Source organism: Haematobia irritans, chromosome 2 (genome assembly GCF_050003625.1).
Source record: "Haematobia irritans isolate KBUSLIRL chromosome 2, ASM5000362v1, whole genome shotgun sequence".
NCBI classification, from domain to species: Eukaryota; Metazoa; Arthropoda; class Insecta; order Diptera; family Muscidae; genus Haematobia; species Haematobia irritans.
In genome coordinates, this window is record NC_134398.1 from 76,993,710 (window position 1) to 77,137,888 (window position 144,179).

The 144,179-nt window shown below is 33.5% G+C and overlaps 2 protein-coding genes and 2 long non-coding RNA genes across 4 annotated transcripts; all 4 read right to left on the bottom strand.

Annotated features, from left to right (window-relative positions):
* Nucleotides 1-40,573: 40,573 nt before the first annotated feature.
* Nucleotides 40,574-87,709, bottom strand: LOC142224667 (uncharacterized). The gene is made up of 3 exons (XM_075294451.1): nt 86,377-87,709; nt 85,042-86,329; nt 40,574-40,730 (listed from the first exon to the last, which is right to left on the bottom strand). The coding sequence occupies exons 1-3, from the start codon at nt 87,707-87,709 to the stop codon at nt 40,574-40,576; spliced, it is 2,778 nt and encodes a 925-aa protein (XP_075150566.1).
* A 4,012-nt stretch (nt 87,710-91,721) lies between these two features.
* Nucleotides 91,722-92,125, bottom strand: LOC142226392 (uncharacterized). The gene is made up of 2 exons (XR_012719676.1): nt 91,992-92,125; nt 91,722-91,929 (listed from the first exon to the last, which is right to left on the bottom strand). It is a non-coding gene; the product is annotated as an uncharacterized LOC142226392 (long non-coding RNA).
* A 4,327-nt stretch (nt 92,126-96,452) lies between these two features.
* Nucleotides 96,453-101,785, bottom strand: LOC142224668 (uncharacterized). Its single transcript, XM_075294452.1, has 2 exons — nt 98,535-101,785; nt 96,453-98,454 (listed from the first exon to the last, which is right to left on the bottom strand). The coding sequence occupies exons 1-2, from the start codon at nt 101,783-101,785 to the stop codon at nt 96,453-96,455; spliced, it is 5,253 nt and encodes a 1,750-aa protein (XP_075150567.1).
* Nucleotides 101,786-130,379: 28,594 nt separating this feature from the next.
* Nucleotides 130,380-131,590, bottom strand: LOC142223036 (uncharacterized). The gene is made up of 3 exons (XR_012718507.1): nt 131,518-131,590; nt 131,354-131,456; nt 130,380-130,872 (listed from the first exon to the last, which is right to left on the bottom strand). It is a non-coding gene; the product is annotated as an uncharacterized LOC142223036 (long non-coding RNA).
* Between the last annotated feature and the right edge of the window lie 12,589 nt (nt 131,591-144,179).

Here is a 144,179-nt window from a genome sequence, read left to right on the forward strand (position 1 = left end):
TTTTATGATAAGGAAATAAGAATTGCTTAAACTCAATTTATTTAGAGTTATTTAATATAATTTTAATGGTACTTTTGTATTCATTAAGGTTTTAACGTTATTCATTTTCATATACGGACAAAAAAAGGAAGAGAAACAAAAATAATTTCGTATTAAAAGTATTAAACACATATAAAATATATATAAAAGTATTGATTTAGAAAACAGTAATATTGCATACAATTTATTAAATTTCATTTGGAATGTATAATAAAAAAGATGACAATCTTCATGAAGAAAAGGCTTAAGGTCCTGAAGATTCTGCCATTTATTTTTTGAAATTTTTATTCTCTCCAGATGTAAGGGGCAAGATAGAACGTCTGCTGGGTTTTGCCAATTCTTTGTGGAAGCTGTGCATATTCTTCTGCAATTGTTTTAAAATAAATAATTCCACTAGGATCGTATCTCAATGCACGAATTTATTTACAGTGGGATCTCCACATTTTTTGCCTGTATACAGAAAAGTAATCAGAATATATAATTTTTTAGCAATATTACAACGTCGAGAGTCTTCTACGAAAATCCGTTTTCTTTCCGAATATTCAATAAGACCATTTAAATAAACTTTTTTCTGGTCCCAAGACATACACCAGAAGAGATTAAATATCTCCTTTCGTTAATTTTCCAAAAAGAGGAACAGTGCCGGAGTGTACTTTTTTTTGCAAAAAATTTAGACACATGCTTCCTTCATTGTTCTCGGCATTCTGTCTGTAACATTTCCTTTAGACAACCCTTGATATTTCTTGCCATGCATACGATTTTTCTTATTATGTTCTCTCACATTTCTTATACTTTTTTCCGGAGTAATATCACGACTTTCTAAATTGCTTTCAACACATTTTCACTATGACAATTCATTTTACCGTTTTTCCTTGCCGTCTCTTTATTCTCACTAACTGCAATAACTGTCCCCAAACAACTAAATTTGGTTAGCTTTTTTGAAGTAACCTCGAACAAACTAGAAAAAAACAGCCAACTTTGCAAAAAAAAAAAAAAATACTTTGTACTTCGTATACATAAGTGTGTAGTTACGTCTTTTTGATTTTTCTTAATAAAATCTTTATTTTTGATCGTAGCAACCTTGTTGGGGATTTTCTGCAAACATTACTTCTGAATTATACTTGGCATAGGAGATTTTAAAAATCCCACAGTAAATTAATTCTAGCAAACATTTGGGTTATGAGGGATGGTATCCCTTAACTGTTCCCAACATTTTCTTATTCAGTTTCTTCGTACGCATACTTCTGTATTCGCACTTATTCGTACATATACACACGGATGAAAAAGACTGTTTTTCATATGTTTGGCTATAAACATTATATGTTTGGAACACAAATTTTTAAACACAATATTTTTGAGTGCAAGCATATAATGTTCATAAACTAGCATAACATGTTTGGGACATATATGTTAATATGTTAGAACATATTATGTTTGTAAATATAATATGCTTGGATGCAAACATATATTAATTTAGAAATAGCCTATAAACATATATGTGTTTAGTAGCTTGGAGCGCTATTTAACAGGGAGCGATATTGAATTAAGTTGGTGGTTGTTGCTAGTTATTACAAAATTAACATTTTATTTTTCCTTGGGCAATTGATCAGCTACTTCTTTGATCCTTACAAACTGTGTGGTCCGCTGTTCGAATCCCCGTCCGGCAAAAGGTAAAATTAAAATAAAAAAAATCATAAAATTGAATAATTTCTTCTACAATGTTTGTATTACAGAAAAAGGTGCTAAGAACTAAAAATCTCGTGGAAGTGAGAAAGATGTGGGGGAATATACAATTAGGCAGAACCAAAATTTTGAGCATTCAGGTCGAAAACCCATGTTGTTAGCACCTATATTACCTGTTTATTTTCATAATTCATTATGATTGTAAATATATAAATAAATAAATAAAATTTCGAGCACAATATTGTTTGGGAGAATTTTTTTTTAAGCATATAATATTTTTGGGTGCAAAATGCTTCCAAACATATTATATGTTCACATAATAACATATTGTTTTTTGGAAGACAACATTATTGAATTTGGATGCAAAAATACAAAATGTTTGGAACTTAGACTACCCAAACATATATTGTTTAGACCAATATGCTTTCAAACATATTATATATTGGAAGAGATCAAACATATAAATGTTTGGGCAATACCCAAAAATGTATATGCTTGAAGCAAAATATGTTTGGGAGTATATGTTACAGAAGCGATTTTTTGTGAGGGTGCATGCTAATCATTATTTCTTTTCCCTTTTGATGAATTGGAAACGTACCGTTAGAAATAGTTTTGTATATTAAGGTTTGATCGTCGACATATGCGCGGAGCAGTCAGTCGCGTAGGCAAAGTTGGAAACAAAAGGTCGTGGAGCAAAGCGGAGTCGCGTGAAATATAAAACAAGATCGAGAAAAAAAGGTTATGCAATTATAACCACGTTGTTGAATCGTTTCAATTTATTTCAGTCAACGTGATGAAATCTGAAAATAAATTTAAAGAAAACGGTCGCGGTTTCCGTATTACTTTACCAACATAAAGAAAATCTTCGCGATCCAAAAACAATATTATTTTTACTATGTGGTGTGATCAGAAAATCTTAGTTGAACTAAACTAAATAATCACATAAAGTGACTTTTAGATAGATGAAAAAATATATTTGATTTTTCGCTTGCAGAATTTATAAAAAAATATATTTACAAGAACGAAATGAAAATGATATGTAATCAGTGAATACCACTTTGTTTCCATCCAGTTTCTCGAAAACCCTCAAGAACGGTATAACTTCCATAAGACAAATTGAGGTGTCAATAGAACCATTTGTGTCTTCGTGGACACTAAAAGAACAAAAATGTAAATATTATTTGTTCATACGACGATGTAAATATTAATAACCACATTGTGTAATTTGTTAATGCTAATTCACGAAGGAAATGGTATAATGTGCAAATCTGGACTAGAAGAAAAAAAAAACAAAATTAATAAATATAAGTTAAATAACTGTAATTGATACATACTAGAATATTGCTAACTAGTGAGCAACAAAATTAAAAGAAGTAATGTCAAAAGAAAACAAAAAAATTAACAATACCATGTATCTGCGCGAGGGAAGAGAATAAATTATCCCCGAGATCAACAACTATAACCATTTATGCTGTTCTTCTTCAATCAACATACAAGCCAGCTGTTTCGTCTATTACCAAAATCTGATCAATTTTGTAAAGCATTATTAGCTTAATTTATCTTAAGAGTATTTGTAAGTACAATTACAACATAGTTTTAAGATTCTCCCCTCTTGTAATTATATAAATGAATTTGTTTTAATAATAAGAGATTGAATATGAAACCCTAAACTCTTTTAATTGGAGAGAGGACAGTTGGTAGGGAGATGTAGTGACAACACAGGTGCCATCGAAGGGGTAATGTATAACTACGAGTACTGACATTACCATAGGCGTACCCACAACGGGGTCATGGGCGGGGAAAAGTGTACTCCCTGTAACAATAACATCGCGTTACTCAATAAATCAGAATAGTGAAATGAAAGCCCCTTTCATTGACTTTATATGTATGACATTTACATTTTATGTGGCCTTGTATGGCATATTTTTCTAAACTATGTTCGAGTCGAAAATTTAATGGGTCAAAGAATCACGCCACTTGAGAACTAGCCGTCAACTATTATGCCAGTGACTTGTTTTATTTTAAATTTGATCACAATACAGAAAAGGATTTTCAAAATCAGACTCGTTCGTAACATAGATGGCGCCCAACGAAAACGTGGGACTGCTCCTTAAAGTTTCAGTCCTACGATTCATACTAATATAGTCAGTATATTAAAATTGGTATGTCTATTAGGTTTTTTACTCAGTTCTAGAGTCAACTCGAAATTGGTTTATATATATTGTAACGAGTATTGCCAAACAAATCAAATCTATTTATGATCACGCATTGGAAATACATACCAATTCTAATATGCGTACATTTGAAATGGCTAAGATATAAATCTTAATGAAGGGATACGGGACTGGTGCCAAGAAACACTGTCATGCGTTCGCCGCTTTGAGACTAATATCAAATTATTTTTTTGTACATCCCATTCACTTTGATTTTTTCGAAAATACATTAGTCAGTAGCATTAAATTTGCGAAATTTCTGTTTCATTAGCAATGCTATTTCCGATTTTGACGAGTGAATAAGCTTTTTGTGAGATTCAAAAGTCTTAAATATTTGGGAAAGAACCTTAATATTTCATGGTATTCAATATCACAATTGGCCTAGCAAGAAAAACTTTTGTTGGTAAATAATGTTTCACTATTCTGATTTTTTTTTTAAATTAAAAACAAAAAAAAACTATAGACAATAGTCCATGTCAATTGGTCTATTGGAACATAGTACATGTAATTGAATGTAGCCGGTACATGATTATTAGATAATTTGCTTTATGTATTCAATTATTAATAAAATCCTGGGATGTCACAACAACTTCTAAGGAACTGGAATCTCTCCTCATAGCGAGTGCTTAAGAAAACAATAACAAGGTAACATCTTCTTTAATAATTTTTTTTACAAATTTCACTCTAAAAGAAGATATCAAAACTATATATACATAAACTATTCAAAATTATAAACGGCATATAATACCTAAGTAGTATGTTTTTGCGTAGCTCCGGGAAATTTTCTCCGAGTAAAACGAATCATTCTCGTGGTCGCGGCAAAAGATTAGAAACGCCGACAAGACCATCGGTATTAAATTTGAATAGTCCGCCGATAGGAAGGCCGAAAGTTGTTCATTCGCCGCCGTGTAGTTCTAGTGCATTATTAGTGAATCCATTTACAAGTCAGGATAACGAGATTAGTGACGCTCGGTCTGTTGATTTGGAAGAGAGATACAATTTATTATCCTCACCGAACGGGAGAGGAACTACTATAAATAGCGAGATAAATATTTTGGATCAGTCCTTAGGCCAAACTACCACCTTGATTGGTTTCGACGAAATTTTAACATCTCAGCCTTTAACAGCTTATATGGAAGGTAACGACCAGCAATCTGGCGATAGGACAAACGCCACTAATATGTTAGAGCTTTTGAATGACATAAGAAAAGACCAGTTAAATTTTGCGACTGAATTAGGATCAATTAGGGAAACTATTTCAGGTCTAACGCAACCACCAGTTACGAATCACCAAGCAGATACAGCCGATTCTGACAGACCCCCCGCTGGTACTAATTCAAATCCAGTCCCTAGGATATCGACTGGACGAAGAATCGACTTAGAGAAATGGAAGATAAATTTCGATGGGACGGGTAATGTGACAGACTTCCTTTTTAGAATAGACACCCTTGTTGATAGGACACAATGCCCTTTAGAGCAGCTAGAGGATAACTTTCAGATATTCCTCAGTGGTAGGGCCGAATTATGGTATAGGGAGTTTGTGAAGATTAATAATGACCCTCCGTATCAACTTATAAAGAAGGCATTGTTAAAGGAATTCTCCTCATTTGAGTCCGATGACGATCTTTTATATCAGATTAACTCAAGGAAACAGAATCTACGCGAGACATATGATGATTTTCATTCCGCCATAATTACAATGAATGCGAGAATGAGGGTACCGATTTCTGAGTCTCGTCTTATTTCAATTATAAGGAAGAATGTTGTTCCGGAGTTAAAGTTAATGCTTTTCAATTCTGATGCGGAGAATTTGCACTCCCTTAGGGAGGTGACAAGAAACGCTGAAAAGATACTAAGGGAGAACAAGAGTTTATATCCCTCGAAGGTAGTGAATCGTCAGGTCCACGAACTGGAAGTGACCGATGCTCAGGCTCTTGGCTCAGATACCGAGGACGATCCACAGGTAGAGGCATTTAAGTTTTCGCAACGCAAGCAAGATTATTCTCATATTAAATGTTGGAACTGTCTATCTTTTGGATATTCCTACATTTATTGTCCCGATGAGACTCGAGCACTTTTTTGCTACAAATGTGGGGAACGTAACGTATCTACCATCAAGTGTAAGAGTCCTCACCCGGGAAACCGGAAGCGGAACGAGATTGTAACCGGGGAATCTCGTTCTCCTCAGCAAACCCCGTGTTTGAGTCAAGGTCAAAGATAAGTCTTCCACAGGAAGGCGAATCTATACCATATACTAATGATAAATTGTTAAACCCTGACGTGACGATTTTAACTCGGACTCTTGGAAACCGCTCTAGGACGATAATAAATTGTCGTGAACGCTATAAGAAAAGAAAAATGTACCGTCGCTTGATTTAGTCATCCGTTTTATGCGGAAGGGAGGATGAGGTCGCTCATCCTCCCTTCCGCATAAAATTTAAATTTTTGGAGAACAATTTTTAGGACTACTCGATTCTGGAGCGAGCGTATCAGCCTTAGGGAAGAATGGCATAAAGTTTCTAGAGAACAACGGTGTAATTTTGAGGCCATTGAGATCTTCGATTTCTACTGCTGACGGATCGAAAAATCCTGTTTTAGGCCATTGTAAGTTACCAGTAACTTATAAAGGCGTAACTAAGGATATCGACTTTTACATTGTACCTACTCTTTGCCAGGAAATATATTTGGGATTAGATTTCTGGCAGAAATTTGCGATAGCCCCAAATATAATTCCCCCTATTGAGTCCATGGACCTGGAGGAATCTGGCCGTAAAAAAGAGTTTTGTTTTCACAGGCTATCTGCCGAACAGGCTTTGAAACTCGATTCTGTGACAGCCGAATTCCCCTCATTTGAAAAACTTGGTCTTGGCAAGACAACTCTTTTAAGTCATCATATAGATACCGGGGATTCCGCTCCAATCAAGTGTAAACATATCCGCTATCTCCTCCGCGGCAAATGGAAGTATATGAAGAACTTGATCGCCTGTTGAAGTTGGGTATAATTGAGGAATCCAATTCTCACTGGTGTTTTCCCATAGTAAATGTGCAAGATTCGCCTGTGTTTGGATTCCCGAAAATTAAATGCGGTAACTAAGAAGGATTCGTACCCTCTTCCCCACACCAACGGATTATTGTCCAGACTCAGCGATACCCAATTTATTAGCGGTATTGATTTGAAAGACGCCTTCTTTCAAATACCGCTCACGGATTCCTCCAAGGAAAAAACGGCTTTTGCGGTTCCCGGTAGGCTCTGTAATGGTCCACAGACAATGAGTCGTCTGATGGATAAATGCATACCATATCGCCTGAGAGAAAACGTATTTATTTACCTAGACGACTTATTGGTATGTAGCGCATCGTTTTCTGACCACCTTAGACTTCTACGCGAAGTGGCCCAATGCTTGAAGACCGCCGGTCTAACGATCAATGTGTCTAAGAGCAAGTTTTGTCAGGCCGAAATTAAGTACCTTGGTTATCGCATAGGTAGTGGCTGTCTTAAAGTTGACCCAGAGAAGGTTTCGGCTATAGTGGATTTTCCTCTACCGAAGACCCTCGCCAAATTCGTCGCTTTATTGGCATGGCAAACTGGTACCGCAATTTCATCACCAATTTTGCAGACATGTCGGGACCGTTGACAGACTGTCTGCGTTCAAGTAGGGTAAAATTCGAGCTCACACCAGACGCAATTGCAAGCTTCAGGGAGCTGAAAGACGCTCTTAGCAATGCCCCGGTGTTAGAACAGCCCGATTTTTCGCGGGAATTCATCATCCAGTGTGATGCATCACGTGTTGGTGTTGGTGGAGTACTCTACCAACTGGATGATGATAACAAGGAAAGACCGATTGCTTTTGTTTCTCAGAAACTAAATCGTGCTCAGCGCAACTACACAGTCACGGAGCTTGGGTGCCTCGCCGCCATAGTATGCGTTAACCGATTTAGACCTTACGTGGAAGGTTTGCCATTCCGGATAATCACGGACCATTCAAGTCTTAAATGGCTCATGAACCAAAAAGACTTGAATGGCAGACTCGCCCGATGGATCCTAAAACTCCAGGGGTTTGATTTCCGCATCGAACATAGGAAGGGATCTCTAAATATTGTCCCAGACACTTTATCCCGTTTTGATGTAGACGCGTTGGAGCTCGCCTCTTCATTTCCCGAGATTGAATTTAACTCAAAAGATTTTGAATGTCCCGAATATGATCTTTTGAGAAAGACTGTTATGGAAAATGGCGATCGTCTACCCGATGTACGCATTTCCGAGGACAAGATTTTTAAGAGGGTTAAGTTCCGCCTTGGCGTAGAATCAGGAGAAGATAGTTTGTGGAGACTATGGCTCCCACAATCATTAACCGGGAAAGCCGTGGTACTTGGACACGAGGCATGCTGCCATGGTGGGCTCATGAAAACCTTCACTCGTGTACGCCAAGAATATTATTGGCCTTCCATGGCGCGAGACGTTAAGGCATATGTAGATGGATGCGACGATTGCAAGGCAATTAAGCCTGCTAACTGTATATTAAGGCCACCTATGGGTGAGGCTTTCCCAACGGTACGCCCGATGCAAAGAATTTATTGCGATTTTCTCGGCCCTTATCCGTTATCGAGAGCAAGGAACACCCAATTCTTTATAATTCTAGACCATTTCACAAAATTCTTATTCCTTCAGCCTATGAAATCTGCAACCTCTATCAACGTTATTGACTATTTTAAAAATCAAATTTTTAATACCTTTGGGGTCCCACAATTTCTGCATTCGGACAATGCTAAACAATTCATTTCTAAAGAGATGCAAGAGTTTTTACAGCTTTATGGTATTAATCATGTCTGGTCTTTACTCCCCGCAGGCTAACGCCTCTGAGCGTGCAAACCGTGAAATCATTTCCAAAATTCGGTTTTTATTAAAAGATGAACCCAATCATTTAGACTGGGATTCTTGCATTCCCCGCATCCTGGCAGTGTTACGTAGTGATTTTCATTCTTCGATCGAATGTACGCCCTACTATGCCATGTTTGGGCGAAATATGTGCATGCATGGCTCGACGTACCCACTATTGGATAAGTTGAACATACTAAGAGATGACACCGTAGTTACGAGGGTAGATAAATTGTCTAATATTCGGGAGTAAATAGAACGAAATTTGGAAAAAGCTCATGAGAAAGCGGCTAGGGTCTATAACACCAGGGTTAAGCCTGTTGATTATAAAATTGGCCAGGAGGTTTTCTGAAAGACCCATAATCTAAACAAGTTTGAGAAGGGATTGAATGCCAAGTTTACCCCAAAGTATGTTAAATGCCGTATACTTGCAAAAGTAGGATCATCTTTATATGAAATTGAAGACCTTCGCGGTAAATATGTCGGTAAGGTTCATGCCTCCGATCTGAAACCATGATAATGATGATGTCCTATGCTATTTCCTGATTTGCCAAAACAGAGTAGAAATTATAATAAAGCTATTCTTTGCCCGGCTTGTCGTGGGTCGTGCCACACGTTGGCAATAACAAGTAAGTGAAAATCCTTTTCCTGTTCGTTAATCAATTTACATTCTCTTAACGAAGCAGTTTTGTTGGGGATTTTCTGCAAACATTACTTCTGAATTATACTTGGCATAGGAGATTTTAAAAATCCCAAAGTAAATTAATTCTAGCAAACATTTGGGTTATGAGGGATGGTATCCCTTAACTGTTCCCAACATTTTCTTATTCAGTTTCTTCGTACGCATACTTCTGTATTCGCACTTATTCGTACATATACATGCTAATCATTATTTCTTTTCCCTTTTGATGAATTGGAAAAGTACCGTTAGAAATAGTTTTGTATATTAAGGTTTGATCGTCGACATATGCGCGGAGCAGTCAGTCACGTAGGCAAAGTTGGAAACAAAAGGTTGTGAAGCAAAGCGGAGTCGCGTGAAATATAAAACAAGATCGATAAAAAAGGTTATGCAATTATAACCACGTTGTTGAATCGTTTCAATTTATTTCAGTCAACGTGATGAAATCTGAAAATAAATTTAAAGAAAACGGTCGCGATTTCCGTATTACTTTACCAACATAAAGAAAATCTTCGCGATCCAAAAACAATATTATTTTTACAATGTGGTGTGATCAGAAAATCTTAGTTGAACTAAACTAAATAATCACATAAAGTGACTTTTAGATAGATGAAAAAATATATTTGATTTTTCGCTTGCAGAATTTATAAAAAAAATATATTTACAAGAACGAAATGAAAATGATATGTAATCAGTGAATACCACTTTGTTTCCATCCAGTTTCTCGAAAACCCTCAAGAACGGTATAACTTCCATAAGATAAATTGAGGTGTCAATAGAACCATTTGTGTCTTCGTGGACAGTGAAAGAACAAAAATATAAATATTATTTGTTCATACGACGATGTAAATATTAATAACCACTTTGTGTAATTTGTTAATGCTAATTCACGAAGGAAATGGTATAATGTGCAAATCTGGACTAGAAGAAAAAAAAAACAAAATGAATAAATATAAGTTAAATAACTATAATTGATACATACTAGAATATTGCTAACTAGTGAGCAACAAAATTAAAAGAAGTAATGTCAAAAGAAAACAAAAAAATTAACAATACCATGTATCTGCGCGATGGAAGGGAATAAATTATCCCCGAGATCAACAACTATAACCATTTATGCTGTTCTTCTTCAATCAACATACAAGCCAGCTGTTTCGTCTATTACCAAAATCTGATCAATTTTGTAAAGCATTATTAGCTTAATTTATCTTAAGAGTATTTGTAAGTACAATTACAACATAGTTTTAAGATTCTCCCCTCTTGTAATTATATACATGAATTTGTTTTAATAATAAGAGATTGAATATGAAACCCTAAACTCTTTTAATTGGAGAGAGGACAGTTGGTAGGGAGATGTAGTGACAACACAGGTGCCATCGAAGGGGTAATGTATAACTACGAGTACTGACATTACCATAGGCGTACCCACAACGGGGTCATGGGCGGGGAAAAGTGTACTCCCTGTAACAATAACATCGCGTTACTCAATAAATCAGAATAGTGAAATGAAAGCCTTTTTCATTGACTTTATATGTATGACATTTACATTTTATGTGGCCTTGTATTGCATATTTTTCTAAACTAAATCACGCCACTTGAGAACTAGCCGTCAACTATTATGCCAATGACTTGTTTTATTTTAAATTTGATCACAATACAGAAAAGGATTTTCAAAATCAGACTCGCTCGTAACAACCTAAAAGTTTTCGACTTTTTGTTGGTTAAGTTCTTTTGCATTTCTGCTAACGATATACACTTTATATAGTCGGAAATCGATATTTCGATGTGTTACAAACGGAATGACAAACTTATTATACCCCCGTCACCATTCTATGGTGGTGGGTATAATAAATTGATTACTATGTAAAAATTATAATACTTTTTTCCAAAAAAATCCGACTGAGCCAGAGCATTTTTTAAAAGGGGGATGTCACCGCCCTATTCCACCTTGGATGTAATTCATACACTGAAAAAACAGTGAACTCTCCAGGAAGAAAACCTTTTGTTAATTTTACAAAATTTTGAAAATTTTTAGAAAATTTTAACTAAACAGTATTACAATCGCTGGCATCACGCCGATATCACAAAAATAAGTAAATATTTTTCTACAATTTCAAGAAAATTTATTAGATATAATTAATTTTTTGCACTTGTTAAATAAAATTTTGTAGTTTGAAGAAAAAAAAATGGAGTTCAAAAAGATGTGTAGCCTATGTTACTCACTAATAACGTAGCAGTCTAATAGTGAAAGAATTTTCAAAATCGGATAAGTAGTTTAATTTATCTCCACCCAGAAAAAAGTGCCTACGAAACTAAAGGAAAAAATGTTCATCAATTTAGTTTAGCCATTTTATTTCCATTAACATTAAATTTAAATTTTTGTGTGAAATAATAAAATTTACTTGTTTCGGTAAACAAATCTTAAACTGAAAGCAAAAATATACACAAATGAATCATAAAGATTAACTAAATTCGTGTTTTCCACAAAATAGTTCAGTATTTCTTTAAATATGCAACTTTAACTACAAATGCGTTCATCATGAACTTCGTATGTCACTAAAGACATTCTTGCAATTTTGAACTCCAATTTTTTCCCTGAAACTACAAATTTTTCTTTAACAAGGGAAAAAAAACTTAATTATTTATAATAAATTTTCTTAAATTTGTCGAAAAATATTTACTTATTTTAATGACGTGATGTCAGCGTTTGTAATACTGTTTAGTTAAAATTTTCTAAAAAGGTTCAAAATTTTCTAAAATTAGCGGAAAGTTTTCTTCCTGATGGGTTCACTGTTTTCAGTGTATACGGAGAGATTGGTAAAAAAATATTTTAGTAAAATAATATAATAAATAACAATTATAATACACAGAAAAAAGGTGTCTTGTAAATTTAAGGACCATTTTAACTTTCACATAGTTCAACAAATTTACTGTAATATAGTTCATTCTTCGTAACCACAACGAAAATGAACTTAGCTAAAGGAAAACTTACAAAAATTCAGTAAATGTTTTTTAGTTCACTAATTACGAAATTGGAAAGATTTTTCCTTAAATAAATTTCCAACACAGTAGTTAATGCATCGTTGATTCTGTTATAAAAATACATGGGCAATATAAAAATCTTACTACGAAATGTGGACAATTTACTAAGAAAAATTTTTATATGGAAAAAAAAATTGTAGTAAAAATTAACTTAACGACATTACCGATTCGTATGATGGCTACCTACAGATTATTTCCCTTTTTATTATATGTTGGAGTGTTTTTCCTCACATTGAAAATTTTACATAAAGTAGAATAAAAAGTAGTTAATATAATCCTTGACGGGTGTATATAATTTTTATAGATTCCTCATAGATTTGGTATATATTTTACCTTAACTTATAGATAGAATTCCAAATAATCAATAAACGTGCTACTGAAAATGTGAGTGCATCATGTGAGGGAGATTTAAGAGACATTTTGTGTATACCTCGTTTGATTGTTTGTGTTTGTTATTGCGTCATTTATGCTGTTGTTGGTTGTTTTGATCAGCGTTGCCAGAATTGTTTCACCAAAAACCGCTAGATTTGTCCAAAAAACTAGCCAAAAAAAGCTAAAAAATTTAAAAAAATAGCTAGAAAAAAAGCTAATTTTTTTTGTATCAAAAGTCAAATTTTTTATTGAAATTTAACAAACTTAAAGGCTTTATTTCACTTAAAATGCATATTATCTTAATTTTATTCAATTTAATTCCATTTCTGTGAGACTGTAAGAAAATCTAAGTCATATCAGCTCTGTTGGCGTACTCGATACATTTTGATAACTATCACAAATTTTTACTGGAAGTCCTTCGTTTATATTTCCTTGTAAAAACATTTTTCCCAGTGAACTTGCAATTGTCAGCTGGTTAATCATGTCACATAGAACTGCATTAGAAAATATCTATATATTTCGTTTTAACTGAATTAATGATAAATTCGTGAACGTGTACACTTCTCCTAATTTTACCCAAGAGAATAAAACCTATTCTGTCTTGCAAGTTTATAATGAATAACTTTTATTCGAAAATTTCCCAAACCTATTGTTGTCCAATTTTCGTAAATGTAAATCCATCCCATCAATAAATAGCAGATTTGTTTTGATCCTATCACTACGAATTTTTTATTGCATTTTTTGGTGTTAAAAAAATAATACCACATTCAAAACTTTATTTCCTTAATTATTTCTATGTTCGATTTCAAAGATTTTGTACACTAATGATTTTTGTATTGATTCCGAGTCAAATTTGAATTTATTCGTTTTCTCAGCTTTTTCTTCATGAGCTATCACAGTGCTTTAAAAACGTGCTAACGAAAACTTAAATTTTCAAATTCAGACTCGACTTTAAGTAGAAATTATTTTTTGTATACGTTTTTAAAATAAAATGTTTAAAAACCTCTTCTATTTTTGAACGTTATTTTGGTTTGTGGTCAAGATACAAAAACTCCACAAATTTAAAGACTAAAAGAATTTTTTAGAATTGACCCTAGCCTTCTTTCATGAAAAGATACCCATTTTTAAGTTGAATCACTTAACTATAAGGACAAAACGACTGTATCGGCTTTTGGACAAGGAAAACAGTTTATATAAGAGAAATTCACAAATGCTATTATAACCAAAATTCGCGTTCGTATTTTAAGGACATGAAATCTTTGGCCTCACGACAATATTTTTTCAGTGTACAAAGCAATTCAAATCTACTATTTTAATTTAGTAATATCAAAAGGATAAACGACTCAAATGCTAATATTCCTAATAATTTACTGACAGTTTATATAAGGAATTTGTATGGTAATAATAGATTTAAAGTTTACGATAACTTTTATGAATACGAGGCAAGAACTTTACAACAAGGTGTATTTGCTGCAAAAATGCCCGCATAATGGCTGGAATAATTATTAATGTTTCAATTGAGATTTGAAACATGGGAAAAACCTTATTCTGGCAGCAAGGCTTAGATAAAAACGAAGTTTTATCCATATTTCAATAGGAACATGTCGAAAATAAAAAAGCCAAAAATAGCTAAAAGGGTCATGAAAAAAGCCAGAAAAAAAGCTAAAAGCTAAATGCATTTTTTTCCCGCTAAACGTCTTCAAAAAAAGCCAAATCTAGCGGGAAAAAAGCTAAATTGGCAACGCTGGTTTTGATTCTAGAGACAATGGAATGTTCCTTGTGTGTTGTTGGTATCTTTTGTGGTGAGAGTTGTTTTTTTGCAATAGCAAGATCAGAAAGGGATCGTGTGTGTGTGTGGATTTTTTTTTCTTTACGGCAGGTATGTATCCCTTATGACTATTTGTGTCTTTGAGTTTTATTGTTGCATTCAGTTATGTTGATGCATTTATGAAGTGCACACGTGGATTTAATTTTGCAAAATTGTACGTGCGGTATTGGTGTTTATTAATGAAAATACATTTATTTCGAAACATTTTAGAAACTGAGAAGTGAATGATGTGATGTTAGAGTAATCAAAAACGCTTTTTATTGATAAAAAAAAACAAACAACAGATTAAGGAACTGTATATTTCTATTAATAGTTTAAAATTAGTGCGGATTTTTAATTGATTTACATAAAAAATATACAACATGAGTGGTAATAGGATGATCTATATTTTTTATACATCTGGATCACAGGTTGTAGATGCAACCATTTTTTTAAATATATATTTTTTATGTTACAGCAATTCCTACAGGTGAGTACTAAATTCGAGTTTAGCCGCTAAAATTAAAAATAAATCACTAAGAAAAGTATAACATTATACGTCTTCGATACAAATTTAAATATAACTTGATGGAAAATAGCCCAAACCAAGTTTTTTATAAAGATTATATTTTTTTATAATGGGTTATTAAAGAAAACTTATCATGAAAATTGCGATTTTAGCCTCTAAACTCGAACTTAATATCCACCTTAAATACTAAATGCTGTACTGACAAGTGAGATTATGTCTAAATTAATAATATGTTTTATTTCAAATATAATTCCACTAATGTACCTACTGGATGGATTTCTCAATGTGGTAAGTTTTTCTATAAACGGTATTTTGTCCGTTTTTAATAAAACCAAAATTTCAATTTATTTAAAATAATTATTTTAAATTTCAGGTAGACAGGTCTTGCAATGGTAATTTTTTTGAATATTCTTACTGTTTAATGCTAACTAAGCTAATATCCTTATTGGCTCTAGGAAAAGCTCTTGAAAACCGTAAGTTAAAAATCAATATGAACGATAGAATTTGATATTATTTTTCTTATATTTTGTATAACTTTGCAATTTCAGATGCTTATAAGAAAAATCCGCCCAACAAAAGTTACACTCAAAAACAGTGAACTCTCTATTTCACTAAAGCCAATTTAACTTTATTTTAGTTCATGGGATTATTATGTTTGGAGAAAGTTTCCTTTACTCTAATAATTTTTTGTGTACGTTAGTTAAATTAACTATAACCGAGGAAAAAAATATACCCAAATGAAGCAAAAAGATTAACTAAATTCATGTCTTCCACAAAATAGATCAGAAATTCTTTAAATTTGTAAACTTTACCAAAAATGCGTCCATCATGAGCTTCGTATGTCACTAAAGACATTCTTGCAATTTTGAACTCCAAGTTTTTCCTTCAAACTACAAAATTTTCTTTAACAAGTGAAAAAACTTAGTTATGTCTAATAAATTTTCTTGAATTTGTCGAAAAATATTTACGTATTTTTATGACATCGGCGTGATGCCATCGTTTGTAAACAGTATTACAAATTTAAAATTTAAAATTTTCTACAAATATTCAAAATTTTCTAATATAGCAACTTGTGCCACATATATCTTTCATATGGATAGAAAACATGGAAATTTAAATTAATTAGTTTAGTCCTAATAACATAGAATATTACTCTTTTGAAGAAGCAATTACTAACTACCGACAAGTAACTGCATCCAACGTACGAATAAAAATATTTCCTTTATTGTATATCATAAGCCATAGTTTTGTGTAATATAATAATAATTTTTTGAAATAAAATACTGGTGGTTATAGAAAATTGACTTGTTTTGTACGAAAAATTTCTTAGTTGTATACAGGCTTGTTGTACCTTTGATTCCTCAATTTCTCTACTTTTTGAAAATTATACTGACAAACAGTTTATTTCAAACCAATTTCTTAATACAGGTTTCCCAAAAAATAGTTCATTTTTCCGGATAGCAGGAATATTTTGTATGAGTTTAAGTATATTCTTCCCACAGCATAGTAATAATGAACTAAAATACGATGCAATACATGAACTAATTTATAAGAAAATCATGAACTTATCTAGATGAAAAAAATCTTTGGCGCCAAATCATGGTCATTCTTACTATGGGTTAGTTCATTTTTCATAAAAAATAGTAAACTTTTTTTCGGTGTATATAAAATATTTGTTATTTTAAATCAGTGGGAAATTTTTTCATTGTTTTAAAATATTATTAAACATAAAAAATAATCAATAAGTCTATCAATGTTCGTGATGGTGTATAAAAACGAAAACACCAGCAGTATAACATCCCACTCATTCGTCATCATTGTGGAATCTTCAATTAGCAGGTAATATTCAGTGACGCTAACCTTTTGTGAAAAATTGATTTATGATTTTTTTATATTTGTAGAAATTGAAATTGTAAAAGGAGAAAAAAATTGTTGGGCAGCATCTTATTAAAAGTGAAAGGTACAAGAAGAAGAAAAATGCGTTTTACAGTTGATAACATTACATGGAAATTGGAAATATTGGAATAATATACTAATGTTTCAAGGCCAATCGATGTCTTTTATTAAAGAAACATTGCTTATAAAGGGTGATTTGTTAAGAGCTTGATAACTTTTTTTAAAAAAAAAACGCATAAAATTTGCAAAATCTCATCGGTTCTTTATTTGAAACGTTAAATTGGTCCATGACATTTACTTTTTGAAGATAATTTCATTTAAATGTTGACCGCGGCTGCGTCTTAGGTGGTCCATTCGGAAAGTCCAATTTTGGGCAACTTTTTCGAGCATTTCGGCCGGAATAGCCCGAATTTCTTCGGAAATGTTGTCTTCCAAAGCTGGAATAGTTGCTGGCTTATTTCTGTAGACTTTAGACTTGACGTAGCCCCACAAAAAATAGTCTAAAGGCGTCAAATCGCATGATCTTGGTGGCCAACTTACCGGTCCATTTCTTGAGATGAATTGTTCTCCGAAGTTTTCCCTCAAAATGGCCATAGAATCGCGAGCTGTGTGGCATGTAGCGCCATCTTGTTGAAACCACATGTCAACCAAGTTCAGTTCTTCCATTTTTGGCAACAAAAAGTTTGTTAGCATCGAACGATAGCGATCGCCATTCACCGTAACGTTGCGTCCAACAGCATCTTTGAAAAAATACGGTCCAATGATTCCACCAGCGTACAAACCACACCAAACAGTGCATTTTCGGGATGCATGGGCAGTTCTTGAACGGCTTCTGGTTGCTCTTCACTCCAAATGCGGCAATTTTGCTTATTTACGTAGCCGTTCAACCAGAAATGAGCCTCATCGCTGAACAAAATTTGTCGATAAAAAAGCGGATTTTCTGCCAACTTTTCTAGGGCCCATTCACTGAAAATTCGACGTTGTGGCAGATCGTAAGTCTATTCATGATGAAATGTCAAAGCATACTGAACATCTTTCTCTTTGACACCATGTCTGAAATCCCACGTGATCTGTCAAATACTAATGCATGAAAATCCTAACCTCAAAAGAATCACCCTTTATAAGTAAATACAATTGTATTTCATAACGAAGGTAAACAGTTCTAATTTTGAAATAAAAGGTGTACCACAAATATGTAAGATTTGTCCAAATGAATGAAAGAAGTTCAATAAAATAATTCCATATATGAATTCAATTCAGTTAAATCTTTTCATTCTGTAGTATAGTGGTACATAAATATAGGAAAATGTTAACTAATATATGGAATGCATTCTACCTAATTTCTACGAAAATCACATCGTTCAAACAAATAAAAATGTCTTTGACGCTATACGAAGTTCAACTTTCTTCACAATGAGTTCATTTTAAGATAATCTTAATAAACTTTTTCCCGGAACTAATTCAAAATAAATTCAAAGTTACACTTATATTTTGAGATTGTGATTGCAGGTGATTTTAACAGCAATCTTCTGATGAACCGACAATTGGTAGGAGATATGAGATCTCTTGGTATGTACTTGGTAAATACTGACACTCCAACACATTTCACGCAATTTGCTAACACCTTACTGGATCTCTTCGTAGTTTCTACTGAGGACAATGTTATCCAATATGATCAAATAACAGTACCTTGCTTCTCGAAGCATGATTTGATCTTTTTGACCTATAGGATAAGTGTTCCACATGGAACTGACACTTATTCCTACAGGGATTTTAGGAACTTTGGCTATTCGGCTCTGAGACGGCAATTCTTATAGATTGGTCATCTGTATCGATTCCTCTAATGATCAGTTGGCTTTTCTGGAGGATAATATAACATCGCTTTTTGATATAACAGTGCGACAGAAACTGTCAGGATTTGTGTATTTCTCGTTGTTCTCTTTACGCCTAATATCATCCTATCTCAGTGAAAGGTCGCTGTATGTTCAGGTTGGTCGGAATAGATCTATGGCACTGTCAGTTTTACAAGGTGTTCCGCAAGGTTCTATCTTAGGACCTTTACAATTTTCTATCTATGTGAATGACTTGCCGGGTGTCTTGACTCATTCCAAATCTCGGATGTATGCGGATGATCTTCAAATCTACCTGGACAGTAGCCCAGAAGAATTTGATAGATGTGTAGAAAGATTTAATGAGGATTTGCGAAGAGTAAGCCTATGGGCGCAGAGGAATGGCTTGTCCCTCAATGCGACGAAGTCCAAGTGTCTGGTAATCCAAAAGCATGTCAATCGACTGTCATCAGCTCCCTAGGTTAGGATGTATCAGGCTCACTTAGACTATTCAGTCTATTGTGATACCACAGTGGTGAACTTCTCTCTTATCACTGAGTGCTGCCCGATTCCATGTTAAGCTCAATGACAAGGGACATCCTTTTTATAGCCGAGTCCGAACGGCGTTCCACATTCCAGTGAAACCACTTAGAGAAGCTTTGAAACCCTCAGAAATGTCACCAGCATTACTGAGGTGGGATAATCCACCGCCGAAAAACTTTTTGGTGTTCGGTCGTAGCAGGAATCGAACCCACGACCTTGTGTATGCAAGGCGGGCATGCTAACCATTGCACCACGGTGGCTGCCTTCAGCTCCCTACATTCATATAAATGACGAAACTATTGAGATTGTCAGAAGGTATAGGAGTCTTGGTGTTATGTTTAATGATTCTTTAACGCGGTCAGACCATATAACCATGATATCTGGTAGAACATTTGCCACTCTCAGATCTCTTTGGAAGACACAGAGATATCTACCACTGAGAATCAAACTACTCTTGGCGAAGACCTACTTAATTTTAATCTTGTTGTGTAGGTACTAAAATGAAACGAAATTCCGGTATTGACATAAATATTTTTCTACAATTTCAAGAAAATTTATTAGACATAATTAATTTTTTGCACTTGTTAAATAAAATTTTGTAGTTTGAAGAAAAAAAATGGAGTTCAAAAAGATGTGTAGCCTATGTTACTCAGTGATAACGTAGCAGTCTAATAGTGAAAGAATTTTCAAAATCGGATAAGTAGTTTAATTTATCTCCACCCAGAAAAAAGTGCCTACGAAACTAAAGGAAAAAATGTTCATCAATTTAGTTTAGCCATTTTATTTCCATTAACATTAAATTTAAATTTTTGTGTGAAATAATAAAATTTACTTGTTTCGGTAAACAAATCTTAAACTGAAAGCAAAAATATACACAAATGAATCATAAAGATTAACTAAATTCGTGTCTTCCACAAAATAGTTCAGTATTTCTTTAAATATGCAACTTTAACTACAAATGCGTTCATCATGAACTTCGTATGTCACTAAAGACATTCTTGCAATTTTGAACTCCAATTTTTTCCCTGAAACTACAAATTTTTCTTTAACAAGGGAAAAAAACTTAATTATTTATAATAAATTTTCTTAAATTTGTCGAAAAATATTTACTTATTTTAATGACGTGATGTCAGCGTTTGTAATACTGTTTAGTTAAAATTTTCTAAAAAGGTTCAAAATTTTCTAAAATTAGCGGAAAGTTTTCTTCCTGATGGGTTCACTGTTTTCAGTGTATACGGAGAGATTGGTAAAAAAATATTTTAGTAAAATAATATAATAAATAACAATTATAATACACAGAAAAAAGGTGTCTTGTAAATTTAAGGACCATTTTAACTTTCACATAGTTCAACAAATTTACTGTAATATAGTTCATTCTTCGTAACCACAACGAAAATGAACTTAGCTAAAGGAAAACTTACAAAAATTCAGTAAATGTTTTTTAGTTCACTAATTACGAAATTGGAAAGATTTTCCTTAAATAAATTTCCAACACAGTAGTTAATGCATCGTCGATTCTGTTATAAAAATACATGGGCAATATAAAAATCTTACTACGAAATGTGGACAATTTACTAAGAAAAATTTTTACATGGAAAAAAAATTTGTAGTAAAAATTAACTTAACGACATTGCCGATTCGTATGATGGCTACCTACAGATTATTTCCCTTTTTATTATATGTTGGAGTGTTTTTCCTCACATTGAAAATTTTACACAAAGTAGAATAAAAAGTAGTTAATATAGTCCTTGACGGGTGTATATAATTTTTATAGATTCCTCATAGATTTGGTATATATTTTACCTTAACTTATAGATAGAATTCCAAATAATCAATAAACGTGCTACTGAAAATGTGAGTGCATCATGTGAGGGAGATTTAAGAGACATTTTGTGTATATCTCGTTTGATTGTTTGTGTTTGTTATTGCGTCATTTATGCTGTTGTTGGTTGTTTTGATTCTAGAGACAATGGAATGTTCCTTGTGTGTTGTTGGTATCTTTTGTGGTGAGAGTTGTTTTTTTGCAATAGCAAGATCAGAAAGGGATCGTGTGTGTGTGTGGAGTTGTTTTTCTTTACGGCAGGTATGTATCCCTTATGACTATTTGTGTCTTCGAGTTTTATTATAATATTATATATTATTATTAATGAAAATACATTTATTTCTAAACATTTTAGAAACTGAGAAGTGAATGATGTGATGTTAGAGTAATCAAAAACGCTTTTTATTGATAAAAAAAAACAAACAACAGATTAAGGAACTGTATATTTCTGTTTCAATTTAGTTTAGCCATTTTATTTCCATTAACATTAAATTTAAATTTTTGTGTGAAATAATAAAATTTACTTGTTTCGGTAAACAAATCTTAAACTGAAAGCAAAAATATACACAAATGAATCATAAAGATTAACTAAATTCGTGTCTTCCACAAAATAGTTCAGTATTTCTTTAAATATGCAACTTTAACTACAAATGCGTTCATCATGAACTTCGTATGTCACTAAAGACATTCTTGCAATTTTGAACTCCAATTTTTTCCCTGAAACTACAAATTTTTCTTTAACAAGGGAAAAAAACTTAATTATTTATAATAAATTTTCTTAAATTTGTCGAAAAATATTTACTTATTTTAATGACGTGATGTCAGCGTTTGTAATACTGTTTAGTTAAAATTTTCTAAAAAGGTTCAAAATTTTCTAAAATTAGCGGAAAGTTTTCTTCCTGATGGGTTCACTGTTTTCAGTGTATACGGAGAGATTGGTAAAAAAATATTTTAGTAAAATAATATAATAAATAACAATTATAATACACAGAAAAAAGGTGTCTTGTAAATTTAAGGACCATTTTAACTTTCACATAGTTCAACAAATTTACTGTAATATAGTTCATTCTTCGTAACCACAACGAAAATGAACTTAGCTAAAGGAAAACTTACAAAAATTCAGTAAATGTTTTTTAGTTCACTAATTACGAAATTGGAAAGATTTTTCCTTAAATAAATTTCCAACACAGTAGTTAATGCATCGTCGATTCTGTTATAAAAATACATGGGCAATATAAAAATCTTACTACGAAATGTGGACAATTTACTAAGAAAAATTTTTACATGGAAAAAAAATTTGTAGTAAAAATTAACTTAACGACATTGCCGATTCGTATGATGGCTACCTACAGATTATTTCCCTTTTTATTATATGTTGGAGTGTTTTTCCTCACATTGAAAATTTTACACAAAGTAGAATAAAAAGTAGTTAATATAGTCCTTGACGGGTGTATATAATTTTTATAGATTCCTCATAGATTTGGTATATATTTTACCTTAACTTATAGATAGAATTCCAAATAATCAATAAACGTGCTACTGAAAATGTGAGTGCATCATGTGAGGGAGATTTAAGAGACATTTTGTGTATATCTCGTTTGATTGTTTGTGTTTGTTATTGCGTCATTTATGCTGTTGTTGGTTGTTTTGATTCTAGAGACAATGGAATGTTCCTTGTGTGTTGTTGGTATCTTTTGTGGTGAGAGTTGTTTTTTTGCAATAGCAAGATCAGAAAGGGATCGTGTGTGTGTGTGGAGTTGTTTTTCTTTACGGCAGGTATGTATCCCTTATGACTATTTGTGTCTTCGAGTTTTATTATAATATTATATATTATTATTAATGAAAATACATTTATTTCTAAACATTTTAGAAACTGAGAAGTGAATGATGTGATGTTAGAGTAATCAAAAACGCTTTTTATTGATAAAAAAAAAAACAAACAACAGATTAAGGAACTGTATATTTCTGTTAATAGTTTAAAATTAGTGCGGATTTTTAATTGATTTACATAAAAAATATACAACATGAGTGGTAATAGGATGATCTATATTTTTTATACATCTGGATCACAGGTTGTAGATGCAACCATTTTTTTAAATATATATTTTTTATGTTACAGCAATTCCTACAGGTGAGTACTAAATTCGAGTTTAGCCGCTAAAATTAAAAATAAATCACTAAGAAAAGTATAACATTATACGTCTTCGATACAAATTTAAATATAACTTGATGGAAAATAGCCCAAACCAAGTTTTTTATAAAGATTATTTTTTTTATAATGGGTTATTAAAGAAAACTTATCATGAAAATTGCGATTTTAGCCTCTAAACTCGAACTTAATATCCACCTTAAATACTAAATGCTGTACTGACAAGTGAGATTATGTCTAAATTAATAATATGTTTTATTTCAAATATAATTCCACTAATGTACCTACTGGATGGATTTCTCAATGTGGTAAGTTTTTCTATAAACGGTATTTTGTCCGTTTTTAATAAAACCAAAATTTCAATTTATTTAAAATAATTATTTTAAATTTCAGGTAGACAGGTCTTGCAATGGTAATTTTTTTGAATATTCTTACTGTTTAATGCTAACTAAGCTGATATCCTTATTGGCTCTAGGAAAAGCTCTTGAAAACCGTAAGTTAAAAATCAATATGAACGATAGAATTTGATATTTTTCTTATATTTTGTATAACTTTGCAATTTCAGATGCTTATAAGAAAAATCCGCCCAACAAAAGTTACACTCAAAAACAGTGAACTCTCTATTTCACTAAAGCCAATTTAACTTTATTTTAGTTCATGGGATTATTATGTTTGGAGAAAGTTTCCTTTACTCTAATAATTTTTTGTGTACGTTAGTTAAATTAACTATAACCGAGGAAAAAAATATACCCAAATGAAGCAAAAAGATTAACTAAATTCATGTCTTCCACAAAATAGATCAGAAATTCTTTAAATTTGTAAACTTTACCAAAAATGCGTCCATCATGAGCTTCGTATGTCACTAAAGACATTCTTGCAATTTTGAACTCCAAGTTTTTCCTTCAAACTACAAAATTTTCTTTAACAAGTGAAAAAACTTAGTTATGTCTAATAAATTTTCTTGAATTTGTCGAAAAATATTTACGTATTTTTATCGGCGTGATGCCATCGTTTGTAAACAGTATTACAAATTTAAAATTTAAAATTTTCTACAAATATTCAAAATTTTGTAATATAGCAACTTGTGCCACATATATCTTTCATATGGATAGAAAACATGGAAATTTAAATTAATTAGTTTAGTCCTAATAACATAGAATATTACTCTTTTGAAGAAGCAATTACTAACTACCGACAAGTAACTGCATCCAACGTACGAATAAAAATATTTCCTTTATTGTATATCATAAGCCATAGTTTTGTGTAATATAATAATAATTTTTTGAAATAAAATACTGGTGGTTATAGAAAATTGACTTGTTTTGTACGAAAAATTTCTTAGTTGTATACAGGCTTGTTGTACCTTTGATTCCTCAATTTCTCTACTTTTTGAAAATTATACTGACAAACAGTTTATTTCAAACCAATTTCTTAATACAGGTTTCCCAAAAAATAGTTCATTTTTCCGGATAGCAGGAATATTTTGTATGAGTTTAAGTATATTCTTCCCACAGCATAGTAATAATGAACTAAAATACGATGCAATACATGAACTAATTTATAAGAAAATCATGAACTTATCTAGATGAAAAAAATCTTTGGCGCCAAATCATGGTCATTCTTACTATGGGTTAGTTCATTTTTCATAAAAAATAGTAAACTTTTTTTCGGTGTATATAAAATATTTGTTATTTTAAATCAGTGGGAAATTTTTTCATTGTTTTAAAATATTATTAAACATAAAAAATAATCAATAAGTCTATCAATGTTCGTGATGGTGTATAAAAACGAAAACACCAGCAGTATAACATCCCACTCATTCGTCTTCATTGTGGAATCTTCAATTAGCAGGTAATATTCAGTGACGCTAACCTTTTGTGAAAAATTGATTTATGATTTTTTTATATTTGTAGAAATTGAAATTGTAAAAGGAGAAAAAAATTGTTGGGCAGCATCTTATTAAAAGTGAAAGGTACAAGAAGAAGAAAAATGCGTTTTACAGTTGATAACATTACATGGAAATTGGAAATATTGGAATAATATACTAATGTTTCGAGGCCAATCGATGTCTTTTATTAAAGAAACATTGCTTATATAAGTAAATACAATTGTATTTCATAACGAAGGTAAACAGTTCTAATTTTGAAATAAAAGGTGTACCACAAATATGTAAGATTTGTCCAAATGAATGAAAGAAGTTCAATAAAATAATTCCATATATGAATTCAATTCAGTTAAATCTTTTCATTCTGTAGTATAGTGGTACATAAATATAGGAAAATGTTAACTAATATATGGAATGCATTCTACCTAATTTCTACGAAAATCACATCGTTCAAACAAATAAAAATGTCTTTGACGCTATACGAAGTTCAACTTTCTTCACAATGAGTTCATTTTAAGATAATCTTAATAAACTTTTTCCCGGAACTAATTCAAAATAAATTCAAAGTTACACTTATATTTTGAGATTGTGAGATTGCAGGTGATTTTAACAGCAATCTTCTGATGAACCGACAATTGGTAGGAGATATGAGATCTCTTGGTCTGTACTTGGTAAATACTGACACTCCAACACATTTCACGCAATTTGCTAACACCTTACTGGATCTCTTCGTAGTTTCTACTGAGGACAATGTTATCCAATATGATCAAATAACAGTACCTTGCTTCTCGAAGCATGATTTGATCTTTTTGACCTATAGGATAAGTGTTCCACATAGAACTGCCACTTATTCCTACAGGGATTTTAGGAACTTTGGCTATTCGGCTCTGAGACGGCAATTCTTATAGATTGGTCATCTGCATCGATTCCTCTAATGATCAGTTGGCTTTTCTGGAGGATAATATAACATCGCTTTTTGATATAACAGTACCGATGATTACCAGGACAGTAAGGAGGAAAGGTACTGGCTGGTTCACCTCTCGTATCAGCGAGCTGATCAGACGAAGAGATTTGAGGTTCGCCCAATGGAAAATCCTCAGGTCTACTGAAGCCCATGGCGAGTTTCGTGTTGCTCGAAGAGCAGTAAATAGAAAGATCTCTCGGGAGAAACGTAGGCACCTCGAGAGAAAGTTTGGGAACGCTCTAGGTTCAGGTATGACATGGAACGAAACGTTTTCCACCTTCCCAATATCTTCTGCGGATCTATCATATTATGAAATACCGAATACTCCAATGGAATCATCTTTCAATTCTGAATGTGTAAATCGTTTTGATGTCCTCGGCAGCTTTCTATCTGTGAAGTCCAATGCAGTTGGCGCGGACAATATTGATCCGAGACTTATTAAGATTCTTCTGCCGGAACTGAACCTTACTTGACATACGTATTTAATCAATTTATTACTAGAAGTATCTTTCCTGATCGCTGGAAAATCGCTAGGATAGTACCGATTCCGAAGAAGAACTCTGACTATAGACCAATTGCTATTCTGCCATATTTATCGAAAGTATTCGAACACATATTGCATGGACAAATCACATCACACATCAGCCGCAATAATCCTCTATCGGATCGAAAATCCGGTTTTAGGGCTCATCATAGCTGTACTTCGGCATTAACGGATGTGGCTGAGGACATCAGAGAGTGTATAGACAGTGGTGATTTCGCACTACTTGCCCTGCTTGATCATTCGAAAGCTTTCGACTAGGTTAATTATCACGTCCTGCGACAGAAACTGTCAGGATTTGTGCATTTCTCGTTGTTTTCTTTACGCATAATATCATCCTATCTCAGTGAAAGGTCGCTGTATGTTCAGGTTGGTCGGAATAGATCTATGGCACTGTCAGTTTTACAAGGTGTTCCGCAAGGTTCTATCTTAGGACCTTTACAATTTTCTATCTATGTGAATGACTTGCCGGGTGTCTTGACTCATTCCAAATCTCGGATGTATGCGGATGATCTTCAAATCTACCTGGACAGTAGCCCAGAAGAGTTTGATAGATGTGTAGAAAGATTTAATGAGGATTTGCGAAGAGTAAGCCTATGGGCGCAGAGGAATGGCTTGTCCCTCAATGCGACGAAGTCCAAGTGTCTGGTAATCCAAAAGCATGTCAATCGACTGTCATCAGCTCCCTAGGTTAGGTTAGGTTATGTGGCAGCCCGATGTATCAGGCTCACTTAGACTATTCAGTCCATTGTGATACCACAGTGGTGAACTTCTCTCTTATCACTGAGTGCTGCCCGATTCCATGTTAAGCTCAATGACAAGGGACCTCCTTTTTATAGCCGAGTCCGAACGGCGTTCCACATTCCAGTGAAACCACTTAGAGAAGCTTTGAAACCCTCAGAAATGTCACCAGCATTACTGAGGTGGGATAATCCACCGCCGAAAAACTTTTTGGTGTTCGGTCGTAGCAGGAATCGAACCCACGACCTTGTGTATGCAAGGCGGGCATGCTAACCATTGCACCACGGTGGCTGCCTTCAGCTCCCCACATTCATATAAATGACGAAACTATTGAGATTGTCAGAAGGTATAGGAGTCTTGGTGTTATGTTTAATGATTCTTTAACGCGGTCAGACCATATAACCATGATATCTGGTAGAACATTTGCCACTCTCAGATCTCTTTGGAAGACACAGAGATATCTACCACTGAGAATTAAACTACTCTTGGCGAAGACCTACTTAATTTTAATCTTGTTGTGTAGGTACTAAAATGAAATGAAATTCCGGTATTGACATATGGGTGTGAAATCTTCTCCAGCTGTGTTGCAAAACGGAGCAAACGGAAATGTAATGTTTCCTTTAATGCAATTGTAAGGTACGTTTTTTGGCCTCAACAGGTATTCCCATCTGACTCCGTTCTCAACCAAGATATTGGGGGTCAATTTTGAGAACTACCTGAAAATTCGTGTCTTATTATTTCTACATAGGATTATTACGGACATGCAACCTGATCATCTATTAAATAGATTACGCTTTAGTGCATCTAGTAGAACCGGTTATTTGATACAATTACGCCACCGATATGTTATATCGGAGTGGCAATTCTTTATCCATGCGATTCGTCTCTGGAACATGTTACCTCTAAATATAAAAACAATTACAAGCAGAGTACAATTCAAAAGCTAACTTTTTATCTATTTTCTTTAATATTGACATCTTCAGCAACAATAAGTAAACTACACTATACTTTCACTTCTTTTTATTGTAATTATCATAATTATTTATCATAATTATATAGTATTTTAATTGGCAATAAGATTCATATAATCTCTAGAAATGTTTATAAATTAACCCTGTTTAAGTTAACATTCAATTTTGCTCTTTTACTTATGCTTTTTATTTCGTATTTCGCAGCAAAAAATCACTTAGTTTTACCTCATGTGTCATTCATTAATCTTACTTAAACCATAAATTGTACATTCCGTTCTAGTTTAATTAATCGTTATTAAATTTTGTTATGATATAAATCTGTTCGCATACAATCAAATGCCTGTACTGTAAATTATAGGACCTTGAGTCTTGTTTTGCAGGAACCAAACTCAATAAATAATAATAATAACTTAAAGAAGGGTTTTTTCGGGGTGTAAATTTTTTTGCGATTTCACCCCTCTGTGCGACGAAGAGTTTTCAATAGGGCTGTCATTCGGGATCGATATTTATAAATCCCGGGATTCGGGATTTCAAAATATAAACCCCGGGATCGCGGGATTTTCGGGATTCTTTAAATATTTTATGTAAAACAATCTACAGCGGCAAAAACAAATTGCTGTACATTAAACCAATTTTGTTTAATTAAATTTTATAAAAAAAAAAATAACAAAAAACATAAGAGTTAAGTAAAAACCACTTACAAATTGCTATCATACTCAACGGACACTTAGTCCAACTGAACAATATGAAGAAAAGAAAAACAAAAAATTATGAAAAAAAAATAAATTATTTCATATCGCTATCTTACTCAGCAAAACATTTTAAGGATTTTGATTAGATTATGTATATTTTCATACACTTGCCTTAATCCTTTTTTACTTCATCGTTTTAAGTAACTTCTTAAAAATTTCAAGGCATCCAAATTTTTATCAGATAAACGCGATCTTGCCATATTGTCGACGGACCTTTTATCACTGCTTTTTGTTTTTGTGGCACAAATTCAATTTCACATGAACTCATTGTTCAAAGCAGGACCTTATCGTTTAGTTCGATTTTTGATGAAATTGTGTTTTTTATAGTATACCTCATGTATAATAAATTCTTACTCAAGGTGTGCCAGAAATGGTGTTTTCTTTTCTGAAAAAAGTGTTTGTCTTCATTTTGTCTGTACAGAGTGTGCATTTTTAAAATATTGGCAGAAACCTAAGAAAATGCTACCATTTCAGGGGCCGAAAAGAATTCAAAGGAGGAAGCAGGGCAATCGCAGCACTCCCTTTTATCGACAGTGCTGAAAATGGTCACAATTTGCGTCTATGGTGGCACTATCTTCACAACAGAATTCGAAGCACTTTTGCCTTTTTTTGTATAGAAAAGAACTTGAAAAGTACACTTTCCTGGCCAAATGTAAAACACCTGCGAATTTTTTACTTTTCTTTTTGGAGAGTATCAGCACCCATAGTGCATGTTTAGCTACTACAGAGAACAAAAACGCGAAAAGGCTGAATAAAAAGGAACCCCCAACTATACAGTCATAATGATAGCAGCGATGAGATCAACTCACAACCCTTAGTTGTATGAATTTGTGTAACGGGCATTTTATGGTCATGCCATTGAAATATGCTGTTTGGTGGGCGTCCTTTGACTTTACCAGAATAGTGGATGGACATAATCAAATCACCATACTTGGGAAGTTTTTAAGGATTGGCATTGAGAGGGTGTGTATATAGTGGACACGACGAGTACAAACGAATCAGCGGCAAAGAAAAGTGGCAATCGATCCCTAGACCGACACAAGAATACAACTAAGTCACAAAATGCGTTTTCTTCAGCATGCATAACTATTAAATGTGTTTTGTCGAACTAATTAATTTCAATCGTCATACTAAGTACGGCGAGGGCAAGCACACATAGCACTATTTTTCACAACATCAACCACATCCCGAAGGAATGACTGCAATATGATGGCTTTGTCGATTTTTTTTAAACTCCAAATTGGAAAAGTAAATAAAAATGGAAGAACAATATTAGCAAAGATAATTGAGTATAACAAGATTAATCATTGTGCTCTTATAAAGAGAAAACAAATGTCAAGGTGTAGAGGGCTATGAGAAAAAAATGTTTTATTTGCCAATTTTTTCCAAAGCAGCTCTGCCCAGGAATTAATTTAAACGGCAATATTCACATAAAACCATAATGAATATTTGAATTTGAATTTTGAATGAATATTTTTGGGGGTTAAAAATATTTTAGATCTTATAAAGTAGAGCAATTCTCAACAAAATTTGGAACAATTCTGGCATGAATTTTGAGAAAAAAATAAGGGAAGTGTTTCTAAATACAAGCAAGTATGCACTGACATTCTTTTTTAAACGCATCTGCACGGTTGAAAAAGACTGTTTTTCATATGTTTGGCTATAAACATCATATGTTTGGAACACAAATTTTTAAACACAATATTTTTGAGTGCAAGCATATAATGTTCATAAACTAGCATAACGTGTTTGGGACATATATGTTAATATGTTAGAACATATTATGTTTGGGACATAAAATATTTGTAAATATAATTATGCTTGGATGCAAACATATATTAATTTAGAAATAGCCTATAAACATATATGTGTTTAGTAGCTTGGAGCGCTATTTAACAGGGAGCGATATTGAATTAAGTTGGTGGTTGTTGCTTGTTATTACAAAATTAACATTTTATTTTTCCTTGGGCAATTGATCAGCTACTTCTTTGATCCTTACAAACTGTGTGGTCCGCTGTTCGAATTCCCGTCCGGCAAAAGGTAAAATTAAAATAAAAAAAATCATAAAATTGAATAATTTCTTCTACAAGGTTTGTATTACAGAAAAAGGTGCTAAGAACTAAAAAATCTCGTGGAAGTGAGAAAGATGTGGGGGAATATACAATTAGGCAGAAACAAAATTTTGAGCATTCAGGTCGAAAATCTATGTTGTTAGCACCTATATTACCTGTTTATTTTCATAATTCATTATGATTGTAAATATATAAATAAATAAATAAAATTTTGAGCACAATATTGTTTCGGAGAATTTTTTTAAGCATATAATATTTTTGGGTGCAAAATGCTTCCAAACATATTATATGTTCACATAATAACATATTGTTTTTTGGAAGACAACATTATAGAATTTGGATGCAAAAATACAAAATGTTTGGAACTTAGACTACCCAAACATATATTGTTTAGACCAATATGCTTTCAAACATATTATATATTGGAAGAGATCAAACATATAAATGTTTGGGCAGTACCCAAAAATATATATGCTTGAAGCAAAATATGTTTGGGAGTATATGTTACAGAAGCGATTTTTTGTGAGCGTGTGTTGAAGGGGCATTTTTAATATTTGATACAATTAAAAACAAGGTTAGGTTAGGTGGCAGCCCGATGTATCAGGCTCACTTAGACTCTTCAGTCCATTGTGATACCACACTGGTGAATTTCTCTCGTTTCACTGCCCGATTCCAAGTTAAGCTCAATGTAAAGGGACCTCCTTTTTATAGCCGAGTCCGAACGGCGTTCCACATTGCAGTGCAACCACCTAGAGAAGCTTTGAAACCCTCAGAAATGTCATCAGCATTACTGAGGTGGGATAATCCGCCGCTGAAAAACTTTTTGGTGTTCGGTAGAAGCAGGAATCGAGCCCGAATTTGTGACAAGTGGTGTAATGATTTTATCTAATGATTTTATCTAATGATTTTTATTTACTTAAAAGAAAATTTTTAGCATAAAAAACTTATTTTGTCTAAAATTTTGTTCCTCAGAAAAAATCTTCTTTCAATTTATATATTTGTGTTAAATTTATTTTTTTAAGTGTATCACTACAGGATTTTTAACGAAATTTTGTGCCTCTTTTTGTATTATTTACATAATTTGTTTTTGAAAAAAGTCTAGACCAACACTGGTGTATAGTACAGAATTAAACGCATGTGTCAAACCAAACTTAGGATCAATTACTTAAAGTTATCCATTTCTATAATTGATTCTACAAGCGTAAATAAGCTATAATTTATTGCAGTCATTATCTGATACGATGGACCTTGAAGAAACAACTTTAACAAAAAAGGCAAAGTTTCCTTTAGGCCGGTATGCACCTCTAGCGAAAAATTTCATTCCCATAAGAAATGCATTGCTATTTATGCTAACGAAATTTTCGGTAGCGTTCAATTTCGTAAGTGTGTAAATACAACCATAGCGATAGGCGATAGGCGAAGGATTTTTCCGCTACGGCCAAATACAATAAGATTGGCGGCGATTTTTTATTTTTGTTTACATTCATTTGTTTACGTTTTTTATAATATACACATCGGAATGTTGGAGAAAATTTTATTAAACTTGTGGAACATAACATGTATAGCATTGATTGCTGAACATGTATACAAATCAATTAAAACGGTAAGTTTTTATATACGTACAGATGACAACATACGGGGATTATTTAGATGATTTAAAGAAGAGCCAACGGAGCCAACATTACATATTGATTTGCTTTTTTAAACAATTATTCCAGTAACTTTCGCCCTTTATACTGGTTGCTGCATAAAGCAATACAATGACTGTTTATGAACAAGGCGCGGAAGAATCCGGAAACTAGACTAAATTGAAAGTTGACTTATGAAAGTTACCGCTGTAATAATTATAACTAATTGAACATTTCTGAATGAATATTCCAGGAAAACAAAAGAAGGTGGTGGGTTCGACCAGTTAATTTGCAACGTGATGAATTTGGTTTTTTTATAACTTGCATGAAACAATTAAAAGACCGTGACATGGAACATTTTTTCAAAGCAGCAAGAATGAGTGTCTCGTCTTTTGATGCTCTGTTGAACATTATTCATACGCGCCTACAGAAACACTCACATAGAAAACCAATCGAACCAGAAACACGTTTATCATTAACCATTCTGTAAGTAATTCCTCATTATGAATTTAGTTATTACACCATAATGTATCCTTAAAAAGGAGTTCTCAAGTAATGATATTTGGTGTTTTCTGCTATAATTTGTGAAATTGTTATGTTCGAAAAAGTTAACCATCGGTTTTGTAACTACAAATGTTTTTATGTACTCCAATCATCAAATGTTCGTAGAATCTATTGAGATTTGAGAAAACTTCAGATTTTGAAACGTATTCCTAATATTTATTAGAGATGTGTTTTGTTTTACAATAACAACCCAATATTCTTTATTTGTTTCAGCCAAACAAAAGCTTTGTTTTGGCATCATTAGGTGCAAAGATATAAATAGTTTTATCCGACCTTATTTTTCTTACCATTTAGGTATCTGGCACATGGGTGTTCATTCAATTTCTTGGCTTGGTCACACAAAATGGGATTGTGCACTGTAAGAAAAATTGTTTATGAAACTTGTGATGTTATATGGGACGAACTAAACCGGATTTATGTTTCCCCGCCAAATTTAAATACCTGGTACAAGATTGCAGAGGAATTCAATCAACAAACGGGAATGCCACACTGCTTGGGAGCCATAGACGGAAAACATGTAAAGATTATAGGTCCAAACTGCAGTGGATCCTTGTATTTCAATTACAAAAAGCACTTTAGCATTGTACTTATGGCGTGCTGTGACGCAAATTTTTCATTTACTTTTGTTGATGTGGGCGCCTTAGGTAGTCAAAGTGATGGAGGTGTATTTGTCAGAAGTGCATTTGGGAAAAAAATATTAAATAACGAGTTGAACATTCCACCGGCACAAAATTTACCAGATTCAATAATTGAGTTTCCCTACTACTTCGTTGGAGATAATGCGTTTCCCATCAAAACTAATCTTATGCGCCCCTATCCAGGCCATAATTTATCTGAAGATAAAAGAATATTCAATTCTGCTTTGTCCAGAGCTCGAGTAAGTATAGAAATTGCATTTGGAATATTATCTAATAAATGGCGTGTTCTGCATACTACAATCAATAGCGCTCCCAAAAATGCCGATAAAATCGTTCTGGCAACAGTAGCACTGCATAATTTTCTTATTGCAAGAAAAGATGGAAGCTACAATCCTGAAGTCGGCTAGGAGAACACTGAGAATACTCTAAGATCATATACTCCAACTTACGCGAACAGATCATCTTCAGATGCATTCTCTCTGAGAAATACTTTAAAAGCTTTCCTATCCCGCTAATAAAACAATTCAATTTAACAAAAATTATAATATTTATTATTTTAATAAAAAGTAAAAGTATCTACTTTAAAATATTCAAATTATTGTATTTAATTATATGTATTATTGAATATCAGACGTTGTCAGGGATCCGGAGCGGAGCAAGCCCTTTTTTTTGCCGGAGCGGAGCGGGAGCGGCATTTCTAAAATCCGGAGCGGAGCGGTTTCCAAATGAAAAACCGCTCCGCTCCGAATAAAATATTACTTGAATGAAATGTGTAACTTTGAAATTACACTGTGTAGGTAATTTCAAATATAGCTAGTACTTAGAGTAGTCTGAGTAAATGTTTAAAACGTACGATATGTATTTTTGTACGTACGTACATTGGGGAAAACACAACGTGTTTTTTTAGTATTTGTTTTCAAAAACGGCAAATGTCAAAATATATCTCTAGTATGTGTTGTAAAAGTAACAACAGTACTTTCGATCAATTTCATCCCGTATTACTACAAAGATGTTTGTAATGAACGTCAAATAAATGCAATTAAACGATCTTATTTATATTTAATTTTTTAGTTTTCTACACTGAAAAAAATATTGTCGTGAAGTCAAAGATTTCATGTCCTTAAAATAAGAATGCAAATTTTGCTTAACATGGAAGACGCATTTCTCTAAAATAAAGTTTTTTTCCTTGTCCAAAAGTCAATAAACTTTTGAATGAAGTTGTAATTGTCCTTATAATTAAGTGATTTTACTTAAAAATGTGTATCATAACATGAAAGATAAAATTTTTGAGGTAAGGTCAACGTGACTTTAATAATTAAGAAAAATTCTTTAAAATTAATAAAATTGTCTTTTAATTTGTTTCCTTTTTGCATCTTGCCTACAAAGCAAAAAATCGTTAAAAAATAAGACATGTTTTTCAACACTTTATTTTAAAGACGCTTTTTACTTGAAACATAGCATATTTTCTACTGGAAGTCGAGTCTTAATATGGAAAATAAAATTGTCGTTAACTCGTTTTTAAAGGATTTTGATACCAACTGACGAAAAAAATCTAAAAAAAATGAAAAATTAACATTTGCATCCTAGAAGCAAGTACATAACCCCCAAATTTAAAAGATAATTGCGTCTTTAAAGTATCCTTACTTGTATTCTCCGCTTCTTTGGCTCGGAATTAATACCCAAACTGTTAAAGTAAAGACAAAATCTTTGGAACCGGGCATGCTTTTTTTCAGAGTAAGGACATTCATATTTGCTTTACTATTGTACTATATCCTAGCATTCTCTTATTTCTGATATTAGTTCTCGAAAATTTAATTAAAATTATGGATAGTTTCAATTTTGGTTGAAAAATGTGCGCATATACATTTATTTTAATATTTTGTCACATTGAAAACTAATGACTTCATTTCATTGGCGGAGCTAGAAATTTTCTCTGGGGGGGGCTATGCCCCCCCCAGACATCCTTCAAAATTTTGTCCAAATTTCCGAAGCGATAAATTACCCCTATTGATAAAACTATACATCCTCAATTTTATTGCGGTGTTAAAGGCATGCAGCAAAATCAATCAAAAACAAAAAAAAACTCAATCACAAAAATTAGTTGTATCAATTAATTTTTTAATTGGCTTTGATGATTGATACTATCATTTTTTTTTTTTTTGATTGAATACATTTCAATTAAAAACAAGTAAGTAAAATCTAAAGTCGGGCGGAGCCGACTATATTATACCCTTCACCACTATGTAGACAAACATTTGTGTTACCATCTCAACTACTTAAAATTTGCTGGGAGCTATATAAAGGTTTGCATTTCCCGATACAAATACTTTTAATGGAAACAATTTTTTGTACTTCTACAAAAACTCTAGAATTAAAATTTAAATCGGCTAACGCCCTGGGATGATACACAATGTTAGTAAAAAATATGGGAAATATGAAGCGAGAGAAATTTTAATGCAATTGTACAAAAGAGATTTTTAATTTTTCAGGCGATACATATGTATTCGAGATATAGGACAATTATAGTAATATTTACAATTTTTGCTACTCAGCAGTGGCGATTTTACAAGGATATTGGTTACACCCAGAGAAGGAATATGATCACCTCAAACATGTTTTAATAGCAAAATGTTATTTTTGGGTGGTGACCATGTAACATGGTTTTCGCAACCATGTTATTTCCTCGGAAATCATGTATCTGATTTCGGCAAGCAGGTTATATTTGACGAAAAAATAACATTTTAGTGACAAACATGTTACATGGTCACCATACAAAAATAACATTTTGCTCTTGAAACATGTTTAAGGTGATCATATTCCTTCTCTGCGTGTATATCTCGCCAAGATATGTGTAGGGCGACTTGGAGCCTTATTTAAATCTCATCCGTTCTGTGGAAATTTTGGCATTGCAGTGTGTAGGATATGGGGAAATCATCACAGAATTTTGTGTAAACATTGAGAATTTTGGCCATATTTGTATTCTCTGTGGAAACTATCCAGTCAATTTGAGGAAAATCCCATTGAAAATGGGTCTAAAATATGAAACAGTCGACCATATTTCCCCAACTCTGGTGTACGTATATATGGCAGCTATATACAATCTGAACCGATTTTGAATAAATTTGACATGTATAGTTAGAATAATAATTCTGCTATCTATGCGAAATTTCACGTAAATGGGAGTATAACTTTGGCCCCCCTGGTCATATGAGTGCAAATCGGACGGGAGATATATATGGGAGCCATATCTAAATCTGAATCGATTTCAACCAAATTTGCCACAATTACCTATACTACTAAACGTACTCCTTGTGCGAAATTTGAAGCAAATCACGGCAAAACCCTGGATTTTGAGGCCATATAAGTCCAATCGGACGAAAGATATATATGGGAGCTATATCTAAATCTGAACCGATTTTAACAAAATTTGACACACTTAACGATACAATTAAACGTACCCCTTGTGCAAAATTTGAAGCAAATCACGGCAAATCTCTGGCTTTTGTGGCCATATAAGTTCAAATCGGACGAAAGATATATATGGGAGCTATATCTAAATTTGAACCGATTTCAATCAAGTGTACCAAGCATTGGTAGAATGCCAATTCTACCCTCTGTGCAAAATTTCATGAAGATCGGTAGTAAATTTTGGGCTCTGTGGTCATATGAGTCTAAATCGGACGAAAGATATATATGGGAGCTATATCTAAATCTGAACCGATTTGGCTGATATTTTGCAAGATTTGCGAGATTCATTAAATATTTGGATGTACGGTATTTCAAGAAAATTGGTTGATAAACACGCTAACTATGACCACATCGTAGATAATTATATATGGCAGCTATATCTAAATCTGAACCGATTTTTTCCAAAACCAATAGCAATTGTCTCTGTCTCAAGAAACGGCCCTATGCCAAATTTGAGGACGATCGGACTTAAACTGCGAGCTGTACTTTGTGCACAAAATTACATATACAGACAGACGGACGCACAGACAGACAGACAGACGGACATCGCTAAATCGACTCAGATTTTAATTCTTACCCGATCGGTATACTAAAAGATGGGTCTATGACCACTATTTCTTGGCGTTATATACAAATGCACAAACTTTTTATACCCTGTACCACAGTAGTGGTGAAGGGTATAATTAATTAGATCAATTAATTTCATGGTTGAAGACAAAAAATATTTTATTGTGTGTGGGAGCCGGTTCCACGACACCGCTATAAATAATCAAATAGCAACTTACCATTATTTAATATAACAAAAAATAAAAGCATTGCTTTAAGTATGTGTTTGAAAAATATTGTTTGTAATTTATTTTTAATTCAAGACAACAAACATATGATTTTTAAATTTTATTTAAAATGTGTGTTTTAAAACAGGACTAGAAATCATAAAGCAAAACATAAACTTAATATATTCATCGTGTATAAAAAATACTAAGAATAAAAAATTAAATAAAAGGCAAAAAATAAATTGAATATTATAAAACGTCTATCTTCGATTAGTTTTTAAAAATTCTCTGAGAACAGAATACAACGAAGCAACTGTCGAGAGCAGCGGTGCCAACTCTGTGGATTTTTCGTGATTTTGACGATTTTAGATGGTAAATTGGGCATGTGACGATTTATGATTTTAATCAACGTAGTTATAAATTGACTATTTTTGAAAATGTGCGTCTCAAGTTTCCTTTTAGTGTTTTTATTACGTGTTTTTAGTTGTAATGTAAATATCAATACTAAAAAATATGCTTAACATACTCTCTCTGCCACATCTTAATTGGATTAAACACATCGCAAAGCTTGAATTAAAATATAAATCAACTGTAGCTTTGATTATTCTGGGGGGGCAAGAACTATTCTGGGGGGGGCATAGCCCCCCCCAGCACCCCCCTAGCTACGCCAATGCTTCATTTGTATTATTGCATGTTATCTACTTTTTTGAGAACGAACATTTCTTAAAAACGCTGTTAGAAAATGTATTTTTACAATAAAGGGGAAAAAAGCGAAATTAAGTAACACTAGATCTGAGTAAGAATATTCGTAGGTATACCACGGACTGATTTCGATGGAGGTTGTTGCAAACATAAACATACACACACACATTACAAATATAACAAAACCTCTTCTCTACATCTGTTGCAAAACAAAAAAAAGAAACTTTCGGAGAGTAGTTACTTCTACTCTGTGTATAGACTTTCAATTCCAATCAGCGTTGCCGTTTTGGTCCGATCGGACCAAAATTGGTCCAAAAGATTTCTAATTTTTAAATTTGGTCCGATGGTCGGACCAAACAGAATTTGGTCCATTTTGGTCCATTTTCATAAATTTGGTTTCTATCACATATTAAATAGTAGATGGTGCACCGCAAAGAATATTGTCGGGAGGCCAAATATTTCACATGCTTAAAATACGAATACGAATTTTGCTTAGAATAGAAGACGTATTTCTCTGAAATAAAGTTTTTTCCTTGTCTAAAAGTCTCTAAACTTTTCAAATAAGGCTGTTTGTCCTTATAGCTAAGTGATTCGACATAAAAATGTGTATCCTAACATGAATGAAAATTTCGTTTTAATGAAGTCAAAATGGATTTAATATTTCTGAAAAAATCTTCAAAATTAATAAAATGTTTCAACACATTGTTTTAAAGTCATTATACCCTAAACCACATAATGGTTAGTGTATAATAAGTTTGATCTGCCAAAAAATGTGCCTACCAGAAATATTGATTTTAGACCCCATAAAATATATACCGATCGACTCAGAATCACCTCCTGAGTTGATCTAGCGCTTGGTGTCCGTCCGTCTGTCCATGTATTTGTTGTTCACAGGATTCCGGTCGCAATTATTAATCGATTTCGATGAAATTTGGTACAGGGAGTTTTTTGGGCACAAGGACGAACGCTATTGAATTTGGAAGAAATAGGATCAAATTTAGATATAGCTCCCATATATATGTATCGCCCGATTTCGATAAATGGGGTCACGCTGTGCCCCCATAAAATAAAACTCAACTGAACAAATAATACAATGTTTGTACTATAATTTTCTCGAAGAGGAGCGGAGCGGAGCGTGGAGCGGAGCGATTTAGTTTTCTCCGGAGCGGGAGCGGAGCGAAAAAAATGGACCGCTCCGGATCCCTGGACGTTGTTGTCGTATATCTGCCAACTCATTTTTTACAAAAACAAATATTTTATCTTCCAATTCACTCGTCTGTTCCAAACTCAAATTTGCATTTTTTATTGACAGATGAAGGGATTCAAAAAGGCATTCAGTCGATGTCTTATTGGTCGTCGTATTAGCTATTTGATCTGCTGTTTTTCGTAACGTAGTCAAATGGAAGGGAAATCGTCTTCCCGCTTACGTTTTTGTTGTGGGGATTTGTAATCCTCATCGTTAGACATCGATTTGTCATAATCGTCCAGAGGTGAGATTTCCTCATAACTTTCATTTAATTCTAAAGTCTCATCAAATATATTTCCAATTGTCCTGCGAAAGAAAAAAGATATATAAGTTATTTCTAAAAATTATATAATCGTAGAAATATAGATTTTTGGTACTAAAAATGGCTATGAAATTTGTCCGTGACCACCGAATCCAAGTCTCATGAAAAGCTTTTAAATCAAGCCAAATAAGCTTGACTCTGCTCCCAGCGTTATTATTAACTTGGTATTCGACAAAATATTTGTTCTTATAGGTGGGTATTAAGTTCGAATTTAGCCGCTAAAATCGTCATTTTTTCATGATTACTTATCTTTAATAATCCATTTTATGGAATACAAATTTTGTGAAAATTTGCTTTGGGCTTTTCCCCATCAAGTTATAAAAAAATTTGCAACAAATATGTATAATTTTATGCCTTTTTCTTACTGATTTAGATTTCACTTTTGCGACAGAATTTGATAGACTTTTACAAAATCTATAGACTCAAAATTTAAGTTGGCTAATGCACTAGGGTGGAGCATTTAGTAAAAAAATATGGGAAACATTTAAATCTGAAGCAATTTTAAGGAAACTTCGCAAAAGTTTATTTATGATTTATCGCTCGATATATATGTATTAGAAGTTTAGGAAAATTAGAGTCATTTTTACAACTTTTCGACTAAGCAGTGGCGATTTAACAAGGAAAATGTTGGTATTTTGACCATTTTTGTCGAAATCAGAAAAACATATATATGGGAGCTATATCTAAATCTGAACCGATTTCAATCAAATTTGGCACACATGACTATATTACTAATTGTACTCCTAGTGAAAGATTTCAACCAAATTGTGCCAAAACTCTGGCTTTTGGGGCCATATAAGTCCATATCGGGCGAAAGATATATATGGGAGCTATATCTAAATCTGAACCGATTTCAATTAAATTTTGCACACTTGACTATACGACTAAGTGTTATGTTTGTAAAAAATTTCAAGCAAATCGGTATAAAACTCTGGCTGCTGGGTCCATATTAGTCCCTATCGAGTGAAAGATATATATGAGAGCTATATCTAAATCTGAACAGATTTCTTCCAAAATCAATAGGGTTCTATTCTGACCCAAATAAGGAACATGTGCCAAATTTGAAGGCGATTGGACTTAAATTGCGACCTAGACTTTGATCACAAAAATGTGTTCACAGACGGACGGACGGACAGACGGACATGGTTATATCGACTCAGGGACCCACCCTGAGCATTATTGCCAAAGACACCATGTGTTTATCTCGTCTCCTTCTGGGTGTGACAAACATATGCACTAACTTATAATACCTGTTCCACAGTGTGGCGCAGGGTATAAAAATAATTAAATAAAAAACCCTGTTTCGAAATGTTTCAAATAAAACTTTATGTTGGTGGATATTAAGTGTGTTCCTAATGCTGTGCAGCATTAAAATAATTCTTTATATGTAGCATCTGAAATTGTAGCCCTTCATGAATCTAATGCCTGTTGCCTGTATATTCGAGCCATTGCCAAAATTGCTGCTTCTAATGAAGTCATTTCTCTGTTGGATATTTATACAATACAAAGCGAAACAAAAAAACATAGATTGGTGCCATCACCAACCTCTGTGAAACACTATTATTGATCTTATTGGAAAATATCAGACATATGTCGGTTTTGATTTAGATAAAGTTTCCATAAATATGTACCGCCAAAATGTTCTTAAAAATGAACATAAAATATGCAAGTATGAAGCATCAGCTACATCGTCTAAAACTTAATTTAATAATACCTTTCAAATGTTTGGATTTTTAGTTCAGAAGCAGTGGTTTAGGGTACAATATAGTCGGCCCGTGCGACTATCTACTTTACTCACTTGTTTTAGGACGAGTTGACTTCAGTTCAAGAGTTAGATTCCCTTAACTCTAAACGTAAGCACTATGTTCAGTTTTTAGAATCAATACAATATCTTCCTAGTTCTTACCACTGACATTGATTCACGTCACAAAAATGTGATTTATTATTACCTGCGGTTGCTTTTTACGTTATCCAGGAAACTCATATTTTCGATATATTTCCATGTACGTTTAACTTCAGCTCCGCTGCCGGATGGCATGTTTAGACGTTGCTTCGTTTTTTTTGTAGGTATCACGAAGGTTTTTCCATTTTTTTCTTGCACAACTCCGCTGTTAAAAATAAGAAAATTTGATAAAAATATGAAACAAATTTCGTTAAAAAACTTACGACTCCAGCCAATTTCATTCAAAATCCCCTTCCATACACCTCCTTTCTTCTGAGTATTTTTATACTCCCTGCATTGTAAGTCAAACAAAATCGGATATTTTTTCACCGCTTCAATTAATTTTTCTTCGTCCATGTTTCAATAAACTATATTTACACGTTTAAATGTTTTGTTTTTGAGTCTAACTATGTTGACGCTGTTATTTTTCAAACAATATTGACGTTATAAACGTCGATATTATGACATATAAATGTTGGCAGCCCTTATTTTTTTTTTGGATCATGTGGCAACACAATCTTACTTGTCGCCAAGAAATTAGAATAGAATCTAATTCGGCGACACGTCGCTTGCCGTCGCGGTATTCCGTGGCGGATTTTGGGCTTCCCATAAGAAATGCACGTAAACAAGTATTCGCCTATCGCTATGGTTATATTTACACACTAAGCTGGTACGCACCTCTAATGAAAATAACAGGGTTGTCAAAATCATATTTTGGCAGCAAACATTTAATTTATTACAATCATTGTGTGCGTAAAAGTTTTAAAAGGTCTGTAAATAATAAACAATTTATTTGAGGAATATTTGGAACATATATTAACAATTTTTAAAAGCGATTAAATAGCTGGTTTAAAATTTATGTACACAGCCCTGTTTTTTTGTTGTAGACGTAAATAAATTTTTGCTACCGAAAATTTCGCTAGAGGTGCATACCGGCCTTTTGGCGCGAAAGTTAATCTAAAATTATGTTTATTATACCCTGCGCCACACTGTGGAACAGGGTATTATAAGTTAGTGCATATGTTTGCAACACCCAGAAGGAGACGAGATAGACACATGGTGTCTTTGGCAATAATGCTTAGGGTGGGTCCCTGAGTCGATCTAGCCATGTTCGTCTGTCCGTTCGTCTGTCTGTGAACACATTTTTGTGATCAAAGTCTAGGTCGCAGTTTAAGTACAATCGCCTTCAAATTTGGCACATGTTCCTGTTTTGGGTCAGAATAGAACCCTATTGATTTTGGAAGAAATCGGTTCAGATTTTGATATAGCTCCCATATATATCTTTCGCCCAATATGCACTTATATGGACCCAGAAGCCAGAGTTTTAGCCTGATTTGCTTGAAATTTTGCACAAACATAACACTTGGTCGTGTAGTCAAGTGTGCAAAATTTGATTGAAATCGGTTCAGAGTTAGATATAGCTCCCATATATATCTTTCGCTCGATTTTCTGTCATATGACCACAGAGTTCAAAGTTGTAGTCCGATTTACGTGAAATTTTGCACAGGGAGTAGAATAAAAATATTAAGTATGCATGTCAAATTTGGTTGAAATTGGTTCGAATATCTATATAGCTTCCATATATATGCTTTTCCGATTTGGGCAAAAATGACCAAAATACATTTTCCTTATAAAATCGCCACTGCTAAGTCGAAAACTTGTAAAAGTGACTCAAAATGTCCTTTGTTTCTAATACATATCTATCGACCGATAAATCATAAATACACTTTTGCGAAGTTGCCTCACAATTGGTTCAGATTAAAATGTTTCCCATATTTATACCCTGCGCCACACTGTGGACTTAAAATTTGGCACAAGTATGTGTTTTGGCTCAGAATAGAACCCTATTGATTTTGGAAGAAATCGGTTCAGATTTAGATATAGCTTCCATATATATATTTCGCCCGATATGGACTTATATGGCCCCAGAAGCCAGAGTTTTACCCTAATTTACTTAAAACTTTGCACAAGAAGAACAATTAGTACTATAGTCAAGTGTGCCAAATTTTATTGAAATCGGTTCAGATTTAGATATAGCTCCCATATATATCGTTCGCCCGAATTACACTCATATGACCGCAGTGGCCAAACTTTTACTCCGATTTAGTTGAAATTTTGCACAGGGAGTAGAATTAGCATTATAGTTATGCGTGTCATATTTGGTGGCAATCGGTTCAGATTTAGATATAGCTCCCATATATAGCTTTCGCCCGATTTACACTCATATGACCACAGAGGCTAATTTTTTGCTCCGATTTAGTTGAAATTTTGCACAGGGAGTAGAATTAGCATTGTAGCTATGCGTGCCAAATTTTGTTCGGTTCAGATTTAGATATAGCTCCCATATATGTTTTTCTGATTTCGACAAAAATGGTCAAATTACCAACATATTCCTTGTAAAATCGCCACTGCATTGTAGCTATGCGTGCCAAATTTTGTTCGGTTCAGATTTAGATATAGCTCCCATATATATGTTTTTCTGATTTCGACAAAAATGGTCAAATTACCAACATATTCCTTGTAAAATCGCCACTGCTTAGTCGAAAGGTTGTAAAAATGACTCTAATTTTCCTAAACTTCTAACACATATATATCCAGCGATGAATCATAAATAAACTTTTGCGAAGTTTCCTTAAAATTGCTTCAGATTTAAATGTTTCCCATATTTTTTATTAACATTGTGATCCACACTAGTGCATTAGCCGACTTAAATTTTGAGTCTATAGATTTTGTAGAAGTCTATCAAATTCTGCCCAGAACGAGTGATATTTAAATGTATGTATGTGCACTTAAAAAAATATTGTCGTGAGGTCAAAGATTTCATGTCTTTAAAATACGAATGCAAATTTTGCTTAGCATAGAAGACGCATTTCTCTAGTATAAATTTTTTTTCCTTGACCAAAGGTCGATAAACTTTTCAATGAAGTCGTATTGTCCTTATAATTAAGTGATTTGATTTAAAAATGGATATCATAACATGAAAGAAAAAATGTTTGGGCTAAGATCAACTGGACTTTAATAATTTAGAAAAAATCTTTAAATTTAATGAAATTGTCTTTAAATTTGTTGTCTTTTTGCATCGTGACTACAAACCAAAAAATCATTCAAATATAGGACATGTTTTTCAACACTTAATTTTAAAGACTTTTTTTACTTGAAACACAGCATAATTTCTACTAGAAGCCGAGTCTTAATTTGGAAAATAAAGTCGTCGTTAACTTGTTTTTAAAGGACTTTGTTAGCATATGAAGAAAAAAAGCTGAAATATCGAAAATTTAAAATTTGCTTCTTAGAAGCAAGTACACAAAACCCGATTTTAAAAGAGAATTGTATCTTAAAAGTATCCTTACTTGTATTCTCCGCTTCTTTGGCTCGGAATCAATACCAAATTTTTTAAAGTAAAGACAAAATCTTTGGAACCGGGTATGCTTTTTTTTCAGTGTGGGACAAACCTTTATACTCGTATGTTATATAGCCCCCAACACATTTGACGGATATGATATGGTATCGAAAAATTAGATCTATAAAGTGGTGCAAGGTATAATATAATCGGCCCCGCCCGACTTTAGACGTTCCTTACATGTTTTTTACTAACGTAGTGTACCATTCCAGTGCATTAGCCGACTTAAATTTTAAGTCTATAGATTATAAATTTTGTTCAGATGGACTCAGATTTAAATGTGTGTATTTGGGACAAAAGCCTTTATATATAGCACCCAACACATTTGTCGGATTTGATATAGTATCGAAAATGTGGATTTACAAAGTGGTGCAGGGTAAAATATAGTCGGCCGGCCCGACTTTAGACTTTCCTTACTTGTTTTTTACTAGCGTAGTGTACCATTCCAGTGCATTAGCCGACTTAAATTTTAAGTCTATAGATTATAAACTTTGTTCAGATGGAGTCAGATTTAAATGTGTGCACGGATGAAAAAGACTGTTTTTCATATGTTTGGCTATAAACATTATATGTTTGGAACACAAATTTTTAAACACAATATTTTTGAGTGCAAGCATATAATGTTCATAAACTAGCATAACATGTTTGGGACATATATGTTAATATGTTAGAACATATTATGTTTGGGACATAAAATGTTTGTAAATATAATATGCTTGGATGCAAACATATATTAATTTAGAAATAGCCTATAAACATATATGTGTTTAGTAGCTTGGAGCGCTATTTAACAGGGAGCGATATTGAATTAAGTTGGTGGTTGTTGCTTGTTATTACAAAATTAACATTTTATTTTTCCTTGGGCAATTGATCAGCTACTTCTTTGATCCTTACAAACTGTGTGGTCCGCTGTTCGAATCCCCATCCGGCAAAAGGTAAAATTAAAATAAAAAAAAAAAACAAGTATATACGGCCGTAAGTTCGGCCAGGCCGAATCTTATGTAACCTCCACCATGGATTGCGTAGAAACTTCTTCGAAAGACTGTCATCCACAATCGAAATACTTGGGTTGTGGTATTTCAAAACTTCTTAACATCGTTTCTGTGAGTTAGTCCATACGTGGTATATATTAGACGAAAAAGTTATGTACAGTTAAGTCTACAAATAATTACGAATCGATATGGACTTTTTGCACGGTACGTAGAGAGCCAGAATTGAAATTGGGGGTCGCTTATATGGGAGCTATATACAATTATGAACTTGATATGGACCAATTTTTGTGTGATTGGAAATCGATTTATCTGAGGGATATATATAACTATAGACCGATATGGACCTAGTTAGGCATGGTTGTTAACGACTAATTACTAGCACAATGTACCAAATTTCAACTCACTCGGATGAAATTTGCTCCTCCAAGAGGCTCCAAAACCAAATCTCGGGATCGGTTTATATAGCGCTATATATGATTATGAACTGATATGGACCACTTTTGGCATGGTTGTTAAATATCATAAACGATCACCACGTACCAAATTTCAAGCAGATCGGATGAATTTTGCTTCTCCAAAAGGCACCGGAGGTCAAATCTGGGGATCGGTTTATATGGGAGCTATATACAATTATGGGATGATAGGAACCAATTCCTGCATGGTTGTTGGATACCATATACATACATCACGTACCAAATTTCAACCGAATGGGAAGAATTTTGCTTTTCCAAGGGGCTCTGGAGGTCAAATCTGGGGATCGGTTTATATGGGGCCTATATATAATTATGGACCGATTTCGACCAATTTTTGCATGGGAGTTTGAGGCCATATATTAACACCACGTACCAAATTTCAACTGAATCAGATGAATTTTGGTCTTCCAAGAGGCTCCGGAGGTCAAATCTGGTGATCGGTTTATATGGGGGCTATATATATTTATGGACCGTTGTGGACCAACTTTTGCATGGTTGTTAGAGACCATATACTAACACCATGTACCAAATTTCAGCCGGATCGGATGAAATTTGCTTCTCTTAGAAGCCTCGCAAGCCAAATCGGGGGATCGTTTTATATGGGGGCTATATATAATTATGGACCGATGTGGACCAATTTTTGCATGGTTGTTAGAGACCATATACTAACACCATGTACCAAATATCAGCCGGATCGGATGAAATTTGCTTCTCTTAGAGGCCGCGCAAGCCAAATTTGGGGGTCCGTTTGTATGGGGGCTATACGTAAAAGTGGACCGATATGGCCCATTTGCAATACCATCCGACCTACATCAATAACAACTACTTGTGCCAAGTTTCAAGTCGATAGCTTGTTTCGTTCGGAATTTATCGTGATTTCAACAGACGGACGGACGGACATGCTCAGATCGACTCAGAATTTCACCACGACCCAGAATATATATACTTTATGGGGTCTTAGAGCAATATTTCGATGTGTTACAAACGTAATGACAAAGTTAATATACCCCCATCCTATGGTGGAGGGTATAAAAATCATACAATTGAATAATTTCTTCTACAATGTTTGTATTACAGAAAAAGGTGCTAAGAACTAAAAAATCTCGTGGAAGTGAGAAAGATATGGGGGAATATAAATACAATTGGGCAGAAACAAAATTTTGATCATTCAGGTCGAAAACCTATGTTGTTAGCACCTATATTACCTGTTTATTTTCATAATTCATTATGATTGTAAATATATAAATAAATAAATAAAATTTTGAGCACAATATTGTTTGGGAGAATTTTTTTTAAGCATATAATATTTTTGGGTGCAAAATGCTTCCAAACATATTATATGTTCACATAATAACATATTGTTTTTTGGAAGACAACATTATTGAATTTGGATGCAAAAATACAAAATGTTTGGAACTTAGACTACCCAAACATATATTGTTTAGACCAATATGCTTTCAAACATATTATATATTGGAAGAGATCAAACATATAAATGTTTGGGCAATACCCAAAAATGTATATGCTTGAAGCAAAATATGTTTGGGAGTATATGTTACAGAAGCGATTTTTTGTGAGCGTGTGTATTTGGGATAAAAGCCGTTATATATAGCACCCAAAACATTTGACGGATTTGATATAGTATCGAAAATGTGGATTTACAAAGTGGTGCAGGGTAAAATATAGTCGGCCCGCCCGACTTTAGACTTTCCTTACATGTTTTTAATTAAATCCCACATCGAAAGAATTATTTTCATTATTTTTCAACCTCTTTGCGAAGTATGTTCCACCATTGCACTATGGGCGGAAATTGAAAATTTGGGACAGGAATTTTTACTATCAATCTACTATCTCCAAACATTGTATATCGATATTTCTTATCAAAATCAAATGTTACAACAAAAATCAAAATCAAATGTTACAGGTGCCTTTTTTTATGGGTGACGTAATAAATCCAGTGGGATCTTTTAATTACGTCACGGAAAATAATTCATATACACTAAAAAAAAGTGAACCCTCCATTTCACTAAAGCCAATTTAACTTTATTTTAGTTTATGGAATTATTATATTTGGAGAAAGTTTCCTTTACTCTAATAATTTTTTGCATGCGTTAGTTAAATTAATAAAACGGAAAAAAATACAATTGAAGCATAAAGATTTACTAAATTCGTGTCTCCCACAAAGTAATTTAAAATTTCGAATTTGTTTTTAAATTTTACCAATAATGGGCCCATCTTGAACTTCGTATGGCACTAAAGACATCTTGCAAATTTGAACTCCAATTTTTTCCTTAAAACTACAAAATTTTCTTTAAAGTGGAAATATTTATTATTTAAGTGAAAATTATTAATTATGTTTAACAATTTTTTTTTTGAATTTGTCGAAAAATATTTACTAATTTTTGTTATATCGGCGTGATATCAGCGTTTGTAATACTGTTTATAAAATTTTTCTAAAAATAATCTAAATTTTCTAAAATGACCAAAAATGTTCTTCCTGGTGGGTTCACTGTAGTATTAAAACGAGCAAGGTTTTCATTCTCTCTTACTCTATCCGAAAATACTTTAAAATATGGGCCCTCCTGTCTATAAGGTTCGAAAGCAAACACCAAGCCTTGAAAAAACAGCATACGTTTCTAATAATAGAATAAATATTTTATATAAACACCCCGTTTAGTACAGCGAAGTAACAATGGGACGCTGATTCTCATATTCCATTAACTCCTATATAAAAGCAGACACAATCTATGGTTATATGAAAGAAAACATAAGGTATTTTATTTGAATTACATTATTTTTTCATTTGAATTACATTATTACCCTCCACCATAGGAATATGGGTCATATGACGGAAAAAATCAATTTTGGGTGATGGGAAAATTTAAAATTTGGCGATACAAAAAAGTAGACAACACATTATTGATTTTTTTCTTGAATTCACAGATTATGCAATTGCTTTGGAGATTGTGTTTGTAAGAAAAAACTTTTAAAGTTATAAACTTAATTGAAAATGAAAAATTCAAGTCAAGGTATGTACTTTTAGTAAAACTCAACAAAGATTGTAAAAACAATTGTAAAGATAAAGAACATATTTGTCTTTACTAAATTTAGGTGGGCCCCATATTGTCTGGAGTATAACTATCTAAATTGGAATGGATTGGTGGACTTCTACACATCGTAAGATAGGTCGTCAGAGAGAATGAAGACACAAGAAGACGAAAAGTTCGCTTCTGCGGTGAAAACTATTGTCAACCATACAGATGTCGCATAATGCCTGCAGCTTTGGTATTACCGACTTGCGGTCGAAGCGCTGTTTTGATAAATTTATTATAAAGGCACCGGCAGTTATAATTTCAAATTGTCTGCCAAAAATTTAATGGAATGAAAACATTTATAAAAAAGAACATTTGTTGCTACAAAGTAGTTTCTAAATCCTATTTTCCTTACGTTTCGTAAAGCCGGCAAAGAACTGAACTGGGTGACGACGACGCAAACTGTATGATATTTGAGAGAAGCGCCGACAATAACTGCATGATATTAGAGTAATTTTCCTCATGACTGCCACCTACTGACATAGTTTCGCTTCACAGTTTCGTTCTCTTGTGTTTTCAATCACTCTGAGGTCGTAATGTCCAGTGTTGCCAGTATTTTCCGTGCTCTGGTCCCCAAAATGGTACGCCTCCATCCCCAAAAATTCAAAATTTAATTTAAAATTCCCCACAAAAATTCCCAATTTTGGCAAGGTTTTAGAATAAAAAGGAAAGAAAATCCGTAACAAATTAAAAATTGGAAAAAATACAAAAAAAAAATGAAGATTTGTAAACACAAAACAATGAGGGTGCTCAAAATATTATCCGATGCAAGCCCTCATCAGAGTTAGTTATTGGCATAAAGTCATCGAATTTTTTTCTTGTGCAAATCATCTTCTAAATGCTCCAGAAATCAAAATGGGAGTTCCGACAACATGTGCATTTAACATATGAATCAAATAGTCAACAAATTAAATTGGGTGATCAAACGGCGTTGTTGTCCGATATGAACTATATTCTATATGTATGGGATATATTTTTCAAATCAGTGAGGTAGGCAGATGAGTCCTTAAGAACTAATTTCCCAGTTGTAAAAAATTCTTAGGAAACAGAGTAAATTGTAAAGTAGCTCCGAGGAATAAAGAGGAGGCAAGTTTTTTTTTATATTTTGGAGATTCTCTCACCTTTTTTTTAAGCATGTAGAAGTAAAGAATTTCATATAAACAATAATCAATTTATTATAGTGAACAGATTTCGAAAATTACCCACAAAAATCCTTAAATTTGTGGAAATTCCCCACCAAATCCCCAACTCAAATTTTTTGTCCCCATCCACGAAAAAATATCCCCGATTTGGAGAATACTGCACTCAAAAAAAGTATACTTGGATCCAAAGAGTTTGACCTTCCTTTAAGGATTTTGGTATAGATTCCGAGCCAAAGATGCGGCTTCTTTAAAATAAAGACATTTTTTAGGGACCTCCCTGGCTTTAAGTCTAGGATCGATAAAATTAAAATTGGATACAGATCTCATTCATCGATTTTTTATTCTCTGTTTGATATATATTAATAAAGGTATTCATGTACAAACAAATTCAAATCCAAATTATGTCAAGTACTTCAAAGTAAAAACTGTTTTCTTAATGCTAAAAAAAACTTTAAACCAAAGATGCAAACCCTTAAAATAAGTTTTAGCCTATATTTAAAGCATTTTTATCTTAAATTTAAAAATTCAATATGCCAAATTAGTTAAAGACAATTTCTTTAAATTAAAAATGTTTTTCTTTATTTTAAGGAACATTTGCCTTACTTCAAAGATCTACATCTTCAACAGAGGGACGCAAAATTTCAAGATTCGTGTCCTAAATTTAATGAAAAAATTTTTGAAGCAAGGATTATAAACTTTCTTTTAATTAAAATAATTAAAATGTCATTATTTTAAAGAATTTTGTCCTTAGCATTGCGTAAATTTCGAGTCCTAAAATTTAAGTTGCATAATCTTCCATATTAGATAATATTTTTTCAGTGTGGCAACACTGGTGATGTCGTCTTTTCGCTTTTACGTGCTAAAGAAGGTGTAAATATAAGGTACTCCATTACTATTACAGTTTTTATATACAGTAGATAAGGAATAATCCCATATAAATCCCTCTTAGGTTAGGTTAGGTTAGGTGGCAGCCCGATGTATCAGGCTCACTTAGACTATTTAGTCCATTGTGATACCACATTGGTGAACTTCTCTCTTATCACTGAGTGCTGCCGGATTCCATGTTAAGCTCAACGACAAGGGACCTCCTTTTTATAGCCGAGTCCGAACGGCGTTCCACATTGCAGTGAAACTACTTGGAGAAGCTTTGAAACCCTCAGAAATGTCACCAGCATTACTGAGGTGGCATAATCCACCGCTGAAAAACTTTTTGGTGTTCGGTCGAAGCAGGATTCGAACCCGCGACCTTGTGTATGCAAGGCGGGCATGCTAACCATTGCACCACGGTGGTTCCCTCTTGTAGAAGCAAATTTCATCCGATCCTGTTCAAATTTAATACGTGGTGTTAAATATGGCATCTAACAACCATACAAAATTTGGTCTATATGGACGGCCGATCCGGTTGAATTTTGGTAAGTGGTGTAAGCATATTCCCTTTAACAACTATACAAAATTTGGTCCATATCGATTCATAATTATATAGCCACCATATAAACCGACCCTCAAATTTGACTTCTGGAACCTCATGGAGGAACAAATTTCATCCCATCCGGTTGAAATTGTTGTGCGTGAAGATAAATTGTAAATTTAACTAGCCGAGACACAAATTTTAGGTAGTTTTTGCCTGCCCACCAAATGGGTTAATTACAATTTGGGAAGATAAAATATTTAATAAAAATATCAAACGGAAGACCTTGAAGAGTACTACGCAAGTAGCTTTCAATTTCCAAAGCATCAAACTTGGTTCAAATTGAGTAATATCTTGCCAAATTCCAGGAGCAGATGGGTCTGGAACATGTATAGAAATATAAAAACTTATATCGAACACGATTTCTTCACCCTCAAAAAAATCGATTCTGTAAGATATACTCCCAAACACATTTTGCTTCAAGCATGTAAATTTTTGGGTATTGCCCAAAAATGTATATATTTGATTTCTTCCAATATATAATATGCTTGAAAGCATATTGGTATTGATTGTTATTCAACCGTCGAACTGAACGGACGTGTTTTCTAATAGCGGAGTATTTCATCGTAATAAGTACTTATTACGAATTTCACGTGTGGTGGAAATAATAAAGCACCATGCAGCGAAATTCAACGTGATCCACTGGGTTGCTAACTTCAGGGCCTAGTGGACGGGTAACGACTGAAGTTATAAATTTGGGCAGCGACCAAGAGTCAGGCCCAATTAGTCGACCTGTAGACGGGTCGACTGGCGGTGACACTTTGGCAAGTCGAACCTTTTCTAAGGTGATGACATCAAAAGGAGGCAATCCTTCTCGAAAGAGATTCAAGGAACGAAGAAATGCTTTGTTTATCCTAAAGAAATTAGGATCAGTCGACCCATGCATGTTGTCGGCTAAGCAAAGCGATTCCCTAAAATGGGCTCAAGGAATTCTTGAAGCTGGAAAAAGGGAACGATCACCGCATGAGCTGCCATCCTCTAAACGGGATCAAAAATCGTTTGCCTCAGTTGCAAAAGACAGCCTTGTGATGGCTATTATTAATAAAGGAACATTGGACGGTATGATTCCAAGGCAAAAATGGGGGGAAATTGAGAACGCGATGTCTGGTGTCTACTCAGAGGTGCGAAAAAATTTCCAGGACCAAGTCCTCGACGGCAAGATGCTGGATGGTATCAAGGACGATATAAGTTAATAACTTTTGCGGACCAGGGGTCTATGGATTGCTTTAAAGCTGCATTGATGCTAATTGGTGAAGTTTGGGAAGGAGCCGCTTTGGAGTTAGTCGATAAAAAAGACATACCGGCTAAACCTAGAGCACATGCATGGATACCGGCAACCCGTCCTGATCCTGAGTCAATACAAGAGAGACTAAAAGAATGTAACCCAGATCTTCAAACCGCCAATTGGAAGGTTGGTCGTTTGGATTAGGTGGATGGACCAAGACGACATGCGGTGTTTATATTAAACATAGAGTCGCTGCCACATCTAGCCCAGACCCAAGGACGTGTAAGTTATGGCTTTCATGATATCCACATGAAGGTATACAAAAGCGATCAGCCAAAGGATTCCGAAACGGACAAAAATCATATGCGGGAAGTTTCTACAGGCTCAAACCTCACCACAGCTGAACCGCGGATTGTTGCGAGAGTCACCGAGATCTGTGAAGTGGAAGCCCTTGATGACTCAATTGAAGCGGCTGATGTGACGGTGGTTGAAAATTTGGATGGTTCTACGGTTCCTCCAGATAAATTTTCACCATTGTAAGGCCACTTGTGCTGCCTTAAAAGTTCTCCTGATGAAAGGAGACATAGATATAGTTCTTATTCAAGAACCATACATATATAAGAACAAGATCTGTGAATTAAGCACTTCGGGTTTCAAACTTTTGCATAATACCGGTAACGATATAAGTCAAGTATGTATAATTGCCAAAAACGAACAAAACTTGTTTCTGCTTCCTTCATTTAGCAATGCAGACACTGTCGTAGCCAGTCTAGAGATATCCAACTGCAAATATTGGGTATCTTCGGTCTACATGGGACATGATAGGGAGATGCCACCCTGTGCCGTTAAGACCTTAGTAGATGAGTCACTAAAAACAAAGACAAAACTCATTATGGGATGCGATGCAAATGCACATCATAGTATTTGGGGATGTAGTGATACTAATGCAAGGGGAGAGTCGCTAATAGAGTTTATTTTGCGTACTAACCTGGTAGTTTGCAAGAAGGGAGATGCACCAACCTTCGTCACCAGAAACAGGCAAGAGGTTTTGGACGTCACGTTGACCTCTCCGGAACTGAATGATAAGATATCTGAGTGGCAAGTTTTGAGAGAACATAGCTTCTTAGATCATCGCTACATCAGTTTCAGATTGACTGCTCGTACTTCAAAGACCATATTTCCGCCAAATGTTAGGAAAACTGATTGGAATAGGTATAGGGAATCGTTCAATTTGATGATGCCGGAAATGCCAGAGCCAAATATGAGCACTGTGCAAGATATCGAATACGCAGTGGAGCGGATTACTAAGGCCTTCAACATGTCACTGAAAGCTGCTTGCCCTAGAGGAAAGCCAAGGGGGAAAAATCGGAAATCCTGCAGGAAGCTCTTTAACAAAGCAAAGTCCACAAGAGTTCCAGAGGATTGGGACACTTACAAGATGAATCTGAGACCATACAAACGAGAACTGAGAAGGTCTCAACAAAACTCTTGGGATGATTACTGTAGCAGTATTGAGAATACGTCAGAGGCTTCCAGACTACGGAAGGTACTAGCATCCACTAACACCGCTCCAGGTTTCATTAAAACATCGGAGGGAAATTGGACAACGTCCAGTGAGGAGACGTTGGAGGTACTTTTGGACACACACTTCCCTGGAAATCAGACGGTTGAACCATGTTCTGGCGGTGTAACAGAGGCTCAGCGGTCATTTCCTATCGAGGAAATTGTGTCGGAATTTAGAATAAAATGGGCTTTAAATAGCTTTGGATCATTCAAATCCCCCGGACCTGATGGAATTACTCCGGCGGAATTACAAGCAGTGGCTGAAATAATTATCCCCTGGTTGACGGTGATATATAAACGATATGTAAACTTAGCATATATTCCAGAAAAGTGGAGGGAAACAAAAGTCGTATTCATACCTAAAGCAGGGAAAGCCTCTCATTCGAGTGCGAAGGATTTCCGACCAATCAGCTTATCCTCATTCCTACTTAAGACCCTGGAGAGGATGATAGACATGTATCTTAGAACCAGCGTGGATTCAAGGTTGCTCTCGAAACGATAGCATGCATGCTCGAAGGGCAGGTCTACTGAGACCGCATTGCATGAACTAGTCAGCTTTATTGAAAGCTCACTATCTGTCAAAGAATACACAATCGTGGCGTTTCTAGACATCGAAAGGGCGTTCAATAATGTCCATCCGAGCTCGATATTAAATGGACTGACAACTCTGAATATTGATCCAGGTATACTTAGGCTGTTAGACGAACTTTTAATAAAGAGACGTATTTCAGCCACACTAGGACAAGCAAACATACAAAGGTATGTGAACAGAGGCACTCCCCAAGGAGGAGTTCTATCACCTCTTCTTTGGAATGTTTCTATAAACAACCTTCTGGTTTCCCTAGAAAAAGAAAGGATAAAAGTGGGGCATACGCAGATGATGTGGCGCTAGCATTCAGGGGAAAATTTCCATCCACAATCAGAGATATTATACAGAGAGCTCTCCGGATGACTGAGAAATGGGCGAAAGATAATGGTCTTGGGGTAAATCCAGCAAAGACAGAACTAGTCATGTACTGCAAAGATCGCAAAACTCCCACGGTTAGGCCCATTTCCTTAGGGGGTATTGAAATTCCCATTGGTGAGTGTGCAAAGTACCTTGGCGTTATTTTGGACAGGAAGCTGAATTTTAGGCTTAATATTGAAGAAAGGGCGAGAAAAGCCACTATAGCTTTGTACTCGTGCAAAAAGGCAATAGGGAAAAAGTGGGGACTAAAACCAAAAATTGTGCATTGGCTATACACGGCAGTAGTTAGACCTATAATGCTATATGGTGTTGTAGTCTGGTGGCCGGCACTTCAGAAATCTGACTTGTTTAGATAAAGTTCAGCGTATGGCGAGCTTATGTATCTCAGGCGCATTTAGTAAGACAGGAACAGACTCCCTTAATGTCATGCTGCATCTATTGCCTTTAGTCATTTTGGCCAAACAATCGTCTGCAGCAGCGGCTGTGCGGTTGCGCGAGCTATCGCTGTGTTCGGAAAAAATGTACGGTCACAGTTCGGTCCTCAAAGTAATGCCAGATGTGCCTAACGTAGTGGATTACACCCTGGCAAAACCACTTTTCGACAAAAAGTTTGAAACTCTAATTCCCAACAGTGAGGCGTGGTGTACACAGACCCCTGGGAATAAAAGATATATAGATTTCTATACTGATGGTTCCAAATTGAATGGACAAGTGGGGTTCGGAGTATATTCTAAAGATCTGGAAATTCGAATAGCGAAAAGATTACCTAATCACTGTAGTGTTTTTCAGGCTGAAATATTGGCAATAAGAGAGGTGGTGAATTGGCTGAGAAGTAATGTTCCAACAAATATAATATGTTTGGGTAGTCTAAGTTCCAAACATTTTGTATTTTTCCATCCAAAGTCAATGTTGTCTTCCAAAAAACTATATGTTAATATGTGAACATATAATATGTTTGGAAGCATTTTGAGCCCAAAAATATTATATGCTTAGAAAAATTTTCTCCCAAAGAAGATTGTGCTCAAAAATTTTTTCTGCCTAATTGTACATCTTTCTCACTTCCACGAGTTGTTTTAGTTCTTAGCACCTTTTTCTGTAATACAAACATTGTAGAAGAAATTATTAAATTTTACCTTTTGCCGGACGGCGATTCGAACAGAGGACCACACAGTTTGTAAGCCAGCACACTATCCACTTGGCTACGTAGCTGTTATGGTCATCAATGTATAATTATCGTTATAAGTTACATTTGTATAGCATAGCTTGCGGCGCCCAGGAGCCGATGCAAACATAACATTGTTAAACAGAAACATACATTTGTTGGCGACGTGGATCAGTGGTTGGTACGTCCGCCTTGCATGCCAAGGGTCCTGGGTTCGATCCCTGCTTCGACCGAACTCCACAATTTTTTAATTTTTTTTTACACATATTCCACATACGTTCGGAAGATCCCGAAAAGTTGTTCAACATTACATACTACTGTATTAAATTTTTACTACGAAACTGTAATGTGTGTCTTATAAAAGACTTAAAGTCAGAAAAGAACAGTGCTTGATATAAACGAAATGGACTGAGTTCAAATCAAATATTATTTTTTTATTGCAAAAATAAAATTTTTGTAACAAAAAAGGTTTTTGTATCAAGTTTGAAATTTACGAAGAAATTCAAAATCTCTTACAAAAGAAGAACGTGAAGTCGAATATACACATATATAAATATTTTTCCATCGAATCCTAAAGATAACGATAACCATTCAAAAGCACATTATATTTAAATTCTAAACAATAATTTTACAACCAACACATAAATTTATTTAGATGTGAACAATTGTTTGCTAGCATGTAACACCATTAGTTTAGAAATACAAATAAATATTTTATTAACGAATAATTTCGTACTTAATTTCACTTTTATGGCCGGTATTAAGTTGGCATTATGGCGTTAAAATGGTCATGTTTGCCCTTTTACTTTTCTTTAATAATTTATTTTAAAGAAAATAAACTTATTCAATTGTTGCTTTGGATCATTCCCCACCAAGTTATAATACAATTCGCCGAAAAGAGTTATAATGTTATTCTGGTTTTACCGATTCGAGTTTTGCCGCCAAAATGAGAAATAATTTTAGCGGCAAAACTCGAACTCAATGCCCGCTTTTATTTTCGAAAGTATCCGTTAACTCCTCTTGGACTACTTATTAATAAAGAGAAACTAAACTTTGTTTTTATAAATCTTACTGCTTAATTTTTCACTGTTTCCCCCTGTTTTCATTTTACTGTCACAACTCTAAAAAGAGTACACTGAAAAAAATATTGCCGTGAGGCCAAAGACTTCATGTCCTTTAAATAAGAATACAAAATTTTGCTTAGCTTAGAAGACGCATTTCTCTAATATAAAGTTTTGCCTTGTTCAAAAGTCGATAAACTCATCAATGAAGTCGTGTTGTCTTTATAATTACGTGATTTGACTTTAAAATGGGTATCATAACATGAAAGAAAACATTTTTGGACTAAGGTCAACTTGACTTTAATAATTTAGAAAAATTCTTTAAAATTAATGAAATTGTTTGAAATTTGTTGCATTTTTGCATCTTGATTACAAAGCAAAAAATCGTTCAAAAATAAGACATATTTTTCAACACTTTATTTTAAAGACATTTTTTACTTGAAACATAGCGTAATTTCTACTGGAAGTATTGTTTTTAGCGGACTTTGATAACATATGAAAAAAATGCTGAAAAAGCGAAAAATTAAAATTTGCTTCGTAGAGTCAAGTACAAAAAACCCAAATTTAAAAGAGAATTGTGTCTTAAAAGTATCCTTACTTGAATTCTCCGCTTCTTTGGCTCGGATTGTTAAAGTAGAGACAAAATCTTTGGAACCGGGCATGCTTTTTTCGTTAGTTTTATGAAGATCCCTTTGTAATTTTTATATTTTCCACTGTTTTTTTTTTAATTTTCTTTGTTTGAATATTTTGACTTACTCGTTTACTTGTTTTGACGAAACAAAAAAACATTGTGCCCATAATGTGAAAATGATAAACAAAACTCATGCTCTTTTTTTAAATGTCTTTTCTCTTGGTTCCGAATTTGAGAAGGTTTTTTTTCTAAAAGAAAGGGTTCTGTATTCCAAAAAACTGTATTGTTATATTTTGATGTTAACGTGTCTTATTTAATTTGTATATGAATAAATTTTTGTTTTATGAAAATATAATTTTTTAAACCCTCTTTTATTGTAGAAAGCTAAAAAATAGTGATTTAGGGACAACTTTTAATTAACAAACTTTTTGTTGACTGAAAACTAACTACTAACTAGCTTAAAGTACATGTAAAAAGTTAACTTTAAATTGACGGATTTGTAGAGATGGACAATTGACTACTTCCTATGACATCGCCATGTTAAAATAGTTAGTTGGGTCCATATAAAATCAATCCAACTGTCAACCACTCCTAATTGAGAAATAGCTAGCTTTAAATTAATTTAAAGTTAACTACATGTACGACAGGGTTATCATACACTGAAAAAACAGTGAACCCATTTCCATTGCAAAATGAACTAAACTGTAGTAATATTGACCATGATTTAGCCCTTAAGATTTTTTTCAACTTGTCTAGTTTATAATTCTCTTAAATTTTAGTTAATCTATAACATTGTATTTTAGTTCATTTTTACAACACCATAAGATTTATATACCCCTACCAAGTTAAAAATTCAGTATTATTTTGGCTTACCTGCTTATTTTTGGGAAACCCGATAATAAAAAGTGGTTAACAGTCTCTTTAAAATGTCGACGACTAAACTATTTTTAAATCAATCATTCCACATTACAGAGAAATTAAATAATTAAAGAAACAACAACCCGTTTTACTATTATGAAAATGTTCATACATTAAAATTCAACTTTCTTTAAGCAAAAGTACTTTATTATAAAAACTTATGATGAACGTTCTTAATACAATGTTTCTGTGAATAAAAATTATGACCACGTGGAACAAGAAAGTAGTTTATTTTAACTCGCTATTTGGACATTTTGACTTTTCCTTAATTTTTTATTCATCGTTAGTATATATCTTGCATACATATGCATGCATCTTACATATCTTGCTGAAAAAATGGAAGGAATAATGAAAATTGTTAAAAATTATCATGTAATAAAATATAATTTTTTATATCTTTAAATTAGCTTGTAAGTTACCATATTTGGGGGCATTTTATTAAATGGTGTAAGGAATTAAATTTTTCTTAGATAAACGTACCTCATAAAGTTTGTACCTGAAACAATTAGAGAAATAATGAATTAAGTAATATATTAACTCATAAAACTGTGTTGTTTTAATATAAAACTTACCAATTCTCTATTAAATTGTACGCTGAGGTTAAAAAGTTATCGAAATTCATTTGGGGATACTCTGAAATTAAATATTTATTTTTTACATTAAATAGAAAACATTAAATTGGTTTTCAAAAAATATAATTAAAGAAATAATATGCATAAAAAAACTAAATATTCTGGTTAAAAGAATGTTAAAGAAAGCTTACCAATTCATAAAAATGTTTCCAAATTGTTATTCTGAAATTAAATATTTGTGTTTTACAATAAAAATATTAAATTGGTTTCCAAAAATATTTGATTAATGTAATACTAAAATAAGGTATTAAAAACATGTAATTTTGATAATAAAAAGGTCATAAAAATGTAAATATTCTATTGAAAAGAAAGCCAAATTTTAAAAGAAAACTTACCACTTCTCTATTAAATTATACGCTGAGGAGGAAATATAAAAATATGCCCGAATCCATCTTGGGGTTGCTCTAAAATTAAATATTTTTTTTACAACAAAGAAAAACATTAAACTAGTTTCAAAAAAAAAAAAATAATAATAATTAGCAAATAATGATATAAATAAAAAATATCCTTTTTAAAAGAAAACCACATTTTAAAAAGAATACTTACCAATTTATGATTAAACTATATGCTGAGGTGTAACAAAAATTTTCCAAAAATATTTGATTAAAGTAATACCAAAATAAGGTATTAAAAACCTGTAATTTTTGACAATAAAAATGTCATTAAAGCGTAAATATTCTAGTGAGAAGAAAGCCAATTTTTAAAAGAAAACTTACCACTTCTCTATTAAATTATACGCTGAGGAGAAATATAAAAATTTGCCCGAATCCATCTGGGGTTGCTCTTAACTTAGATATTTTTTTACAACAAAGAAAAACACGAAACTTGTTAAAAAAATAATAATAATAATTAGCAACTAATAATATACATAAAGAATATTATTTTTTAAAAGAAAACCACATTGAAAAAGAACTCTTACCTACTTATCATTAAACTATACGCTAAGGTGTAAGAAACAATTTTTCAAATTCATCTGGAGTTACTCTGAAATTGAATATTTATTTTTTAAATTGAATAATAAAAATTAAATTAGATAAAACAATTTCAATATACGTTCTATTTCAGCATTATTTCCTAAATATTGAACTTTCTTAATAACTTTTTTTTCTAAGCTACCGATCATCACTTCGCCATCGTACATCTCATCGCTAAAATATTAATAACTTTCATTTCAAAGTTTTAATAAACAAACTCCAATATATGTCTAAAAAAACCAAAATATTCCATACCTTATTATATTCCCTTGTTACATACTTGCTAAAAAGATGCAACAGCCCACGCCAACGCCAACTATACAACTGAAGCATGCAAACAAAACCAAGCAAAACCAAAAAATTCCTACAACAACAAAAACACATGTGCCTTCATTGAAAACAACACCTCATCCAGCCAAATAAACCATCCACGAATAACAAACACACACACACAAACCACTGAAAGAACAAAAACAACCCCACGCTCAGATATACACAACATCCCCATCACTCGCCACCATTTCTCATTATAGCATTGCATGATCTCACTCTCAAAAAAATTCCAAGTAACATCATCCTTACATTAAATATATTCCACTTTGACGAGAAAGATCTCTGTACTATGCATTAGTTCATCGCATCTGTCCACAATTTACTCTAAAAACAATACTCTTAAATGCATATCAGTATAAGAACGATGAAACGTTTAACTTAAAATTAGCAAAAACTTCATGAAATGGTATCTACCCATTTTTGACGAAAACGTCTATAAATTTAATTACATGTGAACTAAAAATATTTCATTGGGAAATTTTTTACCAACAATTATTAACCATAGGAATTGTCAGTAAGAAATTGCTATCCACTTTCAAGTTCATTTTTCGTAAAAAAATATTTTCTCATACAAAAAAATCTTATGGTAAATTGCACTTATTATTTAGAAAATACTTTACATTTCACAAGTAGTTTTATAGCATGACAAACGAATTTTTAACTACCAGTTAAGAAATTTTTTAAGGAAATTTCCATCGTATTTTGTAGGCCATGAACTAAACGATTGCTACTTAGAATTTGTAAAATTTCCTTTCGAGTAGTTAATTTTCGTTGAAGATACGAAAAATGAACTAAAATTCTGGAAAATTCTTGTAATAAATTATTGTAAAAATCTTCTTAAATTTACGAGACACTTTTTTTTCTGTGTAGCTGTTATGTTGAAAACCAAAAATCCGGCTTGGCTTCACAAAGGAAGTTCATTAAAAAATATTATTATGGGCTCCAGTAAGATCAGCAATGGTTAAGTTCAAACTCGCTATGTATAGTTTTTAGTTTTCGAAGGAAATTTAATTTTTTTCTCCTTTTTTCAATATTCAAACTCTCTCTTCAAAATATTTTCTTTGACGACATTTTTTATTCTGTTTCCAAAGCTGTATGTTTTTTAATATCTTTATTCTATTTTTATTTTCTTTTCCATTTTGGTTTGCAAGTGTTAAGTTTGACTCAAGAGTCGCCTCCATACCACCAGCATGAATCAAAAATAATAAATTGAAAAAAGAACATTTTTGTTTGAGTTTTCGTAGACTTTTAAACATCTCATATCCAGATTCCCAACATGTAAAATCTGGAAATCGGTCTATATAGGGGCTATACCAAAACTTGGACAGATGTACATCATATTTGGACCTACAATAACATACCTCTAAAATTTGTATTTCAGGCAAATAGGAAAAAATTAGGATGTCTAGATACTGCGGTGTCTAATAGTCTTGTGTCGTTTCGGAACGAACTGGGTCCAATGAACGGTACTAGTTCCTTCACTTTACCTCCTATGCTCTACAGTTCCTTTTCTCATTCCGTTTTGTGTCACATCCCAGCAAAAAAAAACGTCGCCAAAAAAGTAGTGAAAAGGTTCTTTTTGGATCCGGAAGTGGTACAAACTTGGCGCAGAAGCGATGAATTTAACACGGGCTTGTCATAGGACGGATGTCCACCATATCAAATGCCGTTGCAGTGAATTTGCAGCACTTCTTAAGGTGTGATCGGAATTCAGTGTTTTGGATGTAAATTAGAAAAATTTGCAATAATTTGCCAAATAATTAATTTTTATAAATTTTTATGTTTTTTAAAGCATTGTATCGCTTTTCTGAAACGTTTGACATGAAATATTTTCAAAAATTGGCAATTTTTCAAAAATGGATTTTGCATTTTTTTCAAAAAAAAAAAAAAATAATAATTTATACCATTTTATTAATCCTTATTCTGTTTTTAACCCATTTGAAACAGAAAGAGTTAAAATTTCCTTTCAAAAATATGATAAAAGCGAGTAACAAAAAATTTAATTAAAACAGCTTCCTGAGTAGTTAAAATAAAGAACATCTTTGGGAGAACATTTTTGGAAGTGCTTTTGTGGAATATTTTCAATCACAGAAATGATAGTATCAATTGACATTCAATTAAAAAATTAATTGATCCAATTAAAAAAATAATTGATACTATTAATTTGTGTGATTGATTTTAATTTCAATTAACAAATTTGTTGATTCAATTAACTTTTTGATTGAATATTTTTTAAAACTCAATTAAGATTTTAATTGGAAAAATTTTCGTGAAATTTTTTTCTGTGTAATTAGGTTTAAAACTACATCGAATTCGGAATAGTAATCCAAAAGGCTTCTATTTCTTCATACAAACTTGCTTCTTCTTCCACTTCTTGCTTATGAATAAGTGTTGTAAGCTTGCGGAAGAGAGTCCACCGTTGAAGAATTGAACTTATTCAAAGGAACTAAATGGATCGATATAAATAATCTAGTTCCTCTGATGGTAGTAGACGGCAGTGATGGCAACTATGGTACGAATTATTAGACGGGGTGGAACGAAGGAACGAACTTGTCCTCTCCACAAAAGGAACGATAAATCCAAATCCAAGACTAGTGTCTAGAAGCCCAAAAGTGAAATCAAGAGACCGGTCCATATGGGCACTATACCAAAAACATGGACCGATGGGATCTGTATGCTCAAGAAGTCACAACATGGACCCTATTTGGCAAATCTACTTGTTGACCTAAAATTGCTCTAGATTTGGAATTTGAGGCAAATCGGATACATTTTGCGGTGTATATATGCTGAATACCCCACATCGGAAGGAGGGTTTATATAGGGTTATATCAAAACGAATCTGTGCGTCACTATTGAAGGCTGTGGCATGACTGCAACAGACACACCATTCTATGTTGGTACCGCAGTGTCAAAAGTTAAATATCTCGAGTATACAAAATCGTTGGATGGTCGCGCAGTTGTACTATTTAAATACGAGGAGGCTTCTATCCTTCTAATAATAATAACTTAGTTTTCATGGTTAATCAGCAACTCTATGATTGACTTTAAGGATGTATGTAAGCAGAATCAAAAAGACACCTATCCCTAAATGAGCCATTAATTTATAATTAACGGAAAGTGTATGTGAGGAAAATAAATATATCTTTACTTTAAATTTAAGAGGCCAATATGCCCTAGATGACGTATCCTTAGGTCATAAGGTGGCGTTGATAATATGTCTTCCGTGGAATAGTGTATGCACACATACACAATCGTAAGGGTATATATCACAATTTCACACGGCGAATGGAATAAGTGTCACATTTGGATTAAGGTTTGGCGCCTCGCATTTACTTAATGGGGGTGGTTAGTTAGTGGTGTTAACGCCGGTTCGTTGATGTTAGCTAAAAAGGTGCGACCATTTCACAGTCATATGGATGACTAGTCTGACGGATGGATCATTACATAGTACACAAAAGAAAGCATGCGCCAGAGCACAAGAACAATATCTTCGTCCATCCAGTTCATAGATGAGCACTTGAGTAGACATTCGGACAGACGAATGATTTGCCTAAAAGCATTTCATTCAATTAACAACGTTTTTATATTACCGCGAATCCAAAAATGTAGAATAATGGTTCTGCCACACTAGCCACTACTCGCTGTCAACTATGGCCATAATGTTCTATGGGTGTGGGTCACACTATTCACAAATTTCAATTTCTATCGGTAGAAAATGTGCACTCGAGAGATGCGCACATTCCCTCCAGTCCAACTGTGAATTGAGTTGACGACAGAAAGTATGGCATAGTCAGCCTTCAGTACTTTTGAATTCGTTGTACCGAAAGGTTCCCAGCCATTGGAACCGAAAGTGATAGTGAATGATTTGGAGTATAGTCGAAGGATTTTGAAACTGATTTTTTTCATTCGCATCTGTATCTTGCTGAACCGTCCCAACTGCTTCATATCCGGTTGAGCAAAATTTCAGGTGTGTGAGAAACTGATCGAAACATCATCGCAAAAAATAGACTAATAAGATTGATGTCAAAGAAACGTTACTGCTCTAGTAATCGGAAATTTCCACTAATTATTGTACGATCCATGACGATATTCATTTCAAGTCGGATTCATAACTCCTTTTGAAATTTAATGTGTCTGAAGGCACTAGTATATGTAGTGCATTAAATTAAAACAAACCGTGTTTTACTGCTGTCGCTGGGTACGAGTTCTTTATTAAGAAATTGTTTCGCACCTGGATCTTGCTGAACCGTACACCCTTCTATTACTTCCGGTTGAGCAAAATTTCAGGTGTGTGAGAAATTTGTCTTGATAATATCAACATGGAACTGTGTGGTTTAATATTAAATAAACTTAATATTATAAGAGAAATTGACAAACAAACAATTTACAAATAAAAAATATTAAAGGACAGCATTGACAGACACAATGACTGATCAACGCCTAATTAAAGCGACTAAAGTTAGAAATTCAAATTTTTAGGTAACAAATTATGCTGTATCTGTTGTGTATAATAGCATCTATTAAATAATATTCTCCACATTTCGTGATACATTTGGATTACAATATACAAAATGTGAAGTTTTTCGATATTAATGGAAGTCAAGAAATTGATCACAAATGATGTTTTGCACAACTGTTGTTGCTATTTTATTAAAACGCATATCTAAACCTAAACCCATGTTGGTTTAGTCTTAGATATGATGTGCCAATTACAACTTTTTGCAGTTTTCACAGAGTTTTCGATTTCCATTTCAATTTTTTACATTTTTCCATGGAGGAACTCAAATTGTCTCTTCACGGTACGCACTTCCGATGGTGATGTAATTTGGCGAACGCCATATCAAAAAGCTCTCATTTTTGTCACCTGGAACTACACCAACTATCGCCTAAAGTTTGCAACACAAGTTCGTGTTTGAGAATATGTACACCCAAATTTTGTTACTCATAATGGCAAAAATGTTTGCTAAAACAGCAGATTTTGTTTGCTGAAAAAGCGACAGCATGTAGTTGTTTCAGCAAACATTCGTTAGTTGAAACAACAAACATTTTTACAGCTAAAATAGCAAACAAATGCTGGTGAATTAGCAAACGTGTTTGCTAAAAGTTTTTGACAAACATCGCTGTTGAAATAGCAAACTGCCATAGTTGAAATAGCACAACATTTTTACTGCTATAACAACTACAAATGTTTGTTGTCCCAGCAACAAAATTTGTCGTTTTTAACGATATGTTGAAATGAAACCCGTAAAATTTTTTAATACAATAACTTCTACATTTATTAAATGTCTGAAATATATTGAATTCCATCGAAGTATCGGAAGTTGAGTTGAAGTTTTTTACAGATTTTTTTTTTTCGTTTAAAGTAAAAAAAGCAAATAGTAATTGCACTAAAATTTACATTTGGTTAGAGGTTGCTTTTTATGTATTTTCATCCACTGAATTCGAAAATAAGGTGAGTACTATGTTCGTATTTTTCACCAAAACACTAAATTAAAAGTACAAAAATATATATGAAGACGATTATATTTTTATAAAGTCTTGTGAAATAATAAATTGAAAAGATCTAAGGAATTGATTGTGAACCATTTTATATTTATAATTTCATTAATTTAAAAAAGTAACCGTGAAAACAAGCTGGTTTTCCGCTTGAAAACTGAACATAGTACCCAGCTATAGAGGTTAACATTTTTTTAATGAAACAGTTTTTGAGATATCCTTATATTTTTAGTTTTTCGTCCATTTTTCATTAGAAAAATCATTTCTCGAGCTAAAAATGTGCGATTATATCGTTATTGGTACTTAAATGCAAGGTATTGAGATGACGAACAAATGTGGATCTGTGGTTCAAAATATATTTAAAAAGGGGCACATTTTCAAAAAATATTCTTATAACTTTGTCATTTTTCTTCTAGTCTTACTCTTACGTTAAAGTATCACCTTTACGAGCATAAAGAGAAACAGGACGTTATTTCAACGGTTGGCACTTTTCCACCGGCACAGAATCACTGTAAAACATGATGAATTTTTCATCGATATATTTAGAACCATTAAACTTATCACAGATCCAACGATATAACCGGACATTTCTAGCTTGAGATATGATTCTCGCGTCTAGTAAAAATATAACTAAGCATATCTCAAAACGTATGGAACACGTTTTGAGATATAAAGGGTGATTCTTTTGAGGTTAGGATTTTCATGCATTAGTATTTGACAGATCACGTGGGATTTCAGACATGGTGTCAAAGAGAAAGATGCTCAGTATGCTTTGACATTTCATCATGAATAGACTTACTAACGAGCAACGCTTGCAAATCATTGAATTTTATTACCAAAATCAGTGGCAGAAAATCCGCTTTTTTATCGACAAATTTTGTTCAGCGATGAGGCTCATTTCTGGTTGAATGGCTACGTAAATAAGCAAAATTGCCGCATTTGGAGTGAAGAGCAACCAGAAGCCGTTCAAGAACTGCCCATGCATCCCGAAAAATGCACTGTTTGGTGTGGTTTGTACGCTGGTGGAATCATTGGACCGTATTTTTTCAAAGATGCTGTTGGACGCAACGTTACGGTGAATGGCGATCGCTATCGTTCGATGCTAACAAACTTTTTGTTGCCAAAAATGGAAGAACTGAACTTGGTTGACATGTGGTTTCAACAAGATGGCGCTGCATGCCACACAGCTTGCGATTCTATGGCCATTTTGAGGGAAAACTTCGGAGAACAATTCATCTCAAGAAATGGACCGGTAAGTTGGCCACCAAGATCATGCGATTTGACGCCTTTAGACTATTTTTTGTGGGGCTACGTCAAGTCTAAAGTCTACAGAAATAAACCAGCAACTATTCCAGCTTTGGAAGACAACATTTCCGAAGAAATTCGGGCTATTTCGGCCGAAATGCTCGAAAAAGTTGCCCAAAATTGGACTTTCCGAATGGACCACCTAAGACGCAGCCGCGGTCAACATTTAAATGAAATTATCTTCAAAAAGTAAATGTCATGGACCAATCTAACGTTTCAAATAAAGAACCGATGAGATTTTGCAAATTTTATGCGTTTTTAAAAAAAAAAGTTATCAAGCTCTTAACAAATCACCCTTTACTTATAAATATAATAAAAATTTAACCTCTATTTTCGAATTCAGGAGATGAAAGTACATAAAAAAATCATCTCTCATCAAATATACATGACAAAAATTTTACTTTTTTTATTTATTTTACTATTTTTATTTATAGGTATTGTATTGAACGATGTCATCAAAGTTGACCAATAATATAGGTACTTTAGCAAAAAATTAAATTGATTCAAACTAAAAGCATACATTATTCTCTTAAGGCACTATTTAATTGGCATTATTTCGCTAAAATAGCAAGGTTGTAATGTTATCCTGGTTTTAATACACACATTTAAGGTGAACTTTGCCAATTGTGTACAGTTTAGCTTAGCTATAGTGGCACCCCGTTATATAAGTACGCGAATGCAATCCAGTAACTAGAGAAAAGTAATCGTGAAAAATGGCGATTTTAGCGGCTAAACTCGAATTTAATACCCACCTTAAAATGTAAATTACTAAAAAGGATTGCTTGTTCACAAATGTTATTGCATAACAAAAAAATACTAATTGTTTTTAACGTTTGAAGTTTTAAAATGTGTACCGTACCAGCAGACAGCGTTTGCTATTAACAACAGACTTTTTTCTATGCGTGCACGCAAAAAAATAATTCTTTCCTCCCAAACGAAATTTTAGACAAACAAAGTTCGCTTCTCATTTGCTTTTCGGTGTAAGGAAGTGTATTTGGAAGAAAAGTATATACTTTTTGTGATAAACGTTTATTCTTTTCCAGGAAGTAAAAACAATTTAATAAAGACTAACTCAAAAAAACATTGTTTTCTTGCTAATTGCATTTTCCCTCACATACACGAGGTTTTTTAGTTCTTAACACCTTTTCCTGTAATACAAACAATGTAAATGAAATTATACGATTGTATAAATTTTTAAAATTTTTTTACCTTTCGCCTGGACGGAGAATCGAACCGCGGACCATGCACTTTGTAAGCCAACACACTAACCACTGAGCTATGTACCTGTTATGGTCATCAATAGATAATTATCCATATAAGTTATATTTATATAGCATAGCTTGCGGCGCCCACGAACCGAATAAACAAAGTATATTTAACAGAAACAAACATTTAGTTTGTCACCGTGAAGCAGTGGTTGCTACGTCCGACTTGAATGCCAATGGTCGTGGGTTCGATCCCTGCTTCGACCAAAGTTTTTTTTTGTTTTTTTTTTTACATATATTCCAGATATGTTCGGAAGATTCCGAAAAAAATTTCAACATTACATTGTACTATATTAAATTTTGAACTGTAAAATGTGTCTTATTAAAGACCTAAAGTCAGAAAAGAACAGTGTTTGATATAAACGAAATGGACTGTGTTGTTGTTTCAAAAATAACACGTTTTCCAAACGTTTTTTTGTTTCTTTGCGTGTGTACAGATCGGCAGTACTCCATAAAGAGTTTGTTATTAAGTATTTCAAAATTACCTTCCAATGTGTTACCAAATACCATAGGTTAGGTTAGGTTAAAGTGGCAGCCCGATTAAGATTCAGGCTCACTTAGACTATTCAGTCCATTGTGATACCACATTGACTAAAAGTACCTATTACATATGGGCACTTCTAGTTTTAACCGTTGAACCTTCTCGATTATTTTCTTCTGTTGAACCAACCAGATTGTTCCAAAAACATTAGCAGACTTCTTAAGTTAACGTTTTCCAGGTCCGCTAGTCATCTGAAGCTATATGCCCCTAAAATTTGCTTGCGCCTTACACAAAATGCAGGACACTCACACAAGAGGTGTTTTATTGATTCCTTTTCCTCCGCAACATGACAGCTCATACAATAGTCATTATACTTCGCACCAATAGTTTTTGCAAAATCGCCTATCAGGCAGCGACCCGTTATAGCAGATATCAGGAGTGATATCTGGCGTCTCGAGAACACTAGCATATCTAGTGTGCGGTTTAAGTTTAAATGGGGCCATATTTGCTTGGTGTCGTTACAACCCTTACAATTCTCCCATCGAACATTTGCCATCATGACAGCCTTCTCACGCAGTAAGAGCTTGCAGGTAGCCAGAGGCACACCAACAGATTCTAGTTCCCCTGGAATATGTAAAGTAGTTCCTAGCCTTGCTAGCTCATCTGCTTCGCAGTTCCCCGGTATGTTCCTGTGCCCAGGCACCCATATTAGGTGAATATTGTGCTGCTCAGCCATCTCATTGAGAGATTTGCGGCAGTCGATGGCCGTTTTCGAGTTGAGGAACACAGAGTCCAAGGATTTTATTGCAGGTTGACTGTCTGAGTATATATTAATGCCAATATTGCGTGAGGCGTTACTTCTCAGCCAATTCACCACTTCTCTTATTGCTAATATTTCAGCCTGAAAAACACTACAGTGATCAGGTAATCTTTTCGCTATTCGAAGTTCTAGATCTTTAGAATATACTCCGAAACCCACTTGGCCATCCAATTTGGAGCCATCAGTGTAGAAATCTATATATCTTTTATTCCCCGGGGTCCGTGTACACCACGCCTCACTGTTGGGAATTAGAGTCTCAAACTTTTTGTCGAAAAGTGGACTCGCCAAAGTGTAATCCACTACGTTAGACACATCTGGCATTATTTTGAGGACCGAACTGTGACCGTACATTTTTTCCGACCACAGCGATAGCTCGCGCAACCGCACGGCCGTTGTTGCAGCTGACTGTTTGGCCAAAATGTCTAAAGGCAATAGATGCAGTATGACATTAAGGGAGTTTGTTCCTGTCTTGCTGAATGCACCTGAGATACACAAGCACGCCATACGCTGAACTTTGTCTAAACTTGTCGGCTGATGAAGTGCCGGCCACCAGACTACAACACCATATAGCATTATAGGTCTAACCACTGCCGTGTATAGCCAATGTAAAATTTTTGGTTTTAGTCCCCACTTTTTCCCTATTGCCTTTTTGCACGAGTATAAAGCTACCGTTGCTTTCCTCGCCCTTTCTTCAATTTTAAGCTTAAAGTTCAGCTTCCTGTCCAAAATAACGCCAAGGTATTTTGCACACTCCCTAAAGGGAATTTCAATACCCCCTAAGGAAATGGGCCTAACCGTGGGAGTTTTGCGATCTTTGCAGTACATGACTATTTCTGTCTTTGCAGGATTTACCCCAAGACCATTATCTTTCGCCCATTTCTCAGTCATCCGGAGGGCTCTCTGTATAATATCTCTAACTGTTGATGGGAATTTTCCCCTGACTGCTAGCGCCACATCATCTGCGTATGCCACCACTTGTATCCTTTGTTTTTCTAGGGAAACCAGAAGGTCGTTTATAGCAACATTCCAAAGAAGAGGTGATAGAACTCCTCCTTGAGGAGTGCCTCTGTTCACATACCTTTGTATATTTGCTTGTCCTAGTGTGGCTAAAATGCGTCTCTTCCTTAGAAGTTCGTCTAACAGCCTAAGTATACCTGGATCAACATTCAGAGTTGTCAGTCCATTTAATATCGAGCTCGGATGGACGTTATTGAACGCCCCTTCGATGTCTAGAAATGCCACGATTGTGTATTCTTTGACAGATAGTGAGCTTTCAATAAAGCTGACTAGTTCATGTAATGCGGTCTCAGTAGACCTGCCTTTCGAGTATGCATGTTGTCGTTTCGAGAGCAAACTTGAATCGACGCTAGTTCTAAGATAAATATCCTTCGCATTCGAGTGAGAGGCTTTTCCCGCTTTAGGTATGAAAACGACTTTTGATTCTCTCCACTTTCGTGGAATATATGCTAAGTTGATACATCCTATATATATCGCCGACAACCAGGGGATAATTCTGTCAGCCACCGCTTTTAACTCCGCCGGAGTAATTCCATCAGGTCCGGGGGATTTGAATGATCCAAAGCTATTTAACGCCCATTTTATTCTAGATTCTGATACAATTTCCTCGATAGGAAACGACCGCTGAGCCACTGTGGCACCGCCAGTGCATGGTTCAACCGTCTGATTACCGGGAAAATGTGTGTCCAATAGTACCTCCAGCGTCTCCTCACTGGACGTTGTCCAATTGCCCTCCGATTTTTTAATGAAACCTGGAGCGGAGCTCGTGGATGCTAGCACCTTCCGTAGTCTGGAAGCCTCGGACGTATTCTCAATGCTGCTGCAGTAATCATCCCAAGAGTTATGCTGAGCCTTTCTCAGTTCTCGCTTGTACCCTCTCAGATTCTTCTTGTAAGCGTCCCAATCCACAGGAGCTCTGGTGGACTTTGCTTTGTTAAAGAGCTTCCTGCACGATTTCCTCATATTACCTAACTCCGTAGACCACCATGGTGGTCGATTTTTCCCCCTTGGCTTCCCTTTAGGGCATGCAGCTTTCAGTGAAATGTTGAAGGCCTTAGTAATCCTCTCCACTGCGTGTTCGATAGCTTGCACAGTGCTCATATTTGTCTCTGGTATTTCCGGTATCATCATATTGAACGATTCCCTATACCTATTCCAGTCAGCTTTCCTAACATTTGGCGGAAATATGGTCTTGGTGATATGAACATCAAATTTGAAACTGATGTAGCGATGATCTGAGAAGCTGTGTTCACTTAAAACATGCCACTCAGATATCATTTCATTCAGTTCTTGCGAGGCCAAGGTGATGTCCAAAACCTCTTGCCTGTTTTTAGTGACAAAGGTTGGGGCATCTCCCTTGTTGCAAACTACCAGATTAGTACGCAAAATAAACTCTGTTAGCGAATCACCCCTTGCATTAGTATCACTACTTCCCAATATAATAAAGGGTGATTCTTTTGAGGTTAGGATTTTCATGCATTGGTATTTGACAGATCACGTGGGATTTCAGACATGGTGTCAAAGAGAAAGATGCTCAGTATGCTTTGACATTTCATCATGAATAGACTTACGATCTGCCACAACGTCGAATTTTCAGTGAATGGGCCCTAGAAAAGTTGGCAGAAAATCCGCTTTTTTATCGACAAATTTTGTTCAGCGATGAGGCTCATTTCTGGTTGAATGGCTACGTAAATAAGCAAAATTGCCGCATTTGGAGTGAAGAGCAACCAGAAGCCATTCAAGAACTGCCCATGCATCCCGAAAAATGCACTGTTTGGTGTGGTTTGTACGCTGGTGGAATCATTGGACCGTATTTTTTCAAAGATGCTGTTGGACGCAACGTTACGGTGAATGGCGATCGCTATCGTTCGATGCTAACAAACTTTTTGTTGCCAAAAATGGAAGAACTGAACTTGGTTGACATGTGGTTTCAACAAGATGGCGCTACATGCCACACAGCTCGCGATTCTATGGCCATTTTGAGGGAAAACTTCGGAGAACAATTCATCTCAAGAAATGGACCGGTAAGTTGGCCACCAAGATCATGCGATTTGACGCCTTTAGACTATTTTTTGTGGGGCTACGTCAAGTCTAAAGTCTACAGAAATAAGCCAGCAACTATTCCAGCTTTGGAAGACAACATTTCCGAAGAAATTCGGGCTATTCCGGCCGAAATGCTCGAAAAAGTTGCCCAAAATTGGACTTTCCGAATGGACCACCTAAGACGCAGCCGCGGTCAACATTTAAATGAAATTATCTTCAAAAAGTAAATGTCATGGACCAATCTAACGTTTCAAATAAAGAACCGATGAGATTTTGCAAATTTTAGGCGTTTTTTTTTTAAAAAAAGTTATCAAGCTCTTAACAAATCACCCTTTATGATGCGCATTCGCATCGCATCCCATAATGAGTTTCGTCTTTGTTTTCAGTGACACCTCAACTAAGGTCTTAACGGCACATGGAGGCATCTCCCTGTCATGTCCCATATAGACCGAAGATACCCAATATTTGCATTTGGCTATTTCTAAAATGGCAACGACAGTGTCTGCATTGCACATTGAAGGAAGCAGAAACAAGTTAAGCTCGTTTTTAGCAATTATACAGGCTCGAATTACATCATTACCAGTATACTGCAATAGTTTGAAACCCGGAGTACTTAGTTCACATATTTTGTTTCTATAAACATATGGTTCTTGAATAAGAACTATGTCTATGTCCCCTTTCAGGAGAACTTTTAAGGCAGCACATGTAGCCTTACAATGATGAAGATTTATCTGGAGGATCCGTAGCACCATCGAGATTTTCAACAACCGTCACATCAGCCGCTTCAATCGAGTCATCAAGAATGTCCTCTTCAGAGATATCGGTGACTCTCGCAATAACCACAGGTTCAACTTTGGTGAGTTCTGAGGCAGTAGAAGCCTCCTCACGCATACGGTATCTATCCATGTCTTCAACTTTGGTATCTCCCTCGACTTCGCAAGAGGATCCGCTTACTTCTGATTCAGACAGAGGCTTGTCCATTTCTGAATCCTTTAGCTGATCGTTTTTATACACCTTCATTTGGATATAATGAAAGCCATAACATACACGGCCCTGGGACTTTGCTAGATGTTGCAAAGACTGAGTGTTCAATATAAACACTGCATGCCGTCTTGGCCCATCCACTTCATCCAAACGGCCAACCTTCCAATCAGCTGTTGGAAGATCTGGATTGCATTGTTTCAGTCTATTTAAAATAGATTCAGGGTCAGGAGGGTTTGCAGGTATCCGCGCATGTGCTCTTGGTCTAGCCGGTATGTCTTTCTTCTCGACTAACTCTAGAGCAGCTCCTTCCCAAACTTGACCAATTAGTATCAGAGCAGCTTTAAAACATTCTATAGACCTCTGGTCCTCAAATGCGACTAGCTTAAATCGTCCTTGATACCAACCAGCCTCTTGGTGTCGAGGATCTGGGCCGGGAAACTTTTCCAGCACCTGTGAGTAGACGCCAGACAAAGCATTCTCAATTTCCCCCCATTTTTGCTTTGGAACCATACCGTCCAATGCACCTTTATTTATGATAGCCATCACAAGGCTGTCTTTAGCAACTGAGGCAAACGATCGTTGATCCCTTTTGGAGGATGACAGCTCATCCGGTGATCGTTCCCTTGTTCCAGCCTCAAGAATTCCTTGAGCCCATTTTAAGGAATCGCTTTGTTTAGCCGACAACGTGCTTGGTTCGACTGATCCTAATTTCTTTAGGATAAACAAAGCATTTCTGCGTTCCTTGAATCTCTTTCGTGAGGGATTACCTCCTTTTGATGCCGCTACCTTGGAAAAGGTTCGACTTGTCAAATTGTCACCACCAGTCGACCCGTCTACAGGTCGACTAATTGGGCCTAACTCTTGGTCATTGCCCAAATTTATAACTTCAGTCGATACCCGTCCACTGAGCCCTGAAGTTAGCAACCCAGTGGATGTCTTTGAATTTCTCTGCATGGTGGCCTAATATCCCACCACACTTGAAATTCGTAGTAGGTACTTATTACGATGATTTTATCCGCTATTAAAAAACACGTCCGTTCCGTTCGACGGTTGAATAATACCATAATAATACTGGATGTTAAGGATTACATTTAAAGTGATAAAAAAAGTAAATGGTTGAACCAATATATAATTAATAACGAACGTATCTACACACAAAAAAATTTTTTCTGATTCAATCACGAAATGAATTGATCCAATTAATTTTTAATTGAAATGTCTTCAATCACAGAAATGATAGTATCAATTAAAAAATTAATTGAAGGTCAATTAAAAAGTTAATTGATCCAATTAAAAAATTAATTGATACTATTACTTTTGTGATTGATTTTTGTTTCAATTTAAAAATTTGTTGAATCAATTAAATTTTTAATTGAATAGTTTTTAAACCTCAATTAAAATTTTAATTCGAAACATGTTCGTGAAATTTGTTTGTGTGTAGTAGAGGTGTGCACGTGAGTAATATTTTGCTCACGCTAACTCACGATATTTTTGGGTAGGACTCTCGCTCACGCACGCTCACGAAAAGAAAATTTGTATTCACGCACACTCACGCACGAAAATCTTTTAATTGTCGTGACTCACGAATAATTTTATGAGTAATTTACCTATAGAACCTGAGTATGATTAAAATCGAGAGCGTTATAAAACTCTTTACAATTAGGGTGTCACTAAAATTATAAATGAATTCAACTCGTAAGCATTTTATGTTCGTACGCGGAATTATTTTCGTGAGTGTGTTTTTCCGAAATTCGTTACTCACGCACACTCACGAAGATATTATTTTCGTGACTCACGCTCACGCACGACATTTGGTTGGTTAATCACGCTCACGCACACTCACACCGTTGCCGTCAGCGTGAGTCGTGAGCGTGAAAATTCTCGTGAGTCACGACAATTTCGTGCCACGTGCACACCTCTAGTATCTAGCTACATACCGTCCTTTTTGTACCAGTATATTTCTATTGAATTTTTGGTCAAAATTTTATTTTTAATTTTGACTGCAGGTTTCTCAGAAGTACAACAACTTCTCCAGAAAAACCTATTTGTACACACAAAAAAAATTTTTCTGATTCAATCACGAAATTAGTTGATCCAATTAATTTTTAATTGAAATGTCTTCAATCACAGAAATGATAGTATCAATTAAAAAATTAATTGAAGGTCAATTAAAAAGTTAATTGATCCAATTAAAAAATTAGTTGATACTATTATTTTTGTGATTGATTTTTGTTTCAATTAAAAAATTTGTTGAATCAATTAAATTTTTAATTGAATATTTTTTAAAACTCAATTAAAATTTTAATTGGAAAAATTTTCGTGAAATTTTTTTGTGTGTAGAAATAGCGTTATGAAGTATTAAATACAACAAACTTGATTTCATAGAATTCGATCAAAATTTTGAGACGTAAAAATTTTGTTGTGTCTGGTTGTATCTTAAAAGATGCAGTGCGCATTTAAGGGTTATGGTAGGTTGTATCAACCGATGTCAAGAAAAATTTTACAAAGGAGACAGATTTGGCTGCTACAACGATCTATTTTGTATTGTAATAGAAAATCCATTAAAATTATCGCTAAACTGTGGCAGAGACGAAAAAATACTTGTGAATAAATTAAATAGGCCGATCCAACTTTATTTTAATTATAAATATAGAATAAATCATTCCTGTAACCGATTTTCCACCAATCTCTTTTCTGTGTGTACCATAGGGGCTCAAAACGGCACGGCACCATTTCTATATCTGACCAACCCTGTAACACCTACCGATATGCACTGCTTCTTTTTAAAACTTTATTTTACCCTTTCACTACCGAATTATATTGGTTTTTACTCGTAGAATAACATATAGAAAAAAATAGAAAGGTAACATGGACAGAAAATTGGTATTTGATATGTTAACAAAAAAATAAAAAAGTTTAATATATAGTTCATTCATGAACACAGAGAAAAATTATTAAATCGCTATTGCACATTGGCGATAACTGACTAGACTAGAATGGTACAATAATAGTACATAAAAAGTATAATTCTAATTAAAAGCTTGATTGAAGTGAAGAAGAAACGTGATCGATTAACAAGTAAGGAAAATCTAAAGTCGGTTCTGCACCATTCGTAGACCACTCCAATTTTTTTTTTTTTTATTTCAATCACGAAAATCGCAGATTCAATCATTTTTTTAAATGAAATGTCTTCAATCACGAAAATGATAGTATCAATCACCCATTTTGATTGAAAACCAACACGATTTTCAATTAAAAATTTAATTGATTTTTGTCACGGAATCAATTAATTGTGTGATTGAATCAATTAAAAACGTGATTGATTCCAACATAAAATTCAATTAAAGTTTTAATTGAATCAATTAAAATTTTAATTAATTTCGCGCCAAAAATCAATCAACTATTTGATTCATTCAATTAAATAATTAATTGAAATTGGCTATAAATTTCATTCAAAAAATTTATATATTGCGCCCCAAAATCGTATTTAGTTTTCTTTGAAATAAAAAAATATGTGTTTCTTATAAAACATATTCAATATTTTATTATTTTTTGAATTATGCAATAGACAAATAAATTTGGTTCTTGTCATTTGTGTGTTTTGTTCTAACATAACTTACACATAAAATTACTATCAATCACAACTATAGGTGAAAAAATAAACTATATACATCATCATCATTATTTTCCTTATCATAATAACCATGTCAGCATGTTCCTTCTAATATGTAGATGCGCCTAGATTTCAAATAAATCAGCAGCCTGTCAGTTAAATTATTTTTTCTGAAAGTAAACAGAATAATTCGAATTTAATTTTGTTCAATTAAAAGTTAATTTTGTTGGGCATTACCTGCATAAAATATAAAGTTCAATTCTTAGTTCCAGGTTGCAGATTTATAATCTTCTTTTGCAGTTATAGTCTTATAGCATAAAAAGGTGTATTAAGGAGCTCAGTAATTTAATTTTAGTAACAATTCCTTTACAAAATTTCCACACATTGAAATCGTCTATTAAAATTTGAACCAATCAAAGACAGAAATAGTGGGAAAGCAATGTAATATTTGGTATTATATTGATGATACTTTGCAAATTCTGGAAATAGAAAAAAATATAAATGGAAAATGCATATTTTTATTATTTTCTGATATATTTCATATTTTTAAATCCAAAAGAAAGAACTTTTTTACCATTCAGCTCATTAATTAATATATCATGATTCAAGGTGAATCATCCAACAAACCCATACCGCTCTTGGTTTTAAGAAAACTAGGAGTGAAAAAAATATAATTTTAAAAGATCAATACGGTAACCACCTTTTGATTGCAAACATATTCTTATATTCTTATGTATTTGATAAAATGATGGAGTTGATGGGATTGATTGGACATTTCACTAAAAGAAATGAATAAAAAATATATTATCTTAGTCCGTTTAATGTAAACAGGCTTCAATGGAACACGGTATTCACATTTCACAATTTCTTACCTTCAATAAACGTATTTTGTTTTCCATTTGTACAATACCACAAAATACAAAAACAGGTAATTTCACATGCATTCTGTCATATATTTTTTCAAACCTTTACCACGTGGCCATTTGTTGTTGCACACTTTATTTATTTCAACCCTTTGCTATGATTTGTTGCGTTTAAAATATTTATGCACACATTTTAAATACAGCAGACAGAATATCGCCAATCATGTTTTTCAATTTACGCAAAAAACAAAAACCCAACCGTTCGTTACGAGTTACTTCCACAAACTGATCTATAGTTCATACATTTTTTAATAAATACCCATTCTCTTGTTCTCTTTTCGCTCTTTCCATTGCTCAAAATTATTCAATTTCAATCACAAAGGTGATTGGATCAATCACATGTGTAATTGGAAACGGAAAAATTTTCAATCACGTGTGTAATTGAAAATTTTTTCCGAATTGATTAACAAATTGATTGAATCAATTAATATTTTAATTGGAAACTTAACAAATATCAATCATTTTTTTAATTGGCCGATGTATCAGGCTCACTTAGACTATTCAGTCAATTGTGATACCACATTGGTGAACTTCTCTCTTATCACTGAGTGCTGCCCGATTCCACGTTAAGCTCAATGACAAGAGACCTCCTTTTTATAGCCGAGTCCGAACGGCGTTCCACATTGCAGTGAAACCACTTAGAGAAGCTTTGAAACCCTCAGAAATGTCACCAGCATTACTGAGGTGGCATAATCCACCGCTGAAAAACTTTTTGGTGTTCGGTCGAAGCAGGAATCGAACCCACGACCTTGTGTATGCAAGGCGTATGTCTCTCTGTCCGTCCGTCTGTCTGTATATGTAATTTTGTGTGCAAAGTACAGCTCGCAGTTTAAGTCCGATAGTCCTAAAGTCCTAAATTTGGCACAGAGTTTTACATTGGCTCAAAGACAATCGCTATTGATTTTGAAAAAAATCGGTTAAGATTTAGATATAGTTGCCATACATACTTATCACCGATCTGGTCATAATTGACGTATTTATCAACGTATTTTCTCAAAATATCGGGCAGCCAAATATTTTGGGACTTTTGTAAGATATGCAAAATATCAGTCAAATCGGTTTAGATTTAGATATAGCTCCCATATATATCTTTCGTCCGATTTCGACTAATATGGCCACAAAAGCCAGGGTTTTGCCCTGATTTGCTTCAAATTGTGCACAAGGAGTACGTTTAAGAGTATCATTCAGTGTGCTAAATTTGGTTAAAATCAGTTCAGATTTTGATATAGCTCGCATATATCTTTCGTCCAATTTGCACTTATATGGCTTCAAAAGCCAGAGTTTTGCCCTGAGTTGCTTCAAATTTTGCATAAAGAGTACGTTTAATAGTATCGCTAAGTGTGCCAAATTTGGTTGAAATCGGTTCAGATTTAGATATAGCTCCCATATATATCTTTGGCCCGATTTACACCCATATGACCACGGAGGCCAAAATTATTCTCCCATTTACGTTTTTTGCTGAGATAGCAGGATTATTATTCTAAGTATGCATGTCAAATTTGGTCAAAATCGGTTCATATTTAGATATAGCTCCCATATATATGTACGCCAGAGTAGGGGAAAATGTGGTAGAATGTTTCATATTTTAGACACATTTTCAATGGGAGTTTCCTCCTACACGCTCACAAAAAATCGCTTCTGTAACATATACTCCCAAACATATTTTGCTTCAAGCATATACATTTTTGGCTATTGCCCAAACATTTATATGTTTGATCTCTTCCAATATATAATATGTTTGAAAGCATATTGGTCTAAACAATATATGTTTGGGTAGTCAATTTCCAAACATTTTGTATTTTTGCATCCAAATTCAATAATGTTGTCTTCCAAAAAACAATATGTTATTATGTGAACATATAATATGTTTGGAAGCATTTTGCACCCAAAAATATTATATGCTTAAAAAAAATTCTCCCAAACAATATTGTGCTCGAAATTTTATTTATTTATTTATATATTTACAATCATAATGAATTACGAAAATAAACAGGTAATATAGGTGCTAACAACATAGGTTTTCGACCTGAATGCTCAAAATTTTGTTTCTGCCTAATTGTATATTCCCCCACATCATTCTCACTTCCACGAGATTTTTTAGTTCTTAGCACCTTTTTCTGTAATACAAACATTGTAGAAGAAATTATTCAATTTTATGATTTTTTTTTATTTTAATTTTACCTTTTGCCGGACGGGGATTCGAACAGCGGACCACACAGTTTGTAAGGATCAAAGAAGTAGCTGATCAATTGCCCAAGGAAAAATAAAATGTTAATTTTGTAATAACAAGCAACAACCACCAACTTAATTCAATATCGCTCCCTGTTAAATAGCGCTCCAAGCTACTAAACACATATATGTTTATAGGCTATTTCTAAATTAATATATGTTTGCATTCAAGCATATTATATTTACAAACATTTTATGTCCCAAACATAATATGTTCTAACATATTAACATATATGTCCCAAACATGTTATGCTAGTTTATGAACATTATATGCTTGCACTCAAAAATATTGTGTTTAAAAATTTGTGTTCCAAATATATAATGTTTATAGCCAAACATATGAAATACAGTCTTTTTCATCCGTGTATAAATGAATTTATAATTAGCTCACAAAACTATTATCGAATAAATTGCTATATAAATGAAGCAAAAACATACTTTGTTGAAGAACTATTTCGTTGTAGAATTATGTGTTATGCGCCGTTCAGACTACAAGTTTATCAGGACGAAAAGTCTGTGCTTGTAAAGAATCGTACAGTGTGACCAAACGCTATGAATTGTCAGCGATAACAGAAATATTTATAAATGTGTTATTGATCACATCAACAAGCTGCAGTATCGATTATGTCTTCCAATATAACTTATAGTGTATCCAATATCTGCGATATGTCTCGAAAAGTTGGACACGGGCAGTACGTCCGGATAACCTTATACGAGGGCAGTTCGGAAACTTCTTAGCCTAGCACAAAAAGCGCGGTATAAACAGAAAAAGTTTAGTGTTTTGAAAACTCCATCTCTGTTATGAACACATGTTAAATTTTGTTTCGATCTGGCAACTCCTTCATATAGGAACAGGTGTTCAAAAAAGAAGCGTCCGCAATTTTTTTACAATGGAAAAATTAGAAATACGTGCTGTCATTAAATATTTACATAGTAAAGTTTTATCGGAACAAGAAATTCATAGGATATGGTGAATGTGTTAGGTAAAAGTTCTCCTTCATATGCAACTGTAAAAAATTGGGTTGCTGAATTTAAACGTGGTCGTACAAGCATTGAAGATGAACCACGTAGTGGACGTCCAAAAACAGCAACAACAACAGAAATTGTAGCCAAAGTGCATAATATGGTATTAAATGATCGACGAATAAATGTGTCTGAAATTGCTCATATCATGGGCATCTCAAACGATCGAGTTCATTTAATTTTGCATGAAGAACTACAGATGAAAAAGCTTTCTGCAAGATGGGTGCCGCATTTGTTAACAGTCGATCAAAAACGAATAAGAATGAACATTTCTCAAGCTTGTTTGGATCGTTTTAAGCGAAATAAAATGGATTTTAAGCGTTGATGATACATGGATCCACCACTATACTCCAGAGACAAAAGAACAATCCAAACAATGGACTGAAGCTTGAGGATGTGCCCCGCAGAAGGCAAAAATAATTCAATCGGCTGGTAAGGTTATGGCAACGGTTTTTTGGGACTTCAATGTATTTTATTGATTGACTATCTACAAAAGGGTAAAACAATAAATTCAGAGTACTATTGCTACCTTTTGGATCAATTAAATGTACAACAAAAAAAAATATTTTTCATCAAGACAACGCACCCGCGCACAAGAGTGTTTTAACAATGACTAAAATCAACGAATTAAAGTACGAGTTGCTTGACCACTCACCTTATTCTCCTGATTTAGCTCCCAGTGACTTTTACTTGTTCCCAAATCTAAAAAAAAAATCCTTTCTGGCAAGCGTTTTACCTCAAATGAAGATGCAATTACAGTTTAGTTTAGTTTAGTTTATTTATACAACAAGATTTATAATCTTATAATTATAGTATGTGACATAAAATAATTCAGATGTTACATAGATTGTTTAGGAAAAAAACATAACTACATGAAATAGGATTAATACTAGTTATGGCTAGGTAACAATTTTAAAGGAAATAAAAAATATAACAATATATAACAATTCGATAAAAATTTAAAATTAATACATATAATAACATACAAAATGTGATAACAAAAAGAAAATTAAGTACCAAAATGATTTAATAGTGCTTTTTTGAAGTTATCTGCGTTGCTTATGCGTTGAATAACGGGAGGGAGAGAGTTCCAAAGACGAGTTGTGTTAGTAAAAAATTGCCATTCAGAAAGCAATAGTTGATTACGATTTGCAACAATAAGTATACGTCTACTTGATCTTCCGAATTGTAATTTCATATGAAGATAGCCTGGAGTTTTTGTGTATATCAGTTTATGCATCATGATGAGTGCTTTAATATTTAAATAGTCTCCAATATCGACTCCGTGTAAGCTTTTGCGGAAGGCTGAACAACTTTCGAATCGTTTAAGACGGTAAATATACCTTAATATGGCTTTATATGCTGATTCGAGACGATTTTTACTATTAACATCAGTTTTAGTAAAGAGTTCACTGCCATACAACACCACTGGTATTAGGTACGACTTGGCCAATAGGATACGAATATTAAGGGGGGTAAGATGCTGCGTTTGATATAAAGTTCGTAACATACCAAACATTTTTCCTGTTGCAGCAATTATATGATCGTTCCATGTTAGAGAACTATTGAAAATTATTCCCAAATTTTTTGTTTTGTGTGTCTGCTCGATTTGTTCACTTCCAATTTGTACAGCATACTCGCAAGAAATGTTTTGTGCACGACCATTTATTAAGAGACATTTTGATTTTTTTGGATTTATTTGAAGACAATTATTCTGAGCCCACAAATATATTTTCCCAAGGTCATAATTTAATTTATTTACGCCATCAGCTATTTGAGATTTCTGACAACTCAAGTAAATTTGGACGTCATCGGCGTAGATGTGTATTTTTGAGTGATCAAGAATATTTGGGAGGTCATTGATGTACATGCAGAATAATAATGGTCCTAGTATCGAACCTTGCGGAACGCCAGCAATTAGATTTAGAGGCGTGGAAGATTTATTTTTTATAACAACAGACTGGATACGATATCTTAAGTAATTGGAAATTAGTTTTACTGCTGAATTTGAAAAGTTGAAATAGCGTTCAAGTTTAAAGCAAAGAATATCGTGGTTGACGCAGTCAAAAGCTTTCGAGTGGTCTAATAAGACTAACAGAGACAGGAGTCCTTTATCAGTGCTGACACGTATATTTTCCGTTACGTCCAATAATGCGGTTATGCAACTATGTTTAGATCTGAAACCGGATTGATGCACAGACAATAACGAGTTCCGTCGCAAGTATTCTGTTATTTGGAAATGGATTATGCGTTCAAATACTTTGGATAAATATGGTAAAATAGAAATTGGTCTGTATTCATTATTGGCATTAGATTTTGGGATTGGTATCACCTTCGCATGTTTCCATCCCATTGGATAATTACCAGTCGTTATGATTGTATTAAATAGTTGTGTTATATGTCTAACAACTATGGGTAGGACAATTTTAAATGGACATTGTCCAATCCAACCGCACTAGCTTTGACCATTGAACAGCTCTTGGAGACGTCATCTGAGTTTATACATGAAAATTCAAAACTAGAAAAAGGCGGAAATATTCGCTCAGGATGTAAAATTGGTGTTGTAAATTGTGGAGATGTAAGAAATGCATTATTAGTTATTCTTACGAATTTTTGGTTTATGTCATCAGGATTTTCACTGACATTTCTGTCCATTGTTTTTCCCAAACCAATTTCCTTTATTGCCTTCCATTTCATTTTTGAGTCCAGTGATGTACGAAATTTGTTCTCATAGTATAATGATTTTGTTCGTTTTATTGTCTTGTTAACTTCAGTTCTTAACACTCGGAAATCTTCATAAAGTTGTGATGTTCTGAAACGTTTCCACCTTTTATATGCTGTATCCCTTCGTTTTATTAATGTTGCTATGCTGGAGTTGAACCAACTTCTATCCGGTCGTTTTTTGCGTGGCAGTTGCAGTGGAACAGCGCTGTTTAATAGGTATTCAAAATTTTGATTAAGAAAAATGAGTTGATCTTCGGCTGATGGTATGTAGAAAATTGAATCCCAATTTATATTTTCAAGTTCCTGTGAAAGTTTGATGAAATTAGTTTTAGAAAAATTGTAAAATTTTTGTTGTTCATCTTCCAGTGGCCGTCGGGATTCGTAAATCATGAAAATCGAATCATGTCTAGAGAAACATGATACACTCAATTGTTCGTAAAGTAACATCTTAGTAAGACTATCGATCAGAAATATGTCAAGTAAGCTTTGTGATGAACTAGTAAAATGTGTGGGTATGGTCATGTTGACTGTATGAAGACCAATCGATTCAAATGTTTCCGTTAATCTAGTATCACATAAAACATTGCTATTCAAGTCACCGGCAATGATAATTTCATCATAGTTAACAGTGATTTCGGTGAGTGTTGTTACAAGTGCTTCAGGCGAGATGTTTTTATTGGGTCGGTATACACAACCGACTAAAATTTTGTGGGAATTTATTGCAATTTCGATAAAAAGAGATTCCACTGCATCATTCGGACTCGATTTATATACCACATTAAATGAAAAAGACTTCTTTATATATATTGCAACTCCTCCGCCAATCGTAGATCTGTCATTTCGAATGACGTTGTAATCATGCATAGTGATAATATTATTAGTCGTGGAGGGTTTGTACCATGTTTCGGATACACATATAATATCGACATTAGACTGTTCAAATATATACCTGAATTCGTCAATTTTATTGGTCAAACGCTGGGCATTGATATAGGATATGGTTAGACCATTTTTTTGCTTGCAGAGCACTCGTAGTAAGGTTTGAACTCCGTCTATGGAACCCATTGTACTATTTAATACGGACATTAACGATAATTGGGTAATATGAATAGATATAAAATTATAATATTTTCACTATGATATATATTAAAATTATTTTCTAAAAAAAGTTTTCCTTAATTTTCATTATCAGATCGAAAAAACTGATTTAATTCAGCTATGCTATTTATTAATATGGTTTCATTGTTTGCATCTGATCTTACATATATAAGACCTCGACGAGAAAAAGCCGAAGTCAATAACTTTTGTTTTTTCATCCCAATGGCAAAATATTAAAGTTCTCCTTAGTGAGATTTTCATTAATATATATGGGCTTGTCAGAATCAAAGTGATGAAGACAGATGTTTGATTTGGTAATTTTTCTATACTGGTTAAATGATTTTAAAATAGAGTTCTTGAAAAACGGAGTGATGAATTGTATAATAATTGTGCCATCGGGACTGAAAGTGTTCTTGGGTTTAACGCGGTATATTGTTTTGTATGGTGGGGTGGATATATGTAAAGCAGTACAAATACCATCAAAAGTTTTATCCAACCTTTCATTTTTATTGTAGGGTATGCCATTTATCCTTAGATCGCAGGAAACTGCTAAATTATCTTGCCGCTGAGTCTGCTGTTTAAGATTTTCAAGGTCTTGTAAGATTTTATGTATATCACCATAACCAGTTTCCTCAGTTTTAGATATTCGGTTATGGATACTGTCTATGCTTTCTTCAATTTTGTTTACCTTCTCGCATATGGTATTGACATCACTTTCTACTTGCTGTATACGAGAGTTTAGTGAGTTTAGTAGTTTACTTTCAATATCTTCAAGTCTCTTAAATATATGAGAGAATTTCTCTTCTATTTGTGCAAAGGCCTTCTCCATCTGCATCGACTGCTGCTTCAGGCTCTGCTCGATGTGTTGCAGCACAGTAGAAGTGCTCCCCTCTTTAGACAAGCGCGGGGTTTTTTTGAAATTCTCGTTCAGCGATTGCACATCTCTCTCACGCTTGGCTGATCCCGTTAACTTCTCAATTATTTCGTCGTGTAAAGCATTACTCGAGCGATTGATTTCAGCTAACATGTGTTTGTGGTTCTCCTCATTCGATGACATATTTTTTTTTCTTGCTTTTAATTACTCTCAGAGTCAGATTGTTGATGTGTTGGTAAATACTTTTACAGTATAATGTATGATTGTGCATCAATTATTCTCACCCAAAGCAAGAATACAAATTTATTTTTGAAATATTTTGCTTTTGCGTTGGATACTGCAAGTGGCAACAATATAAAAATGTCGCTATACGCCAACTTTAAGACGGTGTTAAGAAATTAAAGCTGAGGCTATTACTTTTACTACAAAAAACGATGAACAACCGGAGGGAATCAAAAACACGTCCAACACTTTTTTATTCTATCAAAATACAAAAGTTGTAAACCACTATTTTGAAGACCTTGAAGAAAACTATTTTAATCAAGGGATAGAATTGCTAGAAAAGCGTTGGACTAAGTGTATTGAAGTTTCAGGAGATTATATTGAAAAATAAAAATATTTTTGAAAAACTAACTATTCTCTTTCATTGATAGTTTCCGAACCGCCCTTTATTTTAAGAATGCTAGCCTTTTTAAATGTAAACACTTTTTATTTCAATATACGTAAATGTTAGTAAATTTCATCCAATCGAAAATCCTCAATTGGTTATAGTAACTGCACAGGTGTGTGGGGGGATTGTGACAGATGACAGTGGAGAACCAAAGTTTTACATGAAATCCCCTGGATGAGATGAGTGGACTATATAAGCTTACGTGTGTGTGTGCTTTGATTTATTATTTCTCAGGTAATGAGAAATAATAAACCAAGTTTTGATGGAGTTTCAGTTTTTAATGTACAAATTAAAAATGTTTATTTATAAATATAATATGGGGGAAGAGGTAGAGAAGAGAGATCAGTAGAAGTAGAGGAGAAATATAATGCTTACCGTCGGGTAGTCAGAGAAGAAGTGAAAGTAAAAGCTAGGATCTTAAGGCTTAGTGTACTAAATTTTACAACAATAATATTTACAATAGGTGTTATCGATATCAATTCAGCGAACTTTTAGTAAACATAATTCCAAATAGACAAATTCATAAACAATTCAAGAAATCGATAATTATGTAAATATGATATAGTATACAATTCATTAAAATTCAAATTCATAAAAATTCATTAAAATGTAATGTAAAATGTAATGCAACCAAATGTAACCATTGTATTTTTTCACATAAAATTTAAAATAAGGATTTGGTGACATTATTAAGTTAAAATATTGCGATGTATATACCTAAATTTCTTTGGACAAAATTGTGCCCATTTGGCACAAACAGGTATAACATATCATATACGCACACGCCAAACAGTAATAGTTCTAGATTTTCTTCCAAAAAAATTTACCACGAAAAGAAAATCGCAAAACAAAATTAAATTGTTTTGAACAGAATTGAAGTAAGGATGCTTTTAAAACACAATTCTCTTTTAAATTTGAGTTTTGATTACTTTTAGGTACGCGATTTTAGGAAACAAATGTTAATTTATTCGTTTATTAATCTTTTTTCTTCAAGTGCTATAAAAATCCTTGAAAAATGCGTTAACGACAATTTAAATTTCCAAATTCAGACTCGACTTCACAGTGTGGCGCAGGGTATAATTATATGTTTCAATAAAAAAGTGTTTAAAATAAAATGTTGAAAAACGCTTTTTTTGTTTTGTAGTCAGGATACAAAAAGTCCACAAATTTAAAGACGATTTCAATAAATTTGAAGAACTTTTCAGAATTATTAAAGTCAAACAAAAATTTCTTTCATGCAAAGATATCTCCTTACTATAAGGACAAAATGACTTTATTGAAAAGTTTATCGACTTTTGGACAAGAAAAAGACTTTATATCAGAGAAAAGCGTTTTCTATGCTAAGCAAAATTAACATTGGTATATTAAGGGCATGAAATCACGACTATATTTTTTTCAGTGTATATATTTCACATTCCAGTTAGGAATATAACTGCTGAACATATTTTAGTTGGAGTTAACCAGAGAGAAGCTATTTGTAATTTACCTTCTTTTAATTGGCAGTTAAAGCGATGTCAAGATAGATAAAAATGGCCGTTAAAATATACGATTTTCAGCCATGTCATTTGTTTCCTTCTTAGCGTTCCATATGTACAATGTAATTATACCCCAACCATCAATGATCTAAATATGAATTCGAATAAAAATCTGGGTCAAAATTTCATTAAAAATTACAAAATTTTACAAATTGAAAAAAGTTTCATTTGATATAAATTTTTTTAATTTGAAGTGAAAGTGCTATATAAAGGTTTATATTCCCACATACATATATTTAAAATTTAACCGATTTGAACAAAACTATTTACTTATACCTAGACCTAAAATTTACACGCAGACAAGAAACAGGATTGTCACGATCATATTCGAAGAGCAAAATACACCTAGACCTCGCATTGCGTCGTACACGCAGAGAAGGAATATGATCACCTCAAACATGTTTCAAGAGCAAAATATTATTTTTGAATGGTGACCATGTAACATGTTTGTCACTAAAATGTTATTTTCTCGTCAAATATAACCTGCTTGCCGAAATCAGTTACATGATTTCCGAGAAAATAACTTGGTTGCGAAAACCATGTTACATGGTCACCACCCAAAAATAACATTTTGCTCTTAAAACATGTTTGAGGTGATCATATTCCTTCTCTGGGTGTAGACACGTTCAAAAAAAAAAAAAAAAAAAAAACACGATGCAAAGTGAATTATGAGTTTCTATGGCAAACCATGCAAAGATTGGAGACAGTTAACAACGATTCCAACGCAACTACACACAAAAAAATTTTTTTGATTTCAATCACGAAAATCGCGGATTCAATCATTTTTTAATTGAAATGTCTTCAATCACGAAAATGATAGTATCAATCACCCATTTTGATTGAAAACCAACATGATTTTCAATTAAAAATTTTGTTGTATTTTGTCACGGGATCAATTAATTGTGAGATTGAATCAATTACAAAAGTGATTGGTTTTTATTATTTGTGTGACATACAATTATGATCAATAACAACTAAAGGGTTAAAAAATAAACTTTATAAATCATTATCTTCCTTATCATAATAACCATGTCAGCATGTTCCTTCTAATATGTAGATGCGCCTAGATTTCCAATGAATCAGCAGCTGGTATGCCAAATTAGTTTTTCTGAAAGTAAACAGAATAATTCGGATTTAATTTAGTTCAATTAAAATTTTGTTAAACATTACCTGCATAGAATATCAAGATCAGTTCTTAGTTCCAGGTTGCAGATTTATAATCTTCTTTTGCAGTTGTAGACTTTTAGCATAACAAGGTGTATTAAGGAGCTCGGTAATTTAATTTTAGTAACAATTCCTTTCCAACATTTCCACACATTGAAATCGTCTATTAAAATTTGAACCAATCAAAGACAAAATTAATGGCAAAGAAATGTAATATTTGGTATTATATTGATGAATACTTTGCAAATTCTGGAAATAGAAAAAAAATATAAATGGAAAATACATATATCCCTTTCCGACCTATAGCCATAAGCGTAGGAAGGCCTCTGGGGAGGGGACTTAGACCCCCCCTCCCAGAAAAAATTTAGCCCTCCCCAGAATTTGAAAAAATATTTACGATTTTACATTTTTATAAAAATTAAACAAGTATATACAACCGCACAAAGTTCCGCTAAAGACTTTCATGCACAATCGAATTACTTGGGTTGTGGTAGCAGTTGCCGATGGCAATGTTTGAAGTCTGATATGTATGAAATAGAGCTGTGATTGAACTTATGGTTTAGTTGAATAACTAACAGCCTGTTTCTGTATGTCGAACGAGTTCAATCGATCGACTGAAATGCATAGAAACAGCTGTTTTTTGGTTATAAATTCAGCTGTTTGTTTCCATTTTAGTCGTTGGACAGAGCTCATTCGACATACAGAAACAGGCTGTAAAGCCCCTTTATTATACTGTTTAGTCTGGTTTAGTCATCTTAATTAAAAATAGTAATTGGTATTAAAACTATTCTTTCATAAATTAATATCTTAATAATGCTGCAAAAAAGCGTCGCCAAAAAAGAAGTGAAAATGTTCTTTTTGGGTCCGGAAGTGGTGCAAAATTGGCGGAGAAGCGATGAGCTTCAAGAAACATTAATTTATAATAATTTTTATATTTTTTTATGATTTTTAATGCATTCTAACGCTTGTTTGAATATTTTCAAAAATTTTCGATTTTTCTATAATGGATTTAGCATTTTTGTGGCAAAATTTGAATATTTTTTACCATTTTATTTATTCGTACTCTTTTTTTAAACTATTTGAAAAAAAAACAAAAATTACGCATTAAAATATGCAAAAACTGAAAAACTTCCTGTGTAGTTAATATAATTAACTTCTTTGTGAGGACATTTTTGAAGTGCTTTTAAAGTTGTGCCTTTAAAACAAATACCAATTTTTTTGCTGGGAAAAGTGTGGAACTACTTTTAGTTGCTTTATTATATATTAATTTGATGTCTATTTTTTTATTCTTTTTTATGAAATAAAACAATAATTGAACCTATATGTTCAGTCTATAAATTTTAGCTAGGGGGGCTATAGCCCCCCTTATTAGTTTATAAAGGGTGGTTAATTGTAAGGGCCGATGTTGAATGTGAACCACACCTAAACGCCAAGTTTTTTTCCGAATTTTATTTGACATTTCTCTATTTCAGACTTACTCAATTTGAACCATGGAGAGATACACTATCCAACAACGTGTTAAATGGTTACAAGAAATGGCAACAGTGGATGATCAATTTTCGAAGAAAATCATCTTCAGTCATGAGGCATTTTCACCTCAGTGGATTCGTCAATAAACAGAATTGCCGCATTTGGGCGAATGAGAATCCAAGAGTGATTGTCGAAAAACCAATACACCCACAAAGAGTGACTGTTTGGTGCGGTTTATGGGCTGGCGGCATCATCGGGCCGTATTTTTTCCAAAATGAGGCTGGTCAGGCAGTAACTGTGAATGGTGTTCGCTATCGTGGGATGATAACGAACTTTTTATGGCCCGAATTGGAAGATATGGATGTGGACGATATGTGGTTTCAGCAGGACGGTGCCACTTGCCACACAGCTAACGAAAGAATGGCTCTTTTGCGCAGCAAATTCAATGGTCGTGTTATCTCACGTAATGGCGATGTCAATTGGCCGCCAAGATCATGTGATTTGACACCGTTGGACTTTTTTTCTTTGGAATTATTTGAAAGAAAAGGTGTGCGTCGATAATCCAGCAACAATTCAAGAGCTAAAGGATGAGATAATTCGGCACATTAACGGCATAGAACCTCCATTATGCCTCAGCGCCATCGAAAATTTGGACCATCGGATGAAGGTGTGTGAAGGGAGCCACCGTGGTGCAATGGTTAGCATGCCCGCCTTGCATACACAAGGTCGTGGGTTCGATTCCTGCTACGACCGAACACCAAAAAGTTTTTCAGCGGTGGATTATCCCACCTCAGTAATGCTGGTGACATTTCTGAGAGTTTCAAAGCTTCTCTAAGTGGTTTCACTGGAATGTGGAACGCCGTTCGGACTCGGCTATAAAAAGGAGGTCCCTTGTCATTGAGCTTAACATGGAATCGGGCAGCACTCAGTGATAAGAGAGAAGTTCACCAGTGTGGTATCACAATGGACTGAATAGTCTAAGTGAGCCTGATACATCGGGCTGCCACATAACCTAACCTAACCTAACCTAAGGTGTGCCACCGAGGTCGCGGCGCCCATTTGGCCGATATTTTGCTCCATACATAATTGAGTAATACCAATATATCATAATAAAATAAAATTACAATAATTTCCTAAATAGTTTATGTTTTATTCAAAATCAACATCGGCCCTTGAAATTTTAACCACCCTTTATATCAGATATACTGAAAAAGGCAGGCAGGTAAAACAAAAATTCAATTTAATGCCAACGATACTTCGCAACTTCATGGTGAATCTTCCAACAAACCCATACACCCCATAAAATTTAAAATACGGTACCACCTTTTGATTGCAAACATATTGTTATATTCATATATATTTGATATAATGATGGAGTTGATGGGATTAATTGGTCAATTTCACGAAATAAAATTTCTCAATAAAAGAAATGATTAAAAAAGTATATTATTTTAGTCCGTTTAATGTAAACAGGCTTCAATGGAAAACGGTATTCACATTTCACAATTGCTTACCGTCAAGAAACGTAGATTGTTTTCCATTTTTACTATACCACAAAACACAAATGCGTTCTGTCATATATTTTTCAAATCTACCACGTGGCCATTTGTTGTTGCACACTTATTTCAACCAAAGACAATAAACTTTAGGAAGATAGAAAATTTGCTACTGAGGAGATCAAACCATTTACGGTGTTAGTTTCATACTTTTCGTTTATCGAACCAAACGCGTATACGACAAGCATAGCATTAAAATGCAAATAAAAAGAAATTAAGTGAATGAAATAAATTTTCATAACGGGGAAAATGTAATTTTTTTGTTGTTGCCTAAAATTTAACATTGTTTCATTAAGAAAATTAAGTTTTTCATTAAAAAAATAAAAACCAAAAACAAATAAAAAAATTACAAATATGTTGTTTTAATTAGTTGACCTTTAAACTTTTAATTATGTTTAAAGTTGGGGTTGTGGGGGGATTGGTGACGGCAACTGTTACTAGAGAGAGAGAGTAGTGGACACCAATTCCTGGAGTAGAGTGTGTGGACTGTATAACAGATTGTGGAGGAGGCACTAGGAGAATTGTGGTAGATCAGTATGTGGTATAAATTCTCAGTGGATGAGAAAATATATCATCAAGTTTAGCAACGCAGAGATAGGGAAAGATTTGGAAATAAAAAGACAGGAGTTACAACTTTGAAGTGTGATTGGTTTATTTGGGGGTATGCTCACCGTTCGAGATATAGAGAAGAATAGACCGAATTCAACTTATTTAACAAGCCAAGAAACTTTTAGATAGAAAGTAATAATTCACAATAATAAATTCGATTAGGAATATCGATTAATCTTAAAATACAACTTCATGGATTTTTCATTAACAGTAGTTCATAATAGTTTAGTTCAGATACAAATTCATAATTCATAATAATTCAGTACAGATGCGATTAAATAGGAAATTCGATAGATAAATATAAGTCTAAACATTGGTTTAGACATGCTCCCGCCTCCGTAGATGATCACTTCGGGGACGAGCATAGAACTGACGCCAAAGCACGAATGGCTTCAGAGATAACCCTTTGGTTTGGACGCTGTTGGTTGTTGGTGATGTCATCATTATTATTTGTCTCGTTGCCTTGACGTTTGTTAACTTGTCCTTTGTTGGTGTTGTTGTTAGATTTAGTGTAATTTGGGTGTAGCAAGGTGTTGTGGGGTCTTCCGCATTTTCGACACATATTTTTAGATCGACAATCTCTAAATCGGTGACTTCTCGCCAGACAGTTTACACAATACACCTCTCGTAGGACCCAAATATTGCGCTGTTTCGGAGACATTTTCAAAAATTTAGGGCAAGCCTTAAGTGCATGAAATTTGTTACACAGCTTGCACTTGTAGACGTTGGGAGTTCGCTTTTGATGAGATATGGATGATCTGGAATGTATGAGTTTTTATTAATGAGTGTAATGGATACTAGGGTTAGTAAGTTATTAATGTTTCAAAAAACTTTAGTGTGTTTCAGCTTCATCGGAAGTGTTAGAGAAAGGCAAGTAACATAATTTTGCTATGGGACGAGTCAAAGTTCCGGTTTCTGTTCGAACATCTGCGACTCGTACTTTAGTGTCGGAACCACAATACGTTTTTACAATTCGGCCCAAGAGCCATTCATATGGAGGGAGCAAATCATCAATTACAACGACAAGATCGTTTACTTTTAAGTTAGGGGCGGGAGATTTCCATTTATAACGTTTGTGCATGGTCTTTAAGTACTCTTCTTTCCATCTTAGAGCAAATTGATGATGAAGAGCTTTCAGTTTAGTCCATTTATTTATCAAAGATAATTTGGGAGAAATGGGTTCTGGGAGAGCAAGTAGTGGAGAACCTCTCAAAAAATGTCCTGGTGTTAAAGCTGTAAGATCAGATGGGTCTTCTGACATAGCCGAAATAGGACGAGAGTTCAAAACTCCTTCTATTCGAGAAAGAAGAGTTGAGAATTGCTCAAATGTAAATCTATGTGCGCCGGCGAGTTTCTTAAAATTAGTTTTGAAACTTTTGACTGCCGCTTCCCACAGACCTCCCATATGAGGAGCATGGGGTGGTATAAATTTCCACTCGAATCCGTGAATAGAATACTTCTGAGATATTGAGGTGGAGGTAGTTTTAATAAACTGAGAAAACTCTCTAAGAAGTGTTCTACTAGCTTCTAGGAAATTGCGACCATTATCGGAGTATATCCTGGATGGGAGCCCTCGCCTCCCCACAAAACGAGCTAATGCAGCCTCAAATGCTGCTGAGGATAACTCTGTGCATGCTTCTAGATGTATTGCTTTCGTGGTAAAGCATACGAACACACACACGTAGCCTTTTATAATGGGGGCTTTCCTCAAAGAGGAACTTTTAAGTTCAAATGGTCCAGCGAAATCAATTCCAGTGATATGGAATGCAGGTGAGAATGTGGACCGTTCAGATGGTAAGGGAGCCATGATTTGAGAACTGGGCTTGTGTTTATATATAATGCACGTTTTGCATCTGCGTATAACTCCTTTTACTCTAGGTTTCAATCGGGGAATGTAGTACTCAGTTTGTACAAAACGACACATTTGATTACATTCTCCATGGGCTAGAAAGGTATGTAAATGAGACAAGTAAAGGGTGCAAAAATGCGAATTTCCAGGAAGAATTATTGGAAATCTCTCCTTATAGGGAAGTGACGAATTTGACAAACGACCGTTTGCTCTAATGACTTGGTCTGAGTCCAAAAAAGGGTTCAAAGTTAGTAATGTGCTTTTGTGAGGTAACGGCTTTGAATCACGTAAAGCTTGATACTCAATATTATAATATTTTTGTTGAGTTAGGGATATGATACGGGTTTTTGTTAATTGTATCTCTCTTTGAGAGATTTCAATAGTATGAGTTATGTTGTTATTCGAATGAGGGCGAATGTTGTGGAAAAAACGAAATACGTATGACAAAACACGCAAAGCCCTCGAATATGAGGAAAATCGAGAAATAATTTCAGTTTCTTCAACACTAACTTGATGAGAAGTCACTTTAGATTGTGTTTGCAAGTTTGGAATTACGGGATTTTTCGTTGGCCAAGTGGATTCGGGATTTGTAAGCCACGAAGGGCCATTCCACCAAAGGAAATTTGCTGCTAGATCTCTGGGACTAGATCCTCGGGTGCCAATATCGGCAGGATTATGATGCGTAGCAACATATCTCCATTTGGCATTTGGTACAAGTTCGTGTATCTGGGCTGTTCGGTTGGCTACATAGGTCTCCCAAGAGTACGGAGGTTTCGATAGCCATCCGAGAACAATTGATGCATCGGACCATAGTGTTATTGACGCAATTTGATTCCCGAATATTTGTGAAACGTATTTTACTAAATGGGACAATAAAAGCGCACCATTTAGTTCTAATTTGGGCAAAGATACTGGTTTGAGTGGAGCTACTTTACTTTTCGCCATAAACAAATTCGAGAAAACCGTTGAAGTGGAGGTTTGCAATCTGAGGTAGACACAAGCACAGTAAGCTCTTTAGAGGCATCGCAAAATCCATGTATTTGGATTTCATCTGTGGGCATATACTGAATCCACCGAGGTATCTCTATTACATCCATTTGGGACAAGTCATCTAATACATTATTCCAATTGCGAAGGGAATCTGGAGATATTTCATCATCCCAACCAGATTTCTCCATCCAGAGATGCTGCATAAGCATCTTGGCTCTTATTATTACAGGAGTTACCCATCCTGCTGGGTCAAAGAGTTGAGCTACTTGGGAAAGTACTTGACGCTTTGTAGTGGATGTATGATTTTGAGCAGAAATTGTGGAATATGAGAATTTATCGCTAAGAGCATTCCATTTAATTCCAAGTGTCTTCGTTGAACTTGATTCAGAGAAACGCAATAAGTCCAAATCATACATGTCTTCGGGAAGTAGATCTTTCAGCAATTCGGGATCATTTGCTGTAATCTTCTTTAAGGGGAAACCTGCTGAATTGAGTACGGTGACTAAAGACTTGCGAGATGCAATTGTTTCTTCAATAGAGAATCCACCAAACAAAATGTCATCAACATAGGTTTCTCGTCTTAAAATTTTTGCGACTTCAGGGAATTGAGTTTCTGAATCAGAAGCAAGTTGTAACATAGTGCGTATTGCAAGGAAGGGGGCACAGTTGATACCAAATGTAACTGTATTTAATTGGTAGTCCTGAACTGGGCCTTTAGGATCCTTTTGGAATAGAATCCTTTGATAAGCTCTATCTTCGGGATGTATCTTTATTTGTCGATACATTTTTTGAATGTCTCCACTGTATACATATTTGTATTTTCTCCAATTGAGAATAGTGGAGATCAAATCATTCTGTAGTGTGGGACCAGTGTAGAGCACATCATTAAGTGAAAATCCCGATTTCGATTTGCGGGATGCGTTGAATACTATTCGCACTTTAGTGGATTTATGTTCCGGACGAACTACCGCATGATGAGGGAGGAAAAATGAATAAAATTTGCCTTGCGCACATATTTCTTGAGAGGAAGTTTCTTCCATATGATTTAAAGTGATGTACTCTTGAACTACAGAGTTATATTGATCCTGGAGATCGGGATATTTTAACAATGTCCTTTCCATTCTTGTATATTGTCCAAGAGCAGTGAATCTGGACGAACCAAGAGAAATGGTTTCAGGAAACTCTTTTCTGAAGGGAAGCCTTACAACATAACGACCATCATCGTCACGGGTTGTTGTTGTGGCATACAAATTTGCACAAAATTTCTCGGATTCTGAGAATTCAGGGACTGACGGGACTTCTTCAATTTCCCAGAATTTTTTAAGTACATCACTGAGTGTGTCAGATTCAAGAGCGTAAACTTTCGTTGTGAATGAGAGAACTGATTCTGTTGGCATAGGACCACTGAGCACCCATCCATATATAGTATTGTAGGCAGAAGCGCAACCATATATATCCTTTTTAATACCATCAATATTGATGAAACGCTCAGAGTCATTGCCAAGTATGAGATCAATATGAGATGAGATATTAAAATTAGGGTCAGCTAAATCGAGTTTCAAAAGCTCGGGACACTTCGGAATGTCAAACGAGACAGCCGGTAGCTTTCTTGTAACCTTTGGAAGGATAATAGCATTAATCGAAAATCTGATATTGTGCCTTTGAGAATAGAGGACTAAATCACATTCCTTGTCGGCAAACTGGGTTATTCCTCCAATTCCACCGATTTCATAACGAGATTTCCGGAATGGGATATTCAAAAGGGTTCTGATTTTTTCAGACAAAAAAGTTCTTTGGGAGCCTGGATCAATTAAGGCTCTTATTGTGAAAAGTTCGCCTTTGTGTTCTATTTGGACTAAGGCAGTCCTGAACAAAATAGTCTCATTATTTTGGGAGAAATTTGCATCTACTCGAGTATAAGCCTGTTTAGAAGTTGAGGGTGTAGAATGCTGAGAATTATGTTGAGCTACATTTCGTTCAGTTGTTTCAGATGTGTTTGAATTCTGAGATTGGTTGTTTGAATTTTGCTTGCGCTCTAAATGTAAAAGACTATGATGAGACTTTTTACAAGTGAAACATAAACGTTTACTTTTGCAGTTTGTTTTCACATGAGAAGCAGAGAGACAATTGATGCAGAGTTTCTTTTTAAATGCAAAATCAATGCGCTCTTGTGGCGAAAATTTTTGAAAATCTGGGCATATGCGAATGCTATGCTCTAAATTGCATAGTGAACAAGTAACATTTAGCTTTTCTTGAGAAGCGTACGATTGTATTTCGTTTGCATTTTGAGACAAATATTTTTGAGGCACATCATTGTGAACTTTCAATTTTCGGAAGCTTGATATCCGTTCAACCACTTCAAATCGATTGACTAAAAATTCGTCCATTTGGGACCAACTAGGTAGCTCGCGATGGGACTTAAGAGATTGTTCCCATTGGGATATCGTTTCCTCAGGAAGCTTTGTAGAGACTAAATAAATTAGCATGGGATCCCAGGATTCGATATTAACGTTCAGTGAAGCCAATGTGCTAAGACAGTCTTTCACTGTGGAATGTATCTTTTGTAAGGATTCACTACTTTCGCTCGTGGCTACGGGAATATTGAATAATATTTTAAGTTGGTTATCAACCAAAACGCGCTTATTTTCGTAACGAGATTTTAAAGCATTCCAAGCTAAATTGAAATTCTCACATAGAGCATACCGCTTTACAATGGCACCCGCACTACTTTTGGTTTTATTTCTTAAGTGATAAAGCTTTTGAGCAGGAGTAAGCTTTGGGTGGTTGACATATACGGCCGTGAACATGTCACGAAAAGATGGCCATTCTTCATAGCTGCCCTTAAAAACCTCTGTATCACAAGGGGGGACTTTTATACACACTGCAGAGCTATTGTAATTGAGATTCTGAGGTTCAGAATTTCTTTCAGGCAAAAGAGTTAGACGAGAGGTTCCACGAGGGGCAGTGTTGATACCCATTCTTAAAATATCTAAAATTTGAGATCGAGTATCATAATATGCTTCAGAGCAAATATTGAGATTTACTTTCGCATTTTCCTTTAATTCTTTGGAAACAACTGACTCGGGAGATAGCATCAAATTTTCATACTCGTGCTGAACTTTTCGCCATCGATCGACTAAGTCATCCAGTTTGACTTCTAGTAACGAATCAGTTTGGTCTGCAATATCAGCATTTTCAAAGTATGAACAAAAATCAGTTAGCTGATTGCACATAAACGCAAACTTTTCAAAAATAGGTGATGGCTTAATGGTGTTCACATTTGAGGGGACATTTCCCGAACTGCTTTGATCAGTTGGGTTAAGCATTTTTGCGAAAAAATTCGTTGGAAAGGAGGGTTGAAAAGATTTTCGATAAATTGAAAGAGAATTTGAGATCTACTCTCACTTTAGGAAAAGGCGGAACAAATGATTGAATTAGAGTCACAAATTGTTAAGTGCAAACAAAATTTTCGTAATTAACGATTTTGGAATATAAAATCTGTTTATTTTCCCTTTAGATATTAAATAGTTAACAGTGAAACAGTGGAACAAACTCGTGGGATTAGTGTAACTTGGCATAAAATATTTTATGGTTACAATTTTGCAATTATATGTAACAATTTCATAGAGATGAGGACATAAACAGAGAAAAGTTTTAAATTTTTGAGAATTTGATGTTTGAAACAAATCTTCTTGTTAAGTAAAATCTGAATTGAAATAGTAGATGAGTGAAACAAAATTTAGGATCGATTTGCTATATATCAGTTGAAATATAGCTAAAGCTTGATGAAGAAGCTCCTGAGAAATCAAAAATCGACTTGCTATATACCAGTTGAAATATATAGCTCTGGGTTAATTGTAAACCCGCACTAGAAGACTTTTCGCTATATTTCCGTTAACAAAATATAGCTACAGGTTGTTTGTAAACCCGGAGAATGAGACAATAATCGATAAACGTTAAAAGAGGGTACGAAACGTTAGAATCGTGACGCTATATATCAGTTGAAACATATAGCTATGGATTAATTGTAAACCAGAGAGACTGCATTTTGCTATATTTCAGTTAACAAAATATAGCTACAGGTTATTGGTAAACCCGAAACATGAGACAATAATCGATAAACTCAATGTAATATTGATTTCTCCATGCAATCGAGATCATGGAGATTATCCGAAAAGCGAGATCATATATAGTGCATTAGCAGACAAATAGGTTTTCAGACATTAAAATCGTGTAGCCATATATGGGAAAGCACAGTAAAATGTCACGTTTGGGAACAACAGAATTTTCCTGTTAAACTCTTAAGAATGTTTGGAATAACAGAATCTTTCTCTTTAAACTTTCAAGAATATTTCCAAGTTTGGAACAACAGAATTTTTCTCTTTAAGCTTCCAAAAATATATCCAAGTTTGGAACAACAAATTTTTTTCTTTAAACTTTTAAGAATGTTTGGAACAACAGATTTTTTTTCTTTAAACTTTTAAGAGTATATCCATGTTTGGAACAACAGAAATTCTTCTTACACTTCCAAGAGTATATGCAATTTTGGAACATCCATTTTTTTAGGAATTACAGTAAAATTCGCAGTAAACTTCCAAAAGTATCTCCACAATTGGGATCAGCAGAATAATTTTTAAACATTTCTAAGCAACATGAGATTTTTTTTTCACTGCTGTTTAGAAATCCACATAAATTGTTTATATCCACGTTAGGGATCACCAGAAATATTTTAGAACAAATTATGAAATATGTATGTATGTGTGGTAGATTAAAATGTACGTAAATACGAATGAGATATTTAAATTGTTGTTATTTAAATAGTAGTTAGTAAAGATTAGTACAGTGATTGTAAATAATTTTCTTTTAATTATTTTCAGTTTTGTAGATAGAATAATTTTGAGTTTTAAATTTTTATTTAATTAGATTCATTCCTCTCTGCCAATAATGTTATATATTTTCGTTCCATTCAGATTATATCGGCGTCCAAAATGTCAGTTTTTCCGTTTTGCCTCAAGAGTTTTTAATTTTTTTTAAAGTTTTTATGGTTGTGCAATTTTTTCCCCCTTAAGAGACACTGTGCGTGTCTAGCAAATCACTGTTCGTGAATGTATGTAGCGATTTATATCGGTTTTGTTTCCAGGACTCAAACCATAAAAAAAGTTTTATTATATGATTTTGTAATTTTGATCTATTATTCCATCAAGAGAAACTGTGTGTATATTTCTTCTTTGCGTAAAAACATTCGTGCTTGAATGTGTATAGAAATTCGAATTGTGTAACCAATATCAAAACGATCAATATTAAATGTTGAAATTATATGATTTTTTTTAATCTTGCTATATTAATAGCCAAGAGACACTGTGCCTTTATCACTGTATAAAAACATTCGTGCTTGAATGTATGTTGACATTTGTACTGCACCAGAGTACTGTGCCAGTATAACAGTTTCACCTAATAACTTTGAGAGAGATGTGTGGCTACTCTATTTTCCTTGGTTGTCTCTTGCACAGTGGGTTGGGTTGATACAAATGGGTATGTGCAATAGGGTTAGATAACTAAATGTTAACTACTTTGTTAATGTTAATTATTGAGAGCAGCGGTTACCTTAATGTATGTATACAGGAAATTTAAGTTAATTTTTTTAGTTTAGTAAAATTTATTTAGTTTTTTACGCGTACCGAAAAACCGATTTTATTTGTATTATATTGTTCGTTTATTTTATTTAATTTAATTTGTTTGTAGAAAACCGATATATTTTAATTTATTGTTGTGTTTTTTTTTCACGTAACTGTACGATTAATAATTAAATTAAATTTGTACAACAAGACTTTAGTTGTAAAATTTTATAATTTTGCATTAAATAGTTATAATGCCTTATTTGTATGTAGCGCACTTCCAACTCTCTTCGTCTCACTATTCGCCAATACAAATGGTACACTCTTGAGTTGTTTTTTTTATCACTCTCTTGAGACGACGTTTTCACCACTCATATATCACTCTCTTGATTATCCATATAAAGGTAGAATGCGTATATATGCAATGAATATACAAAAAATGGAGTAGAATGAAAAATGGAATGAGAAAAGTGGAATGAAGGATCGAAAATGGGAATGTGAAGGGAAAAGATGACGATAGAAATTATGAAGAGTGTATGGGTTCTAAGCCGCTTTTTTTCTTGAAAATTTAACGGTGATTTGGGAATATATATGAAAAAAATAAACTATGATGTAAGTATACAGAAAAATACATCATCCATAATATTATTGTTGCTTTGTTGTAACGGTGATTTAATGTGTTAACTTCTTGGTTATGCAATTAATTTTAGATTTCTTGCCAAGAAAGTTATTTATGAATTTATTATTTTCATAGTATTTAGATTTATTATTTAGATTTAGTATTTTATGTAGTTTTTTAGAATTAAATTGCACTTTTTCGAATAATTTTTGTTAGAAATTAGATTTCCACATACGATCAACTTTTTTAGTCCAATGGTTTCAATTTTCTAGCGAAGATTAGGCTTTAGGGAACATTTTTGTCTTCTCGTAAATTTGATATTACGTGTTGACAGAGAAATTTTAACAGTGGGAAATGTGCAATTTAAATATTAAGAAATATATATAGATATATATTTTTTTTTGAAATTTGATTTTCCTTTTAGGATGACAAATTTTAATAAGACTTGGGAATCTTATAATGTGCAATCTACAAAAATGCGAATTAGGAAAATCGTGCAATAGCAGATTGAGATATAATGTAGAAATAGGAATATTTAGCGATATGACAAGAATTTGCAATGTAGGATTAGGAAAAAATGTGCAATGTAGGAATAAGAAAATTTTGCGTTGAAGAAACAATGTGCAATGTTGAAATGAAGAAAAAAGATTAGCGGTAAGAAAAAATGTGCAATGTAGGAATAGGAATTTAGGTATACGGAAACAGCAAGAACTATATTTTTTAAACAAATTTTTGCAGCAAATAATTTTTACACATTTTTAACAATGATTTACACACTTTTTAACTAACTTTTACACATTTTTTTTTTTAATTTTGTTTCCCGCTTAACATACGTTTAATTCTAGGAGTTTTATACGATTTTAATGTATGTTTTATTCGTTTTAATGTTCTGTAGGTTTTATGTATTTTTTTTTAATTCACGAATTATGATAAAATTAATGTTCACAATAGTATGACTCAATAATTAACAATTAACCATATTTTCCGTCGCTTTTTTGATATTGTACAACTTCTATACGAAAAGTCTTTTTTTACATAAATGTAATTTTTTACACGATTTTAAATAAAAGTCTTCGCGACACATTATTTTTAATATATTTTTATTACCACGTTAAACGATTTTCGAATACGATATTAGCGCTTGTACACATTTACCGATCGACGTCACAATTAAACTAGTTGAGAAGGTTTTTGTTCTACTTTAATTTACCTTCTTTTCTCCTTGTTTGGTGATGTTTTATGCTGGTTTGCGAATCCTCTCCTCGAGTGGACCATGTTTAAAGTTGGGGTTATGGGGGGATTGGTGACGGCAACTGTTACTAAAGAGAGAGAGTAGTGGACACCAATTCCTGGAGTAGAGTGTGTGGACTGTATAACAGATTGTGGAGGAGGCACTAGGAGAATTGTGGTAGATCAGTATGTGGTATAAATTCTCAGTGGATGAGAAAATATACCATCAAGTTTAGCAACGCAGAGATAGGGAAAGATTTGGAAATAAAAAGACAGGAGTTACAACTTTGAAGTGTGATTGGTTTATTTGGGGGTATGCTCACCGTTCGAGATATAGAGAAGAATAGACCGAATTCAACTTATTTAACAAGCCAAGAAACTTTTAGATAGAAAGTAGTAATTCACAATAATAAATTCGATTAGGAATATCGATTAATCTTAAAATACAACTTCATGGATTTTTCATTAACAATAGTTCATAATAGTTTAGTTCAAATACAAATTCATAATTCATAATAATTCAGTACAGATGCGATTAAATAGGAAATTCGATAGATAAATATAAGTCTAAACATTGGTTTAGACAAATTATATTTGCTTAGTTCGGCTTGAGGTCATGTGAATAAAAACAGATGTTGTTGTTTTTTGAGTTGTATTTTTATATTTAAAATTTTCCAATATTTCGAGACATCTCCGATGCTCGTCTTCAGGGAAATTAATTTAAATTTAAAGAACAGTGAACTTCTTTACAAGGGAGTATATTTACAACAAATATGTATGGAACTAACATGGTAAATGCAACATTTGACGCAAGCCAATTTCCTATCTTCCTAAAGTTTATTGTCTTTGATTTCAATCCTTTGCTATGATTTGTTGTTGCGTTCAAAATATTTTTGCACACGAACGCAGCAGATAGAATGTCGAGAATCATGTTTTTCAATTCACGCGAAAACCAAAAACCCAACCGTCCGTTACGAGTTACTTCCACAGACTGATCTCTCCATCATACGTTGTTGAATAAATACCCATTCTCTCGTTCTCTTTTCGCTCTTTCTATCGCTCAAAATTATTCAATTTCAATCACAAAGGTGATTGGATCAATCACATGTGTAATTGGAAACGGAAAACTTTTCAATCACGTTGTAATTGAAAATTATTTCCGAATTGATTAACAAAATGATTGAATCAATTAATATTTTAATTGGAAACGTAACAAATACCAATATATTATTTTTGATAAAATAATTAATTGAATCAATTAACATATTAATTGAATCCATTCCCAAATTCAATTATTTGTTTAATTGAAAAAACTTCAGTGGTAATTTTTGTGTGTGGTACTAATTCAGCAGCGACGCAACTTGAAAACAACGCTAAGCGATGTCTAGGTGTAATATAATAGGAGCTGTTTTTCCGCGACCATGTAATATTTTCACCTGCAACCATGTTGGCTCAGTGAACATGGTTCTAAGAAGAATAAAATTGTCCTCATCTAAAATGTTATTATATTGGTAAAAAGAATTTTGTTTTTGTTATGGTCATAATCTAAAATGTTTTGATCTGCACGCACAGAAAAAACATGTTTGGACATGGTTGCCGCATCCATTTAATACTTATCTAGACTAGGTATTTGTCGCGAAAATCATGTATTTTCTCTTTGTAAAAATAATTTTCGAGCGGAGAAAAATTTATGTTGGCAATAAGCATTTAAATGGTTCTCAAATGCCGCAAACATGTTCTATTATTTAAATGATAGAATTTGAGACCATTACATGGTCGGGAAAATCATGTACCTGACCATTATTTGTTTACTTTTTTGCAAAGAAATAAGTATTTTTATAGGTTACGTATAGACATGTCTAGAACCATTATATGGCCATAAAGACCATGTACATTGTTTTCGTGACCATTTAATTATTTTAGTTTTTCTTGCAGCGAAAAGTATTTTATAAAAACACGATTTTCATTTTGCGCGTCAGTCGTGTGTTGATTGTTTCTTGGAATGTACGGAGAATACGGAATTACTGTGTTTAGGTGAGTACTATGTTCGGTTTTTTCACCAAAACACTAAATTAAAAGTACAAAAATATTTATGAAGACTATTATATTTTTATCAAGTCTTATCAAATAATGGATGGAAAAGATCCAATGAATTGATTGGTAATCATTTTATATTTCTAAATTAATTAATTAAGAAAAGTAACCGTGAAAAAAAGTTGGTTTTCAGCATGAAAACTGAACATAGTACTCAGCTTTTTGTGTTAATTTATTTATTCAGAAGTGAAACGTGGTTTTACGTGAACACAGTTTTTTTATTGGTTCTCAAACTTATTTTTATCTGTGTAAAATCGGAAAGTTTTACTTTTAAGGTGGGTATAAAGTTCGAGTTTAGCCGCTAAAATCGCTAAAGTGAAAACTAAATCAGTAAGAAAAATGCATGAAATTATACATATTTGTTGCAAATTTTATTATAACTTGATAGGGAAAAGCCCAAAGCAAATTTTCACAAAGTTTGTATTCCTTAAAATAGATTATTAAAGAAAAGTAAACTCGAACTTAATACCCACCTTTAGTTTCCTGTAGTTTCGATTGTTAGTGCGCATTTTATCCCATCAAAAGGTAAGTTCGATTTTAGCCGCTAAAGTGAAAACTAAATCAGTAAAAAAAGGCATAAAGTTATACATATTTGTTGCGTATTTCATTATAACTTGATGGGACATAGCCCAAAGCAAATGTTCACTATGTTTGTATTCTTTAAAATAGATTATTAAAGAAAAGTAATCGTGAAAAAATGGCGATTTTAGCGGCTGAACTCGAACTTAATACCCACCTAAAGAGTTAACTCGGGTGACCAGTGTAATATCAAACCCTTACTGATATCGACCAAAATTGACATATCTCTTTATAGTTCTAAATCACTTACAGATGTACAAGTTTAGTTCAATCGGACTTCTAGAATTCGAAGTTCGGACAAATTGTGGAAAAGTGTGGTATTCAGAAACCCAAGTTTTCAAGAAAAACAAGTTGTTGCATTGTGTGGACGTGTTTTCAAGCTGCTCCAATTAAAATTTCATTGTGAATATCTCGCTTAACTTGTACTAAAACCTGTGCTTAACGTGATCTAAAGCTTTTGCATTCTGCTCGACATATTTCGTTTGAGCTATTTTGTGTTGAAAGCTGTATTTTTTTAAAGTTTTATAAAACTGCAAACCATCGAAAGCAATACAAATATTCAGGTTTTGTTGTTGTTTCGTGGTTTCTGTAAACAAAGAGAAAAGGCGCTTTGACCCGTGAGTACACAAATTAGAAACGTCATCTTACTCCTCACTCAGCAGTGTTGGCCAGGGATGCAAATCCGATTTTTTAAATTGTACCAACAAGAATAAAAAAGTGTAATTTTTGGCATCAAATTGTACCAATTTTCAAAAATTCATTTATTTGACCAAAACAAAATAACAAAACATAAAAAATTAAAATAATATATAAAATTCATTTAACTCTACGTTTTTACAAAACGTTAAAACATTTAAAAAGTAATTAACAAAAAATTAACTTAAAGTTATAAAAACACATTGTATAGAAAATTCTTATATAAATCAGTCTATTAAATGACCAGCATTTAAATTGTGATTTCGAAACTTTAAAGTCATAGCAACATGAGTTAGAAGATTTCAAGTAGTCTTTCGATTGAATTAGACTGGAGACAGTTTGTACTTGTAGTCTGTTTCTTTCCTTTGTTTTTATAATATTTTGATAAGAAAATATTCTTTCAACGTTTGCCGAAGAATGAGGAATTGACAGGAATTGAGGAAATGGTATCACTTTTAAATATCTTAAGACTTTCAACGTCAGCTAATGCCCTATACTGGGTGTTAATGGAGTGAAAATTTTGTTCTTCATTTGGAAACATCTTAACCAGGAGTGGCACTATACATCCAGTTTGCCCAGAGAGAACATGTTCCGGTTTAAATTTTGGAAACCAGGACAATATATTATTTTCAAAATCAACTTTTATTCGTAATGTTTCGCAGAATTTTATGTAAAACTTTTTACAATTTTCTTTAAAACCCGTAACAATTTTTGGGTCAATGTCGTTTGATGATAGATAATATCGACACTCGTCCCACAGAATATATCATTTGTAGGAAGATGGTTTTGGTTCAGATCAATATCTGATATTTTTGAACTATCCAGCACATCTTTTAGTAGAAAATTTCGCGCAATTTGTCGAAACATAAATATCATGCGTTCTAAAAAATGTGCATTCGAACTTCTTCTGCTTGCATTTCGATGTTTATGTCATTTACATTTTTAAGAACATATTGAAGGAATAAACAAGTAAGTAAAGTCTAAAGTCGGGCGGGACCGACTATATTATACCCTTCACACCTATGTAGGCCAAAATTTGTGTTACCATCTCAACTACTTCACATTTGCTGGAAGATAACGTAAAGGAGACAATTTTTTTACTTCTACAATATCTCTAGAATTAAAATTTAAATCGGCTAACGCTATCCAGTTAATTGGAGGACACTTCCATTGAAAATGGGTCTAAAATGTGTAACAGTCTACCATATTTCCCCAACTCTGGTGTACGTATATATGGGAGCTATATATAATCTGAACCGATTTTGACTAAATTTGACATGTATAGTTAGAATAATAATTCTGCTATCTATGCGAAATTTCACGTAAATGGCAGTATAACTTAGGCCCCCTGGTCATATGAGTGCAAATCGGACGGAAGATATATATGGGAACCATATCTAAATCTGAACCGATTTCAAACATATTTGGCACAATTACCGATACTACCAAACGTACTCCTTGTTCGAAATTTGTAGCACATCACGGCAAAACCCTGGATTTTAAGGCCATATAAGTTCGAATCGGACGAAAGATATATATGGGAGCTATATCTAAATCTGAATCGATTTTGACCATATTTGGCACATACAATAGTATCGTTAAAAGTACCGCTTGTGCAAAATTTGAATAAGTCAGGGTAAAAGTCTGGCTTTTGAGACCATATAAGTCCAAATCGGGCGAAAGATATATATGTGAGCTATATCTAAATCTGAACCGATTTTAACAAAATTTGACACACTTAACGATACTATTAAACGTACCCCTTGTGCAAAATTTGAAGCAAATCACGTCAAAACTCTGGCTTTTGCGGCCATATAAGTTCAAATCGGACGAAAGATATATATGGGGGCTATATCTAAATTTGAACCGATTTCAATCAAATTTACCAAGCATTGGTAGAATGTCAATTCTACCCTCTGTGCAAATTTCACGAAGATCGGTAGTAAACTTTGGCCTCTGTGGTCATATGAGTCTAAATCGGACGAAAGATATATATGGGAGCTATATCTAAATCTGAACCGATTTGGCTGATATTTTGCAAGATTTTCGAGATTCATAAAATATTTGGATGTACGGTATTTCAAGAAAATCGGTTGATAAACACGCTAACTATGACCAAATCGGGGATAAATATATATGGCAGCTATATCTAAATCTGAACCGATTTTTTCCAAAACCAATAGCGATTGTCTCTGTTCCAAGAAACGGCCCTGTGCCAAAATTGAGGACGATCAGACTTAAATTGCGAGCTGTACTTTGTGCACAAAATTACATATACAGACAGACGGACGGACGGACAGACAGACAGACGGACATCGCTAAATCGACTCAGAATTTAATTCTAAGCCGATCGGTATACTAAAAGATGGGTCTATGACCACTATTTCTTGGCGTTACATACAAATGCACAAACTTATTATACCCTGTACCACAGTAGTGGTGAAAGGTATAAAAATTTAATTTATACACTGGATTTTTAAATCTAGAAGTAATAAAGTTGACTTTGTCTCTCTTGAATTTTGATTCAAAATCTATTAGATTGAAATAATAATGAAGAGGTTCCAATTGCTCTAACAACCTGTTAATGACTTCTTGACGCGATAGCCATCTTGTTGATGAATATTTCAAAATATTGTGGAGTTCTGTTCCAAAATGTTGCTGGAAGTCTAAAAATTAATTTCTTCTACTTGAGCTATTGCAGAAATAATAGTTGATTTCTTTCATAAACTTATCGATGTCGTCAGAAATAAAAGCTTCGAAAGCTGCAACTGACACTAAATTCAAAATATGGCATACGCAACCATTCTTAAATAAATGGGGGACTAATTCCTTAAATTTGGCCTGCACACCATTTTTCGAGCCCGTCATTACAGCACAAGTGTCTGTTGTTATACCGACCATTTTCTGTATTGGCATTTGACATTCCTTCAAAAAGTGGATTGTTGCTTCATATATGCCACTGGCCGTACAATCGGTTAATTGTATAGGTCCCAAAAATCGATCTCTGCATTTAACATCAAAAATTCGAATAATAATTGCTAGGTTTTTATACACACTTACGTCCGTACTTTCATCAATTACTAGCGAAAATTGTTTTGGCAAAAATTTGAAATACTTTTCACATTTTCTGGTCCAATAATATTTGTTAAAATTTGCTGACCCTTTGTTCTATTTATAAGAAATCTTTTTGATATTTGTGAATCGGGTAAGCCTTCTTTTATAACGTTGTTAAGATGATCCAATACTGTGAAAGGGAGATTGTGTTCTGCTACGAACAAACTAAGCATGACTTCTAGTTTTTTTGCTGCCTCTGATACCGGACATGTGGTGTTTTCAACGAAGTTGCTTATTTTTGAGTAGTTTTCATTGCACCAATTTTTTTTTTTTTTGATATGGCTGTTGTACGGCTCATGTCGTTTTATACACTGTTAGAAAAATATGTTTTTCATATGTTCCGATATAAACAAAATGTGTTTCGGGCACGATTTTAAACCACAATATATTTAAGTGCGAACATGTAATTTTCCTAAACTAACACTAAATGTTTGGGACATCTATGTTAATATGTTAGAATATATTATGTTTGGGGCATGAATGTTTCATAAAAATCATATGTGTGAATACAAACATATATAAATTTACAAATTGCAACTAAACATACATATGTTGTGATATTTTATTCAAAGCGACAGAGAGAGTATAGAGAGAAATAGAGATGGAAACCGGGAGAGTTGACGAAAGATATCAATATAACACAGCAAAAGAGTCAAAAGAGAACAATTTCTGTGAAACCGCTTGTATGTTGTTTCGGAAAACTGTTTTATGATAAGGCCAAAAATTTGATATGTTTAAGTCTAAATATTATTTAATTTGAATAAAGAGAATATACATTCTGAACCAAGAGAATAGACATTTGAAAAACAAACAGCTTATGTTTTCGCCTTGAGAGCAGCATTTTATGTATGTGTGGACATGTGTTTTGTTTATCATTTTGGCATTATTTTTTTCTTGGTTCGTTAAAAGAAATCAGGGGTCTTCATAAAAATAACGAAAGGGCACTATACTCTTTTTAGAGTTGGGACGGTAAAATGAAATAAGGAGGAAATAGTGAAAAATTACACAGTAAAATGTAAAAAAACAAAGTTTAGTTTCTCTTTATTAAAAAGTAGTCCACGAGGAGTTGACGGACACCATCAAATATAAAAGCGGGCATTAAGTTCGACTTTTACAGCTAAAACAATTTAAAAAGTTTATTTTCTTTAAAATGAATTATTAAAGAAAAATAAAAGGAATTTTAGAGCGATGGTGTTAAATGCTAGTAAAAAACTGTTCACTCCTAAATAAATTTATGTTTATATTATAAAATTATGTATGTATGTCTATACTCGACTCCACGTTCTTCTTTTGTTAGTTTTTGAATTCCTTCCAAATTTTAAAGTTTTGTACAAAAACAGTTTTTTATTACAAGATTGTTATTTTTGCAATAAAAAATAATATTTTATCCAAAAATCATTCAATTTCGTTTATATCAAGCACTGTTACTGACTATAAATCTTTAATAACGCACATTTCAATGTTTCATTTAAAAAAATTAATATAGTATAAAGATAAATGTGTAAATTCAAAAAAAAAAACAAAAAAAAATGTTCGGTCGGAGCAGGGATTGAACCCACGACCCTTTGCATGCAAGGCAGACATGCTAACCACTGCTCCACGTGGCAAACAAATGTATGTTTCTGTTAAATAATGTTATGTTTGCATGGGCTCGTGGGCGCTGCAAACTATGCTATATAAATGTAACTTAAAACGATAATTATCTACTGGTGACTATAACAGCTACGTAGCCCGGTGGATAGTGTGTTGGCTTACAAACTGTATGGTCCTCGGTTCGATTCTCCGTGCAGGCGAAAGGTAAAATTTAAAAAATTTATAAAAGTGAATAATTTCTTCAACATTATTTGTATTACAGAGAAAGGTGCCAATAACTAAAAAATTTCGTGGAAGTGAAAATTACGAGTATGTTAGGGAATGAGCACAATCGTGTTTGGGAAAAATTCTTCCAAGCATATAATATTTTTGGCTCAAAATGCTTCCAAACATATAATATGTTCACATAAAACAAACATATTAATGTTTCGGCAGTATGCAATAATATATGTGCTTCCTGCAAAATATGTTTGGAACATATGTTAAAGAAGCGATTTTTTTTGAGGGTGTATGGTTAACTCCTCCTGCACGGATGAAAAAGACTGTTTTTCATATGTTTGGCTATAAACATTATATGTTTGGAACACAAATTTTTAAACACAATATTTTTGAGTGCAAGCATATAATGTTCATAAACTAGCATAAAATGTTTGGGACATATATGTTAATATGTTAGAACATATTATGTTTGGGACATAAAATGTTTGTAAATATAATATGCTTGGATGCAAACATATATTAATTTAGAAATAGCCTATAAACATATATGTGTTTAGTAGCTTGGAGCGCTATTTAACAGGGAGCGATATTGAATTAAATTGGTGGTTGTTGCTTGTTATTACAAAATTACCATTTTATTTTTCCTTGGGCAATTGATCAGCTACTTCTTTGATCCTCACAAACTGAGTGGTCCGCTGTTCGAATCCCCGTCAGGCAAAAGGTAAAATTAAAATAAAAAAATCATAAAATTGAATAATTTCTTCTACAATGTTTGTATTAGAGAAAAAGGTGCTAAGAACTAAAAAATCTCGTGGAAGTGAGAAAGATTTCGGGGAATATACAATTGGGCAGAAACAAAATTTTGAGCATTCAGGTCGAAAACCTATGTTGTTAGCGCCTATATTACCTGTTTATTTTCATAATTCATTATGATTGTAAATATATAAAAAAATAATTAAAATTTTGAGCACAATATTGTTTGGGAGAATTTTTTAAGCATATAATATTTTTGGGTGCAAAATGCTTCCAAACATATTTTATGGTCACATAATAACATATTGTTTTTTGGAAGACAACATTATTGAATTTGGATGCAAAAATACAAAATGTTTGGAACTTAGACTACCCAAACATATATTGTTTAGACCAATATGCTTTCAAACATATTATATATTGGAAGAGATCAAACATATAAATGTTTGGGCAATACCCAAAAATATATATGCTTGAAGCAAAATATGTTTGGGAGTATATGTTACAGAAGCGATTTTTTGTGAGCGTGTGCTATATTAGTATTACAAGCCATACATTTTTTGGTGTTACCATCTTTAATTAGCCATGGAAGCAAAGTTTTCCATTCTTCTCTAAAAGGCACAACATATGCTTTGGTCTTTTTGGCAGACCTGAAAGGACTATATTGGTAAAACTTTCTTTTAATACTAAAGTATTAATACAAACCTAGCGACAGATGTTTCCATTTTTTCAAACAAAACAAGTGCTTTGGGTTTTCTTAAGACGGGTTTCTAATCCAATTAACTAAAACAAATGTAAAGTTAGCTGCACTTGATTGTTTTCTGTGTTTCTTTTAATATCAGATTATAGCTCAACGTATCGTACCATTTCTATGCTTTATTTGCGCTATACGCGCAAGCGTAATGAGAAACGCTTTAATTCAAATACGCATACCAAGTACAATCCAAATCAGTGGCAATATTAATACGATTGTTTGAATTGTACCAAATGAGACATTGTAGTACCACTGTACTTTTTACATGTGAAATGTACCAATTTTAGTACAATTGTACCAACTTTTACATCCCTGGTGTTGGCCAGCGAAACGTCATTCCACTGTTCTCCTTTTGTTTTGATTGATAAAAAGCTCACTTCAAAAGTTGTTCTGTGGTTGTTGATCAGGCTAAGTACTAATCACTGGTTGCTGAAATAACTAAGTACTGAATTTGTTAACCTAAACTCAACTCTGATTTTGTATATGCCTAGAAGTATACTTTGAATCTTACGTATTAATTGGAAATAAATTTCACATTTGAATTCAAGTCTGAATCATATATTTATTCATTGCGAAATATTTGGAAATATATTTGAAACCACATTCTTGTCTTTGACATATTGTTACGTTTTTATATTGAGGCGTATTTAATTACACGATAATTAAAACACTGTTCTTTTCAAATAACGACAATCTACAATTTATTTGTTTAACAGGTTGGTTACACTTATTTGCTCTACGATGGGTACTGTATAAACTTTAGCTTACGACTGACTTGACAGCTCTCTCCGCTAGGGGTTTATATACCGAGATATGACGATTTCGAATGTTCTCGCTAATTGGCCTACAACCTTCTAGATTAAGCTACTGCCTGCTAGATGTCGCACGGGCGACATCGCACTTATATATCGACTTATGTTCTCGGCTATCTAGAACTTTCTATGGGGCGTTATTGTGCAGGTGATATGGCACACATACTTTTAGGCCCATTCTCATCTTGGCTAGTGCATTCTACCATTTGGTAGATGTCGTGCAGGCATAAGGGATTATGTTCATATTACCGATAATTATAACAGTAAAACAAAAGGCGTTACTTTTACAATGAAAGATTGGAAAACTAAGAACACAAAAGATGTTTAGGAAAGTACTTGAAAATAAAGAAATGACTCTAACAAGTTTTGACGTAATTTTATCGTTACAATTTGAAATTTAAATTAACGGAAACTAATTTAAATAAACTTAAATCTAGAAATATCAAATTCGTAACAATATTAAGAAAACTTATAAAATGACTTGCCCTATACCGTCGTGTCGTATCACTAAATTGGATGAACAAACGATTTCGTGCTAGATTTGTTCAACAAGTTACCATTCAAAATGTGCGCCATTATCAGCACGCACAATTGACAACTTACGTGAAGATAAGGGTCTGCGGTGGTGCCGTGAAAAGTGCAAACATATTGATGGCGAGTTTTTTACCTTTTTTAAAAACTGTAGAGCCAGACTCGACGATATTTCGAAGGATTTTGATGTCAGATCGCTTTAAAAAAATTAACAATCTTCTTGATAATTTTTCTAACTTGGACACAGTGTTACAATCACCAGAAAAAAGGAAGAAATCTAAATCTAACAAGAATTCATCAAGGTTAAAGTGGCAGCCCGATTAAGATTCAGGCTCACTTAGACTATTCAGTCCATTGTGATACCACATTAACTAAAAGTACCTATTACATATGGGGACTTCTAGTTTTAACCGCTGAACCTTCTTGATTATTTTTCTTTGTTTAACCAACCAGATTGTTCCAAAAACATTAGCAGACTGCTTAAGTTAACGTTTTCCAGATCCGCCAGTAATCTGAAGCTATATGCTCCTAAAAGTTTCTTGCGCTTTACACAAAATGCAGGACACTCACACAAGAGGTGTTTAATTGATTCTTTTTCCTCCGCATCATGACAGCTCATACAATAGTCATTATACTTCGCGCCAATAGTTTTTGCAAAATCGCCTATCAGGCAGCAACCCGTTATAGCAGATATCAGGAGTGATATCTGACGTCTCGAGAACATTAGCATATCTAGTGTGCGGTTTAAGTTGAAATGGGGCCATATTTGTCGTTACAACCCTTGCAATTCTCCCATCGAACATTTGCCATCATAACAGCCTTCTCACGCAGCATGAGCTTGCAGGTAGCTAGGGGCATACCAACCTAGTTCTCCTGGAATATGTAAGGTAGTCCCTAGCCTTGCCAACTCATCCGCTTCGCAGTTCCCCGGTATGTTCCTATGGCCAGGCACCCATATTATGTGAATATTGTACTGCTCAGCCATCTCATTGAGAGATTTGCGGCAGTCTATGGCCGTTTTCAAGTTAAGGAACACAGAATCCAAGGATTTTATTGCAGGTTGACTGTCTGAGTATATATTAATGCCCACATTTTTTGGAACATTACTTCTCAGCCAATTCGCCACCTCTCTTATTGCTACACCTCTCTTATTGCTACAGTGATTAGGTAATCTTTTCGCTATTCGAAGTTCCAGATCATTAGAATATACTCCGAACCCCACTTGTCCATCCAATTTGGAGCCATCAGTGTAGAAATCTATATATTCTTTATTCCCCGGGGTCTGTGTGCACCACGCCTCACTGTTGGGGATTAGAGTCTCAAACTTTTTGTCCAAAAGTGGACTCGCCAAAGTGTAATCCACTACGTTAGGCACATCTGGCATTATTTTGAGGACAGAACTGTGACCGTAACCTTTTTCCTTTTTTTTCAGTTTCCTTTCTCGCCCTTTCTTCAATATTAAGCTTAAAGTTCAGCTTCCTGTCCAAAATAACGCCAAGGTATTTTGCACAATCACCAAAGGGAATTTCAATACCCCCTAAGGAAATAGGCCTAACCGTGGGATTTGCAGGATTTACCCCAAGACCATTGTCTTTCGCCCATTTCTCAGTCATCCGGAGGGCCCTCTGAATAATATCTCTGATTGTGGATGGGAATTTTCCCCTGACTGCCAGAGCCACATCATCTGCGTATGCCACCACTTTTATCCTTTCTTTTTCTAGAGTAACCAGAAGGTTATTTATAGCAACATTCCAAAGAAGAGGTGATAGAACTCCTCCTTGGGGAGTGCCTCTGTTCACATACCTTTGTATGTTTGCTTGTCCTAGTGTGGCTGAAATACGTCTCTTCATTATCAGTTCGTCTAACAGCCTGAGTATACATGGATCAACATTCAGAGTTGTCAGTCCATTTAATATCGAGCTCGGGTGGACATTATTGAACGCCCCTTCGATGTCTAGAAACGCCACGATTGTGTATTCTTTGACAGATAGTGAGCTTTCAATAAAGCCGACTAGTTCATGTAGTGCGGTCTCAGTAGACCTGCCCTTCGAGTATGCATGCTGTCGTTTCGACAACAAACTTGAATCGATGCTAGTTCTAAGATAGATATCTATCATCCTCTCCAGAGTCTTAAGTAGGCATGAGGATAAGCTGACTGGTCGGAAATCCTTCGCCCTCGAGTGAGAGGCTTTTCCCGCTTTAGGTATGAAAACGACTTTTGTTTCCCTCCACTTTCCTGGGATATATGATAAATTGATACATCCTTTATATATCACCGACAACCAGGGGATAATTTTGTCAGTTACAGCTTGTAACTCCGCCGGAGTAATTCCATCAGGTCCGGGGGATTTGAATGGTCCAAAACTATTTAGCGCCCATCTTATTCTAGTTTCCGATACAATTTCCTCGACAGGAAACGACCGCTGAGCAACTGTGGCACCGCCAGTACATGGTTCAACCGTCTGATTTCCATGTGTGTCCAATAGTACCTCCAAATGTGTGTCCAATAGTACCTCCAGCGTCTCCTCACTGGACGTTGTCCAATTGCCCTCCGATGTTTTAATGAAACCTGGAGCGGAGTTGGTGGATGCTAGAACCTTCCGTAGTCTGGAAGCCTCGGACGTATTCTCAATACTGCTGCAGTAATCATTCCAAGAGTTATGCTGAGCCTTTCTCAGTTCTCGCTTGTATTCTCTCAGATTCTTCTTGTAAGCGTCCCAGTCCTCAGGGGCTCTGGTGGACTTTGCCTTGTTAAAGAGCTTCCTGTAGGATTTCCTCATATTACTTAATTCCGTAGACCACCATGGTGGTCGATGTTTCCCCCTTGGCTTTCCTCTAGGGCATGCAGCTTTCAGTGAGATGTTGAAGGCCTTAGTAATCCGCTCCACTGCGTGTTCGATATCTTGCACATTTCTCATATTTGTATCTGTTATTTCCGGTATCATCATATTGAACGATTCCCTATACCTATTCCAGTCAGCTTTCCTAACATTTGGCGGAAATATGGTCTTGGTGATATGAACATCAAATTTGAAACTGATGTAGCGATGATCTGAGAAGCTGTGTTCACTTAAAACCTGCCACTCAGATATCATTTCATTCAGTTCTTGCGAGGCCAAGGTGATGTCCAAAACCTCTTGCCTGTTTTTAGTGACAAAGGTTGGGGCATCTCCCTTGTTGCAAACTACCAGATTAGTACGCAAAAATAAACTCTATTAGCGACTCTCCCCTTGCATTAGTATCACTACTTCCCCATATACTATGATGTGCATTCGCATCGCATCCCATAATGAGTTTCGTCTTTGTTTTCAGTGACTCCTCCACTAAGGTCTTAACGTCATATGGAGGCATCTCCCTGTCATGTCCCATGTAGACCGAAGATACCCAATATTTGCATTTGGCTATTTCTAAACTGGCAACGACAGTGTCTGTATTGCACATTGAAGGAAGCAGAAACAAGTTGAGCTCGTTTTTAGCAATTATACAGGCTCGATTGACATCATTACCAGGATACTGCAATAGTTTGAACCCAGGAGTACTTAATTCACATATTTTGTTTCTATAAACATATGGTTCTTGAATAAGAACTATATCTATGTCCCCTTTTATCAGGAGAACTTTTAAGGCAGCACATGCAGCCTTACAATGATGAAGATTTATCTGGAGGATCCGTAGGACCATCGAGATTTTCAACAACCGTCACATCAGCCGCTTCAATCGAGTCATCAAGAATGTTGTCTTCAGAGATCTCGGTGACTCTCGCAATAAGAATTCATCAAACAATGCAACTGAAAAAAATTCTCCGACACTATTTAACGCCAATAATATTCAGGATTCAGAGACTGTTGTCATTCCTATTAACACCGCTGAAACTGCACCTTTACCTATTCCACCCATTATTATTACCCCGTCGCATTCGCTGAACACTGGAACAGTAGTGGCACCAGCTACTGTGTTAACCGATACTAATGCATTCTTTTCTCCTTTTAATACACCTACAAATCAATGGCCTGCTGGTTCAGCTCCAAAACCTTTAAGGGTCTTACCTCCAATGAAAACCATTCTTGCTGCCCGTTTTGCTCCAGAAACAACTGAGGATGATATTCATTTTTACATAAAATCAAAACTGAATGCAAATGTAGACATTAAGGTATTTAAACTGCAATTTATGGAGAGGAGGAACAAGGCGTCATTCAAAATTTTGGTACCTGAGGACATTTTTGACACAGTGGTCAATCCGGAATTTTGGCCTTACAGAGCTGTGGTGCATAAATTTGTTTTTAGAGATAGAGTTGCCCGTTTACCTGCACATCCCGTTAAGTAATCAAAAAACTGAATAAAACCCTGTCTGGTACGAACTTTACTATAGTTTATCAGAATGTTAGGGGACTTAATACAAAATTATGCAACCTATATACGGATAGCTTTGGCTTTGATTATGATTTGATTATATTTACTGAAACCTGGCTTCAAAGTAATATCTTAAATACTGAAATCTTATGCGACAAGTACCAAATTTACAGATGTGACCGCACGAATGGTTTGAAGAAATCTGGTGGCGGCGTCCTAATTGCTGTTTCTTCGAAATTTGCTTCATCAAAAATTGATATTCCAAACGAACTTCAAATTGAATATTTAGGAGTGAAAATAAGGTGCGGCCATAATTCATTGTTTGTGACTTGCTCCTATATTCCTCCTGGTTCTTGTAACGATGTTTATAATGCTCATTTGACTGCTATCCAATCGGTCCTAGCTACTGCAAGATCCTCTGATTTGATTGTTTTGGCTGGTGATTTTAATATTCCATCTATTACATGGAATTATTGTGGGGAAATGAATTACTCCATACCAATGCTAAGAAATGGATATCAATCTGAATTTGTTGAAAATTTGTTAAAAGATGGTCTTTTTCAAATTAGCAACATACAAAATTCGGAAAAAAATTACTTGATTTATTTCTTACAAATGAACTAAAAGATGTGTTTTTATCACCTGTCAATGTCGTTGTAAATCCTGAAGATGTTTATCATCCCACTGTCTGTATAAATATAAATATGTCTTTTTCGAAATCTATGCGACAAAAAATCGTATTGAAAACTGATAAAATATTATCTTTTAATAGAACTGATTACGAAAAACTGAACTCAATACTATTAAATGTGAATTGGAATGAAATCTTACCAGCGAGAAATCTTGATGAATCAATAAATACATTTTATGAAACTTTGAATTCATTCATTGCCCAATCTGTTCCATTAATTCGAGTAACTTCTCACACTGGTCCACCTTGGAATGACAATAAATTGCGTAACTTGAAGAATATAAAGAATAAACTTTGTAAGAAGTATAAAAAATCTGGATCTGCTACTGACTATGCAAACTACTCAATTGCTCGTTCAGAATAAAATTGTGGAATAAACAATCCTATAACAATTATTTATCGAAAATTAAAAATGAACTGAAGCTTAATCCAAGGTCATTTTACAGCTTTGTTAATTCTAAACGTCAATCAAATGTGTATCCAAGAATCCTTCACTATGGTGCTGTTGAAGCGGATGATAATGAATCTATATGTAATTTGTTCTCAAATTTCTTTGCAACAACTTACTGCCATAAGGATTTCAAGCAATCTGATGCGTACACATTTAAGATACAGGAATATTCGACATTCTCTACTCCACTTATTTCTTCTGATATTGTGCTGAGTTATATGGAAAAGATAAAATGTTCATATCGCCCGGGCCCTGATGGGATTCCCAGTAACATCCTCAAATATTGTGCTCATTCTCTTTCTACTGCTCTTTCATTTCTGTTTAATGAATCTGTTTAATGAATGGAAGAATTCATTTATTATTATTACTATTTAAAAATGGAAGCAAGTCAGATATTACGAATTATAGAGGCATTGCTAAATTAAGTGCTATTCCAAAACTGATGGAGAAAATTATTTCTGATATTTTGAATCATCAAATCTCCTCTCTTCTATCGCCTAAACAACATGGCTTCCGTAAAGCTTGTTCGACCATAACAAATATCTTGGAATTGACTACAATGATTAATGAAGGCTTTAGAGATCGTTTACAGACTGATGTCATTTATACTGATTTTAGTAAGGCGTTTGACAAAGTAAAACATTCACTTTTACTGTACAAACTGCATCGCATGGGCTTCAGTGAATTAATGGTATCCTGGTTTGAAAGTTATCCAAAGAATCGCACAAAATTTGTAGTATTTGATAACATTATTTCGAAATCAATACATGTGCCTTCTGGTGTTCCACAAGGTAGTCATATTGGCCCTCTATTGTTCTGCTTATTTATAAATGACCTTCCATCAGCCATTAAATTTGGTTACACTCTCATGTATGCTGACGATGTTAAAATTATAAAGATTTTTCGGAATAGTGATAACCAATCCCTACTCCAATCTGATATGAATAACAGATATGGTGCTCATCAAATATGATGGAACTGAACATAAGGAAATGCATGCATATCTCTTTTTAAAGATTAAATTATATCGACACGAATTATTATTTGAATGACACAATGCTTGAAACTGTTGAATCCTTTAAAGATCTTGGAATACTTTTGGATCGCAGGCTAGATTTTAGATCTCACATTTCTATGACTGTAAATAAGGCCTATGGATCATTTGGATTTATCAAGCGCTGGAGTAAGGAATTTTCTTGTTACAAGGAACTTATATACTTCACTTGTGCATCCTATCCTGGAATATGGATCTGTAATTTGGGACCCACAGTACCAAATTCATTCCAATCGTATTGAATCTGTTCAGAAACAATTTTTACTGTTTTGTTTACGTCGGAATAACTGGACACCTCAAACCTTGCCGTCTTACAAAGAAAGACTATCGCTTATCAAATTACCTACACTGAAAAATAGACGTACCATGCCAAATATCTGTTTTACGGTTGATGAATTAACGGAAGATTTAAATCTGATTTCCTTATAACAGCATATCGTTCAATGTACCGTTTAGGCCTACCCGCAACATTGAACTGCTCCACATTGAATACTTTCGAACGAACTTTGAAAACAACGATCCACTTCGCCGTCTTTGTAATGAATTCAATAAATTTTATCATTATCTTGATTTGTCAGAAGAGAAATACAATATAAAGAAAAAGATAGGTTAGGTTAGGTGGCAGCCCGATGTATCAGGCTCACATAGACTATTCAGTCCATTGGGATACCACATTGGTGAACTTCTCTCTTATCACTGAGTGCTGCCCGATTCCATGTTAAGCTCAATGACAAGGGACCTCCTTTTTATAGCCGAGTCCGAACGGCGTTCCACATTGCGGCGAAACCACTTAGAGAAGCTTGGAAACCCTCAGAAATGTCACCAGCATTACTGAGGTGGGATAATCCACCGATGAAAAAATTTTTGGAGTTCGGTCGAAGCAGGACAAAAAAGGAAGAAAAAGATAACATTATTATTAAATACTTGATATATTAGCAAACCATATGTATATAATGTAATATATAACTATTAGTCTGTAAGGGATTAATCCATACACCCTCAAAAAAATCGCTTTTTTAACATATGTTCCAAACCTATTTTGCAGGAAGCACATATATTTAGTTATCATATATGGAAGTCGGTCTATATGGGAACTTTACCAAAATATGGACCAATACACACCATATTTGGCACATCTATTTGTAGGTCTAAAATACCTCTATATTTCCAATTCTAGAAGCTCTATTTGTAGGCCTAAAATACCTTTAGATTTTGAACTTTAGCCAACTCGGATAAAAAATTCGGTTTCTGATGCCCAAGACCCCAAATGAGGGAATCGGTCCATATGGATGCTATGCCCAAAACATGGACCGACACACATCATATTCGGTACACCTATTTGTACACGCTCAAAAAAAAATCGCTTCTTTAACATATGTTCCAAACATATTTTTCAGGAAGCACATATATTATTGGATACTGCCGAAACATTAATATGTGTGGTTTATGTGAACATATTATATGTTTGCAAGCATTTTGAGCCCAAAAATATTATATGCTTGGAAGAATTTTTCCCAAAGACGATTGTGCTCATTCCCTAACATACTCGTAATTTTCACTTCCACGAAATATTTTAGTTCTTGGCACCGTTTTCTGTAATGCAAATAATGTTGAAGAAATTATTCACTTTTATATATTTTTTAAATTTTACCTTTCGCCTGCACGGAGAATCGAACCGAGGACCATACAGTTTGTAAGCCAACACACTATCCACTGGGCTACGTAGCTGTTATAGTGACCAGTAGATAATTATAAGTTACATTTTTATAGCATAGTTTGCAGCGCCCATGAGCCCATGCAAACATAACATTATTTAACAGAAACATACATTTGTTTGCCACATGGAGCAGTGGTTAGCATGTCTGCCTTGCATGCAAAAGGTCGTGGGTTCAATCCCTGATCCGACCGAACACTTTTTTTTAATTTACACATTTATATTTATACTATATTAAATTTTTTTAATGAAACTCCGAAATGTGGGTTATTAAAGATTTATAGTCAGTAACAGTGCTTGATATAAACGAAATTGACTGATTTTTGGATAAAATATTTTTTTTTATTGCAAAAATAACAATTTTAACTTTAAAATTTGGAAGGAATTCAAAAACTCTAACAAAAGAAGAACGTGGAGTCGAGTATAAACATACATAAATAATTTTATAACGTAGACATACATTTACTTAGGCGTGAAAAGTTTTTTACTAGCATTTAACACCATCGCTCTAAAATGTATTTTATTTTTCTTTAATTATTCATTTTAAAGAAACTAAACTTTTTAAATTGTTTTAGCTGCAAAACTCTAACTTAATGCCCGCTTTTATATTTGAAGGTGTCCGTCAACTCCTCGTGGACTACTTATTAATAAAGAGGAACTAAACATTGTTTTTATACATTTTACTGTGTAATTTTTCACTATTTCCTCCTTATTTCATTTTACTGTCCCAACTCTAAAAAGAGTATAGTGCCCATTCGTTACTTTTATGAAGACCCCTGATTTCTTTTAACGAACCAAGAAAAAAATTGTGCCCATAATGCCAAAATGATAAACAAAACACATGTCCACACATACATAAAATTCTGCTCTCAAGGCGAAAACATATGCTGTTTGTTTTTCAAATGTCTATTCTCTTGGTTCCGAATGTCTATTCTCTTTATTCAAATTAAATAATATTTAGACTTAAGCATATCAATTTTTTCCTTATCATAAAACAGTTTTCCGAAACAACATACAAGAGGTTTCACAGAAATTGTTCTCTTTTGATTCTTTCGCTGTGTTATGTTGATATCTTTCGTCAACTCTCCCGTTTTCCATCTCTATTATCTTTCTCTATACTCTCTCTGTCGCTTTGAATAAATTATCACAACATATGTATGTTTAGTCGAAATTTGTAAATTTATACATGTTTGCATTCACACATATGATTTTTATGAAACATTCATGCCCCAAACATAATATATTCTAACATATTAACATAGATGTCCCTAACATTTAGTGTTGGTTTAGGAACATTACATGTTTGCACTTAAATATATTGTGTTTTAAAATTGTGCCCGAAATACATTTTGTTTATATCGGAACATATGAAAAACATATTTTTCTTACAGTGTAGATGAAAATAAAAAAAAAAGTTATCATATATGGAAGTCGGTCTATATGGGAACTTTACCAAAATATGGACCAATACACACCATATTTGGCACATCTATTTGTAGGTCTAAAATACCTCTATATTTCCAATTCTAGAAGCTCTATTTGTAGGCCTAAAATACCTTTAGATTTTGAACTTTAGCCAACTCGGATAAAAAATACGGTTTCTGATGCCCAAGACCCCAAATGAGGGAATCGGTCCATATGGATGCTATGCCCAAAACATGGACCGACACACATCATATTCGGTACACCTATTTGTACACGCTCAAAAAAAAAAAATCGCTTCTTTAACATATGTTCCAAACATATTTTTCAGGAAGCACATATATTATTGGATACTGCCGAAACATTAATATGTGTGGTTTATGTGAACATATTATATGTTTGCAAGCATTTTGAGCCCAAAAATATTATATGCTTGGAAGAATTTTACTCGTAATTTTCACTTCCACGAAATTTTTTAGTTCTTGGCACCTTTTTCTGTAATACAAATAATGTTGAAGAGATTATTCACATTTATAAATTTTTAAATTTTACCTTTCGCCTGCACGGAGAATCGAACCGAGGCTTACAGTTTGTAAGCCAACACACTATCCACTGAGCTACGTAGCTGTTATAGTCACCAGTAAATAATTATAAGTTACATTTATATAGCATAGTTTGCAGCGCCCACGAGCCCATGCAAACATAACATTATTTAACAGAAACATACATTTGTTTGCCACGTGGAGCAGTGGTTAGCATGTCTGCCTTGCATGCAAAGGGTCGTGGGTTCAATCCCTGCTCCGACCGAACATTCTTTTTTTAATTTACACATTTATATTTATACTATATTAAATGTTTATAATGAAACTTCGAAATGTGGGTTATTAAAGATTTATAGTCAGTAACAGTGCTTGATATAGACGTAATTGACTGATTTTTGGATAAAATATTTTTTTTATTGCAAAAATAACAATTTTGTAACAAAAAACTGTTTTTGGTTCAAAACTTTAAAATTTGGAAGGAATTCAAAAACTCTAACAAAAGAAGAACATGGAGTCGAGTATAAACATACATAAATAATTTTATAATATAAACATAAATTTATTTAGGCGTGAACAGTTTTTTACTAGCATTTAACACGATCGCTCTAAAATGCCTTTTATTTTTCTTTAATAATTCATTTTAAAGAAACTAAACTTTTTAAATTGTTTTAGCTGCAAAACTCGAACTTAATGCCCGCTTTTATATTTGAAGGTGTCCGTCAACTCCTCGTGGACTACTTATTAATAAAGAGGAACTAAACTTTGTTTTTATACATTTTACTGACCCAACTTTAAAAAGAGTATAGTGCCCTTTCGTTATTTTTATGAAGACCCCTGATTTCTTTTAACGAACCAAGAAAAAAATTGTGCCCATAATGCCAAAATGATAAACAAAACACATGTCCACATATACATAAAATGCTGCTCTCAAGGCGAAAACATATGCTGTTTGTTTTTCAAATGTCTATTCTCTTTATTCAAATTAAATAATATTTAGACTTAAGCATATCAAATTTTTGGCCTTATCACAGTTTTCCGAAACAACATACAAGCGGTTTCACAGAAATTGTTCTCTTTTGATTCTTTCGCTGTGTTATGTTGATATCTTTCGTCAACTCTTCCGGTTTCCATCTCTATTTCTTCCTCTATACTCTCTCTGTCGCTTTGCATAAAATATCACAACATATGTATGTTTAGTCGAAATTTGTAAATTTATATATGTTTGCATTCACACATATGATTTTTATGAAACATTCATGCCCCAAACATAATATATTCATTTAGTGTTAGTTTAGGAACATTACATGTTTGCACTTAAATATATTGTGTTTTAAAATTGTGCCCGAAACACATTTTGTTTATTTCGGAACATATGAAAAACATATTTTTCTAACAGTGTAGGCATAAACTGCCTGTAGATTTCAATTACAAAATAAAATCTAAATATGGTCAGTTAAAAAATTACTAAAATTTTTTACATTTTCAATTAGAATACCAATTAAATAAAAAATATCTCCAGTTAAAAATATAACATACAACGGAAAAAGTCAGTTACATTTTTCACTTTCTGTAATACATTCTTTGGGGTGAAGCCAAATTTTGCTTTTTCTCGCTGATAAAACCGATTTTCCATTTTTTCATATTAATACATTCTCCCTGTAACGCCATTTTTAACTTATCATTTAATGAGCGCATTCTGTTCTACATCCTGCGCCCTAATTCCCACAAATTATAAATTACATGTGCTGGGTTTTTTATCCCCTTGAGGCAATTATAAAGCAACCAAGTCTTCACATCATGAGTTGTATGCTTCGGGTCGTTATGTTGGTAGAACTGATCCTGGTTTGGTTTTTTCCATACTTTTCCCCGTTTGTCACATCCAAATAAAATACTTTCTTCAGTAAATAATGCCCAAAAATCGACGATGTTTTAAAAATCTTATAAGTATTTTAATTTAGATACGGGCAATTATCAATCGATGAAGTCTTCTAATAGTTTGTGGGTTGACCACCGTCCCGGAAGCTTGTTTGACCATTGCAGTCAATTTTTGAGCAGACATAAAGGGATCTGTTTTTCACTTCTTACAAGACCAAATTTTCATCACGTGGCGATAGTTCCCAAGGTCTAGGCGTGAGTTGTGGTTTTAGTTTATTGCATGATTTGCCTGTCGAATTACAGTTAATTGGTTCATATCGGTTAATAGTTATTTATAGACTCCTCCATATACACCCATAGAAAAATTATACTTAGGAAGATGGGAAATTGGCTGCTGAGAACATCAAACGACTGCTAGTTCCCTACTTGTCGTTTTCGCGTTTGGTTCGACACATTAAAATGCAAATAAAAATAAATTAAGAGTTTTTTATGCATATTATTATTTTTTTTTTTTTAATATTTTTTTTTTATGCATATTATTATTTTTTTCATTAGATTTTTTGAAAACCTATTTAATAATTTTATTTAATGTAAAAAATAAATATTTAATTTCAGAGTAACCCAAATAAATTTGGACAACTCAGCGTACAATTTAATAGAGAATTGGTAAGTTTTATATTAAAACTTTTTCTTTCTTTCAACTAGAATATTTATTTTATTATATCCTTCACATCGATAACAACACAGTTTTATGAGTTTATATAAAATACTTCATTATTTCTCTAATTGTTTCAGGTACAAATTTTATGAGATACGTTTTCCAAAGAAAAGTTGAATTCCTTACACCATTTGATAAAATGCCCCCAAATATGGTAAGTTACAAGATAATATAAAGAATTAAAAACTTATATTTCATTACATGGTGTTAATTTTTAACAATTTTCATTATTGCTTCCATTTTTTTTCAGCAAGATATGTGAAAAAATTACCTACGATGAATAAAAAAAGGATAAGTCAAAATGTCCAAACAGCGAGTTCAAATGAACTACTCTCTGTTCCACGTGGTAATAATTTTTATTCACAAAAAACATTGTATTAAGAACTTTCATCATAAGTTTTTATAATAAAGTACTTTTGCTTAAAGAAAGTTTAATTTTAATGTATGAACATTTTCATAATAGTAAAACGATTTGTTGTTCCTTTAATTATTTAATTTCTCTGTACTGTGGAAGGATTGATTTAAAAATAGTTTAGTTGTCGACATTTTAAAGAGACTGTAAACCAATTTTTATTATCGGGTTTCCCACAAAATAAGCAAGTAAACAAAAAGAATATTGACTTTTTAACTTGGTAGGGGTATATAAATCTTATGGTGTTGTAAAAATGAACTAAAATACAATGTTATAGATGAACTAAAATTTAAGAGAATTATAAACTAGACAAGTTGAAAAAAATCTTAAGGGCTAAATCATGGTCAATATTACTACAGTTTAGTTCATTTTGCAATGGAAATGGGTTCACTTTTTTTTCAGTGTAGTCTTTTCTGTTGCATAGTTATTGTTTTAATTCACAATTATTTATTGTTACAATAAGAAGTTCCGAGTTCAAAGATAAATAAATAAATAGATAACTAATATAAAATAAAAAATAAAAATTATAAAAATTTTCAAGTCTGGACTTCTTTCGCCACATTTGTTGTCGAGATCTGGAAGAATTTAAATTCAAGAAATTAAAGAAAAATAATGGTCGATTTTGGGAAGTTGAAGGCAATCCAATTAGATGCTTGTCTACTTCTATTTGTAAGTGGGATTTTATAAAACGAGCGATTGACTTAGAAAGGCCTTGAAAATGCATTCTAATTATAATTAAATAGGAATGCAAACAATTTTAAAACTCTCTTTTAAAAGAGAGCTCAAGGCAAATCTGCAGCATAACTTTAACACCCATGCTATACAACTTCTATAACGAAGGCAAAGAGAATGTCCGGGTGTATAAAATGAAAAAGTAAATGAAACGCAATGCTTAATTATAGGTCTGATTTTAGAAGGCCTACGTTGAATGTAAAATCAGTACACATGCATGCCTTATAAACACAACTCCTTCCAATTTAAGGCATTTAATACGCCTGAATTAGGAAGGTCCTTCTCGATTCCGCCTCTGCGGTAGTACATAAAATACATACATACACTTCATCACTTTTTCCATGCAAAATTCTTTGAATTTAATGTTCCATCGCAGGCTCTGCATGCCTCAAGCTGTCTGTTGTGAGATTGTATGTCTTTTACGTATCTAATGAGAGAATGGTTCCGAATTAGTAAACATTAATAATACTGAAACATATTATAGTTACCAATACTACGCTATATTCACAAATTTAGTTTTTTCAGTCATCATGTTTTCCAAGAAATATTGCAATTTACGCGCCTATTTACTTTAAGTGAAGAAACTGAACTACTAAGGCGACCACTTAGTTTTTAGTAACGCCGACATATCATATGTTACGGGGATGTGATAGTTAATACTATAATAATACCGGATGTAAATGATTTGATAGAAAGTAGTATCAAAATTAAAAGGTAACGTGAACCAATCAATTAATACCAAACGGTAACGCCCATGAAGATAATTATCTTCTTATTATCCGCGATAAGAATGTTATTTTGAGAAACCAGCCAATTGTTGGTAGGTGCTGTAGTTTGGCTGCTTAATTGAGATTCTTCAGACACCCAACCAGATTATAGAAAAATCAAAATTACATCTTTATTTTAATAGGTAAATTACAAATATTGATGTGAAATAACAAATGTTTATATGCTTTTAAGTAGAGGATTGATTTTTAAATAATAATAATTTTGTTGGAAAAATTTATTGACGATTGACATATAATTCAATTCAAACAAATGTTGCTATGCTATTAACAAGAAACAAAATTAAATATTTCAAAGTACTAAGTTGGTAAAGTGAAAACAAACAAGCCGTTATTCCACGGACCAATATAGTCTAAATGGGCACCACATACTCCCCTTCCAAACGGAGTCGTTATTACGGTGAAACCTTCCTTTTAGATCTCAAAAACATACCTGAATTATGCGGCTCATCAGCTAAATCAAAACGGGCCGTTCGTTTTCTTTATTCGTGATAGGTCCAGATAATTTTTCTGGCAATTCAAATGCCAGCTTTCTTAACCAATCCACTCGTATGACCACGTTCTTACAGGTTTTTAAAGACTGTGGAATAAATATTTTAGGTTGTTGTACTCGAGTTTGAGCTGGTCGTATTTTTCTCAGTTTTGCCTTGAAGACTCTTATAAACTTACTAGAATCTATTGCAGCATCTTTTGATATTTCTACTAATAGCTCGCCGGGTACTTTAATTCTTTTGCGATAAAGACGCTCTGCAGGTGAGGCATTTAAGTCCTCTTTCATTGCTGTCCTTAAACCTAGTAAAACGAACGGTAGTTCCCTTGACCAATTTGCCGAGTTCCCAATTGCACGTATTTCAACTTTGAGAGAACGATGAAAGCACTCCACCATTCCATTAGACTGTGGAGGTGGTCCTTATTCGAGTGGATCCTAGAATATTACAAGGTTCGCTCATGACATCGGATACGAACTGTCTTCCTTGATCGGTAGTTATAACTTCTGCCACACCGAAACGAGAAACATACTCCCGTACGTAAATATTGGCAATTGTGTTAGCCGACATATCCCTCATTGGATATGCCTCTGGCCAGCGTGTGAACCTATCAACAATGGTCAAAATGTAATAAATACCGTCACTAGGAGGAAGAGGTACCACAATGTCCATATTTATGTGCTTGAAACCAAAGATAATAAAAGAGGAAGATGGGAGATTGGCTACTGAGCACATCAAACCATTTACCACATTAGTTTAATACTCGAACAAAACGCGTATACGACAAGTATTGACATAGCATTAAAATGCAAATAAAACGAAATTAAGAGCACGAAATAAATTTCCATAAAGGGGAAAATTTAATTTTTTTGTTGTTGCCTAAAATTTAACATTGTTTCATTAAGAAAATTAAATTTTTCATTTAAAAAATAAAAACGAAAAACAACTAAATGATTACAAACATGTATTAAACTAATCTGGTAAATGCAACATTTGGTATGACGCAAGCCAATCTCCCATCTTCCTCTTTTATTATCTTTGCTTGAAACGACCTGACGGAATAGGTATACTTTCAACAACTGATCTCGTATGTCGATTAATTTTCTGTTGCTGACACTGTCTACAGGATTTTGACCAAGAATTTATATCTTTAAGCTACGGTCAGACTAGTCAAATATTTGACACGAATGTGTTTGATCGAATTTGTTCCAAACAGAACCTGTTTGACACAAAGTTTTATTTGCGGTCACACTGCGTTCAAATATTTGACAGTTTTTATTTGATCAAACACGTTCAAGTAAAAGTTAGGGAAAACATGTTTGACCTGTGTTCACACTATGGCAAATATTTTCTTGCAACAAAAGTTTGATCAAACCATCAAAATGGATAATTTTGTTTGACCAAATGTTTTTGAGCACTGATGTGACATAAATAAAGCTAGTTAATGGGGAATAAGGCGGAACTAATTAAAATATCGATATCTAAGCGTACATTAAGAAAAATTACAATGAAATTAAATAAATACTTTATTCCAATAAAAAATATTTCATTTATGAAAAAACTTTAGCTAATGCCTTGGGGCGGAGCACAATGTTAGAAAACAAAGCATTTTTATGCAATTTCGTAAAAGTGCATTTATGATTTATAGGTCGAGACATATATATTAGAGATATAGGAAATTTTGAGTCATTCTTGTGGTGATTTTACAAGGAAAATCGTAGTATTTTGGTCTTATTTGAAGAACATATATATTGGGTCTTTATCTAAATCTGAACCGATGTGGATGAAATTCGACACACTTAAATATAATATTAAATATTCTCTCCACGTAAAATATCTCTAAAAAATGTACTCAATCTCGTTGAATCTCGGAGGTAAGATGTGGGTATTCTAGCCATATTTCCCCTAATGCAAAATCATATATATGGGAGCAATATTTCAATCTGAACCGATTTTGACCAAATTTAGCACACATGATAATTGTACTCTCTGTGCAAAATTTTTAAAGTTTCGGAGATAAACATTGGCTTCCGTGGCCACATGAATCTAAATATATATATGGGAGCTATATCTAAATCCGAACACATTGTTAGAATGTCAATTTCGTACATCGGAGTAAAACTTTTGTCTCTGTAGTTATAAGAGCGTAGATGGGACAAAAGATATATATGGAAGCTGTATCTAAATATGAACCGATTTTGGCCAAATTTGGCATGCATACCTTGAATGCTAATTCCACTATCTGACCAAAATGACACTTAACTCGGAGTGAAATTTTGACCTCCAGTGGTCATATGAATCTAAATCGGGCGAAAGATATTAGTGCTATATATAAATCTGAATCGATTTCAGTCAAATTTATCCCACTTCTATTAATTGTATTCCTTCCCCAAAATTTGAAGCATATAAGAATAAGAATATCGGGCGAAATATATATGTGGGAGATATATCTAAATCTGAACTGATTTCTTCCAAAACACACTTGTGCAAAATTTCAAATAGATTGGATTTAACCTGTGACCTAAACTTTAATTACAAAAATGTGTTCACAGACAATCGGACATGGTTAGATCGGCTCAGATTCCGACACTGAGCAATATTGTAAAAGACTCTATGTGTCTATCTCTTCTCCATCCATATGCACTAATTTATAATACCCTGTTTGGGTATTATCAATTATTTTTTTACAACACAGTGGTAAATATTAAACTGCTCAAATTGTAGAGGTGTGCAATATTTTACTCATGGTCACGAATATCTAGAACGAAAGATTTTTACTCACGCACGATATTTTTGGTACGAGTCACTTTCACGAACACTCACTCAGGCAAATCTTTTAAAGGCTCACGTCCGTACACCCACAAGTGTAAAAATTTTATTCACGCATACTCACGATCTGAAATGTCGTTATTCACGAAATCTCTGTAAAGTCTCATACATACTCGTGGCACAAGAAAATTGTCTCCACTTAGAAATTATCGCCTCACTAAAGAAAATAATAGACGTTATTAGTTTTATGGTCAATCCTATTCTTGCCAGAATAATTTAGCTGGTGAATCTGGCTGACAACGTAAGCATTGAAATCGAGATTGTTATTAAGCTTTTAATATCATATGTGTGGCTAAAATTGTAAGCGAATTCAATTGGTAAGCGTGAGTGCATTTCTTTATTACTCACGCACACTCACAAATAGATTATTTGCGTGACTCACGCTCACGCATGACCTTTAATCACACACACTCAAGCTGTTGCCATAAGCACAATTTACGTAGGTAACAACAATTTTGTGTCACGTACACACCTTAAATAAAATCTGCTCCTTGACGTACAAAATTTCAATCATATCTCCCATATCAATGAACCGCCAAATATTCACATAAATACTCCTATTACCCACATTTTACCCATATGGGATTGAATCCTCGAATCGCTGCCTTCCACATATAGAGCATAAACATTAATGTTTTATCAAAAACATGCATCTTTTCCATTAAAATAAAACAACTTATATTTTTGTTTGACCGTGTTTGCTCTTGCAAAATTTTTGTAAGATCAAATAAATATTTGACGGAATGTGGTGCAAATATTTGCCATATGGTGGTCACACTATGATCAAACATGGTAAATATTCATTTGATGTCAAACATCTTTCTTTGCCGAAAATCAGCTGTTTTGTTGTTTGCTTCAAACAAAAGTTTGTTGGTCAGACTATGGCAAAGAAATATTTGACAGTTTTGATCAAATATTTGACTAGTCTGACCGTAGCTTTAGTCATTCCTGGCCAAAAATATTTCATACATACTTGTCGTCTAGTGCTTGTTATACTTGAATGAAACAATTGATGTTCTGATTTAAAAATATTCCACCGTTCAGTTTTAGGTACACTGTTAGAAAAATATGTTTTTCATATGTTCCGATATAAACAAAATGTGTTTCGGGCACGATTTTAAACCACAATATATTTAAGTGCGAACATGTAATGTTCCTAAACTAACACAAAATGTTTGGGACATCTATGTTAATATGTTAGAATATATTATGTTTGGGGCATGAATGTTTCATAAAAATAATATGTGTGAATGTAAACATATATAAATTAACAAATTTCGAGTAAACATATATATGTTGTGATATTTTATTCAGAGAGCGACAAAAAGAGAGTATAGAGAAAGAAATAGAGATGGAAACCGGGAGGGTTGACGAAAGATATCAACAGAACAAAGCGAGAGAATGAAAATAGAACAATTTCTGTGAAACCGCTTGTATGTTGTTTCGGAAAACTGTTTTATGATAAGGCTAAATATTTGATATGCTTAAGTCTAAATATTATTTAATTTGAATAAAGAGAATAGACATTCGGAACCAAGAGAATAGCCATTCGGAACCAAGAGAATAGACATTTCAAAAACAAACTGCATATGTTTTCGCCTTGAGAGCAGCATTTTATGCATGTGTGAACATGTGTTTTGTTTATCATTTTGGCATTATGGGCACAATTTTTCGTTAAAATAAATCAGGGGTCTTCATAAAAATAACGAAAGGGCACTATACTCTTTTTAGAGTTGGGACAGTAAAATGAAATAAGGAGGAAATAGTGAAAAATTACACAGTAAAATGTATAAAAACAAAGTTTAAATCCTCTTTATTAATAAGTAGTCCACGAGGAGTTGACGGACACCATCAAATATAAAAGCGGGCAAGTTCGAGTTTTACAGCTAAAACAATTTAAAAAGTTTATTTTCTTTAAAATGAATTATTAAAGAAAAATAAAAGGAATTTTAGAGCGATGGTGTTAAATGCTAGTAAAAAACTGTTCACTCCTAAATAAATTTATGTTTATATTATAAAATTATGTATAAATGTTTATACTCGACTCCACATTCTTCTTTTGTTAGTTTTTGAATTCCTTCCAAATTTTAAAGTTTTGTACAAAAACAGTTTTTTATTAAAAAATTGTTATTTTTGCAATAAAAAATAATATTTTATCCAAAAATCAGTCAATTTCGTTTATATCAAGCACTGTTACTGACTATAAATCTTTAATAACACACATTTCGAAGTTTCATTTAAAAAAATTTAATATAGTATAAATATAAATGTGTAAATTAAAAAAAAAAAATGTTCTGTCGGAGCAGGGATTGAACCCACGACCCTTTGTATGCACGGCAGACATGCTAACCACTGCTCCACGTGGCAAACAAATGTATGTTTCTGTTAAATAATGTTATGTTTGCATGGGCTCGTGGGCGCTGCAAACTATGCTATATAAATGTAACTTAAAACGATAATTAGCTACTGGTGACTATAACAGCTTCGTAGCCCAGTGGATAGTGTGTTGGCTTACAAACTGTATGGTCCTCGGTTCGATTCTCCGTGCAGGCGAAAGGTAAAATTTAAAAAATTTATAAAAGTGAATAATTTCTTCAACATTATTTGTATTACAGAAAAAGGTGCCAATAACTAAAAAATTTCGTGGAAGTGAAAATTACGAGTATGTTAGGGAATGAGCACAATCGTGTTTGGGAAAAATTCTTCCAAGCATATAATATTTTTGGCTCAAAATGCTTCCAAACATATAATATGTTCACATAAAACAAACATATTAATGTTTCGGCAGTATGCAATAATATATGTGCTTCCTGCAAAATATGTTTGGAACATATGTTAAAGAAGCGATTTTTTTTGAGGGTGTATGTATGGACGATTTTTACCAGTCGATATTTCACACCAAGTCTTGAGATCTGTGAAATATCAAACGGCTCAAGTTTAAATATAGTTCCTTCCGGCTGATTCCTTTGTAGGGAAGTTAGTTTCGCTTCACATGATTGTGCCCTGGCCAGGTTCTCTAAGTCTGGGAGTGGAAATCCACTACATTCACACCGGGACGTGATAGCATGTCTGCCACAATGCTCTTATGTCCTTTTAAATATCTAATGTCCGTTGTAAATTGAGATATATTATCTAGAAATCGAGCCTGTCTATGATTTCTATCCGTCTTTGCCATCATACACAGAAAAAAAGTGTCTCGTAAATTTAAGAAGATTTTTACAATAATTTATTACAAGAATTTTCCAGAATTTTAGTTCATTTTTCGTATCTTCAACGAAAATTAACTTCTCGAAAGGAAATTTTACAAATTCTAAGTAGCAATCGTTTAGTTCATGGCCTACAAAATACGATGGAAATTTCTTTAAAAAATTTCTTAACTGGTAGTTAAAAATTCGTTTGTCATGCTATAAAACTACTTGTGAAATGTAAAGTATTTTCTAAATAATAAGTGCAATTTACTATAAGATATTTTTGTATGAGAAAATATTTTTTTACGAAAAATGAACTTTAAAGTGGATAGCAATTTCGTAAAAAATGGTAGATAACATTTCATGAAAATTTTTCAAATTTTAAGTTAAACGTTTCATCGTTCATAAACTGGTGTGCCTTTACGAATATTATTCTTAGAGTAAATTGTCAGTAGATGCGATGAACTAATGCATAGTACAGAGATCTTAATCGGCATAGTGGAATGTGATTAATGTAAAGATGATGTTACTTGAGTTTTGTTGTGTATACATGAGCGTGGGGTTGTTTTTATTTTTGTTCATTTAGTGGTTTGTGTGTGTGTGTTTGTTATTCGGGGATGGTTTATTCAAAGACAATAAACTTGAGGAAGATAGGAAATTGGCTTGCGTCATACCAAATGTTGCATTTACCATGTTAGTTCCATACATGATTGTAATTTTTTATTTGTTTTTCGTTTTTATTTTTTAAATGAAAAACTTAATTTTCTTAATGAAACACTGTTAAATTTGAGGCAACAACAAAAAAATTACATTTTCACCTTTATGGACATTTATTTCGTGTACTTAATTTCTTTTTATTTGCATTTTAATGCTATGTCAATACTTGTCGTATACGCGTTTGGTTCGAGTATGAAACTAACACGGTAAATGGTTTGATCTCCTCAGTAGCCAATTTCCTATCTTCCTAGAGTTTATTGTCTTTGGGTTTATTTGGATGGATGAGGTGTTGTTTTCAATAAAGGCACATGTGTTTTTGTTGTTGTAGGAATGTTTTGGCTTTGCTTGGTTTTGTTTGGCATGCTTGAGTTGTATAGTTGCCGTTGGCGTGGGCTGTTGCATCTTTTAAGTAGGTATGCAACAAGGGAGTATAAAGGCATGGAATATTTTGGATTTTTGAGACATATATTGGTGTTTGTTTATTAAACCTTTTAAATGAAAATTATTAATATTTTATCAGTAGTTTAGAAAAAAGTTATTACGAATATTTAGGAAAATATGTTGAAATTGAAAGTGTATTAAAATTTTTATTATTCTATGTAAACAATTAATATTCAATTCCAGATGAATTTGGAAGATTTTTATTATATCTCAGCTTATAGTTTAGTCATAAATTGGTAAGTATTTTTTTAATATGTTTTTTTTAAATAATATTTTTTATGTATATTATTATTTGTTAATTAATTTTTTTGGATACCAGTTTAATGTTTTTCTTTGTTGTAAAAGCAATATTTAATTTCAGAGCAACCCCAGATGGATTCGAACAAATTTAAAAAATAGAGAATTGGTAAGTTTTCTTTTACAAATTGGCTTTCTTTCAACTAGAATATTTACATTTTTATCATCAAAATTACAGGTTTTTAATACCTTAGTATTTCTTTAATATTTTTTTTTAAACCAATGTAATATTTTTAATGTAAAAAACAAATATTTAATTTCAGAATAACCCCTTAAAAATTTGGAAAAATTTTTAGTACTCCTTTGCTTGTAATTTAATAGTGAATTGGTAATGATTCTTTGACATTCTTTTAACCCTGGACAGTCATCCTTATTTTTTGTACATTAACGTAATCCTTCATCATTTTGACTACGGCTCATTTCAAGACGCTATAATTTTCATCGTGAGCGAAACTTGAATTTATTTTCTTATTCAATTTGGTTTTAATTAGTATAAAACAAAAAAAATCATAAAACGGTCGAATTAGTATAATTTACCATTTCCCAATAGACTAAAATGCATTTTAAATCGAAAATGAAATGTCGTCATTTTGACGAATGATGACTGTTAGGGTTAACCAGAATATTTGGCTTTTTTAACCATATTATTATTTTTCCATTAGATTTTTTAGAATGTAATGTAATGTAAAAAATAAATATTTAATTTCAGAGTAACCCAAATAAATTTGGACAACTTTTTATATTTCCCCTCCGCGTACAATTTAATAGAGAATTGGTAAGTTTTATATTAAAACTTTGGCTTTCTTTCAACTAGAATATTTATTTTATTATATCCTTCACATCGATAACAACACAGTTTTATGAGTTAATATAGAATACTTCATTATTTCCCTAATTGTTTCAGGTATACATTTTATGAGATACGTTTTCCAAAGAAAAGTTGAATTCCTTACACCATTTGATAAAATGCCTCCAAATATGGTAAGTTACAAGCTAAAATGATGAATTAAAAAACTATATTTCATTACATTTCATTATTGCTTCCATTTTTTCCAGCAAGATATGTGAAAAAATTACCTACGATGAATAAAAAAAGGATAAGTCAAAATGTCCAAACAGCGAGTTCAAATGAACTACTCTCTGTTCCACGAGGTCATCATTTTTATTCACAAAAAACATTGTATTAAGAACTTTCATCATAAGTTTTTATAATAAAGTACTTTTGCTTAAAGAAAGTTTAATTTTAATGTATGAAAATGTTCATAATAGTAAAACGGTTTGTTGTTCCTTTAATTATTTTATTTCTCTGTACTGTAGAATGATTGATTTAAAAATAGTTTAGTCGTCGACATTTTAAAGACTGTTAACCAATTTTTATTATCGGGTTTCCCAAAAAATAAGCAAGTAAACCAAAATAATACTGACTTTTTAACTTGGTAGGGGTATATAAATCTTATGGCGTTGTAAAAATGAACTAAAATACAATGTTATAGATGAACTAAAATTTAAGAGAATTATAAACTAGACAAGTTGAAAAAAATCTTAAGGGCTAAATCATGGTCAATATTACTACAGTTTAGTTCATTTTGCAATGGAAAAGGGTTCACTGTTTTTTCAGTGTAGCTGTCGTTAGAGGCTTGTGGTCTGTATACACGTGAAATTCACGTCCTTCCACGAAATATCTGAAATGAACAATAGCTAAATATATCGCTAAAAGTTCCCTATCAAAAGCAGAATATTTCATCTGCGATGAAGCCAATTTCTTGCTAAAGAACCCTAGAGATAGCGATAATCACCACACGGTCTCCAATCCATAGAATTAGCTTTGGGTACCTATGAAGAGGTGAGCAGAACGGAGAACTTAATGGTCGACAAACTCCAATCTTCATCATATAATCAAATTCGTCTTTAGCTGCCTTATAATGTGCGGGATTCAAACGGCGTGCCCGAGAATCCGACAGTCGACCGCTGGTGAACCACGTTATTTTTCACTGGTGTTAAGTAAAGATGATATCTCAGAATCGTTTACGATGAAATAATTTAAGCTTCCCATATCATCAATTCCTGACAAAGGATCAAGTATTTTTGCATTTTTCAAGTCAACTGTTAGACCAAATTTGTGAAGTAAATCAGCACCCAAAATAGGTTTATTGACTCAAGCAACATAAAACGGGTCGACAAAATCACGCCGAAGACCAAAACTAGTCTTCAAGAGACGTGAACCGTATACTTCAATCACACTCATTTGCCGCAGATAATGTAAGTGTCGAAAATCAGCTCCGGTCTCAACTAAAAAAGTAATCTTCTTGTATGGATCAAAAAAAAAAAAAAAAGACGGCGCGACGTTGAGTATCCCCCGTCTGCCGCAAAAACAGGGAATCTTTTAGTTTTCCGCTCGATAATTGCAAGGTCTTTTGCATTTTGGCGAAGTATGTAGAATGGAGATAATATAAGAAGCAATCGCCACAAAAATTAGTTCCAGAAAAATTTGATAGTGATAAAAATAAGATACTTACTCTAAAGTAAAAAAATAGTAGGCTAAAGTAAACTATGTTACATAAAAAATCAATGAAAGTGTTGAGCAATCAATGGTATCTCCCTCTACACTGAAAAAACAGTGAACCCTTTTCCATTGAAAAATGAACTAAACTGTAGTAAAATTGACCATGATCTAGTCCTTAAGATTTTTTCTACTTGTCTAATTTATAATTCTCTTAAATTTTAGTTCATCTATGGCATTGTATTTTAGTTCAATTTTACACCACCATACGATTTATACACCCCTACCAAGTTAAAAAGTCAGTATTATTTTGGTTAACTTTATTATTTTTTGGGAAACCCGATAATAAAATTTGGTTAATAGTCTCTTTAAAATTTTGACGACTAAATTATTTTTATATCAATTCCACAGTCATAACCGTAGGAAGGCCTCTGGGGAGGGGGCTTAGACCCCCCAGAAAAATTTTAGCCCCCAGAATTTGAAACTCTATTTATGATTTTCCATTTTTCAATAAATGTCAATAGTTTTTTTAATTGTTTTAACAAGTATATACAATCGCACAATGTTCCGCTAAAGACTTTCATGAACAATCGAATTACTTGGGATGTGGGTCTGCTAGTTGCCGATGGCAATGTTTGAAGTCAGATATTTATGAAATAAAGCTGTGGTTGGCCTTTTGATTGATTTAGTTTAGTCAATTTAATTAAAAAAATAGTAATTGATATTAAAACTATTCTTTCATAAATTAATATCTTAATAATGCTGCGAAAAAGCGTCGCCAAAAAAGTAGTGAAATGAAAAGAAGTGGTGCAAAATTGGCGGAGAAGCAATTAATGTAATATGAGCTTGTCATAGGACAAATGTCCACCGTTTCAACAGCCGTTGCAATGAATTTGCATCACTTCTTAAGGTGAGATCCGAATTCAGTGTTTTGAATGTGAATTAAAAAATTTTGCGATATTTTCCCAAATAAATAATTTTTTTATTGTTTTTATGATTTTTAATGCATTCTGACGCTGGTTTGAAACGTTTTTCCTCGAATAATTTCCAAAATTATCGATTTTTCTATAATGGATTTAGCAGTTTTATGGCAAAATTTTAATAATTTGTACCAATTTATTTATTCTTACTCTTTTTTTAAACTATTTGAAAAAAAAGAAAACAAAAAATTACACATTAACCCTTATACTACGTTGGGTATTAGGTCGTATTTTTCATCACCGAATTTCTTACTTTTGGATTATAATTAAAAGTTCTTACTACTCAACATGAATTCAGCATATGTTACCAATGAATGCACTGAGTGATAGAAATTGTTAATTGTAATCGAACAGTAAGATATGCGGTGTTTAAAAATACGATTTGGGTCATCAAATGACCCCAACGTAGTATAAGGGTTAAAATATGAAAAAAAAACATGAAGTAAAAAAACTTTCTGTGTAGTTAAAATAATTGAGGACATTTTTGGAAGTGCTTTTAAAGATGTGCCTTTAAACAACTCACAATTTTTTTGCTGGGAAAAGAGTGGAACTACTTTTAGTTGCTTTATTATAAATTAATTGTCGAGTTATTTTGATGTTTAATTTTTTATTCAATTTTATGAAATGAAACATTAATTGAACCTATAAGTTCAGTCTATAAATTTTTAGCTAGGGGGGCTAATGCCCCCCCTAGGAAAATTGCGTAGCTACGCTAATGTCCACAGTACAGAGAAAATAAATAATTAAATGAACAACAAACCGTTATACTATTACGAAAATGTTCATACATTAAAAGTAAACTTTCTTTAAGCAAAAGTATTTTATTATAAAAACTTATGATGGAAGTTCTTAATACAATGGCTTTTGTGAATTACAATTACGGCCACATGGAACAAGAAAGTAGTTTATTTTAACTCACTGTTTG

Coding starts and splice junctions, on each gene's coding strand:
- LOC142224667 (XM_075294451.1), bottom strand. CDS start 87,709: ATGGGTTCCATAGACGGAGTTCAAACCTTACTACGAGTGCTCTGCAAG. Junction 86,330..86,376: donor CTGTTCAATGGTCAAAGCTA/GTGCGGTTGGAT, acceptor TCCTACCCATAG/TTGTTAGACATATAACACAA. Junction 40,731..85,041: donor CAACTATTGCTTTCTGAATG/GCAATTTTTTAC, acceptor TTTCTTTCGCAG/GACAATTGGAAATATATTTG.
- LOC142224668 (XM_075294452.1), bottom strand. CDS start 101,785: ATGCTTAACCCAACTGATCAAAGCAGTTCGGGAAATGTCCCCTCAAAT. Junction 98,455..98,534: donor GAGATACCTCGGTGGATTCA/GTATATGCCCAC, acceptor TGTCTACCTCAG/ATTGCAAACCTCCACTTCAA.